The sequence below is a fragment of the Xenopus laevis genome, chromosome 9_10L (genome assembly GCF_017654675.1).
Source record: "Xenopus laevis strain J_2021 chromosome 9_10L, Xenopus_laevis_v10.1, whole genome shotgun sequence".
Taxonomy (NCBI): domain Eukaryota; kingdom Metazoa; phylum Chordata; class Amphibia; order Anura; family Pipidae; genus Xenopus; species Xenopus laevis.
Genome location: NC_054387.1, coordinates 81,260,886 through 81,389,500, shown reverse-complemented (window position 1 = coordinate 81,389,500; position 128,615 = coordinate 81,260,886). Strand labels below are relative to the sequence as shown.

The 128,615-nt window shown below is 38.3% G+C and overlaps 3 protein-coding genes across 5 annotated transcripts; 1 reads left to right on the top strand and 2 right to left on the bottom strand.

Annotated features, from left to right (window-relative positions):
* Nucleotides 1–13,918: 13,918 nt before the first annotated feature.
* On the bottom strand, nucleotides 13,919–28,477 carry nup35.L (nucleoporin 35kDa L homeolog). Its single transcript, NM_001086287.1, is given in 9 exon segments — nucleotides 13,919–14,527; nucleotides 15,953–16,120; nucleotides 18,714–18,842; nucleotides 18,921–18,990; nucleotides 19,776–19,911; nucleotides 25,176–25,230; nucleotides 25,373–25,500; nucleotides 25,813–25,971; nucleotides 28,362–28,477. Coding segments are annotated over 9 exon segments (957 nt in total). The 5' UTR covers nucleotides 28,396–28,477; the 3' UTR covers nucleotides 13,919–14,449.
* A 3,267-nt stretch (nucleotides 28,478–31,744) lies between these two features.
* Nucleotides 31,745–41,957, bottom strand: dusp19.L (dual specificity phosphatase 19 L homeolog). Of its 2 annotated transcripts, XR_005964085.1 has the most exons (5): nucleotides 41,612–41,957; nucleotides 39,509–39,555; nucleotides 35,574–35,726; nucleotides 32,347–33,325; nucleotides 31,745–32,308 (listed from the first exon to the last, which is right to left on the bottom strand). XR_005964085.1 is itself a non-coding variant. In XM_041576496.1 (4 exons), exons 1-4 carry the CDS (start codon nucleotides 41,835–41,837, stop codon nucleotides 33,101–33,103), a joined length of 651 nt encoding a protein of 216 aa, XP_041432430.1. In that variant the 5' UTR covers nucleotides 41,838–41,957; the 3' UTR covers nucleotides 31,745–33,100. The 2 variants fall into 2 exon arrangements, 1 of the variants encoding a protein (XP_041432430.1); XM_041576496.1 differs by having other exon boundaries at nucleotides 31,745–33,325.
* Nucleotides 41,958–47,315: 5,358 nt separating this feature from the next.
* nckap1.L (NCK-associated protein 1 L homeolog) lies at nucleotides 47,316–128,360 on the top strand. Of its 2 annotated transcripts, XM_018234508.2 has the most exons (32): nucleotides 47,316–47,725; nucleotides 62,906–62,923; nucleotides 66,260–66,370; nucleotides 72,043–72,135; nucleotides 73,818–73,874; nucleotides 77,787–77,929; nucleotides 78,653–78,743; nucleotides 79,940–80,077; nucleotides 81,110–81,158; nucleotides 88,086–88,242; nucleotides 89,436–89,492; nucleotides 90,269–90,365; nucleotides 91,481–91,587; nucleotides 91,965–92,097; nucleotides 92,578–92,659; nucleotides 95,465–95,523; nucleotides 99,446–99,591; nucleotides 102,865–102,997; nucleotides 105,417–105,536; nucleotides 108,064–108,203; nucleotides 109,514–109,645; nucleotides 109,981–110,199; nucleotides 111,705–111,835; nucleotides 112,466–112,563; nucleotides 120,875–120,968; nucleotides 121,511–121,593; nucleotides 122,583–122,663; nucleotides 123,023–123,116; nucleotides 123,357–123,473; nucleotides 125,858–125,967; nucleotides 126,514–126,603; nucleotides 127,326–128,352. In XM_018234508.2, the coding sequence occupies exons 1-32, from the start codon at nucleotides 47,618–47,620 to the stop codon at nucleotides 127,440–127,442; spliced, it is 3,405 nt and encodes a 1,134-aa protein (XP_018089997.1). In that variant the 5' UTR covers nucleotides 47,316–47,617; the 3' UTR covers nucleotides 127,443–128,352.
* The last annotated feature ends 255 nt before the right edge of the window (nucleotides 128,361–128,615 follow it).

Sequence of the window (128,615 nt, the reverse complement as noted above, 5' to 3'; positions counted from 1 at the left end):
CTCCCACCCCTTGCTGCTTACCTTATTTGTACTTGGAGAGCGTCAATGGGAGATAGTGCTAGTTAGATTTTTCTGTGATAGAAAAGGGTAATATAAGGCCATTGGTACATGGCACCTCCCTGGACAAGCCACTTCTACTGATGACAGTAATAGCAGGGATGGTTTGTCTGCTGCTGTTTTCAACCTCCCATTAGCTAAATAGCTCCCCAACTATGAAAATCTACAAATTAAAGGGTTGTTCACATTTGAGTTAACTTTAAGTATGATGTGGAGAGTGATACTCTGAGACAATTGCAATTGGTTTTCATTCTTTATTATTTGTGATTTTTGAGTTATTTAGCTTTTTATTCAGCAGCTCTCCAGTTTGCAATTTCAGCAATTTGGTTGCTAAGGTCCAAATTACCCTAGCTACCATGCACTGATTTAAATAAGAGACTGGAATATGAATATGAGAGCACCTAACTAGAAAGATGAGTAATAAAAAGTAGCAAGAACAACAAATGTGTAGCCTTACAGAGTATTTGTATTTGGATGGGATAAGCGACCCCCCATTTGAAAGCTGGAAAGAGTCAGAAGAAGAAAGCAAATAATTCAAAAACTATAAAAAAGAAAAAAAAGGCCAATTGAAAAATTGTTTAGAATGAACAATTCTATAACATACTAAGTTAACTTAAAGGTGAACCACCCCTTTAAAATGAGCTGGTTGTACACTGAGCAATCTGGATTCTCAGCTGAGGATTTTCATCCATTCGTTTGGCCATTGGCCTTTGACCTTGTAGCACTAAGATTTTATCTTTGATGTGCCAGAACTACAGCTCCCAGTAACATAATAAATTAGTTAGAAAAAAGACTCTCGTCCATCAAGTTCAACCTTTAACTTTTTTAACCTGTATGCTTTAACTCTTGATAATTTGTGTATGTGTACAATAATTCATATTGTAGTAACAGTTGGTTAAAAGAAGTGTGTATTGGAAGGTTTATATCTCCTTTAACATCATCTAGATGAATTGGAAATAGCTGTCACAAACTGGCAAGGAAAATCACATCATTATTGATCAGACAGGGGCGCAGGAAAATTCTCTCTGTGCCCTTAAACTGTCGCCAAGCAATACATATAACTGAACAGCAATGCAAAAAACAGAGAGGTAGAGTAGGGTTTATATTAAGACAAACTGATAGAAGAAATAATCAGCATAGATTAAAGAAAACTCTTATTGTTAAAATTAGCATAATCATTGCCATGTCTTTTGTGTCGCACACTCAATACTAGACAATAGCATGGTAATGGTACATTCCTTGTAACAAGCCTGACAAATGGAATTTATGCCTATTGTCTGCTTGCAGAGGTGCAGCTCTATTTCCAATACTGCAATTAGCTTTTGTTTCTGACCTGTCATAAACTATATGGCTTTTTCTGAAAGATCTAAATCATGGGCCTGAGGTGAATTGCTAGACAATGTGAACAGTTCCTTTTGTACTGGAGAGAGCATGATAAAAGGGAATGCACTGCTAAAATAAATTCATATAAATACAATTTAAGTCACATTTATGTCACCTGTGGATTTGTAAAGACAACCTTCCATTATAACTCTAGATTAAAAGAACACTATACCCCTAAACAATGTAGGTCTCTATAAAAATATATTGCATATATATATGTAAAACCCTGCTTCATGTAAAGAAACCAATTTCATAAATATATACATTTCTAGCAGTATGTGCCATTGGCTAATCGTACATAGAAATTTACAGGACTTGGGCTTTTCCAAATCTTTCCGTAATTTGGATTAATACTTTGTCGACTAAGAATTGAATATATATTGAATATACCCAATAGGATTATTTTGCCACCAATAAGGATTAATTATATATTAGTTAGAATCCAGTACAAGATACTTTTTTATTATTATAGAGAAAAAAGAAAACATTGTTAAAATCTGAGTTAAAACAGGTTTCCGGATTTAGTTGGTTAAGTATGCATTCTGGGGGTATAGTTTTCCTTTAAAAAGACACATAACTTAGCACAGAATATACTTATGAAACAACTGAAGTAACCAATCTGCAGCAAGGTTTTAAGAGCTACCAGAATAACCATAGAAAATATGTGATTGGGTAGTATCCATTCCTGCATTAAATAATGGTGACCATACACGGGCAGATTAAAGCCGCCGATATCTGTCCTTTAGACCGATTCTGCAGCTTATCTACCCATGTGTGTGGGATCCCGGCGGGTCCTCCCGATTGATATCAGGTCAAAAATTGGGCAGATATCAATCGGTCAAGTTTGATTTTTTGTACGATCCAGGACCGCATCGGCTAGTTGATGCGGTCCTGCGACCCGCTGGAGCCCATTCGTAGTATTGTAATCGGATTGTTTGGCCCCAGTGAACGTTCGGATTCACCCGATATCGCCCAGCGGTTAGTGGGCATATCAGGTTAAGATCCGCTCGTTTGGCGACCTTGCCAAATGAGCGTATCTTATAGTGTATGGCCACCTTTAGTCTTTAAAGTGATACTGTCATGAGAAAACATGTCTTTTTCAAAACGCATCAGTTAATATTGCTGCTCCAGCAGAATTCTGCACTGAAACCTATTTTTTATAGCAAACAGATTTTTTTATATTGAATTTTGGCATGGGGCTAGACATGATGTCCATTTCCCAGGGGCCCCAATCATGTGACTTGTGCTCTGATAAACTTCAGTCACTCGTTATTGCTACAGTGCAAATTGGAGTGATATCACCCCCTCCATTTCACCCCCAGCAGCAAATAAGCATCCTATCAACAGAACAACGGTCAGCTAACCAAATAAGCAGCTCCCTGACACTTCTGCTGAATGATACATTAATGGAGAAAAAGTTCTTCATAGTTTAATTGTATTTATATACATGTTCCCTTTTTAAACAAAGGCATCTCAATGAAGTTGAAGCTAGCATCAAAACCCAAAAATTGTATTAGCTTGTACAACTTTTTATGTGGCCCTGCAAATAGTTGGTTTGGGTCAATTAATGACCTGATTAAGTGCATATGTGGGGCTCATTTTTAGAATTGCTAATATCCCCCCACTAACTAATTGCAGAAATTGGATCACCAAATCAAGGTAAAAATTATAGGTCGATAAAATCAGATTGGAAATCAGGTACTTTGTACGTTGATAATCCCTCCAGAGAGTTGAGAAGCCAAATGTGGTGTTTTATTGTTTGAAGAAAACACCATTGCACCTTGCTTTAATTAATTCTGCTTTTTGAAGAATGCACTATAAGCACCTAGTTTTACTTAATTATAATTTTAAAAATAACTTTGACCTTTTATGTTCCAGTATCATCCTCACTCATTTCTGTATTCCACAATCAGAGTGCCATTTGCTCATGTGTAGTCCTTAAATTGTAATCACTTATTAATTATTAGTAATATTCACAGTGGTGATAAAATACCCTGATAAAGTCTTTCTTTAAGCCTTTCATCTTTAAACATTCAGATGAATTCAGACAACTAATACCAGCTGTGCATAAAGCAAGTTCACGAAGGTTGCTGTTTACAAGTATCCTTGTCAAGCCTAGGCAGGTTGTTTGGATCAATACCAACCTAATGCTGAATTGCAACTGATCAATATAAACCTGGTGTGTAGCTGGCTAAGTTCAATAAAACATATTGCCCAGGTGAGCCAGATCAATATGCATTCATGTTATTACATGGTTAATCTAGTCCTTTGTGACCATTTTATACTTGTGACACATCTGTTTCAAAAATGGAATTCTGGGCACTGCTGGTCACTCTTTGTTACTTTTATTTTTTAGTAAATGCAACTTCTGCACGGTGTTAAAGGAACAGTAACGTCAAAAAATAAAAGTGTTTTAAAGTAATTAAAATATAATGCAGTGTTGCCCTGCACTGGTAAAACTGCTGTGTTTGCTTAAGAAACACTACTATAGTTTATATAAATAAGCTGCTCTGTTGCAATGGGGGCAGCCATTCAAAGGAGAAAAAGCTCAAGTTACAAGGCAGATAGAAGATAAGCTCTGTCTGTCTAATGGTGTTATCTGTTATCCATTCGTTAACCTGTGCCATATAGCCGTTTTTCAATTTCCGCCATTGCTCCACAGCAGCTTGTTTATATAAACTATAGTAGTGTTTCTGAAGCAAACAGATCAGTTTTACCAGTGCAGGACAACAGTACATGATATTTTCATTACTTTAAAACAGTTAAATTTTGGTGTTACTGTTCCTTTAATTATATAAAACTGAATTATGTCAGTTGCTTAAAGATAAGTGCTAGAAATTAGTGACAGAATAATACCCTGCTATCTATAAAGCCGTTGATGGTGAATAATACAGATTTAGAGAGACTCAGCCTTCCCAAAAAAAAAAGCCCAGTTGCTACTTACTTTATAATAGATGTACTGCAATTAAAAGCTTTCATTTAATACCCTCCTCTCCCTGTATGAAGCCCTTGCCAATGTGGATACATATGTGAGCCAGGCGCAATAAGAAAATCAGAAATATAATAGATTACTTTAGGCAAGGAACTAAAATTAGTTTTGGAATCACCTATACAGTGTATACAGTCTTGAATATTGTAATGCCGGCTATATGAAACGTGCCAGAAAAAAATCCTTTAAAGGACTGTCATTTGTCAGTGGGAAAGTGGAAGTGATACATATTGCTGCTGGTGGGAAAAAACTAGGGAATTTTTGTCACCCGCGGTGGCACTGATTTACTGTGGGTGCGAAATGTCCCGTATGCCTTTGCAGCTAATGCAGAGGGGGTGGGTGTGAATAGGGTCTGTCAAGACACATGGGAATGGGGGAAGCAGAGCAGTGGAGGGGGAAAAACAAGTTTTGCAAAGTTTAAAAAAAATAACAAAAATATCTGATTTATAAAGGTTTTCCTTCATCCAGGTTATGATGCACGAAAATTTTTTGGTGGTGGTAAAGATTTATATCCACAAAGTAAGGTTTTGTACAGTGTACCGGCAGCTGCTTTGTATGTTCCAAGCAGGTGTAATAAGCAAATAGAGGAGGGCACAGGCAAACAGCACTATGACAACAGGAGCTGTCGGAGTAATAATCAAATTTTAATATATGTGTGCAAACTAGTCTTTTTTTTTTCTTAATAATTTGGGGATTAGAGAACCTCAACATAGATTCTGCTGTGGAGCCCTGTAACTGCAATATATACCACCCCTTTAGACAGTATAGACCACGGTAGGGCTTGCATGAAGCATTTCCTTTGTCTTTTCTCATTTATCCAGAGGGAAGCCAATCAGCAAAGACTGGTGGCGGAATAAAAAAGATATAATACTGTAAGACAGTAACAATAAATACAACAGCCATATCTGTGCTTAAAGAGTGAACAGAATATAAACAGCTTGCATATTTTCTTTTTTTAACATGTCAACATTCTTATAACATGCAGTGTGCTCTAAACTTTTATGTAACTAGACTTTTCAAAATTTACATACAGAAAATATCAATTGCAGACAAAAACTGACAAGGATAAAATGATATTGCAGTCTACATAGATCAAAATACTGCAGCTCAGCATGATCGTACTCTATTGCCAGCAGTGACTGGCACTGGTAAAATACCATCCTCCTGTAAAGCGTAGGGAACGTATATAATTAGCAACAACATTTTTTCCTTATTTAAACTGAAAAGTGATATAATCTGTCATATTTTAGACTTCACTTTGTTAACTATTAATCTATATCACAGGAAAAGAATCAGTCCAAAACCGAAGATGACAATTTAAATGAGATAGCTGAATTTTTGCAATACAAAAATAGAGCAAACGGAGATTCATATGCAGTTAAAATAACAAAAGTCTCATCGAATGGATTTGCAGTTCTGGAAACCCCTTAATGCCTATACACGAATTGTAACAAATCCAGTGATGCCCTTTCAAAGCCATTTCATTTTACTTACTAGAATGCTATTAATACTCAACGGCCATCAAAAGATCCACAAGAAATCCAGACCCACTATTATATCCCCAAACCCCATATTAACATATTTTTAGGGAATAATTATACTGTAGGTTATTGCGGTGTGGACACTTACAGGCAACCACCACTAGTCTTTTGATCATTACTACTACCGTGAGCAAAATATCTTAGTTGCCATAAGTTATCTTCCTTTTCTACCTCTTTCCATCTTTCAAATGAGGGTCACTGACCCAACAGACAAGAAATTATTGCTCTGTGAGGCTGTAATTTTATTGTTACTTTTAATTACTTAACTTTCTACTCTGTCCATCTCCTATACTTATTTGAGTCTCTCAATCAAACCACTGCCTGGTTGCTAGGGAAAATCAGACCCTAGCAGCCTGATAGCTGCTGAAATATCTAACTGGAGAGATGCTGAACAAAAAGCTAAATAACTGAAAAACCACAAAAAAAAATAAAAAAAAAGTAAGACCAATTGCAAATTCTCACAATATCAATGTCTAAAACATTACAAAAGTTAATCTAAAGGAGAACTATCCCTTTAAAGTCTTGGGTCCCTATAACAGACATACCATGGTCAATTTTATCAGGAGAAAATTAACATTCCTGTATGTTTTTGGCATGTGGTAAGAAACCAGGCAACACACAAGAGAATATACAGATTTGGTGCCAGCAGCACCTGATAGGGAACTGAAGCCTGTCTGTGCTTGTGTGACTGCAGGGCTGTGATTGGCTGTCCCCCTCCAACTGTGCTTCTGGCAATGACCATTAGGACACGTCCACCCCTCATTTGAAACACAGACAGGGACCAAAGAACATCTATAGGGAGCTCCAATACAAGGGACTATTTTTTAAGTTAATATTTTTTAGCACCATGTAAAAGCAACACCATATATTACTTATAATTGCCTACAAAATTCGGTTTTATTTCATTTATCCTATATGCCTCCTTTAACAAAGTTAAGCGATAAGAATAAGAAAGTGCATCGAGTTATGCTGCATGTGCTAAAATATATCCTTATCATAAATAGGTTCTGATAAAGACACTCTCTGAAACTTCCCCTTCCTAGTATGGCACAGCTAGAGAAGCCACACTATTGAACCTCTTTCTGTGCTATAGGCTAGGGCCAGACAATGTCGGATCTCGACCTGTGGAGAATCCGCTGCCTGCTGCTCTTCCTGCACCTGGATGCTTTGATTCCTCTCGGGTGCAGGCAGACTTTTCAATTGGTCTTTAGTTTTCATTTTTGTAATCATTTGCTTTCTTCCTCTGACCCTTTCCAGCTTTCAAATGGGGATCACCGACACCACCTTCCTATAATGTTCTTTGAGGCTACAGTTTTAAATAATTAAATTAAGAGTTAAAAAATTAAAGGGGTTGTTCACCTTTGAACTGACTTTTAATATGACATAGAGAGTGATATTCTGAGACAATCTGCAATGGTTTTCATTATTTATTATTTGTAGTTTTTTTAGATATTTCGTTTTTTATTCAGCAGCTCTCGAGTTTGCAATTTCAGCAATCTGGTTACTAAGGTCCAAATTACCTTAGCAACCACACTTTGATTTGCATATGAATAGGAGAAGGCCTGAATAGAAAGTAGCGTAATACAAATTAGTAATAACAATAGATTTGTAGCCTGACAGCACATTTTTTTTTTTAGATGGGGTCAGTGACCCCCATTTGAAAGCTGTAAAGAATCAGAAGACAGCAAATAATTGAAAAAAACAAACAATAAATAATGAAGACCAAATGAAAAGTTGCTTAGAACTGGTCGTTCTGTAATATACTAAAAATTAACTTAAAGGTGAACCAGCCATTTAAGTAAAATTCTAGAATTGATGACAGTTTCAAATACTTTCGCAAGGCGCTGCATATGAACTACGCATGCGGAGCAAAATCTAATAGCTGTAATTGTTGAAAAACAAAATAGGAGCAATTAAAAGACAAAAACATTTGCTCCTTTCTATTTCTGCATTGCTATGTTTTTGATTAATATTGTTTTGAACGTTTATAACTACATATTCTCTTCTGAACCCCGGAATGTGATTCTGTACCTTTAACGACAGAGGGAACATACTCTACAGTCTACAGCAATAAGACACCCTTGGGTGTCAAGTGCTAGCAAGTCCATAATGCACAAAGCAAACAACTACAGTGCTCTAGTCACAGTAGTTTTATTGGTTCACAAGTATAAATAATATGGCAATATTTTGGGCCTATCTGGGTCTGCCAAGCCTCTTAACAAAAAGTGCAATTAGGACTGAACCATTGCCATCTTTTCTTCATGCCTGTGAGCCAATAAAGCACATATCATTTGTTTGCACTTGACTAGAATGCTGCTTCTCTTTGCTTTTCCTTTAACCGGCACACTGCAAAGCATGTTTAACCTTGTAAGCAAAAAGCTTCAACGCAATTAATATAAGTGCTTCAAGTATCAAAAACTACAATCTGGAGAAACACTTAGCGCTTGGCTGTAAGAACAGACACTGTTTTTACTTGAGAATATTTCAGGAATAAAACAGTTATTTTTTTGGCAAGGCTCCTAGACAATATTTATGCAGGAATCTGCTTCTTTCAAGAATCTCTACATCCCAGTATCTATAAAACACATTGCCTACAAGAAAGATAAAATATAAATACTAAACTGCATCTTGAATATGCTCCAAAAAGGCAATTTCATCCGGTTAACTGCAAAAGCTGAATTCTTCTTGTGTGATTTTTAGTCATTATAAAATGTATCCCCCTGTTCCTTGCTAGCATCAATAAAAGGCAGTAGCTGCTGCTGTTCAGCACCAATCATCAAACTGAAGGCCACAGAGAAGCACCATTTAAATACCCACTGCAGTATTCAATAAAACACTATCAATACAGTCACATATCCCAGTCACTGCAAACACAGGGGCCCGGGGTGGCTGTTATACTGAAGCTTTTAACAAATTGCTAGATTTGTCATTTGGCCCTACTATTTTGCTAGCAAAGCAGCACAGATCACATATGCCTGAACACTCTGGCATGTTATTAATGATTCTGGGGCCAGTTATGTAATTTATGGAAGATTTAGCCTGCTGTGTATACCAAGCCCCCCCCCCCCCTGTTAGGTGAAGCAAAGAGTTAATCACTGTTAGAGCATAATCAGTTCTCAGACTGGGCCAGCTCTCTTCCTTGCTAAAATAAATTTCACAGGCCCTTGGTAGTATTTAATGAGCACTGCTCTGCCATCTTCTGGCTTGTCCCAGTGATCCCTTTGTAGCTGCCCTGGGCTGTGCATGTGCACAATAGAGTAAAATCTGAATTTAGATGCAAAAAAGCCAAACAACTTTGAATGCATACAAAACAGGGCAGCAGTAGTCAGGATCCCAGGGATAGGAAACAAGATGAAGGTACAGTGCTCATTACAATATTTCCCCAGGTCACTGTGTGTTTTCACAGTGGCCCAAGATTTGATGTAAGCAATTATAATCACAGGGGCCCGAAAGCTGCCCAAGTAATTAACACTTTCCTTATACTAACCGCCATAAAATCTATGCAGCTTGTAATCAAGTATCTAACTGCCAAGCTCTATAGATGTCTATGGGGCCTATTTATCATGCCGTGTAAAACAATGGAGAAAAACATCACCGATGATGTGCCCATAGCAACCAATCGGCAATTCGATTTAAAGTCACCTACAAGTTAGAAAACAAAACCAAATATCTGATTGGTTGCAACATCACCGGTAATTTTTTCCTCAAATGTTTTACACAGCATGATAAGCCCCCAAATGTTCGTAGTTAATCTACACGAATTGTGCATTGATAAGCAAAATGCTGTCTCACAGAGGTGCTATGACTGGCAGCAAAAAACATGATTATAAGTATATATTAGAAGTTAATGGTCAAGAAGATCCTCTGTAGGTAAAACGGAAATAGAAAAGAAAATCATATTTATGTTTAAAGGCCAACCAGAAACCCTTTGCAACACATTTTTAGGCTATTTACACCAACAGGGTTAATCACCAGCTAGTAAATTAGAGCATGGGTTACACTCGGCTCTAACACTTAAGGCAGGGCCTTCGCAAAGTGGAAGAAATGAAGGTGTGGTGTAGTGAAAGAACTCCCACAGGCTACTGTGCTTTAACCAATACAGAAATGGGTGCCAGGAGGTTCTTGCAGTCAAACAGAACAAGCTTTTATTTGTCAGAGACAAATGATCCACAGGTTTTGTACTTACAAGCCACAGAGGGCCCAGCAGATAATCATGACATGGCTACAACATGTCCCTCAGAGACACCACAGTGGAACTACCTGTCCCTGAGGTGATAGCGTGACACCTGGATTGATACACCCTCAGGATCTCAGCACCGTGAACTGGATCCCACATGTTGGATCAGGGAACTCACTAGCCCTAATTCCCTATTAGGCTGTGTCCCTACATTACAGGCCAGTCTTGCTTGAGGGGAGAGCTACCTCCCTGCTATTCCTCCTAGTTGGAGCCAAGCTGCTCTTGATACTTAACCTACCTGTCTTACTTACCTAGAGAGTACTATTACAGGTAGTAACCTATCTCTAGCTGACCTAATTCACGTGGTCCCTGCTCCTCGACTTATCTCTCTCTGTAGAAGTTCAGGTCCCTCTAGGGCAATGCGGCTTTACAGGGCCTTGGTGTAACCAGGCCAGTGACGGACTGGCCCACCGGGATACCAGGAAAACTGCTGGTGGGCCCTCTTCCTTCCAACCATTTAGTCTATTTTGTGGTCGTTCACTATTTCTTTATGGGGGAAAAAAATTCTTAATAATGGAAGACTATAGTAAGTAGATATAGAATACCAAGAGAATAAAGAGGTTAAGTGAGGAGAGGAGGAATAATAATAATAGTTTGGAAACTGGGTCCCACGGACCAAGGTTTTCTGGAGGCCCCTGGCATCCCAGTCCGACACTAAACCAGGCTCCCCGGAAACATCCAGCTAGGTTATCAACCAGAATCCAAAGAAGAAGGTCCACCCCTACTCACTATACCAAAGTGTGACAGGATGTGGTCACAACATCTCTTGGCCAATAGCACAACTATATACATTACAACTAGCCACAAGGGCATCTGCCCAGCAACTAGGGAGATCAGGAAGTGTAGGGATTTAAAGCCATAGGGGCACATTAAACATATTAGTCCACAGAACTTCTTAAAACCTGCAGTCGGGATTTCTGTTGTGGTTGCTGGGGTTAAAGATCCATGCAACATGTAGTTAGATTTTTATGAGGTTGTCCCCATTGTAAATAGTTCTATAAACAAGACCTTAAATATGCCATATGTCGTGTAGTTTTTTTTTTTAATTATTTGCCTTTTTCTTCTGACTCTTTCCAGCTTTCAAATGGGCTTTACTGACCCCATGCTCTGTAAGGCTAAAAATCTATTGTTATTGCTACTTTTTATTACTTAACTGCTCCTATTTATATTCCAGTCTCTTATTCAAATCAGTGCATGGTTGTTAGGTTAATTTGGAAGCTAGCAACCACATTGCTAAAAGTGCTAACTGTGGCACTGCTGAATAAAGCTCAACTCAAAAACCAAATTAATAAAAAAGAAACCAATTGCAAATTGTCTCAGAACATCAATCTATACATCATGCTAAAAGTTAACTCAAAGGTGAGGAAATAGGAACAGATAAGGTATCTGTTATCTGGAAACCCATTATCCAGAAAATTCTGAATTACAGAAAGGCAGTCTCCCATAGGCTCCATTATAATAAATTAATCCAAATTTTAAAAAATGATTTCATTTTTCTCTGTAATAATAAAACAGTACTTGATTCAAACAAAGATATAATTATTCCTTATTGGAAGCAAAACCAGCCTATTGGGTTTATTTCATGTTTGTGATTTTCTAGTAGACAAGGTATTTAGATCCAAATTACAGAAAGATCAGTTATCCGGAAAACTCAAGGTCCCAAGCATTCTGGATAACCCGTCCCATACCTGTACGCTATAAACTGTTGGGATTATTATCTGATGCTTTTCCCATGTGCTATTTCTCTAGGTGAACTTTTATTTGAAGAAGATGAAGGAACCACAGGAATAAACAGAAACCTTTCAATTCTAATGTTTATATGAATCCATTTAGGCTATCTGGTACTTTCTGAATTTTATACAAGCAGCCTATACAAAGTCACTTAGGAGCAGCTTCTGCCAGCTATGATTATAGGCTTTGCAGCACAAGCCATTTTGTGGTTAGGATCCATTTAGGACACAGGAGCAACATTCTTAAATTGTTTCAGCACTTTTTCTTACACTTTGTGGAGTGAGGCCATTTGAGGGAAGAGCAGGTAGTTGGTTTTTCATACCAGTTTCAAATAAGAATTGTTAATAAAATAGCATTTTTAAATACAATTTCATTAGATCGGAAAGATATATGGTGGGCAGGCTGGGGTCTGCTAAGCGGCAGGATTTGCCCAGAAAACATGATCTAGTGCACGCAGTTCATTTTCCAATGAGCGACAAGATAAAAATTCTAGACCTTGGGATATGTCATTTCAGAGACTTGCAATTATCAAACGAAACCAGCAGGCTCAACTTAAATGTGAAGATGAATATATGAATAACACAGACTAAAACATTGTGCTCAGAATTCTAATTTAGCTGGTTAGCAAAATTTAGCTAGTAAAAACACAAGTTTTGTTGTGCAGATATCTAAAGTATATAACTCAAATATTTTCTTTGAAAAGATTGTTGCTATGAACAATCCTTATTGCATTATTTTTATATACTTATGCCTTATAAAAATGGTCTTCTAGGCTTAGCCACATTTCAATTACCCAGCAAGGGTGTATGCTGCCTCTAATCAATAGGCTATTACAGTAGCAATGTGCATTCTCTCAGCTTTCCTATTTGTTTTATGGGTCTAAGATTATTACTTGGGATGAAAGATAATACTATGAACTTTAAATTTAAATCCATTTTTGTCTAGTTAGTTACAGTAATACGTATGATTGGCTATATCTCAGTATATCCATTGATTTCAAGTAACTGAGCTAGAGACATTAAACTTCTGGCGTAGAAGTTATGGCATAGACAAGACTTCTACACCAATTTGCTATTGGTTTTTTTTTTTTTGTATTACAGTGTATACACACTTTTTTGTTCAGCAGCTGTCAGATTCCAAGCCTAAAAACGTAGCAATCTGGGAGTGGTCTTAAAATCATTCTTTCAATAAAAATGGTTTCTAATGCGAACAGACTACTGATGCACAAATATGGAAGCCCCCTTTAGAGGAACTATTTGCATCAGGCAAATACTTTTTATTGCAAAATTATACAGCTCAAGCAAAGTCTGTTATAAAGTATGAAAGTTTAATTTTAGGTGTAATTTCTTTTTTGATGAGAATGCAATGCAGAGACAAAACACTTTAGGGAGTTATTTACCAAAACCTGAATTAATCCGTTTTTTATGAAAACAAAGTCGACCAAACTCCCTTCCACGAACTGAACTTGTTTATCCATAATTTTTCAAGAAAAAAATCTGAGCAACATCACGATGGTACAAAATACAGTGTTGAATAGTATTGTACGTTTGATGCTGCGAAAACTCGACTATCTAATTTTCACTGCGAAAACTTTTTTGTCTGATTATCCAGCGCAGATTATTAATTTTACTTGTAAAAGGAGTGACAAGGGCACACATTTTAGACAAGTGTTATTTGCCAGATAATGTCAAAAAAGAGCAAGTTAATGGAGTATTTTGCGGATTTTTAGCAGCTTGAGGATATTATACATCGCTAAAATTCAAGTTTTTATTTTTCCACGAAAATTCGGGTTTCCCCCTAAAAATCTCGACCAGGAAAAAAAAAAAAAAAAAAAATCGAGGTTTAATAAATGGGACTCAATCTTCCAGAGGGAAAAAAAAAAAACACTGACTAAGACGGAGGATAAAAGCTTGTGTGCAAAGATGTTGAACATACAAAGATTCAAACACGACTATTTTGGAAAATACCATTTCCAATTAATTTGATGTAAATAGCAAAATACAATTTATTTGGAAACAGGTTAAAACATTAAAAGATGACAATAGAAGACATTTGTGTGAAATGAGACATTTTCCAAACAAACTTAAAATCATTTAGATAAATGGCCATAAACAATAAAAGAATGATAAAGGCTGGTCACATAAGTTCCCTTAATTGAACACCATATGGTGCATTGGCAACCAGCCTGGGACCAAGAAGCACATTAAAAGGAATTTGGATATTAAGGAAATGGATGTTATCGTGTGTGTAAGTCTTGGAGAGAGTTTTGACATGTTCCAAGGAAAGACCTCATTATTTTGTAGTGAAGTATGATACATACAAGATATTGTCTAAACATTTATACATGAAAAGCAGTGTACAAGCCAAAGTTCATGATTTTTTGGTGCATTTACTTTCATAAATGCATTGCAGCATAGGATTGTTAGGCAAAATTCATAGATCTGTCATTTATGGTTATATAACTAACCAAAGACCTTGGCAGCATGTGGAGTAGAAGACGAAGAGAAAATGCTACCAGCCAAACATATACTCCATTGCTTTCGATACAATGCTTTCATCCTTTCGTGGAGCTGGTTTATCAGACACAACCTTAAAAAATAAATAAAAAAATAAATAGTAATGTTATATTTTGGCATTTAACCAAAAAGTCATGTGGTTGATAATCTCTGTTTATATGTACTGTATATCTTTCTCATTAAAGGACATCTACTGTACTACAAAGCTACAGAAGAACTATCACTAAAGACACATATGTACCTGTGATGTCCCTACACAGAACATCAGACCTCGTTAGCAATAGATTGGCAGCAGCTTAATTATCTTGTATTTGCACTGGGTTATAAAATGTATGGATTAATTTTAAGACTTGCTCTGTAGAAAAGGATAGTACTTTGTAACATAAAAAAAACACATTGTAACAGATTTAAATTGTTCTTTACATTAAACTACCAACTTTCTTCTTTAAAGTTAATATTCGTTACATGATAAACTCGCATATCCCATACACACATTTTAATTATTCTCTCCCTTTTTCAGCATTCTAAAACGGTTTGTGCCTTAAAGGGATCCTGTCATGGGAAAACATGTTATTTTCAAAACGCATCAGTTAATAGTGCTGCTCCAGCAGAATTATGCACTGAAATCCATTTCTCAAAAGAGCAAACAGATTTTTTATATTCAATTTTGAAATCTGACATGGGGCTAGACATGGTCAATTTCCCAGCTGCCCCTGGTCATGTGACTTGTGCCTGCACTTTAGTAGAGAAATGCTTTCTGGCAGGCTGCTGTTTTTCCTTCTCAGTGTAACTGAATGTGTCTCAGTAGGACATGGCTTCTAACTATTGAGTGCTGTTCTTAGATCTACCAGGCAGCTGTTATCTTATGTTAAGGAGCTGTTATCTGGTTACCTTCCCATTGTTCTTTTGTTTGGCTGCTGGGGGGAGGGGAGTGATATCACTCCAACTTGCAGTACAGCAGTAAAGAGTGATTGAAGTTTATCAGAGCACAAGTCACATGACTTAGGGCAGCTGGGAAATTGACAATATGTCTAGCCCAATGTCAGATTTCAAAATTGAATTTAAAAACATGTTTGCTCTTTTGAGAAATGGATTTCAGTGCAGAATTCTGCTGGAGCAGCACTATTAATTGATTCATTTTGAAAAAAATTTTTTCCCATGACAGTATCCCTTTAAATAGATGTCTCTGAAGATGCTTAGAGGTGGAGAAAAGAAGTTGGAGGATGCTGGGAGAGAATAGCAGATGTGTGTGAATAGTTGTTGGCAAAACCCCTCTCTCAACCAGCCCCAGCACACAAACCACTTAATGCCCAGCCTAACAGCAGGTAGAACACATCAGCACAAACTCATTAATTTCTATGACATTTCACTGGGATGGAGGATTTACCAAACTTTTGAGATGCGCAATAGTAGGGAAAGTAGAAGTGTTTTTAAAACAAAAACATCCCAGATCTCTATATACCGTATAACATGATATTTTCAACAAGTAAAGTACTACCTGATAATCGGCACTAGTGGGTGTTCTATAAGTAGCAGCAAGGGGTCTCATGGATGCGGCTCTTGGAGTACCAACAGATTGTGTAGGAGTCCTTATGCTCTTTACTGGTGGTGTGAAAACTGATGACACAGAAGGTGTTGACACTTTTTCAGTGGCTTCCATTACACTCTGCGTAAGAGAAGGCATGTGAACGTTACACCCTTATAATAAAATCAGTTAAATATAATAGAAAAATAGTTTCAAACCCATAAGACAAACACATAATAAAGATACATGTAAGCTAAACAGTGGCAGTCACACATCCGCAGAATGTTATACTGAAAATGTTTCACACGATAATGAAGTGCTCAACCTCTGTGTTCCGTCTCGTCAGACCAGGTGCTTAGTGGTCAATTACCCTCTCTGCCATGGGTTGAAATCATATATTCAGTCCATACGACCATAGCACACTGACAAACAGGTTTCTGTTGCGTTTCAAGTGTTTTATTGGCTCATTACAGTAGAAAAAGGCAACGTTTCGGGCCGCACAGGGCCCTTTATCAAGCCTTGATAAAGGGCCCTGTGCGGCCCGAAACGTTGCCTTTTTCTACTGTAATGAGCCAATAAAACACTTGAAACGCAACAGAAACCTGTTTGTCAGTGTGCTATGGTCGTATGGACTGAATACTGAAAATGTTTGGCTGATTTTTACATATTTTCCCATATGTTCTGGTCATTTCCAGTATGCGCACCAGTAATATGTATTATGTCTTAAAGAATAATCATATGCAATTGTAATTATGTGACAGGCCTTAGACTCTGATCTCTGAAGGGTAAAAGAAAAACATGCCAAAATAAAGTTACCTCTCTAAACTACAAATGTTATTGCATTCTTTATTCCACTCATTTAGAAGCCTCTATAGGATATAGGAATGCACCGAATCTAGGATTCAGCTAAATCCTTCTGCCGGGCGAACTGAATCCAAATTTGCACATGCAAATTAAGACAGGAAAAAAATGTTCCCCTTCCACCCCTAATTTACATATGCAAATTAGGAGTTGGTTCCGTATTTGCCCGAATCTTTTGCGAAGGATTCGGGGGTTTGGCCGAATCCAAAGTAGTGAATTCGGTGCATCCTTAGTAGGATATCTCAAAACCTATTATAAAGAAGTAGGCTGCTAGACAGAGCACCCTGAAATCTGTACGGAATACACAGTTGACAGATTTTATAAAAAGCTTGTTCTCTTATTTGATTGGACATGGGTCAGCTTCTCGTTACAGAAGATCCAGTCAATTTTAACGTTCACAAGTTCAAAGTTAATAAAAGGTGATTTCCAAGAATTAGCTTCTTTTTTTTTTTTTTTTCTTTAACTGTATGACAAGTGATTGCTGTTAGGCAACAGTTGTTGTTCAGGGACAGCATCCAGAATATTTAATCTGTGGGATGAAGTACTCAATGCAAACCTTAAAGGGACAATATACCCCCCCCCACCCTTTATCGAACACAAAATGAGTGAATAGGAATTGTGCTGCACATACACATTCGTCTACTCTTCAAATCACTCAAAATTTTGAGGTAATTAGGGCAAACAGGAAGATTCATTAGAATAACAGTTAACCGAACGGATGTTAAAATGGGTGTATACTGCCCCTTTAAATGCTTACCTCTGTGGATAGTAGCGCTTGCTGTTAAGTACTTGACGGGCACTGCTGTAGGATTACTTTTCTGGAATCCATTATTTTTTTTTTGAGGGATCATGCATTTCCTAAGAACTAATGTTGGTTAAAGGAAAACTATACCCCCCAAACAATGTAGGTCTCTATAAAAAGATATTGCATAAAACAGCTCATATGTAAAACCCTGCTTCATGTAAATAAATCATTTTCATAATAATATACTTTTCTAGTAGTATGTGCCATTGGGTAATCATTAATTGAAAATTGCCATTTTAAAAAATAAGGGCCGCCCCCTGGGATCGTAGGATTCACTGTACTCACAAACATACCAACAAACCATACATGTTAGGTCACATGAGCCAATTAACAGACACAGTTGTGTCTTTTGCTTCCACACTTCTTCCTGTTACCGTTAGAGTTGTAGTATTTCTGGTCAGGTGATCTCTGAGGCAGCACACAGACCATCAAGAAATGGTGGCTCAAGGCAAGAGATGTAAAAGGGCAATATCTACTTAAATATATATTCCAGTTTGGTAAGATTCTTTAATATGCCACTTAATATGATATGAACTATCTATTGCTTAAGTGTTCATTTTGGGGGTATAGTTTTCCTTTAAGGAAAGCCTATTGCCTTTTACAAAAAAAAAAAAAAAATGCCCCAATGTTCACGTTTTTTGTCACCTTAATGTTGCCATACAGAGGAATATTTTCAGCATGTTGTCTTATATTTCTGCACAATGCAACTCATGCAGAGCATGCTGCCATTTCCAATTTTTATTCCAAGCGCTGTACACATTGCTTAGCTACAGAAGAAAAAAAGTGCACTGACCATAGGTTTTACCCTCTGGTAAGCAGCAGGAAAAATGCGCATACTGAAAAGTAGATGAGGAAAATTAGAAAAGAAAAGCAATATTTGCTTTAACTGGTGATACATTTGCATTGGTCTGTAAATAAGAATTTCTGATTGCAACAGCAATGGTATACAACTGCTACAACAGCATATACAGCTCTAGCAAATAGATGAAGTGGGTAAATACACAGAAATAGTAAAATAACTACAACCCACCAGACATATAGGTTTTTTTAAGTTTTTATAATTCTTACCTTATCTATGCAAGGTTTTACTCCAATCATTATGCTTTCTCCAAATATCCTTCCATCTTTACTCAGTGCTTTTCTGGCCTGTAATTTTGACTGATATTGTATATGCATCCAGTTGCCATTGTTTGACATCTGTGAAACAGACATGTCCGTTAAGATCTGACATATGCTCTGATAGTAGATTGTAAAAATATTTATAAATATGCTTACCACGTGCTTTATGATGTTCCCATACTGTGCAAACTGTAGTAAAATATAAGAAGCAGAAGCTTGTGGAAACCTGAAAATATTGTACAATGTGACTGGTTAAATCAAAAGGCTCAGAAAAGATCTGTAGGAGAAATGAAGGGGCAAATCGCTATAAAAAATGCGTCAGATTCTTCAAAACAAAAAATGAATGAATATTTATCCGTTTAGAATTGTATAACAAACCACTTGATCTAAAGGTCATTGTTCTAGGGTCATGCCCAGCTCAGATTAGCTAGCAATACATACATGTGGCCATAGTAGAACAGGAACAACAATCTACATTGTGCATAGCCTGTAAAAGAAACGGCATACAATTGCAATGCAATAGGAAATGCTTACTGCACAAGCTTTTTTATATTTTTTGAACCAGTCTGGCTGTATTGCCTAAAGGGACCTGACCCTCTGACAACAGTATAAGTTCTGATCTTCATATTTCAAAATGTGCGTCTAGCCTCCTGAGCAGGTAAAGGACTATGGGAATTATCTAATGAAAGAAGCCATAAAAAAAACAAAAAAAAAAAAAAACAATCTGGTAGTATTTACTGCTCGGCTATTTGAAATCAGGCATCCGTTGGCTACTATTGAAAGATTGAAAGAAAATGCTGTGCTGCTTGCTATATAACCTCTCTCTCGCACACCAAGATCAGAAAGCTATGTAGCTATGAGAGTTACATTCATAAGCATGGACCTTTACTGTCACAACACTGACATACTTCTGGTACTGCAAAGCCCAATCCACACAATGTGTTTGGATTTCTAACTGACATGAACATTCTAAGACTTGAAATGGATATATTTAAAAAGTAACACACTTACCCAAACACAGTCACCCAGGTATCATCCAACTGGTCATCGGAAGTCAGGGCATCACCTTGAGTATAAAAGGGATCCATCTGAGCAGGGGATAGGGTGTTTTTTCTGCTTTGCCCAATGGTTGCAGGACTAAAGACAGCTATTCAAAGACATTGCATAATGTTACATACAGAAAGACATGTAAGGGATGAAAAGAGGCAACATTCCAATAGTAAAGTATGAATAAAATGTCCGAGAATTAAAAGATATTGTGGAAACTAGGGATGCACAAAATCCAGGATTTGGTTCGGTATTTAGCCCTTTACAGCAGAAGCCTTGTGCCTGGCCAAACTGAATCCTTAAAATCACTTTTCGTCACAAAACAAGGATAAGGAAGCACTATGCAATCCTTATCCCTCTCCCTCAGAGGATCCAGATTCAGTTCGGTATTCGGACAAAACTTTCAAAGATTCGCCGAATCCCAAATATTGGATTTGGTGCATCCCTTGTGGAAACAATCTAAAAAATTACTATGATGCAAGTGCTTCATTAGCTGAACTGAAGGAAATAACTAAATGAAATGGAGCCTGCACACCTGCAATGTAACGTCATTTTACATGTTTTGTTAAATATGACTAGCACATGTACTGCTGGATAACTTTCAGTTCCACTATGATGAACGCCTCGTAAATGAGGTTAGCTATACCTGACCCTAAAGGGGAGTGGGAGGAATTCTAAGGGTATCCTCTGCATTATTTTTGATATAGCAGCAGCCGCCTTCATTTAATGGGCTGTGTACATTGACCCAAGTATCCACACTGGAAGCAGACCCTGGGGATGGGAGTCCAAGGGTTCTCTAAGCATTATTTTGGAAACAGCAGTGCAGTAAGGTATGACATTTGGGCAATGATGCATTTCAGGAGGGGAGCTAGAAGCTTCCTGACAGACTAAACAGTCTTAGTTGCCAAGAACAGGATTTATCGGGTTAAAATGCAGCTAAAAGCTAGGACAAAATGGTAACTTTTACCCATAATGATTTTTTGGAATATAATTTTTTAATAAGTCTACACTTTTAAAAATCACCTTCCTCTTCATTGTTTAGCATATGATGAGAGCATTGCTGCTGCACCTATTTTTCTTCATTAAAATATTGCTGTGCTATTAAACACTGAAGCATCCCTTGCCTGAACTGCTCCCAAACTGGCTTAGGTTTAAATTTGGAATGTGATAAATCTTGTAGGCTGCTGTGTCCCTGTTTACAGAGCTACCTTTAATCTTTTTCCTGACAAACTTGGGTTATTGAGAGAACGACAGTTTACCGAAAGGAAACATTCACATCTTCCTGTGATGTTTACAACCTGCCTGCCTGCCTTGATCACTTCTTAAACAGAATCACATACAGGTGGGATTCTTGTAAGCATTATGGTAAGATATGTTCCTGCCAGTAAATACCGATATAAACTAGTGAAGAAGATTACACATAGCAGGCTGGAGTGTTTTAAGTAAATCTTGGCAGAAGAGAACATTTCTTCTATTGTAAAAGAACACTATAAGTGACGTTGATTGGCCATATAATAGGAAGAGGCGACAGGCAGCAAGTGCTTGTGTACAAGTCAAGGAACTCTTCGAAGAAAATATTTATATTTTAATTATAGGGGCACATAAGTTCTTAGAATACACGAGTTTCAATAATTTATGTTTCAAGCAACTTCACTATGCACGGTTTATAAAGATACATTTTAAACGGTATTCCCACATTTTCTTCAGATGTCGTAGACTAACAAGAAACAGATATTTATGCATGGAGCCACAATCTTCTCCAAACTGGCAGTTCAAGGGCCAGTGGATCTAATAAAACACTGTGGCTACTTTCAGCAAAATAGTCCCCATGGATTATAAAGAAAACACTATAAAAAAAAAAAAAACAGGATTTTATTTGCAATATCCCTCCTATTGATACCTGAAAAGAGAGTCTCTCAAATCTCCTAATCCAAATCTCTAGGGGCAATTATGCAGGGGAAGATGGCAGGGTGCAGTGCTCACTGTTAATATATTCAGTTGGTGGTTAGTACTGTTTGTTGCATCACGTGCCCCACTGAAACGTTCCCATTATAAGAAACATTGAACTCACTACTTTAAAACAATAAGATATTAGAATTCACAGCTTTAGAAGCTGTATAAAAGAACTTGGTCCCCCAACTTTTTTTTAAATAGCTCTAGCACCCTTGGTTACTTGATATATTTTACAACATTGGCAATATTTTAGAAAAAACAAAATAAAACAAACTAAATAAAACAAACAACTAAATATTTTACATCTAAACACTTAAACATACTTAAATATATAATGAATGCATAACACTGTATTCTCAAAGTTTTTTCCATGCGTAATTGCAAAGCCATTTACACGTTGCACGGTACCAGAAAGATCCTGTAATGTCCTCCAACTGCCAGCTTCTAAACTACCTTATGGTGCAACAGTGCCATCTACTGAGACTCAAAAGAATACATTTCATACAAGCAGGACATAAAAGCAAAACTACCTGGAAAACTTCAGCAACACGCAGTCATTATTGCCAAAATTTAGAAATAGTTTGTCACCTCATAAAGTAATTGCTAATACAGGTATGGGATATGGATCTTCCGGTAATATGGATCTTCATACCTTAACTCTACAAGAAAATCCTTTAAACATTAAATAAATGCTTGGTTTGCTTCCAATAAGAATTAATGATATCTTAGTTTGGAGACAAGGCACTGTTGTATTATAACAGGTTTCCAGATAACATATCCCATACCTGTACACCACATATTCCATCTCTGAGACCAAGTGGACATATAAACTGCTAGCAATTATTGTTATACGGAGATCAATGTTCTGCCAGTTTGGCCATTAGGCAGCAGATAGATCTGTATTTTGCATTAATTACCCCCTCTGCATAAGCCATTTCTAGTAAGTAAGTGAGCAATTAGAATGTAGTACATGCAATGCAGATCTTTGCCTCTTCAATATTACTGCTGAATGAGCGAGCAAAATGAATTAGGTTTTGAAGAATTATGCACAAGGTTTTGATTCTCAACCCCCACAATTAGTGCACTCATTTTACACAGCACCAAAGGCTGACCTGAGAGAATCAGCCCACTGGATCACTAGAGCTTCTGTGGATGTCCACAAACACATAGGTGAGATTGGAGAAAAAATATCTACTCGTATAAACGTGTCAATATTGTTACATTCTTAAATATGACTTGGTATATTTCCAATTAGACTTTGTTTGTACTGGAATCCGTTATTTGAGCTAGCTCTAACAAATTACATGCAGAATTTGTGCCAAAGGCACAGACAGGATTTCTGGTGGTTTTAATAGACAGAGCTTGAATACATATTCTAGGTAAAAGGAGCCCCCTAAAAGATATATTGGATTTAACCATCATTCAAAATCAGACTCCCAATTACCACATTAAGAGAGGGGAATAGTGAGGAGTAGTGAGAAAGTTCAAAAGATGAAAAGCTTACAGGGAATGTCATATAGCTTCCCCGTGGCAAGGCAGACACAGTAAGCACTATGCATTGGGTAGCTGGGTACTATTATTTAGCCAAGCAGCCCGGTGTACTTTTCAGTAAGTACCACAGAGCAATCTTCTTTCTACAATACCCCTGTGCAGCACATGAGCAGCAGAGAAGAAGCTGGCTTTTCACTCTACTGTGTATGTGCACCTGTGTGAAGAAGGGCAGAATACAAGCCTGGGTATCAGGTAAGTGATTGCAATCATGGGGCGGGGGGGTTGCCTAGCACTTGGAAACCCCCAGAGCTTTAGATTTCTCCTTTTAAAGCATTTTCATGGCTCTGAATGTTTTCTCCTGGTGTATAAGGAAAATTATCCTTATACATGGGTTTATAGTGCTTATGTCTGTGTGGCTTTTTTCTGTAGTGTGGGGGTGCGCGGGGGCAGGGCCTGTGGTAGGGGTGGGCAGGACCTATTGAATAAAGAAAATTGTTGTTGTGGGGACCGTGATATCGGATGGCATTCCTGAGGCTAAAAGGGAGCAAAAAAAAGCAGTTTACACTAAATAAAGCCTAAAAAGGTATTCACATTGCTCCAACTTTAAAACAAAAAATCAGAAAATGAATGAATCTTTAGGTCTACGGGCAACAATTCATGTGTTTTACAACAACTGGTGTATTCTCTATATACAGTACAAAACCTTTAGCATTTGCTATACAGATAATTTCAGAATCATGTGCCAAAGAACCAGCAGGCTGCAAAGTCAACCATGTGATCCTTTTTGTTGCCACCTCCACACACACCGGCATCTTCTCTCACTTCTGCCCAGTGCTCAGTATTACAAGGAATAGACAACCTCTCCAGTATTTTTCTAACAGAATAACAAAACAGCACAACTTTATTTGTAAAAAGGATGTAACGTTTGAGGGGCCAACTGACTGAAAAAGAACCAGCACTTAGTCCTCTAACAGGGGGCTGAAACTGGTCTGCTGAAATATGCAGACCAAGAGTCAGCCCCCATGCAGGCATTAGTCTCCTGTCCTGCATGCACCCAGAACCATTGCTAGTTTGCATTCCCACTCTGAAATCCACTGCATGTGCCTGCACCCAAGCCAACACAATGCTTCCAGGTGCAGGCAGGACTAGAGCAGGTTGACTTCAACCCCCATGTGGCTTTAGTCTTAGGTTACTAGACCTGGGCATTGCTCTTTTTAGAACATTACCCTGTACTGGTAAACAGGAGAATATCATGTTATTTATAGCTCTGTGGGACAGGAGAAAGCACTCATCAGTCTCATTCACACTTGGGATGTTTTTATTAACACTGGAGAAAAACATCAGTGATTTTCCCCATAGCAACCAATCAGATCTTTACTTTTTTCTAACTTGTAGATGACTGTTCAAATCTAATTGCAAATTGATTGCTATGGGCCACATCACCTGTGATGTTTGTCTCCAATGTTAATAAATACACCCCTAAGTGTCTTAAGGCAAAATTAGAATTTTGACAGCCCTTTACACAGGTATCCTATCACTACTGCACACAACATATGATTCCAGACCAGTGAATAAATAAAAAACAAATGCGCACAGATGACTCGTGCTATTGTCCTGCTCTCTAATAATGTCATTACTTCATATTTCTAGCCACCAAAACTGAAGGTTACCCCTGCACCAAGGCCAATTTGTCTCAATAAATGTGCATGCTATCAACATTGTACTAACTCATCAGGATCAGTGCCACTGTGATTATAAATGTAGACACAACTGTAGATGTGTGACAGCTTGTGCACACTAATGTATAACAAAAAATATAAAATTAAAAAAAAAAATTCAGCTGCAAACAGAACTTAGAAAACAATAAAAAGTAAAAATCAAAAACAATAAAAAGTAAAAATCAAAATACATAAATCTCACCTGGACTTGATGGTATAGCTCCAGAAAGTGGAGTGTGCAACACAGAAAAGCTGGCCTGCATAAGGATATAGAAAAACAGTTCTCATTCATTTCTGAGACAAAAATCCATGTCATTTAAAAGTGATATAATCTAGTGTCCTTTCTGTTTCTGTCTTTTCAGAAAATGAGATCACTCTGATTTAGTGCTGTTAATTTACCATCTTCCTTGTATTCCGAGGTGTCGAACCAAGACCCGGACTTGCAACGTCATCATATATGCTTCTAACAGGTGGTGCTCCACTCTTATCTTTATGAGTAGGTAGTACGGGTTGTGGGGGTGAGCCACCTAAATGCAGAAAAACAGCTATGTAAGAAACGAAATTTCAGTTTTTGAACACTAGGATAATAGTCCAGAAGTATACTATTTCATGGAGCTGGGACATAATGCTTAGAAAAACAGGGGAGTATAGTAAGCAAAGAGACTCTGGCTGAGTTATAGATACACCGAATAGACCACAGATGGAACATCAGATTTAATTTGAATGTTCATAGGGATTCAGAAAGTACAGCTTTTGCACAGGTGTCAGAATGTAGAACGTTAAAAATTCACAGTCAGTTAAATTTGCGATGAAGAAAAATGTATAAGTCTCATAACTACCTGAATGTAAAGGTGACCGCACTTCCATTATGCCTAAAGATGGACGTGGCTGTGGAGTTACTGGTGTTGGTATGTCCCCCAGTAGAAAGCCAGGCAGGAACTGGGCACCAGCACTGGGTTTTGGAGATGTTGGTGATCCAAGTGCCATTGGTTCAGCACCTTCAATATAAAGAAGAGAAAAATTATTTACATTTAATAACAGATTAAACCTTTACAATAAATTACAAATACTTAAACTTTGACCAACTCTCCAGTATACATTCTTTAAACATTTTTCAATGGTTTCAAAGTTATTTGTAAATGTATTAGCTATTGAAAGGGATATCTGTCTGCACGCTCTATTCTCTGCCCTGCAAGTTGTGACTTTTGAGACAAGGTAACAGGTTAACAGACCTGTCTTGTCTTGCTGAAGGAGACATTTAAGATTACATTAACAAATAAAATGTAAACCACCGATACCTTGCCTTCCAACATTAAGTGCTATAAAGTCATTTTTAAAGACTTGCAAGCAGCAATGCTGCTGCATTTCTTATTCCTAATTCTTCCTCAGATTTACCTAACCTGCACCGCAGACTCCCCATTATAACTGCATAAATAGAAACTTGCAAAAACATAACCCACAATAACATGAGCCAAGAAATAACATAACTCGGTAAATTGTGAATCCATAAGAACCTGGCATGGTTTTATGTGCCAAGCCTTATTGCAATGGAATTTTTCCATTATTCTACATTATTGCCAAATTTGATTTGATTGCAGTCAATAGTAGTTTCATGAGAATAACAAAAAAATATTTAAACTAATCCTGTTCCATTTGGGTAGAAACACCCAAAGCAGAATTAGCAAAGACAAATTACTCAGAAGGGCACGCACACATTCATGTCCTCTCTCATCTTCATGCTAGTTCAGACTTGTGCTCCTGCCATATTGCATTAGGATACAGATGAAACAAATGCATTTACACCAGAAGGGAGATGAGAAAGTCAAGATTGCTATACAGTATAAGAATAATGGTGGGGCACGGAATACTGTGCACCTCTACAGTTTTTATGTGCATGCAGCGGATAAAAGAATTTATGGTAACATTATAACACGGGGGTTGCATTGGAATCAACACATGCATGTCAGTAAAGGCACATAATCTCAAAGTAATGCTTAGCACTGCATTCTCAAATAACACTAACTAGTATGCCATTGTTCTAAGACAATCCCAGGCTGTGTGTTTTGATGGTTTCATGTACAGGATGATATGAGGAAAACCTAGAAAGCAGTCTGTATTTATGGGAACTTTCTTTTCCAGATCATGACCAATCCCCACATTAGTGAGAGTTTGGTTTATTGCGAGAGGATTATAACACAACTGGAGGCCTACGGGATCAAAAAAGGAAGCTTTTGCCCAAGTCGCCTCTGAGACAAGAGCAGCTCAAGTAAGGCTAAAACTGAAGGGGGCCCACATAACCCTTGTTGTAGCTAAAAACAAAAGTAAAATACATATTTGGGTTTTATGATGTTCTGAGTAGGGGGATGTCACACTATAAAAGTTTGGCTAACAGGGCTTTTTTTTTTACTGGCAAGAAGTACTGACATAAGTAACCTAGAAACACACTTTCTGACAGAAGGGGGATGTATGTCCAGTTGGCTGATGTATTAAAGGGGTTGTTCACCTTTGAGTGAACTTGTATTGTGATGTCGATTGGGATATTCTGAGACAATTTGCAATTGGTTTTGATTTTTTATTATTTGTCGTTTTTGAGTTATTTGGCTTTCATTCAGCAGCTCTCCAGTTTGCAATTTCAGCAATCTGGTTACTAGGGTCCAAGTTACCCTAGTAACCATGCACCAATTTCAATGAGACTGGAATATGAATAAAAGAGGTCTGAATACAAAGGTGAATAAAAAGTAGCAATAACAATACATTTGTAGCCTTACAGAGCATTTGTTTTGAGATGGGGTCAGTGACCCCCATTTGAAAGTTGGAAACAGTCAGAAGAGGAAGGCAAATAATTAATAGAACTATAGAAAAAATGAATGAAGACCAATTGAAAAGTTGCTTAGAATTGGCCATTCTATGACGCGTTGTCTAACCGCTCCCTTCAGCTTTTATTAAACAAGAAGGCTCAGCTGTTGGTTAGAATTTGTTCACCTCTGCAGTGGAGTATTTACTAACACCCCCGCATATAGTCCCTCTGACGCTCGGGTAAAATACAGAGAAACATTTCTTAACTAAGTTCTATCCACACAGTCCCCCTCACACTGTGGCTGAAGTTAAGCACCGTTCCTCAAACAAGGGGTTAGACACTAATAAGACATGTAATCAGAGCAGCTCCAGAAGTTAATCACCCGCGGCTGCAACATTTCACCGCTCAGCTCGCCGGTATCACAGCCAAGCACGGGGTAGCAGCATCAGTCACGCGTGCACTGCAGTAGGAGGGACACACGCTAACTACAGACTGTACTGTGTATGGAACTGGAACTACTTCCACCTCAGTTCTCATTGTCCCTTGCTCTCGCCACCACGGTAGCACGAGCCGCACCAACCCACCACTCACCCATAGGCTCCATGGAGAAAGCAGCAGCCATCATGCTTCCAGGAAGTAGAGCCCAAGCCGCGCAATTCAAATTCTGCTAAAAATGGAGGACTGAGCTGACGTAGCGCGTTCTTGGGAGTGCGTCACTTCCGGGATTTTTTTAAAGTTATATTTATGTTTCTTTCTAGATACACGTCTGAAGTGAAAAAAATAGCAAAAAATTGTTGGGAGATAAATATTTCGCTGGTACTTAGAGACGTATGTGTGTGCCATAAACTAAATAGACGTTATTATTGGGGAAATGTGTTTTTTGTACATAAAATAACGTATCATGGAGAAGCAGCTCTTGCAATGCTTTGGGGGAGTGATCTATGGGTTCTGTCGGCTGTCAATGTGTTTGTCTCTTTTGATGATATGAAGAAGTATTGCAGTATGGATTTGAGATTTGGCCTTAGCCTCCACTCAAAGGGTATCTATTAAATAAAAACACACCCATAAGGAGAAGGAGTCAAGGACATAATCAGTACAGGTGAATTACTTTAAGAGATTACATGTAAAAGTGAACACTAGGGGGCACATTTACAAAGCTCGAGTGAAGGATTCGAATTTCGAAGTGTTTTTTGGGCTACTTCGACCATCGAATGGGCTACTTCGACCTTCGACTACGACTCGAACGATTCGAACTAAAAATCGTTCGACTATTCGACCATTCGATAATCGAAGTACTGTCTCTTTAAGAAAAACTTCGACCCCCTACTTCGGCAGCTAAAAGCTACCGAAGTCAATAAAGTCAATGTTAGCCTATGGGGAAGGTCCCCATAGGCTTGCCTGAATTTTTTTGATCGAAGGATATTTCTTCGATCGTTGTATTAAAATCCTTCGAATCATTCGATTCGAAGGATTTAATCGTTCGATCGAACGAATAATCGTTCGATCGTAGGATTAGCGCTAAATCGTTCGACTTCGATATTCGAAGTCGAACGATTTTAGTTCCTAGATGAATTTCGAGGGTTAATTAACCCTCGATATTCGACCCTTAGTAAATCTGCCCCTAACATTTGAAAGTAACATCTTTAACACTACTGGCAAGGGGACACATTGGGAGTTAGGCTTATATTGCTTTACCTGTAGGGTAAGAAAAACATTTCTAGGGCATTAGTTCAGCATGTATAAATATACCCAGATAAATGTGTGAATACCACACTTTATGTGGCCAAAATATGTAAACTCACATGCCATGTCAATGCTCCTAATTGTATATGAACCTAAAACTGGGCACACATGGGAAGAGCTTTCTTCTCAAACTGTGTTGCCATAGGACTGGGCGTATCAATTCATTTGGCGCCAGATTAGGGTTGCCACCTGCCTGGTATTTTACTGGCCTGGCCAGTAAAAATTAAGCTTGATCCCAATGTTACTAATAGGGGAAATGCGTAAAATATAGGAAGGACGGTATTTTTTTCAAGAAAGGATGGCAACCCTACCCCAGAGCCAATCATACTTTGGAGACCCATCAGGAGAGGACCAAATCAATGCACCAGTGCAGTTCTGTCTGACAGGATTTATTTAACCTGCTAGATATCTATCCAATCTTTCAGCTAGATATCTTTCTGGCAGGGTGTCAGATATGAGAGGGGCCACTAGGCAACTTTTATGGATTCATATATGGCCATATTTACACTGCCTATCTTATGGTGCATTTTATGGATACATATTGGACATTTAAAAAAAAAAAAATAATCTTGTAGGCAATAATTAATAATACATATGGTTCTGGTTTTAATATTTTACATTTAATAATATATTTAAAAATAGCCCCTTTACAGGAGCTCCCTATAGATCTGCTACCATTGTTGTGGTGCTGCTACCATTTCAAATGAGGTGTTGGCATATCCTAATGGTCCCTGCCAGAAGCACAGTAGGAGGGAGATCGCCAATCACAGCCCTGCAGTCACACAAGTAAAGACAGGCTTCAGTTCCCTATCAGGTCAGCCTAGCTGCTGACAGGTACCTATCCTACAGTGCAGTGCGCTGTATGCCAGCAGCTCCCCTGCACAGCCTAGGAAAGGAGTCAGCAAGAATTGGAAGTGCCAATTACATTGGCCAATTTTTATCAGCCAGGCCGATACATTATTTTTACCAGCCAGGCCAGTAAAATACTGACCAGTTGGCAACCTTAAGCCTCGCTAATCTAGCTCAGAAGAGCAACTTGCATTGCTTCACATAAAAATGGTGTTTATTTAGGCCAAAAAGGTGTCTTTTTATAACTGTCTATGCATATGAGGTTACGCTTAATAATCAGAATGGATTATATCTGTTGGAGATTGATTTATATTTCAGTGTATTTCTGTCAGACAGAGGTACTTGCCACTTGGTTCTACTGCCTCAATCTATTTTTATTAACACATGTATAGAACATGTATACTTTATGGGGCCGATTCACTAAGCTCGAGTGAAGGATTCGAATGAAAAATACTTCGAATTTCGAAGTATTTTTTGGGTACTTCGACCATCGAATGGGCTACTTCGACCTTCGACTACGACCTTCGACTTCGATTCGAAACGAAAAATCGTTCGACTATTCGACCATTCGATAGTCAAAGTACTTTCCCTTTAAAAAAAACTTCGACCCCCTACTTCGGCAGATAAAACCTACCGAAGTCAATGTAAGCCTATGGGGAAGGTCCCCATAGGCTTGCTAAACTTTTTTTGATCGAAGGATTTTCCTTCGATCGTTGGATTAAAATCCTTCGAATCGTTCGATTCAAAGGATTTAATCGTTCGATCGAACGAAAAATCCTTCGATCGATCGAACGAACGTTTAGCGCTAAATCCTTCGACTTCGATATTCGAAGTCGAAGGATTTCAATTCGAGGGTCGAATTTCGAAGTATTTTTTACTTCGAAATTCGACCCTTAGTGAATCTGCCCCTATGTGTCCATCGTGTGTCAGAATGTCGTGCACCACAGCAGAACTGTGCTGCATAACGGAGAAGGCAGCTTCATTATTTATGAATTTAAGATCTTTTGAGCAGGCTACTCTTTACCTCTTCTAAACTGAGCCATTGAATATAACTTGAATAATTCACATAGGGCAAGTCTGATATACAAATTATCAGACTGATCAGAGAACAAATAGAGCTTTTTATAGTTGGTATTTATTTATAAAATACATTAATAAAAAAGTTTTATTTATAAAACTTTTAGGGTAAGATTTCACCTTTTGAATATGTCCTTAAAATCCCATAGAAGTAGAGTGGGCAAATTTCAATCTAGCCAGTTCCATTTCACCTTTTGATAAATATGACCCAGGGAATGTGTTTTCAGAAGAACTCTGTGGTGGTACCTTAAAGGAGAATAGGTGTAAGATGAGATTTTTAGTGTAGTATATAACAAGCAAAAAGCTAAAGATAAGTTTTATTTTATTTAATTATCATCAAATATCTCTGTATTAATCAACTCTGTTCTTCATTGAAAACAATTTAGACAGTTATAGAAACATTCTTTTAAATAAATACATTTTCAGCTGGGTGGGGTTCACCAATAAACATCAAATGGAAATATATGAACAGGAATATAAAGCAAGCAGCAAAAGTAATAAGAATTTGTATGTTATAAGATCAAACAAGAAGAATTTCCGTTTTAGTTGAAATCTGCATTTAATTTTCCTCTCCCATTGATATAATTTGCAGTGTTGCCAGGAGACAGAGTGGTTGGGTTGTTTATTAAGAGGTTTTGATGTAAACAAATGTCTACCCATTCCTATCACTAGGTGTCCCTGTTCTCACTACTTTCCATGTGGGGTTGTCTCTATCCAGAATCTAAAGGGCTATCATAGGTCGAACTTATTGAAGAGCTTAGTAGTGAGCTTGGATTCAAGTCTGCATACACGTAAATACATGCTCTGTAAAATTGAGATTTTCAGGAAACCACCAAAATACAGGACTACACACATGCAACACTATGTTGTCTTATATTGTGTTTTTTGTGCTTTAACTGCTCTCCAGAAATGTTTGGAATTTTATATTTTGTTCCTTTAAAGGGAAGTAATAGCACAACAGAAAGAGAGTGATTATCACAGCTATACTCTAAAACAGAATTCTGGAATCATAATGATGTTCAGTTGTTATCTTACTATAACACATGGAATTGGCTGGTTCATTCCCTCAGACAGACTTTTTTTTAGCTTATAAGGAAAAAAAGTCAAAATAATAACTATGGCTTATAGCTTGGCAGTTATTCATATTAGTTACCTTTACCATTTCTTATAATTTACCCACAGAGGCTAATTTATCATGGCCCAATATTTTATTGAGTGGTAATGATGATTAAAAAATACTGGGCATTTAAGAGTCAAAAATTCTTTTTGGAAAAGCATAGTTGGAATCATTTGTCCGCAGAATGCAATTTGCATAATGGAATAAGGATTTTCATGGGTGATAATAAATAAGTGCTGTTGTTTAAACCAGTTAAATACATTTCAATGAATATAAAAATGTATTTATAATTTTTCTAATTAATAAGGGAAAATATACATCCCAGAATGCTCAGTCAGACAATACTGTTGAGAGTTTTTATATAAGCTGGTTATGTCCATTAGTATTCTATAACTCTACTAACTTTAAAACCTTTCAAGTAGAAACTCTATTTTCATTCATTTTGCTTTTTTTAAAAAAAATGAAATAAATATAAAAGCACTGCAGTCCAAAATCTAGATAACAACATGGATACAATTTCTGAAACTATGAAAATAAGAATATATCAATCTGTCTTTTCATGTATCATATCTTCAGGTCTTCTGACGGTTTCTTGGTACTTATGAAGTTGTTCCATGAAGCCAGGATTCGGGCATGCTGCAGGCCTTGCATTTTTTACTATAGAAAAGGCTCTGGCAAAATTAATCTTCTCATCATACATTAAGAAACCAATAGCTATTGCTGGTGCACGGGAAACTCCTGCATTGCAGTGGACAAGCACAACTCCATTCTGTGAAAAAACAACACAAAAGATTATATTTCTAGTGTAAACACAGTGTGAATGCTGTAGGATGCTGGCAGTAGTAGGAAATGTCACACGTGCACATACAATGGTAGAATGCTGGTAGCTCAGTCTCAGTATGGCTTGCATTGGAAACCCTGGAATTACTGCAATTTCCAGGTTTGCAGCAGTTCCTTGTTCCATGCATTCACTTGCGTATTTTTCATCAAAGGAGGCTGGACAGGCACTTTGGTGTTCATCCAAGACACCGCAAGTTGCTAGGAGCATGTCTAGACACAAGTAGACAAGTGCACTCTCAATATATATGTATAACCTTGTTATGAACTCAAGGTGCCCTGACCAATGTTGAACTTCAGCATACCCCTGTCATATAATATCCTGTCAGTGATCCAACATGGACATGATATACTAAGATACAACAAGAAACAAGTGTTTTTTTTAGAGCTCAGAGGGTTATATATGAAGGGATGCTTTCGAATGCAGAAGTTTCCTGCATAAGGATTTTACTCCTATGCTGTCCTTGCACTGATCACTGATGGTGGATGTTTCAGGAGCTGCCAGAAAAAAAAACATCAGGAGTGAACATTGTACCAGGGTTTTATATCCATTAAGATCACTTTTGTCCTACATGACAATTAGCTGATGAATTATCAGGTGCTTGTATTGTACATTGAACAGTCAAAAGCACAATTACATATAAATGAACAAGACAGGTCTGTTTAGTCCTATGCTGAGTGATAGAATCACAGAAAGCATTTCAATGAGCCCTTACTATGATATTCAATGGAAATTTAGTCTGTTAACAGCAGCAAGTAATCTGAGTGAGGTCATTATGCAAAATAGGATACTGGTATCCTGTAATGTATTCTTGCAAAGAGAAGAGGATACCACGTATAACAAAGGTTGGTGCAACATAACCTTTCATTATCTTAATCTATGATGAATAATCCAGGTGTTTGATGTAATGAGGCTCTATTCTTTCATAAACTGAAATAAAAAAGGTACTGTGCTTGTGTTCTTTTCAACTCTGTTGAGTGGAGGTCTTTTTATTCATGGCTTATAGAAAACAGTGAAGCAATTTAAAAGAAGCCCAAATGTACACTGATAGGAAAGGCCTTCTTTAGACAGAGAAGTATTTACATGATTCATGCTAAACAAACAGCAAAACTAAAAATAAGGGTTTAATCCTCATTTTAGGAATTGTGGTCAGAGACATGTAAATTTCTCCTCATACAGCTATGTGGCTAATTATGCATCTAGAAGATACAGCCATAAAACCATAAACTTCTTGAAAAACACAATTTGTTTACAATGGGGTGTGAAAATTGTGCTGTGGGTAAAAATGGAGAAATGCACTGTTTATTTTTGCCGTTTACACCTTGCCAGTAGGTTCAATATTTCTCAAAAAAACAGATTCAATTTAATGCACATTTTTGTGCATGCATTGTGATCCTGGGTTTCACATACTTCTGTATTTCAGCAGTACCACTCCTACCATGAGGCAATGTGAAAACCTTGCCTTAGGCAGCAGTGAGTGGCCAATTACCAGGGGCTGCAAAAAGACTCATCTGGTAACTTTAAGAGACAAATTTCCAATTTTTAAAAACGTAAATTCGGCTCTGCTAGTGATGTGGCTCCCCTTCAACACACTAAAGTTTTAAGCCTGGAGCAGGTAAAAGGGTGGCATCGGAGCTGCTGCCCCTGTGCTATAGCTATTGGGGCATGACTGCTGCATGCTTCTATTTTACTTGGCACATCTGCAATAGGAAAAACAGAGACTGCCTAATACTGATATTATGTGAGGATACATAATGGAGAGGATATATAATGGAGAAATGGGCATTATTAACAAAAAAATAAAAGAAACTTAACAAAATGTATTAGCAAAAAATATAAGAAACAGAAGAGTTGCAATTGCAGGCTTGAACACACTTCATGCACAGATAATAAAAGCAAAAACACTGCCAAAAAATAAGTTTAGTTAACCTTTTTAGAACTTGCTGCTTCTGGTCATGTGAGAAGCTCTGGTTTCCCAACGGTCTGAGCCATTTGACATGATGTGATACAAGTTATGCCAAGGACATAACACCAGGGCATGGAGCCTTAAATCCTGCAGATGTTGTTGGAACTTATTCAGAAGTTGTTCAGAATTTCCCTAAAATCAGTGCGCTTCCCACCACTAGCAGGGGTACATTCATTTATAACATGATATTAAAATTGTAATTTTTTATAATACCTGGAGTTTTACTTTTTCTAGAAAATTAAAGCATTCTGGGAAAAAGGAAGCAATGTCTGTCTCCGGAAGATCCAAGATAGAGATCTTCTTGTAAGTGAATTCATTTGGAAAAACATTGTCCACTCCGTAAGCAACATTCAAGATGTGGGTGACCTATGAATAAATAATAGGGATAAAGACATCTGTTAGATATGTTTCACAGTTAATGGAGCCCATTGCATCGGTAAAACTGTGTAAACTTCAAAACATGTCAGTACACATTATGGGTCATTTACCATACAACAACATTTTTGGGTCCCCCTGGGCCCCGCCAACCCAGCCCCACTACAGATCCCGCGCACTCCGCACAACAGTTAAAAGACCATACAGATATCAGTGTTAAAAAAGGTAACCCCCCCACACACAAGTTATAAAAAGCTATTGATGGTCAGGCCCCCCCTTATAAGTGAAAAAAAAACTGTTGTGCCAGGGCCCCCCTTAAAAGTTTTTTTAAAAATTGTTGACCAGGACCCCCCTATAAGTTAAAAAAAAAACCAAAAAAACATTGGCGCCAGGGCCCCCCTTACCAGTTAAAAAAATTGGGGGCCCAAAGAATATTCTTTTAAAAAACATTGGCGCCAGGGCCCCCCTTACAAGTTAAAAAAAGATTGGGGCCCAAAGAATATTTTTTTAAAAAATTATTGGCGCCAGGGCCCCCTTTACAAGTTAAAAAAAGATTGGGGCCCAAAGAATATTTTTTTAAAAAAAACATTGGCTTCATCAAACTCGTGGCTTCAGGACTTCAACTTCGCCTCTTTTCGCAACTTTGGGTCTTTTCGCCGCTTCAGGACTTCAATTTCAGCTGTTTTCGTGACTTTGGGTCTTTTTCACCGCTTCTGGAGTTCGGCTGTTTTCGTGGCTTCGGGTCTTTTTACTGCTTCGTGACTTCGGCTGTTTGGGTTTTTGGCACTTCCGCATTTTGGCTGTTACGGACTTCGGAAATGGCCGCACGGCTTCGCTGCTGTCTAGGGGGCTCTTTCAAGCCCTGCTCTTTCGAAAATGCAGCACTGCCGGGCCCCCCTTCACTTGTACCCCTTGTCCCCCCCTGATGGCGGCCCTGCCCGCCTCTAGAACACAGCTCTGACAGTGTTCGTCAGTATCGTGTCAGTGAGGGGGGGACACGGACAGGCCCGGATTTGTGGAAAGGCCCGGGCCTAGGGCGGCAGGATTTAAGGGGGCGGCATGCTGCCCAACCATACCCACATTGGTTCAGAAACAATGGGGATGCGCAGGAGATAAAATAGTTTTTTTAATTTCCCGTGCGCCAATCCCCATTGCTCTGTGAAAACGCTCGCAAATAAAAGGGGGGGATGGGGGTGAGTAACGTCAGCTGGCCTAGGGGTGCCTGCTATGTAAATCCGGCCCATGATGCATAGGTACATTGTATTTAATTCAGCATATGGAACAAAGAGCAGCTTACCCTGGGGCACAAGTGCTCCTTAGTTGAGCACTTAGGGGTGTGCACTTGCTCCTCGTAGCTATCCAGCCATTCCACCCCAGGATAAAGTAAATTACTCCAATTATTTTATTATATATCATTTAAAAAACATCAGAGGCAGGTTTTTGGATAAAATTTTGTATGCAACCGGCTATTGCTTATTTTATAGTTCATTGTAGGCCTAAAATTAACACTAACAATAATAGTGCACATAGCTCTGATCTCACCATTTTTCACAATGAACACATAGTAAATTAAAGGACCAGTACTACCAAAAACAAACCATTTAAATGTTATACCAGGTGCTTTTTTGTAAGTTGCCCGCTTTGCTTCCAACGCTAGCATATCTCCAACCTTGCTGTCTTAATAGAACACTTTATTCAGAAGTCGGTAGGACTGTGCTCTTTTGCATATTCACTTAACACTGTATTTGTAGGTTGGACAGCTTTTTAAGTGAATTCTGACTTGTGATATATATTTTTTTCCCCTCCATCCGGCTACTTTTTATTCCACTTGGCAAAAAAATATGGGAAGAACACTGTACTATTTAGCGCTTTCTCTATATATAGTGAATAAAGTACCCCCTCTTGTAAAATATAAGGATATTATAAGTTACCGAGGAGTTTCATGACCATATAAAAACACGAGGCCGAAGGCCGAGTGTTTTTATACAGGTCACGGAACTCCAAGGTAACTTCTAATATTCTCATATTTTACAACTGGGGGTACTTTATTTATTATAATACACAAATTTTAATGAGTCATGTGACTCAAATGACATCAGAACTCACCGTTTATAACTGATGACATCAGAACTCACTGTTTATAAGGATATAATCTACAAGATATTCATGGCTTTTGTGTATTATATACACTACTAGGACATGCCTGGTATTTTACCTAGTCAGTAAAATACCTGCTAAGACTGGACCGGCATTACAAATTTACCGGCAATGTATTTGCTAGTTAATTTGTAACTACCTGTCAGGCTGCCCCCAATCCCAGCTTCCAGCTGGGGCTTATCACCCATGCTCACAAAATCTATTGATCAGCCCTGATCTGCCCAATTACATTTCTTCCCTTCCTCTGCTGGTGTATACAGATACTTCAAATCACAAATCAACAAAGCAATTCTGCTATCCCTGGCTAGGTATATATTCAATATTTCCCTTCCTGTTGTATCTGATGCCTGACTCATATGTTCTGCCTGGTGACTGCATAAAGGTGTTCGTATGACTTGTCAAATTTTGCTTGTTGTTCATTGTCATGTGATAAAGACTGCATTTCTTCCATTTACCACTGGTGTAGTGTTATACGTTCTAATCATTACTTCAGTCTAAAAAAATCCATATATCTGTTAAAACTGAACCAGAAATACACAATTTCTTCAATAAATGTTTTTATCTTATTGTCCCACATTTGAGGAGAAATAAAGTGTCTTATTTTTGCATTCTCTAGAATAACCCTAAAGCTAGCCAAACCCAGATCCATATGTTTGGTCAGTTAGACAGCTTGCTGCTACGTCAGATCATAGCTTTGTGCACCGGTATCTAGAGAGGTACTTTTGACAGAATGTATTTTTTATTCCATAATATATGAGGTTCATCCCACTGGCTAGCTTGCCATTGGCTTGCCTAACCATAAAATAGGGCCCACTCATATCCAACTTGCCATAAAAATAGGCTTTTTTTCTCCCTACAAATAGCTATTTTTAAGCAAACAATAGTTACTAACAGGTGTAAGCATACAAAACTTTGCCTAGAGCAGCTGCGTGCCTTGATGCCCTTCTGTACGCATTCATAATGGAGCCAATGCAGAACCCATGTGTATACTGAGAGTTAGGAGAGCAGGTACACTCATGGCTGGGTTATGAAGTGGGGCATCTTGACTGCAGGGGCTCCAGCCAAAAGCCTGTCACGTTGTGCCACAATCAGTGACAATATTGTTTCCCCCACCGACTGTATAGTCTTCCTAAATTAAAAGTTCCCCAGAAAACAAATTGTTAGGTTGATAATAACCTTTGTTTCTTTGTAGGGCAAGTAGATCCCAGAACAAACTAGATTAGCCTATTTCTCCAAAACAATTGCCTCTTTTCTAGGTCTGCAGTCATTAGAAGCTATAAAAAGCACAACATATTGGTACCTACTTTATGTGAAACAGAATACCTGGCAACATTCCAGTGGCACCTGTGATCAGATATCATTACTGTAATGGAAATAGAACAGGCTTGCACATCTGTTTCATGTGCATTCTCTAGGCCTATTAACCCAACAGTGGGAAACTTCCTTAGCTTTGAGCAACAATGGAAAATGAAAATGATACTGCCAGGCTCCATTTAGAGTGAGTGGCCCTTCACCATTATAGCAAGTCAGATGCAGTACCTTGGTATTGGACTAACATCCCTGTATAAACTGTTTATTACTAAGATGACAACAAAAGTGGACTTGAATTGTATTACCTTATATTTTTTCAGTATATCCATATCTTGTGCTACATCCTGTGATCCTAAAAAAACAAAAGTAATAATGTTTAACAACATATTTTCTTCACTTTAATTTCATGCAGTTAAGCTAGCCATGCAGGGGCATATTGGCCTGTGTGTGTGGCTAAAACGATGGCATCCCCAATCAAATATCTGATCATGGCTCCTTCTGATATAAGTCTGTAAGGCAACTGCAAAGTGTTTGTGGGTACAGTCTTCTCCCAGCAACTTTAAATAAACCTCTTATGTGATCCAACTGTTGGCCCAGGTTAAGAAGGATAGGAAAAGTGCCAATATAATATGAATTAGCAACATAAATTGAAGGCAGATTTATCAAAGATAGCAGGATTTTAAGCCATATTTTTTTTTTTTTTTTTTTGGTGTAGAGGGCCTCTGTTAAGAAGGTATAACCCCTATGCTTATAATTCGTGGAGACAAATAAAGGAACTCACAGGTACTGGCTCCATTGGTCAGGGATTTTAAAGATTTATCGTGCATTAGACTATTCCAAATAGGTTTATAGATACATGGAACCAGGCCCTTTGGTTTACTGACAGAACTTGGGCTGTGTGCTGTGTCAGAAAGCAGTGTTCTAAAACTAATAATCTGCCTTCCAGAATATTCTCTGTAGGGCAAACAAAGTTACTTTTACAGTAAAATCACCTAAATGCTTGCCAAACCAAAGGGGCTCTCAACCCAATAACTGTTCTTCCCATAGTGAAAAAAGATGTATTGCTAAGCGTCTTTCTAATTTTCATTGATTAAACAAGTAAGTGGTTATTAGTAGCTGTCTGGTGGTTTACATCCTCTGCCCTCTTGGATCTGACTCCATTTAAATTTAAAGCTGTGACACAACTGAACAAGAAATTAATCAGATGCTAATTATACAATTGACAATGACAAAATCTTTATGCTCTTTGCTTTTCTAACTATGATCCAGGCAAACTCTTAACCAGTTAAACAGTAAGAGGAGGTGCCAATTTTATATTAGCCAGTAAGTAAATAAAATTCAATATTTTATCTTTATAAAGCTAGGGCCACACGGGGGCTGAAATCTGCTAGCCAAAATTCGCTAGGTGATTTCAGCCCTACCGTGGGCAGTAGTTTCCTCTCTCTTCCACATTCAATCGGCTCGTCGCGAACAGGCTTCGCTGGATTTCGGCTTAAATTGCAAAGACTCACGATCCTTTATTGAAACCTGCCTAGTCGATTCAATGCAGAAAACATATGAGGCTACTGCCCAAAGTAGGGCTGAAATCAGCCAGCGGATTTCGGCTAGCTGACTTCGTCCCCCATGTGGCTCTAGCCTTAGGCAATGGGTACAAAGGCTGAAGGCTCCGGCTGTTGTCAGACAGCAAATCTGCTCAGTGCCCTGCTCCATTGATTTGAATCTAATCAGCCCGTGTACGCTCACACACATCAGAGCTGAAGCTGAGGTCAGCCAGGAGATGCAACCTTTCACATATTTGGGATTAAAATCAATGGAGCAGGGGCACTGAGCAGATCTGATTCTCTCAGTCTGCAAAAATACACAGCCAGAGCTCCATTGATCGGATTCAAATCATTGGTGCAGGGGCATTGAGCAGATGTGCTTCTCTCAGCCTGCAAAAATATGCAGGCTGACAACAGCCTTCATCCTGTGTGCCCATAGGTACATAACTCTTCTAGAACAATGTAGCAACATCTATACTATTGTATAACTTTTGTATATTGTTTAACTTTTTTTTTCTGAGTCTCACAAAGATAAGTAACAGTTTACTATTATACACTTAAAATGTTATTCTGTAAAAATCTAGGTTAGGATGATGATATACAATTTGCCATTATAATATAAAGTTCAGTTGTCCCTACTGAGCATTTAACTTGAACTGTTCAAATTGTTGGTAGATGTCAAGCCATTGAAACCTGACATAATTTCTAATGGTGTTCTGGGAGATGTAGTTTAATACATAGTAGGGTTTACATAAGTTAACAGCTGATGAAACAAATGTCTGACTGGTTACAATACATTATTACCTTTGCATTTATGATAGTAACCAAGCACTAGGGCGTTTGAAATCCCATAATGAACACACTTACCAAGCAGTAACCAAGGTTTGACAACTCCAACCTGCAGGTCCGTACTAAGGTCTTGCACATACCCACAGCCTGAGCCATCTCGTTGCTCTGGGTCATCTACAACTTGCACCACTGAGTCTTTCCAAGTCTCTATAATCCTCTTCCCTGATAAAGTTGTTATCCGTGTGCATTGTTTCTTCAGTTTGTTCTTTGAGAAGCCTTTGATTTCATCACCAAGAGAGTGCATCACATGAGGATTAGCCCAGCACAGCTACCTGGAACAGAGAAATTCAAGGCTTTCCCCTCTGTTCACTGTGCAGCCGATGCTTCCACTCTGTTCCTGGGTTTTATATGTTAACTTAGTTTTCATTGGCTAAGGCACTGCCATTTCTGATTGGATACTTGTACACAATGGTGCAGAAGCAACCAATGAATTTTGATATGTCAGTTGTAGCGTGAATGTCATAGAATGTGCCTGTGTCTGCAAGAGAGAGAGTGAAAATGAGCATGTGTGCATGTGTTTTGGGGATCTTTTTATACAGTAGTTTGATACATTTGTGAGAATAATAACACATATTTACTGATATACTCGATATGCAAAACTCAGTTTGCCCCAGTACAGGAACCCTTACAACTAAAAATTGCATCTGACAAAATGATGCCAATGTTACAGGGCATTACCAAAAAGAAGACCTCTTTCACATACATCCGTCAGGCTCCCTTTGGGTACCCTGTGTTTAATGCCACTGTTAATGTGTTATTGAACACAAATGCAGAAAGGGAACACAATACAGCATTGTTTGCCTAGCGCAGAGTTGCACCCAGTGTTACTGTGCCTGATGCACCAAAATGAATGCAATTGCATGTGTGTGTTTATTTAAATTGTGTGCAAAGTCGTGATTCTTTAGGGTCTGGCCACACGAGCAGATTCGGGGAGATTAGTCGGCACAAGTCTGTTACAACTATTGACACAACCAGCTGTGAATACACTGGAATTACCACTACATTAAAGGTGGCATTACTTAACTGCATCAATAGGTGCACTCATGCACAATTTATCAGAGCAGATCTAGGACTACTGCATGTGACAAATTTCCTGAAAATGCTTTCTTGATGCCTAACATTATAAGTAAAACATAATACTCGCAGCAATCCAGCTTAATTGTGGGGAAATGCAAAAGAAGGCAGTAATATATTTTCCTTGCTGCAACTCAGACGGTAAAGGAGTTGTTCACCTTTATAGTATGATGTAGACAGAAGAATGATATTCTGAGACAATTTGCAATTAGTTTTCATTTTATATTAGTTGTGATTTGTGAGTTGTTTAGTTTGAATTTAGCAGTTCTACAGTGTGGAGTTTCAACAATCTGGTTGTTAGGGTCCAAATTATCCTAGCAAACATGCATTGACTTGAACAAGATACTGAAATACGAATAGGAGAGGGCCTGCATTGATTAAATAATAAAGTAGCAATAATAATGCATTTGAAGCCTGACAGAGCATTTGTTTTTTTAATATGTACTCAGTAACCCCCATTTGAGAACTGGAGAGAGTCAGAAGAAAGCAAATAATTGAAAACTATAAAAAAGAAAAAACTAAGACAAATTGAAAAGTTGCTTAGAATTAGCCAATCTATAACATACTAGTTAACTACACTCCTTTAAGCAATGAGAATGCATCTTATGGAGATTTGATTCCTGCAGTAGTGCAGATTAGTCTAATGCCACTTGGGGCAGAGAATCATCCGATCTATTGGCATCCACTTACTTGTGTGTCTGCACCTGGAGCCACTGCGTCTGCCCAGGTGCAGACACACTGAGCTTATTTCTGCACTGAAATGAAAATTTATATTTTTTGGCCCCAAAATTCTGCTCCTTGTGTCTGCACCTAGCCCAATGCAGTGGCTGTGGTTGCAGACACACATGTGTTGGGCAAGAAGACAGCCAGTAACACCTGAGGAACTGGTTGCTCATTTGCATATCAACCCCATAGTACAAAGGATGATATAGGTTCCGGTTTATTATTTGGTGCTGGTGGGGATCCACTATTCCACCATGTATTCATGGGGACAGTGTACAGTGTCAGGATGGTGGCCAGCTTGGCCCAAGTGCTACAGCAAATTGACATACAGCCAGTCTGCCAACACAATGGACTACCAGGTACTGGCACGCAGTAAATCGAACAGCGATGTCCTAGCTATGGTACTGATGGTACTGACTTATGGACATTCACAGGCATATTTTGTTTATGAAGCTACCAATTTTAGGACAATCTGATAAAATTGTCTACCTATCATTAGATTGATGGGGTGCAAACGATTGTAAAATGTATGATTATTCCAACCCCATTGTCCAAACAGTCAACCAAACATGTTTCAGTTGTGCAACAACTAAAATGACCAGTGCAATGGACCGCCAGACAAACATTCGCTATGCATGTCTCTATTAACTCTTTATTATTTTGAAGGCTTTTCATCAGAAGGCTGGCCAAGGTATTTTGGCACCCTAGACAAGGGCTTCAACCAGTGCCCCCCCCATTCGGTCCTGCATAACCATTTCTGACCTTACCATTCATATTGCCCCTGTACCTGTGCCAGCAGCCATCATGTTGCCCCCATTTGTACCTATGCCAATGACAGTCAATCAATGAGATTGCCCCCAAGCCCCCAATATGTACCTGTGCCAGTATAACCCAAAATATCCATCATATTGTTACCCCCAATCTGTACCTGGGCCAGCAGCAGCCAAAAAATCCACAATATTTCCCCCAAATATGTACTTGTGCCAGCAGGAGCCAAAATTTCCACAATATTGCCTCCAAATATTTACTTGTGCAAGCAGGAGCCACAAATCCATCATATTACCCCTAAATATGTGCCAAAAATCCACACTACTGCCCCAAACATCTGTGTACAGCCACTAAATTGCCCCATGTATCTGAGCCAGCAGCAGCCAATCCCTCATATTGCCCCCAATCTGTACCTGTGCTAGCAGCAGCCATAATACCCCCAAATATGTACCAGCAGGAGCCGAGAGGGAGATGGTGAGTGCTTCTGCCCAGAGTACGAATAACAGGCAAGAGGGCTCGCGCACTGCCGATTTCCGGCAGCATCGCCCGATTTCGGAAAAGATAATCTGGTATGGAGGGGGGCGGTGCCTGTCGGCACATCCCGCACCAGGGCCTGCCCCCCTCCAGTTACGTTACTGTTCCAGCCCTGTCAGAATGCCATCAGTTAATATATGTATGACCTTGCAGCCAACACCACAAAAATACGACAAGAGGTTTAACATATTGTTTTGATGAATCGTTACACAATCATAACACATTGATGGATGAATCGTTAGTTAGAACATTCAGTCAACAGATACGATTGTTCACAATGTGCCAAAAAAACCTGCTTTCCTGACATTTCCTATCATGTGTAGGGCAAAATCAATATATGACTTAATATTATACCTTGATTATGTTATTATACCTTTATAAAATTATAATATGGGAAATGTTTGCTAAATGACATAAGGAGTAATATACACAACTGTAACAATATATGTGCTGTTGTATTGTAGAAAGCTTAACTACATTTCCAACAAGGTTTGCATACTTATTGTTTCTGGGAAAACAATAGATGTACAGAACAGCTGGGTCTGTAAGGGCTCTGACATGTGGGGCTTTATTGCCCATGGGGAAATCTCTCCCGGTGGCTATTGTTGAGTGCGGGTAGCAGGTATTGTTGAGTGCTTACTTGCCCACATGAGAGGAGATTTCTCACTGTATGATAAAGCACCCGGTGTGTTAGGAGCCCTACAACCTGAGCTCTTCTGTAACTGAATTGTTTTCTGTAACTAGTATTAGGGTAACAGTATTTTACATCCATCTATTGTGTCTCCCTGTGCATCTAAGCACAGTGCTACTATTTTATTCATTTGAACTTGTACTTACTATCTATGATCCTGTTCATAAATATTCTTTCAAATTTTTGTATATAATATTACAAGACTGAAAATTACTGTTAAAACCTTTAGACACACAAGTGAATCAGCATAAATAATATATTATTTTGCTAAACCAGAAAGCAGGTGGAACACATGTATGGCCACTTTCACGGTATCTGTTGATTTTGCTTGTAGGCCTTTGGAGCAGTGATCCCCAACCAGTGGCTTGCGTTGAAATCAACGTGTTGCTCTTCATCCACTTTGGAGTTGCTCCAAGTGGCTTTGATGCAGGTGCTCATTTTTAAATTCTAGGCTTGGAGGCAAGTTGTGGAGACATAAGGAAACTCCAAGCAAATCCAATCGCATTGCTTAAGCTGGCCATAGACGCAAAGATCCGATCGAACGAATCTCTGCTTCGTGCGATTTTCGGCCCATGTGTGGAGTGTCCCGACATTTTTCGTGCCATGGTGATTGGTCGTTCAAATGATTGGACAGGTTAGAAAATTTTTGTCAGCTACCGATAATATCTCTGCATGTATTGCCGATCTGACGATATCAGTGGGAGACTGTCACCAACTTATGTCGGACATAACTTTCGCACGATTGCTGTTAAGGGGCAGAACATCGTCTGATCTGTTCTTTTACTACTGAATGATCTGAATGGTTAGTGGCAGGTCGGGAGATGGCACCGAACTATCGCTCATCCGATGTGAACGTAAATCTGCACTTCTATGACCACCTTTATTTGGCAAACTCAGGAGCTTTTTTTTTATGTTTGTGTGCCTCCCCAAAACGTTTTTACATTTGAATGTGGCTCACAGGTAAAAAGTGTTGGGAACCTCTCTGCCATACAGGATCAGACAGACTTTGTTTTATCATTTTAAACTTGGTTGTCATGGTGCCACTTACCTTAGCAACCAAACCACGGTCCGAGTTCCAGACCTGAAATTGAATAGTTCTAAATTATATTGTTTTTCCTTTGTACATTATCTATATGATGAGCCTACATGCCAATATGTTGGCTAACGTCTGCTTTAGGCTTTTACACTATATTCTTTCTAGGGATGCACTGAATTATTCTACTATTAATATACTAATTAATGTACTATTTTGCATTCGGCCGAACCCCCGAATCCTTTGCGAAAGATTCGGCAGAATACCGAACCAAATCCAAATTTGCATATGCAAATTAGGGGTGGGAAGGGGTAGACATTTTTTACTTCCTTGTTTTGTGACAAAAAATCACATGATTTTCATCCCCATATGCAATTTAGAATTAAGTTTGGCAGGGCAGAAGGATTCGGCTGAATCCGAATCCAGCTGAAAAAGGCCGAATCCCGAACCGAATCCTGGATTCGGTGCATCCCTAATTCTTTCTCAACCAATGAAAAAAGAACAGCCTTACAGCCATAGTCCGCCCTGTGTGCAGTAAATTGAGTGATTACAATGGCTGAGCATGTTGCGCTTGGGCCTGTTAGGATCCAAACCTTACAGTTAGAATAAATAAAGTAAAAATAACACACGTCCAAATGTGAAATGATTTCTTTTATTACTGTTTCATGAATTTCACTGAAAGAAACCAGACAGCACTCCACTAGCCCTAAAGAAATGAACAAACGGGATTATATAACCCAACAAATCGATACAAATGTCTATCTTGGATGTAGCTGTTTGCAACTACAGCTCCCAGGATTCTTGTCATTCTGCAGTTCAGCAGCCAGAAGAATGTTTTCTGGTGACATCATCACTCCCACTCCTCACGCATGCGCAGTAGAAGAAGCAAAGCGTCGCCACTGCCGCACGTCACGTCGTTCCGCCGCCTGCTCAGGGCTGGGTAGGTGTGTGGTTTCGTGTTCTCCGCCCACTCAGCGGCAGGAAGGGAGGGAGCAGGCGGCGAGAATCAGGGCAGGCGTGTCAGCGCGTTACATTGCGGAGCATGGGCGCTGTATAGCTCCCCCTCCCTTCCCCACTAACCACAACAACCCCCCCTCCCTGGCCGAACACTATCGCTTCCGAGAGGCGCTCCTTCACCCCGGCCAAGCGGTGGGGGGTAATTTCCAACGGAGGCGACGGGGTGTCGAATTGAAGAGCCGACATGTCGCGCTCCGTGTTGCAGCCCAGTCAGCAGAAGCTGGCGGAGAAGCTCACTATCCTCAACGACAGGGGGGTCGGGATGCTCACTCGCCTGTACAACATCAAGAAGGTAAACGTGAGCGGAGGTGTGAGGCCTCTACAGGCTCCATTTGGAATAGGGGACCCTGGGGCCCATGCATTCATTAGATTTAGGGGTCAGTCTAGGGCAAAAATCTTTGTAGGACTACAATTCCCAGCATTTGCCTATGGAGAGGCTCAGGGGAGGGGTGTGCTGGGAGTTGTAGTGCAGTGTGTGGTTGCGGGCAGCTGAGAGGGTGAGCTGGTTAGAGGGCCAGTGGAGATGTTCCCTGGGCGGTGCAGGATGAGAGATCCCAGCTGCAGGGAGGGAGGAGGAAATCCTTCCTGATCAATCACAGGAAAATAAATCACTGCTCAGCTGCCTCATGGATTTGTAATTTGTTCCTCTGTGTTTATGTGCATGGGAATAAATGTCTTTCTGCCCAGTTCTCCTGTGCTACTAAAGAGCCATTCAAATGCTGTTTCTGGGTTGGCATGTCAGAAAGGCCTCCAGCAGGAAATGCTGTTTATATTACAGGCGTGGGATCTGTTATCTGGAACGCTTGTGGCCTGGGCTTTAGAGCGTCATGTCTTAACACTACCACACAATTTTTTTTTAAAAAAAACTGGATGGTTTCGCCTTTTATGTGTCTTTATTCTGCTTTGTAACGTGCACAGAAAAAACGAATTCTTACAAAATGAAGAAATGCCTAGAACTCTGTGGGAAATAAGTGGCATATTTTGAAGCTTTCTGGATAATGGGTTTCAATGTCATAGATTCCATAGCTATATATGTCTGTTCATGTTATGTTCCATCTAAATTTAAATGTTTGTTTCATTCAAGTGATGTGTTGTCAAAGTATGTTCATTCAAGTGTCCATCTTTCCTGAAACTAAATGTAGAATAACAAAATCACATCTAAGATCCCATTGTTGGCTGTAAAAGTTTTTATCCTTATGATTAAAGCAGAGGTCTGACCTCAATCAGTACTTAATGATTCACGAAATGAAAGTAAAAAGAAAAGTACCCCGCTTAATCAATTAGACTAAAGTAGTCACAATATATATATTATCTTATAAGATAACATATATTGTGACTGCTTTAATCTAATTGATTAAGCGGGGTACTTTTATTTTTCCTAAACATATGCTATGGGGGGTGAGGCACTGACATAAGCCATAGGTGTTGTCAATCTGCACCTCGCTGAATCCCATTGACAGCCCAAAAGCTTTGAATGGGTGCTGTAAGTTGTAGCCAAGCAACATTTAAAGGGCAAATGGTTTCAAGTCTGCCTTATAACCATTTGGAAAAAATGACCCTAAACACATCCTATTTCCCTATGGGAAATTATCATATACAAAAACCTGTGGTCCGTTCATGAAGCAACAGTTGACTTTTTTTGTAAATGAAATAAACATACAGCAACAAAGTTTTGTTTGAGATCCCAAGGCTGTCTAGAATGTCATCTCCCAGTGTTTACAAAGGCAATTTCCGGTATCCTTTCCCATTCTGACTATCCGGAGATGCTGGGAGTTGTAACTATGACAGTTTGTGTTGGGGTGGGGCACAGGTTGTATATCACTATCAACAGGAGGGAAGACAGTAAATCACTGTGTAAATAATTAAAAATAGCTACACGGGAAGAGGGTTGGATGTGTAATGATCATTAAGATCATCTCCACTGAATGTGACATGCATTGTAATCTGTGTAGGCTGATAAATAATCAGACATCTGATGGATTTTTTTCTGGCATCAGTGGATTCTGGGCTGTGCTACTGCTTTAAATGATTTTAACCCATGATTCATTTCTGATTTGCCCAAAATTGGAGAATGTAACTACTGGTGTAATACACTTAGGCAGGAGACTGTTCTAGTATGTATGATGAAAATCTGTAGCATACATTTGCTTTTGTGCAGATAAAAGTTAGAGGTAGTGGTGGCAGCCATGATGTATGCATTGACAGTATCTCTACTTATAATACGTAGCCCACCATTTATACAGTCACTAGTAGAGGTATTTGTGAGATATAATGTATAATGCTTTAAAGCACTGAAGTGTAACCTGTTGCTATGTAGAAGTACAATTTCCAGCAGCCTAAAATTATGTTGCACATACAGTCATATGAAAAAGTTTGGGAACCCCCTCTAAATTATTTGGAGTTTTGTTTATCATTGGCTGAGCTTTCAAAGTAGCAACTTCCTTTTAATATATAACATGCCTTATGGAAACAGTAGTATTTCAGCAGTGACATACCGTTTATTGGATTTAGAGAAAATATGAATCATAAAATTATACAGGTGCATACATTTGGGCACCCCAACAGAGATATTACATCAATACTTAGTTGAGCCTCCTTTTGCAAATGTAACAGCCTCTAGACATCTCCTATAGCCTTTGATGAGTGTCTGGATTCTCTATGGCGGTATTTTTGGCCATTCGTCCTTACAAAATCTCTCCAGTTCAATTAAATTTGATGGATGCCGAGCATGGACAAATCATCCCATAGATTTTTGATGATATTCAAGTCGGGGGACTGTGACGGCTACTCCAAAATATTGTACTTCTCCCTCTGCATAAATGCCATAGTCGATTTCGAAGTGTGTTTAGGTCATTGTCTTGTTGGAATATCCAACCCCTGCGTAACTTCAACTTTGTGACTGATGCTTCAACATTATCCTGAATAATTTGTTGATATTGGGTTCAATTCATCCGACCCTCGACTTGGGCTTTACAGCAACTGTGCCTGTGGCCTTCCATTTCCTGATTACATTCCTTACAGAAACTGACAGTTTGAACCTCTGAGATAGCTTTTTGTAGCCTTCCTCTAAACCATGATACTGAATAATCTTAGTTTTCAGTTCTTTTGAGAGTTGCTTTGAGGATTCCATGCTGTCACTCTTCAGAGGAGAGTCAAACAGAAGCACAACTTGCAATTGGCCACCTCACTGTAAATAATGTACCTTTTCTCATGATTGGACACACCTGCCTATGAAGTTGAACTAGAATAAATCCACTTTCCTAGGGCCAAACGATTGGATTAGCCTGATATTGCCCTGCCTTTGGTGGGCACTTCGGGAAAATATCCGCTCTTTTGGCAATCTCGTAAAACAAGCGGATCTCACTGTGTGTCTATCAGATCCTGGTTCTAACAAGTGGAAGAAAAGTTGGGTAAAAAAATTGTTAGTCCACAGATTTGAGTCCTTAGACGGATTCTGCAGCATAAATGTCAGTGTATGGGGCTCTCCGTCAGGTACCAGACAGATATCTGGCCAAAAATCAGGCAGGTTTGATTTTCACGTACGATGGAAGGCTGCATTTGCTGGTTGATGCTGTTCTTGGCATGACAACCCCTATTCTAGTCACTGTAATTTGATTATATTGGGCAAAACAATCCACTTGTTTGGTCTCTTTGCCAACTGAGCAGATCTTATAATGTATGGCCACCTTAAGGCCAAGGGCACACGGAGCGTTGGGGCCTCTGCCTTCGGCCTGCATTTTTTCAGCAGGCTGAGAGAAGCTGATCCGCTTCCTTTGGTTGCTCCAGTTATGGGCAATGAAAAGTATAGCTTCTGCTTGAGTTCAGGTACATGGAATGAATATTGACCCAAAAAAAAAAAGCCAGCATTTTCGGGCCTTTCTGGAAGCTGCACTTTTCTGAGCAGATAAACGGTCCTGCGGAAGGAAGCACAGGCTAAAAGCAGCGGAATCAATGCTCCATGTGCCCTTGGCTCACACCTGTGAGCCCATAACCCTGTTTATAAGGGGAGATACATGATACATTTAGTGGGGAATAACCCCTTTCATTATTTTTTTAATATTGATTATATTTCAACACATACTATTGAATGTGCTTTTTTTTATAGCAAAGCTGCATATTTGTATATACTGTCCCTTTCAATGAATGAGTCTGGGGAACTTTGCTTCAAAGGCAATGTAGAACTGCAAGAATGAAAAAGCCTTGATTGCACATGCCACTTGGTACTTGATACTGAATGATGAGAGTGGTAAAAGCAGCAATTAAAGCATTATATTACATGTTTATTCCTATTAGTGCATGCAACACATTTATTTTATTTTAGCTGCTCCCCGTGTTTGTATGTTTTCCTTCACTGATTCATTTGTACTTTGTTAATCTTTAAGATAGAAAGGTGCTATACAACGTGTGGACAGATAGAGGCTTAAGTGCTATTTAGGATTGAGATCATGGCTTACTGTTTGCATAGAACATCCATTCTCTATGTTTTAGTATTTACAGTGAGTGGAAGTTACCAAATCACTTATTGAATGCTTTCTCTGAAGAGATCCCATTATAAAATTGCAATCAAGCGGTTAACGGCTAAAATTGACTCCATCTCTCCAGTTTCTAGGCCTATACAGAGTAGTTATGCGCCTGAACAGTCCATTGGAGGGAATGCCTTGCTTGCATATGGGGTTTATTACAACTTAATTATTTTTACATAATCTTCTCTTTTTTTTTTTTTTTTCATTTTGTCTCTTTGTGATATAATTCCAAACCAAAGGAGAAATGTGCTGCTTGATTTGGTTCAGGTACTGTTCCAATTGGGCCTTCAGCACAAAATATTTTCAAATTACAGTAGTTTATTTTTTAATGAAGGGAGGCACATGAAAATAGGATGTTCCAGTGTATATTTTGGTGATGGTTAAAAGAACCCCCCCCCCCTTCGGAATCACTGGGATTAAACATCCTTTTGATATAGTCTTAAAAATGAATTCTACTGCGAAGGTGCAGTGTACTTTTGTATTAAAGGACTTATGATCTAAAAGTGGCCTTTCGAAACCACTATTTTGAGTATGTCCTTTATTCAACAAAAAACTATTATATTTAATGCCTTGTGATCCTTGCTTTAGTAAATTTGACTGTTTTTTTTTTATATATATATATATATATATATATATATATATATATATATATATATATATATATTGTATAAACATTTCTCTCCACCCGTTCCTTTATTAACAGTAATATTTCAGAAGTAATTAATTTTTGTACCAAGAGGCCAATATTTTAACATTCTGAAGTCTAGGTTTGTTAATGTTAATTACCACTAGAGCTATGTAAATGGTTTTGAAAATGTTCTATTGAAAGGAAAATAAAGTACACGTTGTTACGATAAAATGAAAAGCACCCTTGTCTTTTGACTAATAGATGATGATTTTGGTTTACGCCCTACTCTAGGTCTACTGGTTACCAGTTCAGGATCTAACGTGACCCACAATCAGTTTTTGTGGCTCAATGTTTTACTGCATCCACCACCTCTCACTACCCCTTTATACACCCAGCCACATTAGGTGATCATGCATTTCCTGTGTAGCTATTGTGGAACTACAAATTTCAATGGCTGATCCGCGTATATATAGCCTACTCCCATGTTACATTTTTAGCCTTGTTTGTATTTCTAGGTTAATGTTTTGACTTTAACTTTCCTTGAGACATCAGTAATTATAACTATAAACTACAGGACTAATGCATGTCCTATTATTTTAGGTATTTGCAGAAATTGTGGTCGCATCAGACGTACAGCACCTGCATGAATCCATAAATAGCCTTGCTCTGCTGCTATAACCCCCTTGGCTAAACTAGCTGCACAGGTTCTCCTGTGTTCAACAGACTCTTGAAAGACAGGATCTTTGGCTTTATGGGCCATTTAAGTATGTGGCAAAGTCAAAACACAGAGCTTATTGTCAACCTGAATCAAATCAGGATGAGACCTCAAAGTACTTGTTTTAATTCAAATTTCAGAGAAAACGAAACTCCTGTGGTAATGTGGTCACAAGAACTGTTAACCAGACTTTAAACCAAACTTTTGGTTTATGTATAGTAGAAGGAAGTTGAGGTGTAGAGTTTCTAGCAAGATAAAAGTCAGCCAGCCAGTACAGCTGAACTTGTTCTTAAAGAATGGTTTCTATTAAGCCCTCATAAAACTTATTTCATGACAGAATTTGGATTTAACTACAACTTGAAGAGGCCTTTCAGAACAATGACCTGGCTGCAAGTTTATACTTGCTTTTTTTAATAATACCATTGGGGCATAGAGCAACTTTAAATAATTAAATTAAATAATTACTTTTGTGCCTCATTTAAAAGGGACATATTGTGTAAAAATATTGCTTTTTAAGTATAGACAGTATGGACTTTGTTTAAAACATTTTAACAAAAGAAAAACCCTATTCATTGGGTTGTTCCACAACTTTTAGACACCCTTCAGTGAATAGAATATCTAGGAGAAAACTGCATTAGCCCAGGGAAGCTTGAAATTGACTTTATAGCACCGCAGGTTAAGCTACCACAGGCCGATGCAGTTTACCTTAAAGGAGTGGTTCGCCTTTAAATTAACTTTTAGTATTAAGTAGAGAGTGATATAATGAGAATTTGCAATTGGTTTTCATTTTTTTATTTGTAGTTTTGAGTTATTTAGCTTTTTATTCAGCAGCTCTGCAGTTTGCAATTTCAGAAATCTGGTTGCTAGGGTCCAACTTGCCCTAGCAACCATGCATTGATTTGAATAAGCGACTGAAATATGAATAGGAGTGGGCCTGAATAGTAAGATGAATAATAAAAAGTAACAATAAATATATAGCCTTACATAGAATTTGTTTTTTAGATGGGGTCAGTGACCCCCATTTGAAAGCTGGAAATGTGTCCGCTTTGGATTTGCACATGTACAATACCATAACGTTTTAGGTGATTGTGCTACTGTGTGTAATGGGGAAGCAGAGTACGATGATGTGGCTTGAACTCTGTAAACCACTGCAGAGGCCTTTTATCTTAATGCTTCTATAGTCCGGATGATATAAGTCCCTCATTGAGTGAATAGAAAGTTTAAAGCATGTTTTCAGATTTTATCTTTTAATAACTGAGACATGTACTTGTTATATGTGCTACCATGCTCCCTATTAGCATTTAGAGATGTTAATGAACTATATTGATTAAGTGGCACAGTATTATATATGAAGGCATGTTTAAAATCGAAGTTTAATGCAGCTGATGTACCTCCTGCAAATAGAAAGTTCCTTTTGATAACGTTTTCCAAGATGCAATGAACAGAGGCCATAGGTTAATATTCCCCTTATATAGAGGGGGGGGGGGGCTGTAAACCTTAAATTGCATAATATGATGATTATTAGTTTCTTGGAAATTGGAAGGAGAACATGTCAATGCTACTGGAATTAGGTAAATGAGCTTTTGAAGGAGTATAGTCACATTCGTCCCCTTTTATAGTACAGTACTATATTGTGATTTAAATAGTTTTTGAGAAAATACTACCAGTATGTAATTTTGGACAAATGCTGTGCAATGAGAAAAAAAATTCAAGCCACAGTGCTTCCTACACTTTAGTAGTGTAGTCATATTTAAGTTTAGGAAGCACTGTGGTTTGAATTTTTTTTCTCATTGCACAGCATTTGTCCAAAATTACATACCGGTAGTATTTTTTTTAAAAACTATTTAAAGCACAATATAGTACTTACTATAAAAGGGGACGAATGAGACTATACTCCTTCAAAAGCTCATTTACCTAATTCCAGTAGCAGTGATATGTTCTCCTTCCAATTTCCAAGAAACTAATAGTCATCATATTATGCATTTAGTCTTGATCCAGTGTTGCATTTGTTGAACTACTCCAGAAGGCCCAATAATAAATGTGATTTTAATAAAAGTTGCACAGTAAGCACTGTCACTGTTTTGGATTGTGTTTTGGGCAGGGAGAGAGACTCAAGCAAACAATGAAAAGGCTGCATTGCAGATTGTTTGAATTTACACTCAACTGCAAATACTAGCAAATTAGTAGCACATGATAGCTTTATCTTTTTCACTGGTTATAATAGTTGTTTGTTTTATTAATACCATTTGTCAATGATGGGCTACAGGAGGAACTGTTGAAATCTTGTTGTACTACAACACTCAAGAATCCCTGGTTGCAAGATGTATTTACCTACTCTTTAAAAAAAAAAAAAACAACGGTTTGTCTTTTTAAATATGACTTTGAGTGTATGGATTGCAAGATTTATTTGAGCGAACAGCCTTTGTTTCTTTTGCCTTCTATTTAAGCACAATATTCCCAAATTCGTCTGCAAATTAATAAGTTAAGTGGTTAAATTAAAAACACTGAACATCTCTTGCCGTAGTATATAATATATACAGGTGTGTACATGAATACACCTTTGCCTTTTACTACTGAAATGGCCCTCGGCGTGGCTCTTCACTCAAAGTAGAAACTTTGCATTTATAGTTGATTTTGGGTGTAGGCCTCACGTCTGGTCGAATTGTAGCGCCAGTTGATTAAAGGACATGTAAGGGCTCTTACAGATGCACGTTTTTACCTGTGCTCCCCTGCTTTCCGGTTTTAATGCATTCAGCCGCAGGGAAGCGCAGGAGTAGATGCACTGAATTCTTTTCAATGTGGTTGTACTCACACCGAACGCAGGTAAAATGCAACATGCGTCTCAACCTGTGTTCGTCGCTTACATGCGTCTGTTTGAGTACAGCCACATTGAAAAGAATTCAGTGCGTCTACTCATCCGCTCCCCTGTGGCTGAACGCATGAAACCTTAACGCAGGGGATCGCAGTTAAAAACGCTCGTCTGTAGGAGCCCTTAAGCCTACATTTTTCTACCATGTACATAAGTTGGGCATATCTTCCCCTCCCAACCAACATCATTTGTACATATACCCCCTCCATTTGCCAGTGGCATCAGATTTTCCTAAAACAATTAGCAGCTTTCACCTGGCAGCCATTTTCCCTCTGACCCATCACCAGTAACACTGACACCTGTATGCTGTAAAGTTCATGCAATGCAGACTGCAGGTTTACACAAGCACAACATATTTTGATAAAAAGTTCTGCTGGGATTGAGCACTGTAATGGTTAAATAGTTAAGCTGAGCTCAGGAGAGGTGGTTATCAGAAAAAATAAGATCAGACAGCTAGAGTTTCTATGGGAACCAGCAATGCTATCTCTTCATTGGCTGTTAGACTGGAGGGTGTGTTTAGTAATCTGAGCTAAGAAGAACGGAGTATGCTCATAAGTCAACAGGCAAAGTAAATTCCTGAGGTAGAGGGCAGAGTGGGTTAGAGGAGGAGAAGGAATTCTAAGTCATTATGGGGATGCTGCGGCCCTACTGGTAACCTTTTAACAAACAGAGTGATAAGTTTCTAAAGATTTCAAAGAAGCTGTTCACTGATTCAATTTTTGTGGGGAGGGTTTACGTGTGAGGAGGGTTTACGTGTCCTTTAATTTGCTCTAAAGTTGTGGCTATATAGAATTTATTGCAGCTAGTGACATGCTGCATATATTTCTATTTCAGTTACTTTGTAACAGTGTTTAGCTAGCTGTCCACTTGTTGGGCCAGGTGGTCTGATCTGATTGTTGGGCCAGTGGGGCTGGCTAGGCCCTGTAGGAAAGGACTGCATAGTAGATTTTGAAACTTAGGATGTTTTCCCATACGTTGTACAGACAAATGGTTTGCACTCTGTGCGAATTAATAATTTGCCCATGCATGGGCCAGCTGTGGTGTAAGCATGTAGCAAATACCATTTTAAGATTCATGCAGTGGATACAAAATCTTGCATACCGTAGTACACATGCCATAGAATCAAAAAGAAAGCTATTGTATGAAAAAAATGTAACTGTAATCTTTAATTGAAACATATTAGCATAGTTTATTCTGACGATTAATATGTATCAATAAATGCTTTTATTTATTTGAAGACTCAGTGAGTCAGAAATGACACCCACTCATGCTTTGAAGGGCAAGGACACTGTGTACTTGTAAAATGCTCTTTTAATAAATAAATCAAGGACACTGTGACTAAGCTACTGGTGTTTAAAAGTAATATCTTGTTAAAATATTTTGGCCAGTGGAGACCAATGTTCCTTTGGGGGTTGGATCAGTGTGATAGCTCCCATTCATTTCCATCTTAATAGAGCTCTTTGAGCATAACCTGTGCTGTTTTAACATTTATAAAAGTCAACTTCTCTTAAAAGGTCAGTATATACATCTACTTAATGATTTATAATGCAAAATTGGGGATGCACTCAATCCAAACCCTAATTTGCAAATGCAACCTAGGAGGGAAAGGTGCATTCCATAAGCCACAGATGAAAATGAAAGGAAGAAAAGAAATAAGCAATTTGCAAGTCATGTAATCCTGACGGAGATCAGTGTTGCACAAGGCTGTAATGTTTTAAGGCAGATTTGTTATGAATTACTAGGCAAAGCCTGTATGCTGACACCAGAAATGAAACCTATCATAACATTGTCTTCCGGCGCGCTGAGAAGAATCGCAGGCGTCACGTTGAATGCGCCAAATTCCTATTACTTACTGTACCTTAGATTCGGCGCATCCGACATCCGATATGACACCTGCGATTCATCTCAGTGCGTCGGAATGGATTCTATTTCAGCTAAAAGTGCTCATGTAGTTCTACCTTTAATGATATCTGAGTTTGGATCTACCATACCGTTGACTTAATTTTAAGCAAATACTATGTTCATGTTTCTTTAAATGGGTGGTTCACCTTTAAGGTAACTTTTAGTATGTTATAGAATGGCCAATGCTATGCAACTTTTCAATTGGTTTTCGTTATTTTGTATAGTTATTTGCCTTTTTCTTCTGACTCTTTGCAGCTTTCAAATGGGTGTCGCTGACCTCTTCTAAAAAGAAAATGCTCTCTAAGGCTACACATTAATTGTTATTGTTACTTTTTATTCTCTTTCTGCTCAGGCTTCTACTATTCATATTCCAGTCTCTTATTCAAATCAGTGCATGGTTGCTAGGGTAATTGGGACCCTAGCTACCAGATTGCTTAAAATGCAAATTGAAGAGCTGCTGAATAAAAAGCCAAATAACTCCAAAACCTTAAAAAATTAAAACCAATTGCAAATTGTCTCAGAATATCACTCTACAGTCTACACCATACTAAAAGTTATCTGAAAGGTGAACCACCCCTTAAGATATATTAAATATTCCTTATCTGGAAAGGAAAACTCCGTCATGACCATCCCAGATAATATCTTTATATCTCTGGAACAACCTCAAATAATATATAATTAACAAAATGTAGCCCCCCCCCCCAGATGTTGTGTAGGTAACATTAAAGTTCTAGTATGATGGAAATATTGTGCAATGCAGAATCTGCAAGTAGAGACAGAAATACTAGACTCTAGCAACTAGTGTTAATCCTAATAACTACCCAAGAGCTCTTCCCACTTTCAGCAATACAGAATGACTGGGTAATAAACTATGCACCTGGCAGTTATATAATTATATTTACAGAGAGATGCTCGGTCATTTGGTGCCAGTGTCACAGCTGCGATTTTTTAGATAAAAAAAAAATGACTTTTTTTTTCTTGCATTGGCTAATTTTTGCCAGCACAGCCTGCCAAAGCCCCATTGCTTTTCTTTAAATGTTCATTCAGCTTGTCATTTTCAGAAGCAAGCATGGGTAAATCAGTCACAGACATAAATATATCTGACATAGAAACAGGCTGACCGAGACATACTACAAACTATAAGGGGCAAATTCACTAACCTGCGGAGTTGCGCTAGCGCAGGCTTCGCCGCACTTCACCAGGCAAAGTTACGCTAGCAATGCCTAATTTGCATATGACGCCAAGTTAAAGTACAATGGACGTATATGTAACAATAAATACATTACACTACAAAAGCCTGGGAAAGCTTCATAAGATAAAATAGAGTTGTTATATTGCCCTACACATGTGCCCAGTGTATAGTTTAGGTGCCATATGTTAGGAAATGTAGGGGGGAAGGAGGCTACCCCCAAAAAAACTTACGATCTTTTTCAGCCTAAGTATGAATTGCAGAATCTTGTATCACCCTTATTAGTGTTTATAAATTGACTACTACTATTGTACAGCATTGAACAGGTTCCCTTTAGAGCGAGGTCACACCTGGCGTTTTTACGTTGCATTTTTAAAAATTTGCAGCCCTACTGAAAATAATGGAATACGCACTATAGCAATTCCCACGGGGCGCTTGCGAGCCAATATCTGCCATGCAACGCCAGTATTTGCATTTTTCTGCAGAAAAGCCAACGAAACACCATATTATTAAACTCCATGGGATTAGCAGGTTTGGAAATTACACCGCTGAAATACGCCACGTTTTTTCAATATGGCAGCCAAACTCTTGCGAGATGGATTGTGCATATGCGTATTTGTGACGTATGCTGGTGACATAATTCCTTTGATGGTATTGACTATCATGATGGCTACATTTTGAATTTAAATTGCTTTTTTATGTGTAATTACAATCTAATACGTGGTTTTAGAATCGCCCTTGTGACCTTGCGCTTTAAGTAATTTTTATTTATTATGGTTTGTTCTTTCCCCTAATATCACTTCTTCTTCAGCTGCCCTTTGTGTGCCATCACGCTTGGTTTGCGTGTTCTTCAAGAATTTTTTTTTGTTTGTTTTTATCTTATTGTCCTGGGTGTGCACATTGATAATACATCAAATTAATTTATATATTCCCAAACTTAATTTCTCATATTTGCCAGTTGAAAAACCTCAAATGTTTTTTTCTTATAGCTGTTAACCTTACTATGAGATAAAGGTGGCACTGAGCCAAAAAAGTTTAAAACCCTTTAATTAGTGTGACTTGATTACCTAATGTGTCCATATAAGGGTAGGGGCACACGGCGCGATTTCGCCGCGATTCTGCGCTAAGCGAGTTGTCGCTGCGTTTTTTAAGCCGAAATAGCTTTGCTAACTTTGGCGCTGGCGTCAATGCAAATCGCGGCGAAATCGCTGCGCTAATTCACACGCGGCGATTCTTTTTCTACTGTCGCCCGGAAACGCCCAGCGAGGCAACTTCGGACGACAATAGAAAACGAATCGCTGCGTGTGAATTAGCGCAGCGATTTCGCCGCGATTTGCATTGACGCCAGCGCCAAAGTTAGCAAAGCTATTTCGGCTTAAAAACGCAGCGACAACTCGCCCAGCGCAGAATCGCGGCAAAATCGCGCCGTGTGCCCCTAGCCTTAGTCAGTCATCTGATGTGACAATGAGGAAACGAGATACATCATTTATATAGTCTAATTAAAGTTCATTTTTCTTGACTAATGTGACAAATAAGGTTTTTGAATATTTTTCTTGGGTGACCCAATACTATGTACCTCTGGCCATCTGCCGTGCTGGCTGTATTGTGCTACTATGACTGTCTTGTGTAGGTGGTGATGCGGGAAAACAATTGCTGTTTTTTTTTTTTTTTTTACTTTTTTTTTTCTTCAGTTCCTTATGCATTGGCCAGTTGGGACAGAAGGATATATGGTGGGAGCAAATAATCAATATCATGATGTGTATTGTTTGGGGTGTTCAATTATTATATCCTGACAATGTGACTATTATTCATCTGGAAGTATTTCACAGGAATTATGTGAAGGTGTATGTGTGGTTTTCCTTCAGAGATGAACTATGCATTTGCCTTGTTTTGCTCCAAATTTTGTTCCATTGTTTTCTGTCTGTCAATTCCTAATCACAACAAATTCATTCCACGTGATCCAGGTAAATCTGATAGCTGTGTCCAATGTTTTCAGCTTTTTGGGCTGAAGCAAATTCACTAACTCTTTATGTGTAGAACTTACATTTCAGGTGCTTGTCACAAAGGATAGCTGTTTAATGTCAATTTAGTGCATGAGTACAGTATTCAAAACTGAAATGTAACATCAAAAGAAGTCAGTTAGTCTTGTGTTACTCCAATAAAGCATGCAGTGTGATGCAGTTGTTGTTAAAGGAGCATTAGGTCAATGAATAGCCTTATGGTGAACATACTTTTTGCCTTTTGTTTAATTATGCAATGTCTTTGGACATCAATTCTCATTAAAGTCCAGATAGGGGAATTGGGTAGAGGCTCTGGCCTAGCCACTCACCAGTGAAATAATCAAAAATAAATGGAAAGCCAATACCTTGTCTGCTACAAACGGGTGAATCCCAAACTTTATTCAATGGTGCTCACAACACTTCAATGTTCAAAACACTGAAGTGTTGTGAGCACCATTGAATAAAGTTTGGGATTCACCCGTTTGTAGCAGACAAGGTATTGGCTTTCCATTTATTTTTGATCTGGACATCAATTCTGACATTCACATTCCAGTTTGGTTTTAACATATATAATCAACGAATCACCAGTCCACTGAAAACCCATCTATATCTGTAAAGGCAGAGACACGCGTGGAGATTGCCTCTAAATCGCCGGTGGGATGGCACTCTGAGCGCTTCATTTTCCGAAGTCACCTCACAAGGAAACTTCGGGCGACTTCGGAAAACTAAGCAATTCGTGTGCCATCCCGCCGGCGATTTAGATTTTAGCCAGCAGGAAGGCAGTGGGGCTCATTTATCAACACTGGGCACATTTGCCCATGGGCAGTAACCCATGGCAACCAATCAGATTGCTGCATTCATTGTTCTACTTGCAGCTGGCTTTTAAAAGCTAATCGCTGATTGGTTGCTATAGGTAACTGCCCATGGGCAAATTTGCCCAGTGTTGATAAATGAGCCCCACTGCCTTCCTGCTGGCTAAAATCTAAATCGCCGGCGGGATGGCACACTTAGCTGCCCTAAGCTTGCAGCTGCACTTTATTTCAAAGCCTGCTGGTGATGGTGGTTGTTTATACAGAGGCCAGCCCAATGGAATGGTACGTGACTTTTTCAATCTCAGAACCATTTTTAGTGTAATAACAAAATATTGGGAAAAAAAGAGGGTTTGTCTCATGTTGAAAAAGGGGTATACTGCCCCCATAACAGTCTTACTCCATTTGGAACACAAGTGTGGATGTGATCAAGGTTTTATTGTTGTAATGCTCATAAAGCACTTAAACGGTATTATACTTGCAGCATCTTAACTCCTTCAGATGAGTCCCTATGGCTCCATTCCTCTCTATTTGTTAGTGTTCCAACCAAAAAGTAACTGGGTAAGAAATCTGTGTAACTGACATCTGCAAAGCAGCCATCTCTGTTTAATACAAAGATAAAGGAAGCAATACTGCACTGTATGCCAAATGTCACTATCACAAGCCATTGTTTTAAATGTGGAATTGTTGATGTAAATAGAAATTGTGAAAAAAAATACAACATTGCAGGAAATTTGTACATATGTATTTTTGTAGTCCTAAGCTATACTTGCATGTTAGTCTAATATTCAATGTTTACATGTAACTTTCTCTTTTTTCATTTAAATGCTTCCTCAGCAAGGACAAGTCTGGAAGGTTTGCATTACTTTTCACCTTCCCTTTGCTCGCTTTGAAATCAACCTCATTCTCCATGACTTTTCTCTCTGTAACCTAAAGCACGGCCATAAAATTCAGTGATGTAAAGCTAAGTAGCAATTAGCCCTGTCACTCGTTACTCAGTACATGATCTGCCAAGCATGGAAGGTGCACTTGTGCATGCAGCACTCTGAGTGACACATTTGGGATACATCCTCTCCTACAATCTATTATATATGTATAGACCTGGATGTATGTACTGTATATTAAGTAATACCAGCATGACCCCATTTTTAATCTATATCCTTTTGCTTTTAACATTAACGTGACTAACTGCACTTGGTGGCCTGATTCTTTTTCCATTCCCTTTAACGTCTTTTGTTTTATTTTTATCAGACTTGTTTAAGATACTAAACGCTGTACAAGTGCAATTATGGGTTTAAAGCGACAGTTCAGGTTCAAGACTCACTGCAAGAGTTGGACTGGAGTGAGCTGCAGTTTACACTTGCTGTGAAATTAACTGCCTTTGTGATGGTTGATATTTTTGTTTATTTCTCCATATTTGAAAGGAATACTTATAATGGAATTCGGCCTGGTCGTAGAAAGTTTGTAGTGTGTTTCTCACTAAACTAGTATGCAAGTGTTTATATTAAGCATGCTAAAAGGCAGATTGTGAGTGGACCTTGAGTGAATACTTTGGTCTGCTTTTCTGAACAGATTTTGTTTTTGAGCATTTTAAAAAATTAAATCCGTTTACAAGATTTCATTATAGTAGTTTTTGCACTGCTTCAATTGTGAATATATAGCTATGTGGTTCAGCTTTGGTGAGGAATGCTTCTTGCAAGGGGGGAAATTAATCTTTTGCTAAGTGCATTTCCTATAACACATATATTGGCAGTGTACAAACACTAATCAAATCTGCTTAAAATTTTAAAAGCAAAAAAAAAAAAAAAAGTTTCAAAATAAATTAGAAAAGCAACAGGTCTATTGAAATAAATAAACCCATTCTAAAAAGTAAATTTGCTCCGGGTATTCTTTTGTGCCCCTATGTAGTTTGAATTATGTCTGTGTATCTATTTTTGGGATAGGGCTCTGTATAATAAGAGCTGTTCAATAATTGAAGGCTCACAATTCCAATGCATTCAGTGAACATTCTGCCTGCAGAGTGCATGATTTGATCAGTGCAATTTTCTATCCATCCTTTCCAAATTATTTTCCTTAGGGTGCTTGAACCTTGGGCAAAATGATCAGCAGAGCATGTGTGACCAGTTTTAACATGCTGTATGAGGTGACGGTCACAAGTAAGCAGTGATGTGGGCAATGATTTAAGCCACTTGGCTGCTTTCTGATGGCGCACCAAACTGAATGACCCAGTCTCAAGCTGATACAGTACAGCAGATGTGGGGCAAATTCACACCAAATGTAGACATTTCTGTATTAGGGCATTTATGACTTAACTGTGCCATTGCCACATTGATTGAGTTTTAAGTGCTTTTAAAATGCCATTATTCAATAATTAAAGTGAGTGTGAAAACTTGCAGTTATAATTAGAAGAAAAAAGGACAATTTCAAATTTACTCTTTATGGACATCTTAAAGGAACAGTAACGTCAAAATAAGTGTTTTAAAGTAATGAAAATATAATGCAGTGTTGCCCTGCACTGGTAAAACTGCTGTGTTTGATTCAGAAACACTACTATTGTTTACATAATAAGCTGCTGTGTAGCAATGGGGGCAGCCATTCAAATGACAAAAGCAAAACAGATCAGTTTTACCAATGCAGGGCAACACTACATGATATTTTTATTACTTTAAAACACTTAAATTTTTTGGTGTTACTGTTCCTTTAAGTGCTCAATATATTGCGTTATATAGTGCCAATTCTCTTAATCAATATTTTTAGGTCCATTAACCCTGGGACAAGGACAAATCAAGAGCTTCCCCAGGTTACCACTATGTTGCCATTTATAGTGTCTTCTTTGTTACAGATTCCCAGAGCAACTGACATGGGAGGAATAATTATTATTATTATTAATAATAAAGGGAGTAGTGCACGATACCTTACAGAACATATCTCATAGATATCCTGTGTTGTATTTGGAGGCATATACAGAATCTCTGAAATGGAAACTATGGGGAAAACATATAGCTTTACAATATTTTTTTAATCCCACCCTTTTATTAAAATGTAAGTGATCATTTAAAAATAAGTGTGCCAATTTCTAATGCTTGTGTATCCATAGAAGTTGAAGATTTGTCTAGACACGTTGGCCAAACACACATACAGTACTCAGATATAGTAAAAAAAAAAAATAATAATAATAATAAAATATATATATATGTGTGTGTGTGTAATTTGTAAATTACATTTAAAAGCATTATTTGTTTATCCATTACTGTTCTTTGTCTGACTTTTAAAGCAATGTAACATGAGGTGGGCACCCTCCATATATTTGAATTGGCTTTAATCAGCTTTCTTGCAACTATGTTTCAGAAGTCAGAGCCAGTAGTGCAGATAATGTAGACCGACAGATGCTGCTTTTAATAGCAATTGCAATTTATAAATAACCTTTAGAATCCTAAAAGTAATTGGCACCTATGCCGAGCTTTAAAAACCAAATACAATAGAACCCAGATTTTATGTACCCCAAATTTACGTCTTCCAAGATTAATCACCGTTTGTTGTGCTGCATTCTTGCACTTCATTCGTTTTTTCCTGGCTTTTACTTTTGTTTCAATCAGTCCCCCGAGAAATTTAAAAGCAGGTTTTTACTGTACACATTCTAGTGAGGTCTCCAGCATCTTATTTTTGCCTTGCCTGATAAATGTCTGATCAAATACTGATCAGTTAACGATTGGTGAGGCTATTGTGTTGGCCCATCTACATGCCAGTATGTTGCTTAAAACAGACCAGGTCCAGCAGCCAAGGTGTGTGTCTACATGGGCACTTTTATTCCAACTTCATAGATTTAGGGAGCAAACGGCACGGTAACATAACTTAATTTTATCATATTTAATTTCACTGCTCTTTTATTATAATTCCATTATTATTACGCTAGGTTTTGATCATTTTATTTTTCTGTTCTTTCAAGGATTAGCTCTCCATTTCTCTTTTCAACAAAACCAAAGAACATTTTTTTTTAGATTTCTTTTATTTTCATTTGAAGGAGAAATATCTTTACATTATATTTTCCCTCAATTTTATTTCCAGCACTGACAGGCCTTCACAGTGTGCCTCTAAAAAAATTTACATCCATTTCAGTGCAGTTTATCCATTTGTTACATATGGAAAAGAAATTACATTCTTACATGTTTTTTCCCTGTGATCACTTGCTAGGCATGTGGGGATCCCAAAGCAAAGCCTTCGTATCTGATCGACAAAAATCTTGAATCTGCCGTCAAGTTTATTGTCCGGAAATTCCCAGCAGTTGAAACACGCAATAATAATGTAAGTAAATCTTATCATTTGTGGTAGTTTTTCCTGTTTTATAAAAGTTTAAGCTGATATGATGTTTTTTAGATAAATCAGGATGCAGCTAATGTGGGCCAGGTATTGGAAGCAATCAGATTCTGGTGTTGGGGTGTATTTACTGAACTTTACTGCACTAGTTGCTTGAGACACATACTCAGTAGAGCTGTCCTAAAAATGCCTGGCACAACACATTGCCTGTTGGCTACAATTTAAATTGTTATCTCAATTTAAATTTGTAACTTGAAGTTTGCAGAACATAAATGTTAAAAATAAGGCCAGCTTCCAAATATATTGAAATACCATTCGCTATATTCTCTAGCCATGAATTTCCCCTTTTAAACCATTGGTCATTCTGAAGCACATCTGAGGATGTACTGGAGAAGACATGTTTATGACTGATAATGATAAAATCAGCTTCTCTTTATGGTTTGAAGTTCCTCTTTCTTATAGTTGATAGAGATGTTTTACATGCATGTTGCACCCTCAGAACAAATACCAACAGCTAATTTATATCATCATAAGTGACCTATTAGTAATCTTATCAAATTGGCATATTTGTTAGGGATGCACCGAATCCCCAAATCCTTCATGAAAGATTCAGGCAAATACGAATTTGCATATGCAAATTATGGGAGGGAGAGGAAAAAGTGGGAAAAAATATTTCACTTTTCACCTTGTTTTGTGGCGAAAATTCAAATGATTTCCCTCCCCCTGATTTGCATATGCAAATTAGGATTCAATTTCGGTTCAGCTAAGCACAAGGATTCGGCTGAATCCAGAATTGAATCCTGGATTCGGTGCATCTATAATATCTATAAAATTTGGGTTTTAAGTAAGGGTAAGGCAGAGACTGCATTTATTTATTTATTTGTTTTTAAAACTTTTCACAAGCATGTCAAACTGGCCACGCCGTGAACATGCTGGTTGTAAAGTAGTTACTTTGCACTTGCATGATAGATAGTGAGAGTCATTCTTCACATTTCTTTGCTTGGATCCTCAAGATTGAACAAGTTTAGTTAGCCAGCTCTCTGTACATGTACAGTATGCCCCATAAAGAACAGTAAGCAAGCATATTCTCTGCTACTAATCATGGGATTTGCTTTTTTTTATGTAATTGCATTTTAAAATGAAACTACAGAATACTTAGAACTTGCAGTTTTCTCAAGAGTTTAAATGCTTTTAAATATTGCCCCTGTGCACACCATTAGCCCAGCATAGGCTGTATTTCACCACATTCTATAGTGTTCAAACTTGCATATACTCGAAATGCCAAAAACAGAAGAGGCAATTTTACGTTGTTTATTGAAAAATATTAACTGCTTATTCCAAACCTGAAAGGCACAGTTAAACCTATATTTACATTTGGTGGTATGCTGCTTAACATAACGTCTAGTTTATTTACCTATATAATACTATTGCTTTCTGAATATTCCTTGGGGCTCCTGTGACAAGCTCTCGCCTGCTTTAGTAAGAGAGGAGAGGAAGAATGTGCACATGCCTGTCTATGTTAAACCAAGTTTACTGACATAGCTGCTGGCCTATTAATTACCTGGAGATATGTATTCTGACTGCCCACAAGAACCTTTCTCACTGCCATTTTGAATGGCTGCTTCAAGTGGGCTTCAGACACATCTAATACTCCGTTGCATTGTTTAGATCGTTCCAGTCATGGATAAGAAAATACTGTAATTTAAATCAATTAGCAATGGACCAGCACTCCCTTTTCTTAAAACATAATATTCTTTATTGTGGTATCAAACGGACGTTTCAGTCCACCTTAGGACCTTTTTCAAGGATTATATATATATATATATATATATATATATATATATATATATATATATATATATATATATATACAGTGTATGTGTGTGTGTGTGTGTATATATATATATATATATATATATATATATATATACAGTGTATGTATGTATGTGTGTGTGTATATATATATATATATATATATATATATATATATATATATATGTGTGTGTGTGTGTGTGTGTGTGTGTGTGTGTGTGTGTGTGTATATATATATATGTGTGTATAATGTAGACCGAGGATCGCACTCACAGGACTTAATGCAAACATTCTGGTGTTTATTACAGCAAAAAGCTAACGTTTCAGCTAGCACTCTTAGCCTTTATCAAATTGTATTGTGCCTGATGTTAATATATGTTAATTGAGCAAAATAGTTTATCAGAATTATGTGCAGCACATCCAGACTCTAAAAGGTAGATTTGTCTGTAAGGTTAATGGCACGGGTAGTATTTCACATTCAGCTAAATATGGCATTGGAGAAACGACCCTGGGCTCCCTATTATTGTCCTAAATGGAAACCACCTCTTAGTCTCTAAAAAACAAATCACTATTTAGCACCATAGCAACTTGTTTCAACTCTCTAATAAAGGTGTGTCTATGAAAAGAATTTGCACTTAAAATGATATTCACATTCTGTTTGTATAATAATCAATGTTAATTGAATGTGTATATCCTTTCGGTGGTTCCTTTAACATATAAATAGTTATGAATGCTTTTTGTGAATGTATTGCCATAATTAGCTTTGGGTGTTGATTTAAGATAAAGGCAATGAATTGTCTCTTACCCAGTTGGTGCAGGATTTGTTATCGCCTTGTTAATGCTCTGTAAGTTAAATCGCACATACTTGGCTATAAGCCCAAAACTGACTCACGTAAAAGCAGGTAAAACTAGTTATGGCATTGGGTCTCGTTATGCAGGAGATTGGTGATTTGAGTTGGAGAAGAACATAGGGTAGAACTTCAGTTACTGCTACAGCCAATACGACAATGACACACAGTGTTACTTGTGATCTGTGATTTTGTAGGTAGGCAGAGATAAGCAGATCTGCTCCTGTTTGGCTCTGCACAGGGACAGGGACATGAGTTGGCGTGAGTGCAACTATATGAAATGGGGACTGGACCTAAAATGTGCAATTTTTCTTTTATTGGCCCACTCTCCGTTCCGTATGGCTGAACTTAGACCAGCACTGTGCCTGTCAGTAGTTACACACCTAAAAAAGGAAATGAATATTGGGCAGAGCAATATGAATACTTTATTTACAGCTGAATTGAAATGGAACCCATGCCATTGTTTATTAAACTTCCAAAACTGACACAGCACAAAGGCTTTTTTTGTAGCTTCTCTTTTAATAGCAATATATTCAAAGTAAAGATGTAATAACTAAGAGGGTTACAGAAAAAAAGGGCTGTCCCTGCTGACATATTTTGATGGAGCAGATTGTTTTTTTTTTCTCATTGAAGATATGACAGTGTCTTAATGAGAATTGAACCCAGGGACCCAGTTCTCAAGAACCATTACTACCTTTATCTCCACCATAGTTTACCATCTCCCTGTTTTTACATAACCAGCACAAAACTGAATTTCTTCTTCTTTTTGTAGTTTTCTTCCAGGCAGATGTCTGTGACAGTTCTGGAATCAGCATGTGAATTTGCTTTATCTAATTTTATTGGGGCTATTAGGGCTGCTGTGCAATCTTGCAATTTATCTTTATGTATTTAAAATGTACTGCAAGTGTACACAGTGCTTTACAAACTGTACGCACAAACTGGAGAATATAAATACATTAGTGTAGGAGTTGCAATACACAGTTGGACTGAAGTCCCTGCTGCGAAGGGCTTACGCTCTTTTGAAGAGTCTTCCATCAAATCACTTGATATAACCATTGACCAAGCAATATAATCTATGCTTTGCTTAAATGTGCTGCATTATTTTTCTCTCTCGGTTTTTCCTCTCGTAACTTTCTTAAAACTCTGCTCATTATTCTTGTGTGTCTAACAAAGTGTTTGCTTTTTTTTTTTTTCCTTTATTTCATGTCGCTTGTGTTGTATCGTGTCGGAAAATAGTTCTAGCTCGTTTTACTGTATTTTATGTTTGTATCTACATTTATTTTGCATGCCTAACATGGCTTTGCCTGGATATTCTGTTTGGTAAGTTCAGAATTGAATGTGTCTTTATGCTGAAAGATTAAAAAACCTCTTTTTCCTGCTTTTTTACATTTAGTTACTCATTCCTGTTTGTTCACTTATGGCCAACTGCTCTTCTCCATCCTGTGCATCAAAACGTCATGCATAGCCCTGTTTCTCATTTCCAGGCCTTGATGTGTCTTTGGCAAGAAGTTTGATTTGTTAGACAAAGTAATTAAGTAAAAAGACACTTTAAGTGAGGACTAAGAATACTCGGGTGTTGCACTGTGCAATCTGTCAAATATTTCAGCAATTCTGGCCTTTATAAATAAGATTATAGCACTAACATATTACTAGATTGGATGGTGTGCTGTTTATCAGGACGGGTGGAGTAACTTTCTCACCAGCCAACACTCCTTATGGGACAGTCCTTATTTCCATAGTGGAAGCTTGGGGTGGAGTTGAGGTGCATCCGGGTGTGGCCTGAGAAGACCAGGGTTGGGCTAAAAATTTCTGAATGGGCTCAAAAGCTCTGAATGTGTGTTAATTGGCACCGGTATGTGTTCTATGCCCTCTACATTTCCTATTGTGTATAACTCTGTAGAGGCCGTACCAATGTAAGCATGCGATGCAAACGGCTCCCCTTATGTTTCAATTTAATTTTCACTAAATATTGTAATGTTTGTTACACAGGCAACTTTTATTCAGCAAAAGTTGAGCTTAAAGGAACAGTTAAGTGTAAAAATAAAAACTGGATAAATAAATAGGCTGTGCAAAATGTTTCTGATATAGTTAGCCAAAAATATATTTTATAAAGGCTGGAGAGAACAGATGTCTAACAGAACTGAACCCAACTTCCTGCTTTGCAGGAGTTAATCGGTGACTGTAAGGATGGAGGCAGATGAGGCTACTGAGGGAGATTAGTCACCCAGCGATAAATCGATTCTACTTCGGGCAACTAATCTCCTCTAAATGACTTTTCACCAGATATGTAAATTGCCAGCGGGATGGTACACTGAACGCTTCATTTTCCGCAGTCATCCACGTTTCCTTGTAAGGCAACTTCGGACGACTTAGGAAAACTAATCAATCCGAGTGCCATCCGCCAGCAATTTACATTCTAGCCGGCAGGAAGGCATTTAGAGGAGATTAATCTTAATTAATTATTTTGCACAACTTATCTATTTACACAGTTTTTATGCTGAACAACTTCCTTTAACTGTTTTCTACCTTACTGTATACAGAACACTGCTCTTAAAGGCATAGTAAACCCTGGTTGAAAAATGTTTTATGTTGCTTTTATCAATCTTCTCTGGTCTATTTGATGCTTGTGTACTGAACCCCATGTCTTGTTTAATAAAGCGATTGAATGAGATTTGAATATTTTGATCGGTTAGGGTGTTCATTACTGTTGGAGCACAGTAATACATTTAGGGAGAGCTTGTTCTTATTCTGATCATAAAAAAATAAACTGAAGCCCTGCAGGAACAAGCTTTAAGGGTTGTTTGACATAGTGTGATATAGATGACATCTGTGTATTGAGGGAACACCCTACATGGTTTTTTTTAACCAGATAGAAAGATGTTTGACTTGTTAATCAGTAAGTCTGTTTCCTAACAGGGTTTACTATTTCTTTAATCTATGAGCGAATGCTGCCTTTGCACCTGTTCATGAACAGTTTACATGTTTATTTTTATTCTGCAGCAACAGCTTGCACAACTTCAGAAAGAGAAATCCGAAATTCTGAAAAACCTGGCACTATACTACTTTACCTTTGTTGATGTTATGGAATTTAAGGTGAGATTTTAGGTCCCCCCAACTTTCTAAATTATACTTAACAGCACAGTGCTTTTTTTAGTTTAAAGTACAGGTATGGGACCTGTTATCCACAATGCTCCGGAAAACCTGGAGTTTTCCGGATAACGGATCTTTCCGTAACTTGGGTCTTCATGCCTTAAGTATACTACAAATTAATTTAAACATTAAATAAACCCAATAGGCTGGTTTTGCTTCCAATAAGGATTAATTATATCTTAGTTGGGATCAAGTACAATGTACTGTTTTATTATAACCGAGAAAAAGGAAATAATTTTTAAAAATCTGGATTATTTGGATAAAATTGAGTCTATGGGAGACAGCCATTCCATAATTCGGAGCTTTCTGGATATCGGGTTTCCGGATAAAGGATCCTATACTTGTACTAGAAAAATGACAACCGTGCCACCACATTTGCATAAGTAGAAGTGATTTTTTTTTTAAAATAAAAATAATTATTAACCACTTAAGCGCAGTCAGTACAGGTTTTATCCAGAAATCTCTGAATTACAGAAAAGGCCATAGAGTGCATATTAAAGGGGTGGTTCACCTTTAAGTTAAATTTTAGTATGTTATAAAATGTCCTATTCCTAGCAACTTTGAAATTTGTCTTCATTATTTTTTGTTATAGACTTTGAATCTTTGAACCAGCAGCCAAATAATCTGTTCCTCTGTCAGGCTACAATTTTATTGTTGTTGTTACTTTTTATTCTTTTATCTTCTTACTCGATCCTTCTCCTATTCATATTCCAATCTCCCAATAATAAGGTAGACAAGACCCAAGCAAACAGCTGCTGAAATATCAAACTGGAGTGCTGCAGAACAAAAAGCCAAATAAATGAAAAAACACAGATTTTTTTTTTTTAAAAAAAGAAAAAACTAATTACAAATTGTTTCCATTTGTATCATTTCCATACTAAAAGCTAATTTAAAGGTGAACAACCCCTTTAAGCAAATCATTCCAATTTTTAAAAATTATTTTGTTTTTCTGTGTTATAAAAAAAGTATCTTGAACCTGATGGCGACTTATATCAAATATGCATAAATCCATATTGGTGGCAGAAAAAAAATCTCATTGGGTTTGTTTAAGGTTAAAACTTTTTTTTAACAAACTTAATGGTGTGGTGATCCAAATTGCGGAAAGATCCCTTAATAGGAAACCACCAGGTCCCAAGCATTGTATAATATGCTCTTCCTTATTTTCTTATCTTTTTACTGGACTTATTTTTAATGTAGATGTCTATGTCAAAATTAAAATGAAGCTGCTATTGTGTTAAATATCTTTGGTCATCTTCAGATGGAGGAAGACTCAGAGTTTACTATAAGGGCTTATTTGCAGTTCTGTAGGATTGCAGAAGCATCTGTAGCTTTCGTCATAACTTGATTTCAGCTGATTCCTTCCTTGCTATAACAATGTCCACTTTTAGTGAGCAAGTGTAGCCTTCTAGCTGTCACCTCTGTCCACCTCCATCATTTTTATTGCATTTATGGGTAAAGTAATACTGCCCCAGAGTTTGTGATCCACAGCTGTAAACAGAGGATGATATGGTCCGATTATGGATGGTTTTATTGCACCAAGCCCTTTACTTTGTTTGAGTGCTGTTTCTTAATGTATCAAAGACAACCTATCAGCTCTTGCATTGATGTATTATTTCTTTTGCCAGGACCATGTATGTGAGCTGCTAAACACTATTGATGTCTGCCAGGTTTTCTTGGATATTGTAAGTATAAAAAAAAAAGACGATGTATACACATTGTAGCTGCACTGTGTGCGTGCGTGCCTTTTCTTCAATTTCTGCGAAAGACCTTTTTCTCATTTGGACCCACACATCACTAATTTTTATATAAGCAGAAGCAGATATGAAGACGACAATAGAGTTTCACGCCATACCTACCATTTAAGAGATATATATATATATATATATATATTTAATGTTAATTTGCCTTGAATAGGGCAAAAATATAAAGTTGAGTGTCCTTCCAATAAATATATACTTTTCATTGTAACCCTTTACAACTAGTGATACTCCATGTTCCAGGATTTTATTTTAGAATGTTGGCAGCTATGCATGTGTATAGGATATTTGTGTAGGAGTTTTTCCTAAAGCCTCCTAGATGTATTCTACTCTATATGTTTAGAAAAATCATATTCTGCTGAAGCAAACCTTTATTTTGGGTGCTATTTCCCCCACCACAAAAAATAACAGCCATAGCCAAGAGTGGATTACATTTAGTATGCAAGCCGATCACTGGGACACCATTTTTGTTCTGATGGCTGTTCCTGTTAAGTAGAGAAGGGTTCTTCATGGAGAATAATATTTACTCACCACATTAAGGAAGTGGCCCAGGTGCACCGCCCTGAGCCCTCAGCATGGGGAGCAAACAACCGCGTGAAAGTCTATAGCAGGCACTCAAATAAAGGCAATCTTTCATCAAATAGTAGAAATCAAGTAGAAAAGATTTATTGTGTACCTTACGTGTTTCGTGTTACAAACACTTAATCATAGGCAGGGCTATGTTGCATACAGCCAGGATCACAATGGTATCCATTTCTGCAAGTGTTATTTTGCGTGGTAATCACCAGTGCAGTGCAGTCAATCCTTTGTGCTTCCCATTAAAGTGTATAAAAGAGATCTAAAGCCTGTAGTTTTATTTTAATCTCCACAAGTAATAACAATGAAAATTGCACGTTTCTTTTCCCTAATGCCCTAAAATTCTCTAGTGATCTAAATGGTGTGTACATAATAAATGGTTTTTCTTTAGTAGGTACCCCTTGCTTCTCCTTCTTTGTGGCAGGTATCAGTGCAGTAATTCCACTTATCCATTACCTCTTACCTGGATAATTTCCCAACCTAAGAACCCCTTTGGGTAATGGTGTGAGTAGTAAATGCTTAAGTCAATCTAAAAGAATCTATTATGGTAATCTAAAAGAATAAATTGGTTAAGACAAATTTCCTTGCTTTGAAAGTGACATTCAAGCTAATGGTCATTATTTTGGTGGATGAATGCACCACATTACATTATTGCATTATAGTTAATCAGCAGCTCTGGATTCACAGTGTTTGCAATATGCTCATCTGAAGGATCTCTTCTTGCAATCCCAAAGCAGGGAAAGCTGCTTCATCTGGCCTTGTCTGTGAAATGTGTTTAAAGTATGATATGAACAGCACCACAAATTGTATTTGAAGTTTAAAATGCCTTTATTGCTCAAGTGACGGGCATTACCGCAACGTTTCAGGCCTCATTTGGCCCTTTTTCAAGCTAAACTGACAACCATTACACCAGTATTTAAACATTTAGTGCCCTCTAGTGGACAATTAGCAACAAATTACAATCATGTGAAACACATTGTTACATTCAATAAAAATAGGTAACATTACATAAAAAGTATCCATCCGGTGAGCAGTGCAACAAGTATAGGTGAAGAAAGTTCATTTGTAATAATACTGCAGGAAACCTGCAAGAATACAAGATAAAAACAGTATATAAGAAAAAAGTTTTTTTATAAGAAGGGAAATATTTTTAATTTAAAATAGTTTTATCTAAAAATAGGCTTGAGATCATACTCTTTATTCAAACCCAATGGACATAATGTCTCCAGTCTCCTGATCCAGAAGGCCTCTCGGTATAGGAGTGTTTTAATCCTGTTCCCCCCTCGGCGTTTTGGGGTAACCACTTCAATCACCTGGAATCTTAACTGGTTGACATTATGTCCTGCTTCAATAAAATGTCCTGCAACTGCTTGCTCCTTCTTACCAGTTTTAATGGCTGACTTATGTTCACGGATACGTTCTCGGACGGTTCTCGACGTCTGCCCCACATATGCTAAGCCACAAGGGCATTTGATGACATACACAGCATAGGAGGAAATACATGAGAACCGTCCGAAAATCCGTATGGGTGTCCCTTTTCTGGGATGGTATAAAAATTCACCCCGTTGAATGTTGGAGCAGCAGTTGCAGTTTAAACAAGGAAAAGTACCATTTTTACCTTTTTCTTTTAACCTTACACTATTTGCCCCTATATCTGTCTTCACTAGGGTTGAACCAATAGTTTTTCCTTTTTTGTAGGCAATCATGGGGGGTCTTTCAAATGCTTTAATATTCGGTAAGTTGTCTTTTACTAGAGCCCAATGGGATTTCAATATTTTTGTAATATGTTTACTTAAAACATTATATTGGGTAACAAAAGTAACATGTTCACCAGATTTTTTCTCTTTTTTCTCCAGTAGCATTGTTCTCTCTTTTGTTCTCAATTCATTATTCTGCCTATGTAGTAGACCTTCTGGATAACCCCTTGCCTGAAATCTGGTCTACTACATAGGCAGAATAATGAATTGAGAACAAAAGAGAGAACAATGCTACTGGAGAAAAAAGAGAAAAAATCTGGTGAACATGTTACTTTTGTTACCCAATATAATGTTTTAAGTAAACATATTACAAAAATATTGAAATCCCATTGGGCTCTAGTAAAAGACAACTTACCGAATATTAAAGCATTTGAAAGACCCCCCATGATTGCCTACAAAAAAGGAAAAACTATTGGTTCAACCCTAGTGAAGACAGATATAGGGGCAAATAGTGTAAGGTTAAAAGAAAAAGGTAAAAATGGTACTTTTCCTTGTTTAAACTGCAACTGCTGCTCCAACATTCAACGGGGTGAATTTTTATACCATCCCAGAAAAGGGACACCCATACGGATTTTCGGACGGTTCTCATGTATTTCCTCCTATGCTGTGTATGTCATCAAATGCCCTTGTGGCTTAGCATATGTGGGGCAGACGTCGAGAACCGTCCGAGAACGTATCCGTGAACATAAGTCAGCCATTAAAACTGGTAAGAAGGAGCAAGCAGTTGCAGGACATTTTATTGAAGCAGGACATAATGTCAACCAGTTAAGATTCCAGGTGATTGAAGTGGTTACCCCAAAACGCCGAGGGGGGAACAGGATTAAAACACTCCTATACCGAGAGGCCTTCTGGATCAGGAGACTGGAGACATTATGTCCATTGGGTTTGAATAAAGAGTATGATCTCAAGCCTATTTTTAGATAAAACTATTTTAAATTAAAAATATTTCCCTTCTTATAAAAAAACTTTTTTCTTATATACTGTTTTTATCTTGTATTCTTGCAGGTTTCCTGCAGTATTATTACAAATGAACTTTCTTCACCTATACTTGTTGCACTGCTCACCGGATGGATACTTTTTATGTAATGTTACCTATTTTTATTGAATGTAACAATGTGTTTCACATGATTGTAATTTGTTGCTAATTGTCCACTAGAGGGCACTAAATGTTTAAATACTGGTGTAATGGTTGTCAGTTTAGCTTGAAAAAGGGCCAAATGAGGCCTGAAACGTTGCGGTAATGCCCGTCACTTGAGCAATAAAGGCATTTTAAACTTCAAATACAATTTGTGGTGCTGTTCATATCATACTTTGACTACATTTGCTGGTGGAGAGTGGCCACTGGAGAACCTGCACCCATCTAAAGAAAAGTAAGAAGATTTAACAAGGTTGTGCTGACTATTCTTGTTTGCATACTGTGAAATGTGTTTATTCATGGCTTCATTAAATGCGAGATTTCTGGATTACCAGCAGACCATCTTTCTCTTGTTTTTTTTCCCCACAGACAGTTAACTTTGATTTAACAAAGAACTATCTAGATCTCATTGTAACCTACACAACACTAATGATAATGCTTTCTCGGATTGAGGAGAGGAAAGCCATTATAGGACTGTACAACTACTCACACGAAATGACCCATGGGGCAAGGTAAATTTTATTTATGCTTTGTGGTACAGCACATGTTCAGTTCATGCTCTCATCAGAAACAACTGCGACTTCAAGTCTTACAATTCATCACTTTGCAATAGAACAAGGAGAGGGATGGGATATATTACACTTTGAGCCTAAAGGTGGGCATAGATGTTGAGATTTTTAAAAGATCTTTTCGTTATCATAAGACCTGAAACAATCGTTTAAATATATGATTTGTGCATCAACAAAAACACCATTTCAAGCAATATCGTCTAGTTGAAGCTAGGAAACTGTGAGTAGCTACCTGATTGACCCTGCAAACAATTGGACAATGGATATATTTTACGGTGAACGATGAGAAATTTCTAATCTGACTGATTTTCTGACCAATGTCAGATGAAAATCATTAGATGCACAATCATTTGACTAACCTTATGATAATTTGACTTTTTTGATCACATGAAAATTGGTTGAAGAATCTTAACATCTATGTCCACCTTAAGGGATATTTGGAAACGGTTTGTCAAAGTAGCAACCCTGCATTTCAATCTGTGGAATCCGTTATTTATTATATGCTGCCATTTACTACCTTTACTTAAAAAAAAAAAAATGACAAGATAATTGTGCACAAAAAAAAAAGGAAGTGAGCAGAATGTCAATATAATGTTTAATTACATTTTTGTGAAAGGTCTCCTTTTAAGCAAGTGCTTGTTGTTTATATATTCTATATTCATCTAGTGATCGGGAATATCCTCGACTTGGACAGATGATAGTGGACTATGAAAACCCTTTGAAGAAGATGATGGAGGAGTTTGTTCCCCATAGTAAGGTAAATCTGTTTTATTTTTAATATCACTTTGTACTACTAGTTGAAATTAATATAGCAGTGATGAGTAATCGGTTCCACTTCAGATGTTTCTGTATTATAAACATCCTACCAACAGCCACCGGCTCTGCAGTTAGTATTGATACCATCATAAAAGGGGATATTAATCCAAAAAACACTTTTTGAATCATGAAAGAAAATGTAAGTTTCAGACTTACAATGTTCAGTTTGCAGTGATTAGAATTTGATTACAATTTTCAGTGTTTTTTAAAGGGCAAGTCAACCCCAAAATAAAAAATTGCCTAATAAAAGAAAACATTATTTTAAGCAATTTATATTAATTAATTAAGTTATTTGTAAAAATGTTTGCTGTTGAAAGCAGCATTTGCTAAATTCCTGGTTTTAAACAATGTTGCAAAAGTCTTGGTTCCCCAGCAAAGTTAGGTCTGTTAATCAGCTGCTTTGTCTTACATTGTATCAACAATCTAAGCCAGGGATCCCCAACCTATTTTACCTGGGAGCCACATTCAAATGTTATAATAATTGGAGATCACTAAAAGCAGGATAAAACTTCCTGGGGTACCAAATATGGGCTGTAATTGCCTATTGTTGGTCCCTATGTGAACTGGCAGTCTAAAGGAGGCTCTGTTTGGCATTACATGTGGATTTTATGCAACCAAAACTTGTCTCCAGGCCTGAAATTCAAAAATAAGCACCTGCTTTGAGGCCACTGGGAGCAACATCCAAAGGGTTGGTAAACATCATCTTGCTCACGAGCCACTGGTTGGGGATCACTTGTCTAAGCCATCAGGGCAGAGAACAGAAAGGGACAGACAAACACTTTCAATAGCAATGTATATGCAAATAACTTAAAAACCATAGAAAATTGCAATGAATTGTATATAGCAAAGTTGCTATATACATCCTTCCCCAGCCCATTATCATAATTACAGCCATCCTACTTTCGATCCAGGTTTATCCAGTATAAGAAAAATTTGCATGCACTACAGATCTCAGAATCTCACCTTAACTTGTCTTCATGCTGGCCAAAGATCAGTTGCTTTGGGCCCCCAAGAGGTAGAGGGTGGACTTGGACGTATTTATAATAGCTTAGTTATATCTGGTTATGATATGGTTTATTGTTACTTAAAATATTCATTAAATAGTAAATATTACTTGTCTTTGCTTATCATTTTTAGTCTCTATCAGATGCCCTTATATCACTGCAAATGGTTTATCCAAGAAGGAATCTTTCAGCTGAGCAGTGGCGCAATGCACAACTTCTGAGTCTCATCAGTGCTCCTAGTACAATGCTGAACCCAGCACAATCTGACACGGTATGGTTAGCTGTTTTGTATGACTTCTCACTAACCAGAATCCTAACCTCTTGTATTTTTTAGGGTACAATCTCTAAATTTTCAAAACATCCAGATTTCTTGTAGTTACAGCATATTCTGAAAACAGCACAGCCTAAATGTACAGGCATAGCTGATGAAGGCTTTTTCTTTTTGTCTGCCATTTTAGTTTTGCTTCCAGCTAATATTAAACAAACTGTATCAGGCACAGCCATCAAATAATGTGTTTTGAGAAAATAGATGAAAACTCCCTTGCGGGTTAGGGTTGGGTGCAGGTCAGACTGAGGAAGAACACTCCACTTTTCCCAAAGATTTCTTGTCTTTGAAGCAGAGGCGCATACAGAAATAGTGCATAGAGCTAGATAATAAGGGTGAATGCTAAGATGGCAAAATTTTTAAGGTTAGGGTCTGATGTGGTTTAAGGATTTGTTGGTTAGGGTCAGATACCGTTTAAGGTTTTGCGGGTGGGTGGGGGCAGGGTGTAGTTTTTCCTGACCTGCACATCACTTTACTGCTAATTGGTTGATATGAGTTAAGCTGGCCATAGACTCAAAGATCTTTCCCCGATATGCCACTAACTGAATGGCTATATCGGGGGTAATTCGAATGTTCGGCCGTATGGTCGAATGATCGAATTACGATACGCCAAGGGGCTCCGACGGGAAAAAATCAAACCTTCCTGATCGATATTGTGGCCAGATATCGATCGGGAAGACACATCGGAAGCCCCCATACACGGGCAGATCAGCTGTCAAATCGGTCTAAATGACCGATATCGGCAGCTTTATCTGCCCATGTATGGCCACCTTTACTGTAGAGGGCTAACTTAACACTTTCTATATAACCTTCATGTTATAGAGACTTTGTGCAAGTATCCAGTAGCCCAGGTCCCCTATTATTTGAAGCTGCAGAATCCTTTGTCCTTTATATTTAAACAAATTGACTGTACAATAGCTATAGAGTTGCTATCTTGCAGTATATATGCAAATTATTTTCTTATGCTTGTTTAAACAGATGCCGTGTGAGTACCTTTCACTTGACACAATGGAGAAGTGGATTATTCGTAAGTATGCAGTTAATAAATGCCATTGTGCTTCTTGTTATATATGTTTGCAAAATAGCTTCCTGTTGCATATCTGCCATGTGCAAGCAGGTAACTAAGTTTAATTGCTATGATAGATAGCAGTGACTAGGTAAAGCTATTTATATGCTGCCTGCTTCTGCTGTCTCGATGGATGGGGTTTTCCCAGGTTATAAGGTTGGCTTTCATCTGAGAACTAGTTTGCTTAATGGTGATCATTTATCTTTTCCCTGGTTTAAAGGACAACGAAAGGCTTCACCTCCATCCCACACTATATTATAGAACCCTCTTGCTTGAACCTGATGCTAACCTTATGTTTGAAGATTTTGCTTGTGTCCCTCGCAGTCAATTTTTAAAGTTTGCACCATTCCCCCTAATTGCAGCTGGCATTTTAGTAATAAATACGTCATTAAACATTGGGCTGCAGAAGTAAATGCGCCAAGCTTCTGCCTTCCCCTAGACATGTGTCCAGTTAAGACTGCTGGGCTGTTACAAATAGAAACATTTACAGTCCATGAGCTTCAGTACACAGCGATCGTAATGCGCATGCGAAAAAGTCTTGGTCTTGCTGAAACCATGATGTATGATGAAAAAGTTTTGCTAAAGAAGTAAGCGTTTTGCCTAGAAAGTGGAGACTGCAATGAAAAAGCACCAAAGTTTTAAAATGTACAAATAAGTGAATTGTAGCTATTGTGTGTTTTAACAATTTGGACACATTTTCATGCAGCACAAAAGTACTGAAAGAAAGTATCCATTTATGTATTTCTTTAAAGGATTTTTAAAGATGCTTTAGGCCTTATCCAAATTCACGTCTAAGGGCAATGGTACACCTGGAGATTAATAGATCTCTATAAATCTCTGCTTCTATGGGCGACTATCTCCTGAAATTTCTTGTAAAAGCAATAATGTGAATCACTGGTGGTATAACCCATGTGTCATTTCAGTCTCCCAAAATTGCTTGAAGTTGCTACAAGAGGAAACTTCAAGTTATTTTGGGAGATTGAAGTGATAAAGGGTTTACCACCAGCGAGTCACATTATTGCTTTTACTGGAGATTAAAGGAGTTTAGTTGCCTGCAGAAGCAGGGATTTATCACTAGCGATTAATCTCCTGATGTTCCATTGCCCTAAAAATTCAGAGGCAATTAATTAATGCTCCAAAGGGGCACGTTTCCAGCATAAATTTGGAACTTGTCGTAAATGCAAACATTGTCACTCAGACCATCAACCTCACTCTTATTGTGTTACTGCAATCTAGTTCACTGTTCTTGGTGGCTTTAAAATCCGCTATTTGGAGTTAAAGTGTAAAGGGCAAGGCTACCCTGTACCTAGGGGAAAAGCTTAATACTTGATGATCAGCTGTGAGACTAACCTATTTTACAATCCAGAGAGTACTCGCACACCCTGGCCCTCCCGAAAGGTAGAGATCCCTGGTGCACAGCAAAATGGAGGAAACGGCAACCTCACGATCCAATGGCAACAAGAATTCACCGGCACACAGGTAATGCAAGCAGGTTATACCTTGCTAAGTGTTTATTGCAGCCTGCAACGTTTCGGGGTTACCCCCTTTATCAAGCAACATAAAGGGGGTAACCCCGAAACGTTGCAGGCTGCAATAAACACTTAGCAAGGTATAACCTGCTTGCATTACCTGTGTGCCGGTGAATTCTTGTTGCCACTAACCTATTTTACCTCATTGCCATTATACACCCCTTTCTGTGTAGCTTGCAGTAAAATCTAGTGGTTCACCTTTAAGTTCATTTTTAGTATGTTCTAGAATTGCTGATTTTAAGCATATTTCCAATTAATCTTCATTTTTTCTTTTTTATAATTTTTAATTATTTTGCTTTTTCTTCTGCCCCAATTCTTCAAATGGAGCTCACCCCATCTGAAAAACAAATGCACTGTAAGGCTAAACGTTTGTTACTTTTTATTACTCCTTTCTATTCAGGCCCTCCCCTATTCATAAATCTAAATAGTATAAAGAGATCCAACTAGCGGCACAGTAAATTGACAATCTTAAGAATTTTTTCAGTACCATTTAAATTTGCTATGGTGGTCTATGGTGCACTGGATCCTGCAAACACAACCTCAATTCATTTTTAAAACCACAATTTTCAATACATTATGATATATAAAAACACCATATATGAACAATGCAAAACCTGCAGGGTGGCCACCCTATGCTTCCCATAGAAACAGTCTGTCCATGAGCTCATTAAAGGAAGTTACAATTCTCTTAATAATGAATATCGCGTGACTGTTGAGATGCTTGGCATATGTTGTATATCAAGGTGAAAGGTTGTGGCAGCTAAATGTGCATAGTGCATCCTCCCAGCATGTTCCTGTTGCTGTCCCACTCATATCCCCAATACCTATGTTACTACAAATGTCCACCATAGCGGACACTGTTCTTGGTGATAGTATGGATATCTGTGTAGGAGGGGGAAGGGGAAGCTGGTTACTCACAGAACCTTCGCTTTATCCGGATCCCAGAGAGTTGCCACATGAACTCCTTTGCATTCAGTCACGTGCTGAAATCACACTTGCATCTGCTGCACGCTGTAACTTCCAGACGTCCTCTAATCTGAGAGACTGCACTCTTATCAGGGACATCAATCGCATCTATTCTGGCATCATTATTGCAAGTCACAGATCAGCATCATTATTCCTAGGCCAATGTACATTTCACTTCATGCTCAGAGCTTTCTCAAGGCCATTAAAAGTCTGTGTGTAATTTATTTGTATTCCAGTCTCTTATTAATGCAGGGTTGCTAGGGTTATTTGAAACCCATATCAGAATATTGGTCTCTTCATCATACTACACGTTAACTCAACGTTGAACAACAACAAATTCACCGCCCTGAATTTTATCGGACTTTCCCCTTTTATCCTGAATTTTATCTGACTTCCCCTTTTATCCTAAATTTTATCTGACTTTCCCCTTTTATCCTGAATTTTATCTGACTTTCCCCTTTTATCCTAACGTCTCTACTGCTAAGATGTGGCCATACACAAGCAGGTTTAAGGAGTTGGAAGCTTATCTGCCCGTGTATAGGGCCCTCCAACCAATATCTGGCCAAAAACCAGGCAGGTTTAATTTTCACGTCGAATCGAGGAACACGTCGGCTCATTAAATTAGCCTGATATTGCCCACCTTTGGTGGGCATATCCGGGAAATGAGCTCCACCGATTTTGCCAAATGAGATTATTTTATAATATATGGCCACATTTATATCTTGGTACCAATAATCTCACCCTGCTTCATTGGTTCAAAAATGTCTGAAATCGGTTGAAGTTAAATAATGACGCATTGTTTCAGCAGTCAATACATGCTGCTGAGATTATTGAAATTGCCTCTGTCTCTGTTTATTACAATTCCTGTTTAAATCATTTATTTTGTACTCCTCATGCAAAAATCTTGTTTATGAGCCAGAATACCCATGCACTGGCTACACATTCGAAGGTGGAATGTAACAACTGCAGTGACATCTAAGCAGTGCAAAATAGAAAATGAAAGTAATTGCCTGCCCTGCCTCTATGCTGTAGGCAGGCAATATATGATTGACAGCTGAGAGTTTTAAACAGATTTATAGTAGGTATAGATGTTTTAATAAACATAGAATCTGGGTTTCATGTTTCATTTTAAACAACTTTTTATGTCTGGGTGACAGGTCCCCTTTAACTTACTCCTTTTTATGCTAAATAAAAACTCTTCTTAAAGGGATGCTGTCGCAGGAAAACATGTTTTCAAAACGCATCAGTTAATTGTGCTGCTCCAGCATAATTCTGCACTGAAATCCATTTTTTAAAGGTCAAACCGTTTTGTTTATATTTAATTTTGAAATTTGTCATGGGGCTAGGCATATTGTCCGTTTCCCAGGTGTGCTTAGGTCATCTTATAAACGTTTTCCTGCTACACTGCAAGTTGTAGTGATATGGCCCCCCCGCCCTTCCCTCCCCAGCAGACCATCAGCAGTCTATCAACCGAACAATGGGTAGCTTACTAGATAGCCGCTATCTGACACCTCTGCTGAAGGATTGTTTGCATTGCTAACCCCTGCTCTTTACTGCTTGGGTGCTATTTTCATGTCTACCACTAGGCGGGGCCTAGGTTGTGGTAAAATACAATGGGAAGGAGAGAAACAATAGCTGTCTCAAAGCAGTTCCATCCTGAAGTTTTGACTCCTTCTCAAAGCTCAGAATCAGGCACACTGCACTGAGATGGCTGCCTCCACACTAATCCTATATACTAAACGAAGGTTGTTTCTATGCCCGGCGTGTCGGGGAGGCAGATGCGCGCGCATCTTCAGCTGAAAGGTTAGGAAAGATGCGCGCGCAGAAAGACACGCCGGACATAGGTTGCTGGCAGAAGATTCAGGCAGACACCGTCCCCCTCACTCATGCCCGCCGTGTCGGGGAGGCAGATGCGCGCGCATCTTCAGCTGAAAGGCTAGGAAAGATGCGCGCGCAGAAAGACACGCCGGACATAGGTTGCTGGCATAAGATTCAGGCAGACACCGTCCCCCTCACTCTTACCGCTGTCTCCTTCTGCCTCCCGCCACCTCTTCTTTGCTGGGGAACCGTTGCGTACCTGAGTGGGCGGCACCGCGCTGCCCAATCAGCACGCACCATCGGCCATGTTGCTACTCCTCTGTGAGTGCCCGGCGCTGCCCAATCAGCACGCACCATCGGCCATGTTGCTACTCCTCTGTGAGTGCCCGGCGTGTCAGCTGAAAGACACGCCGGACATAGGTTAGGAAGGAGGCATATGCGCTGTGCTGGCGGCAGATTCAGGCTCCCCAGACACCGTCCCCCTCACTCTTACCGCTGTCTCCTTCTGCCTCCCACCACCTCTTCTTTGCTGGGGAAGCGTTGCGTACCTGAGTGGGCGGCACCGCACTGCCCAATCAGCACGCACCATCGGCCATGTTGCTACTCCTCTGTGAGTTTGTGTAATGGCGGCGCTAGCGACACTGTAGGAGGGGAAACGGTTGCGTACCTGCGTGGGCGGCACCGCGCTGCCCAATCAACACGCACCATTCAGGTCACAAGGGTCAAAGCAAACAAATCCGCCCACTGAACGTCTGTATGCGCCCTTTCTCCTCAGTTAAATCATCCTTCATACGGTGTGTTGTTCCTCACTATATCTCTCTGCTGAGAACTGTGCTAGCCATCAGGGGCACCATTTGAGGATACAGCTACTAAACTAGCACAACCACTGCCGGCAGCTACTCCACTGCCTCTGTCACACCAGTTAATAAGCTGTCTGCCTCTGTCACCAGTGCTGGCAGCTACTCCACTGCCTCTGTCACCAGTGCCGACTGCCAGCAGCTACTCCACTGCCTCTGTCACCAGCCGACTGCCAGCAGCTACTCCACTGCCTCTGTCACCAGTGCCACCAGCTACTCCTCTGCCTCTGTCACACCAGTTAATAAACTGTCTGCCTCTGTCACCAGTGCAGACTGCCAGCAGCTACTCCGAAAATTGGCATTACTTTGAGAAAGTAACCTTGGTAGAAAACATGCGCTGTGCAGACCCCCAATATAACAATTGGTTATTGCTACTTGGAAATGGAAAGCTTACCAATGACTTTGAACTTCATCCAGATATTATTCAAATCCCAAAAGAATTTATTTGTGAAGATTTGGTCACAGAAATTTTTGGTAAAGAAATATCATTAGACCAGATACCATTATTAGCAAAACGGGCTATATTATCTCCAAAAAATATTGATGTTGACATGATAAACAACCAAGTGATTGCATTACTTCCTGGACAAAGCTGTGTCTTTCTGAGTACAGACTGTATTGATTCTGAAGACGAAAATGAGAAACTTAATTTCCCATTAGAATATTTAAACACTATCAACCCTGCTGGATTACCACAACACAATCTAATACTCAAAGTAGGAACAATAGTCATGCTGTTAAGAAACCTTAACACTAAGCAAGGTTTATGTAACGGTACACGGTTGGTTGTGAAGAGCATGAGACAAAATGTTATCAAGGCAGAAGTGCTTACAGGATCCCATAGCGGTGATACCATTTTGATTCCCAGAATTGACCTTACCAGTTCTGACCAGGAATTACCTTTTAAACTTAAACGACGACAATTCCCCATTAAGGCTGCATTTGCCATGACAATCAACAAATCACAAGGACAAACATTGGATAAAGTCGGCATTTACCTATCTGAGCCTGTGTTTGGTCATGGTCAACTTTATGTTGCATTTTCAAGAGTGCAGCGTTCATCTGATGTTAAAGTCAAGATTTTAAGTACACCTCACCAGGGAGAACTCATTCAAGGACAGGAGAACATTTTCACCAAAAATGTTGTTTATAAAGAAATTTTTCAGTAACACTTTACTACCAATAAACTCAAAATTTAAGAATTCTAATAGCAGATAGGTAACAACAAGCAATCGGCACAGATTCACTCTACATCCCCACAAATTAGCGTCGCCAGTTGCTGCCTGGGGATGGAGAGTGAATCAGCACCCATCACATTTTGCTGCCTCACTGTTGTTACCATTCTTTCATTAACGATTCTTTAGAGAATCGGGGGTTTACTGGTATTACAGATAAAAAATACATTTGTTAGTTTAAGAATAAAATTTTAAATTGTAGAGTAAATTATTTGCAATATAAACATTGTAATTTAGAAATAAAAAGTAAACCATACAAATCATGACAGAATTTCATTTTTCATTCTATTTCAAGGGACAAGGAGGTCCGTCATTTCTAGGAGATAATTGGTTATGGCATTGTGGGTAAAATATGGTTCGTTGCTTGCACTTTGAACTATGGCACAGACTTAATCTAGGCTTCAGACAAACACTGATGTTTGACAAAATTTAGTAGTGTATTATGTTTGAACTTGGCATTTGACAAATGTCTTTTTTTTCCAGTTGGATTTATCTTGTGCCATGGAATACTTAACACAGATGCTACATCATTGAATTTGTGGAAGCTCGCCCTGCAGAGCAGTTCATGCATCTGTCTTTACAGAGATGAAGTTTTACATTTCCACAAGGCTGCAGAAGATTTATTTGTCAACATCAGAGGGTACTTGTTCTGTAGCCTAGCTATTCTTCTACTTTGGTCAGCCAGAATAAAAATGTTTTTATATGGGTTTATTACCATTCTCCACAGTGTTTTATGCTCATTTTTCTATCTACTTCTAATATCACAAGACAGAGCCTCGTACTTGATGTTAAGTGTCATGGTGCACAAAGTGCTTTGCTTACTGCCACATGTATTTTATTGTTTGTTTTTTTTGTAATTTTATTTTCTAATGTTTAATAATCAGATAAACCAGATAATAGGCCCCCATCATTTACTGGGTTTAAATTGCTGCCAGTGTTGACATTTCTTAGGGCACTGTTGGGTATCAGAGAAAGCACTTTTATTCAAGTGCATTGCTTTGCAAAAGTGTTTTCTTGATGAGTTTTCATTTTACTGAATAACATCATACAAAGCACTGAGACACAAAAGTAATTTTTCAATGCAGTAGTTTTAGATTTAAAAAAGGCTTAGACATTTTTTGTAGATTTACCTTATGTAGCAGTAACCTCTTTTATTATTTTGGTTTGTCTGTACCAGCTTTGCACACTATGTGGGAGTAACTAGCCCAAGCTTCCAGGTAGTTTGGCTCTGGTTTGTCTTAAATGTGCACTTGATCTCCAAACCATGCTTCAGATTGTCATTTGGATTGAAATCATCGACTAGTGAGCTAGTCAGTGAATCAATGATGCTACACAGTACTGTAGTGGTAGCAGCACAGTAGCAAATAGGAAGAAAGGATGTTTTAAGTACAGTACAATGCTTCAAGGATTTATAGTTAAATCTTGGCTGTTAAGAAATGGAAGCATCATTTTGAATTGTCCCTTATTGTTAACCTAATCTGATAATCTAATGTGTGGCAAAAATTCTATTTTATATATTACAAGTGTTGTGTATGTGTTGGATTGCAGATAGATCTTTATACATCTCTACCATATTGAAAATAGTCAAGATATTCTCTTATATGGCAGATGTTATTTGCTAATATGCTGCAATTTGTATTCTAAACAGTTATTGTATATAGTTTTTCCAAAGTCTCATCTCTCAGGATAAATTTTACGTTCGTATAGACATGCATATTTTTACAAATGTGAACACATGACATACTTATAATATGCTCCACACTTTTAAACCTATAAACAATTTATTACATAAAGACTCACTTAAATAATATACTTCTTTTTCTTTAATTCCAGCTACAACAAAAGGATAAATGACATCAGGGAGTGTAAAGAGAATGCAGTCTCACATGCGTAAGTAATATTTCTTTGGTACTGTTGTGTATCCTTATGTAGAGATAGGTCTATCATTTATGTGTAGCTTTACCTCAGGCATCAGAATTTTTTTTTGTAAAAATAGATCTCTGTTGGAAGGGTACAGTGAAAAGACCTATAAAGGCAAACAAATAGCATGTAGTAACTGTTCTAATTATGTTTGACCCCACAATAAATAGTTGGTTGTAGTCATTGCTTTGTGCAATGACATTGAGCTGGTTTCTAGAAAACACCTTAAGGGGGCTAGCACACGGGCAGATTCGGGAGATTTAGTCGCCTGGCGACTCTTCTGCGGGGCGACAATCTCCCCTGCCTGCCTTTCCCCTGCCTGCTATAATGACAAAACACCAGTGCCAATGCACTCGCGGCACTTGATTTCCGAAGTTTCCTTGTGAGGCAAGTTTGTGCGACTTCATTGGCGCTAGTGTTTTGTGATTATAGCAGGGGGAAGGCAGTTCGGGGAGATTGATGCCCCACAGAAGGGGCGATTAGTTGCCAGGGGACTCAATCTCCCCGAATCTGCCCGTGTGCTAGCTCCCTAAAAATCTGAAGAAATTGGAGAAAAAAATTAGAGAGAATCTGATCATTGCTTGAGTGTAGCCAAAAAACTTAGGCAATTTCAGATCAAAGAAATCTTGGGGAGCAGAATTCCTAATGGAGTTGTAGGAGAACTCCGTTTTTATTGATTTTTTTTTTGGCTGTAAAAGCAATAGCCATCCATTCTGAAAATGTAATTTTTTTTTTTTTATTTTAAGAGGAGCAACACACAGAGAAAGGCGCAAATTTTTAAGGTCTGCTTTGAAAGAACTTGCTACCGTACTTTCCGATCAGCCAGGCCTTCTGGGTCCCAAAGTAAGTCAAAGGAAATGGGGAAGGTGAAAAGGATTATATGTGCAGTAAGCATAATATCACCCAATATCACGCTATATTAAAACTGACTGAGCTGTCTCAAATCATATCTCACTGTGGACTACTTTAGTTGCCCCAAGTAAAACAAATATATCTGCAAAGTTATCGCTTAACAAAAAGCAGGAGCATGATTTTCAGGTGAATGTTGTAAAGGGGTGTCTGCTATACCAGTCACAGTCACAATTTTTCATCATGGAAGTGATCACAAACAATACACATTTTCTGGAATACAATTTTTTGTAATTATCAATTAATAATAAATACATGTTATGAACAGGCAAAGGTGATTATAACCAAACCTATGTGCTTTCTTGATTATATGAAATGTATCTAAATTGCCCTCCAGGAATGCTGAACGTTGCTCTATATTGTTTAAACACAACACATTTAATAAAGTTAATTGTCATAGGATTGTCTGCTGTAACCTAACTAATAGAATTTAGTTGCATATAGCACTTGATTTACCAGCTGTGAGGACTTCTTTCTGAGGACTTGTATGGGGAAATTAAGGAGCTATTCTCTTAAATTTATCAGAAAACAAAATGGAGACGATGACATGTTGAAAAGAATATATTTGACTATAGTGTATATGAGCTTTAGAGTAATCTCATCAAGTTTGGGTACCAGGTGAGCCAACCATAGATTCTATTTCATCCCAAATGTTAATGGTTGGTGGTTGTTACCTAGCCAATGGAATGATTTAGACGGCTTAATAATAATAAAGCAGGTCAGGGGTGCTTAAGATTCCTTAACTGTGCTCCTAATCATTCCTTGTATAAAACTGTAACTACCTATAGCGGTTTGACAGCCTGAAATAACTATAAGAGGTTACCAAAGAAGTGCAGATTTTAATTTGAGAGAGAGTAAAATTACAAATTTAAAACATAAAAATAATAAAATCTTTAATGTAGAGAACAATTTATTTGGAACAGCAATCAATCATTTTTCCTTTGTTTCTTTATATGAGAAAATCAACTACCTATTCATCAGTGCTGTTTGCTAACAGACATGAACAAAATGCTTGCATATTAATAACTGCGCTTTTATTCCCTCTCTAGGCACTTTTTGTATTCATGGCATTATCATTTGCCCGTGATGAAATAATATGGCTACTCCGTCATGCAGATAATATTCCAAAGAAGATTGCAGATGACTTTATGGATAAGTGAGTTGTGTTTTGATTTCTTGAGTGTTCAAAATACTGCTACCTTTTACTGCAGTAATTTAATTGTTCATGTACATGCAACCTCTTGGCATAATATTGATTGACTATGCAAAAAAATAATGTAATCTATCATTTCTAGCACTCTATTAATTTTTGTTTTTGTGCAACTAGTTTTAAGTGGTCAGCATTAGAGCCACCTGAAGCAAGTTGGAGCATTAGGATGTTAAAAATACATGTTAAGTACCAACAAATGCTATAGATTCTGCAGAACTATGCTGTGGTTTACACCTCAAAGTTATTCACATTTTCACGGAATATAAAAATAGCATAATTCTATTGTCTTTAATTTAAATTTTTTTTTCTTATTTCTTGAATAGGCACATTGCTGAGCTCATATTTTATATGGAAGAACTTCGAGCGCATGTACGGAAGTATGGACCAGTGATGCAGCGATACTATGTGCAGTACTTGTCTGGCTTTGATGCAGTTGTATTAAATGAGCTTGTGCAGGTAAGATTTTTTTTTTCCTGCTACTTTCCCCTAGCAGAATGCAATATTTTGTTACCATGTGAATTAATAAAATGTACGCTTTCAATCAGTGAGGAGTCATGGTAGCAAAATGTCTTTTTGTTGAGGAATGGTTGCGTACAGTGAACAGTTATACGGTTGTATAAAACAAAATACTTCTGTTTGAATCCTTCATTGCATCGCTGTAAACACTAGATGGCCCTCCAATGCATTTATTTCATGAAAATTTAATTTTGTTTCATCAAATACGATAAGACAAATGTAATGTAAATTTACAAACCCGCAAACTGTATTCATGCAAAAGAATTGATTGTGTACTGATTTTATCTTGTTGTTCAGCTCTAAATGCTAAAACCAACATGTTGCAACATATTATTTTCAGATATGAGCATTCTTTTCAGATGATTATAATGTCTATTGGGAACATTTTTATGAAATAAACTTTGCTTTGTGTTCTTATAGAATCTTTCTGTGTGCCCTGAGGATGAATCGATTATAATGTCATCATTTGTGAACACTATGACCTCCCTGAGTGTGAAACAAGGTAGGAGTATTTTGCATGTCTAGCCCATCAGCCATTTTAGTATATTATGTACATTTATGCTCTAATATCTGAAATATTTAATGACTTACCTACAATACAAACTCACTGTGTGATAGTTTGTTGAGATTTAAATTAGTTATAATGTTTCCAGAACTAATTTCTACAAAATTCAATGTACACTGTGATTGTTAGGGTCCTGTTTCTCTTAATGAGGGAAAGAAACTATTGTATGGTGAACATTTATACTCATTGAAATACGTACCCCTGGTGATAACTTGTGAATAAATGATAATTTGTGAATGAATACATTCATTTATTATCTCATATATGATTGACACAGATACTACATTTCTTAAAGTGTAACTTCATTTAATATCTATGAAAACCGTGTTAAAATTTAAAATCTTTTATAAACAAAAGTCTTTAAAAAATAGCTAAAGAAAGTGTTACCAATTTTAAGTGTCATTGTGACAGACTGCAAAACTGTAAGCAAGTGACTTAAACGGGGGCTTTTCAACCAGAACTAAAAAGCTGTACACTGAAAGTCCTTTTAACATTAAACGTGAAATCCATTTTTTAAATTAAAACATCCATACCGTTTATTAACCCATTTAATTTTAAAATGATCAGCTGTCACTTATATATTTCCTTATCTGCCTCTATGCCTAATTCACAGCAATCATTCATTTCTGCACTTCCTAGATTTTACTGCACCCCCCCCACCCCTTCATTATCTACAGTTGCATAGCCTATGCATGGTCATATCTATTAGGTCCCCTGTTTTGGCTCATACATACTATTTTAGGATCATGCAGAACTTAGCTTGATAACTGTTCCCACAAAATGGCACCTGCCTATATGCTATAATTGTGCATTCCAAAAGAATGAAGGAAAAGATGTATATAGGGCTTAGTAAAGTTTATTTTGATTGATTAATACAATAAAAAAGGATTTGGAATTATTAGTGTGACAGAGTTCCCTTTAAAGGACCAGTAACATCTAAAAAAATTCAAAAAATTGTTTGTATATATTGAAAAAAACACCAAGACATATTTAACTTCAAAATTGCAAAGTCTATATTAAGACATAACTTACCAATACTCCGCTTGCGCTCCTTTTTAGAAAATGCAACAGGGCAACGATCCATCGTGAGGCACTCTATTTCTCCTCCCTGCCTTCTATAGGAGATAGCCAGGGAGGAGAAGTCGAGTGCCGCACGATAGATCGTCGGCCTGTCGCCTTTTCCAAGAGGAGCGCAAGCATAGTTCGGTAAGTTATTTCTTAATAAATACTTTGCGATTTTAAAGTTATATATGTCTTGGTGTTTTTCTTTTTGTTTCCAACTAGAAAAATGCCAGTAATGCAAATGTTTTTCACAAAAACATTGACTATGTGTGTTAGTGACTGATTTCCCAGTTGTCTCAGTTCTGAGTTGTGAAGCTAAAAGAGGTATGGATAGCTGAATGTGCGCAGGGGGCATGACTGAAACATTCTGGTTTTTGGTTACATCCCTCAGGGGCAACTTACTGATGAATCCACCCATTTCCCATAGGTGGGAGAAACGTATTGTTAGTCATACAAAAGCAACCTGCATTTTCCTTCTTGGGATAGGGTATATCGCCAGCCTTTATTTTAAAGCTTATATATGGTAAGCAGTTTGGCTGTAGCAGCCACCTATTTTGGGGAGAATATAGTCAGATAAGTGGGTACTTCACATGATAAAATAGTTCTTTATGATCATTCCATACAAATTCTCCTCAGCTGTATGCAGGTATCTACTTACTGCAAGAGAGGAGTAGGAAAGCTGCTCTTCTTTAACTATGTAGGATTTGAGAGGCCATAACATTCTTCCAATTTTAGACTAACCATAGCATCAAGCAGTTTGTTCTCCAATTCATTTAGCTCCAAAGCCCAACAGAAAATGCATGACCCTTACAGACCTTAAGCTGACTGAATAAGTTCACAGATGAGAAAAAATTGAAAGTAGTACGCATCCATCCCAACATTCATAATTTTTTTTTTGTCTTTCTGTGCATGGAGATCCTATTAAACCGGCATGCTTCAACTATATATATCTACCCCCTGCTCTATTAACCTATCTTCAGAATCTTCTAACTCATGGTCCAGTATGCCATCCAGACCTGAAACTCCTCCATCTTACCTCTATAGTTGGAGGCAAAAAAATATCAGAGCACGGTTAAAATTTAGAAATTGGTTCTCAAATCAACACAAAAAGCTTCATAAGAATCTAGCAGAGTGTGCAGAAGTCTCTGCCTACCAAATTTCCTTTATCATATTGCAGTTGTGTTTCTCAACCTTTGTGAAGCATTATAGGTTCCGTGTGTATGCACCTAAAGAAGTGGCTTTTCCTTTTCACTTTTTCCTTTCTCAATGCTTCTTAAATCGAATCAAGTGTGACCAGAAGGATATAAAGGGGAAAGCTTTATACTTATAAATTGCTTTTCTCTCCGCCCTAAAGACAGCATGAACATTTCCCATCTTACTGAATACATTTTGTCACATTACATTAGGTGGAATTTTTTTTTTTTTTTAGATAAATTCTGCTTTTGAGATTAAGGGAATTAAATGATTTATGAAAAGTATAAATCTATCTAGGGATATGTGCAAAATCTGTTACTTGGTCAAGGAAAGTCCATGCAGTGTTGTGTGTTGCAGCTGACACAGGTTATTGGGAATATTTGCATGTAATTGTTATGAATGCGTATCTGTATTTATGCATTTTAATGCTTTATTTTGCATGAGCAGAACATGGCCATTTTAAAGTTTCACTTTTTCCTCCTCTAGTTGAAGATGGAGAGGTTTTTGACTTCAGAGGAATGAGATTGGATTGGTTCAGATTGCAGGTATTTACCTTGTTATTTAAGGGAGAGCATTGCTGGGTCATGTTTTTGGAATTCATTGTTCATTATATTTGTAAATGAAACCTTTCTTGACCAAATAATGGTGTTGATACACAGACTGTATCATTACTGCCAGGCATGTGTCACACAGGATGAACAAGCTCTTTGTTGCATTCATAGATCGCGAGTAGGTACTTGCGGTCCTCCTGGCAATAGAAATTAGATTTTTTTTTTTCTGTTTCAAAGACTTTCTTTATATAATATTTACTTTTGTGAGACTTCTATTATAATATAAAAGTAGCAATGATTTTAAAGTCCAGCAGAATTGGATGAAAGCTAGTCACAATACACAATACAACACAATGTATTGAGTACAGGTACTCAATACCTTCACTCTAGCCTAGCCTATCCATTGCTGTACATACTATGGTTACTTTATCAAAGATTGAACTGGGGAAAACAAACTATTCTCAGCAACTACTTTAGTGTTTAACTACAGTTTCGGGGTAGTCTCAACAAATTTAGTAAGCTGATACTTGGATAAATTGTTTCCTGTGGTTCTTAGTACACCGTACTACTCAGCACTAAATTGTTGATTCATGCATAAAATTTGCTTTTGCAGATTAGAAATTGACAATCTTGGAAAATAGTTAATGCCAATCTAAGGGTAGGGGCAGACAGGCAGATTTGAGGAGATTTAGAGGCCTGGTGACTAATCGCCTCTTCTGCCGGCCGACAATCTCCCCGAACTGCCTTCCGCCTGCTTGAATGCAAAAAGGCCAGCGCAATGCACTCGCGGCGCTTTGATTTCCGAAATCCCCTGCTGGCGTTTTCTCATCTATAATTAGGTTTCAGGTCATCAACTTTAATTAACTAGGGGGCACAGTGGTACAGTTTTATATCCCTTTTACACAAGTCTTAACTTTTGACTGATTGTGTCTATATTTGATAGTTATAGAGCAACCATGTATCAATGCTGATGGCACAATAGTCCTCTTGTTCTTTCTGTGTGGTTTTAATGTTTGTCAATTGCCTTAAATGACAACGCTCTCAGATTTTTTTTTTTTAATAGATACCATTCCTGTATGTGAATAATTGTGACCTAGATCTAAATTGAAATCTAGACCCTACAGATATCTACATAATTGATGTGGAAACTAATACTAAGTCATTTTATTTTTATTAAAATCTGAATAATTCAATAATTCAGCCAGGGCAGTAATGTGATCAAGGTCATTTAGGACAAAACTTTGCTCTTAAGATCTGCTTGTCTCCAAGTTGGCTTTCCTTTGATAGTCTGAAGTACTTCTATTAGACCTAGACCAGGGGTAGGCAAACCGCGGCTCCGGAGCCTCATGCGGCACTTCATCCTGCTTGCTGCGGCTCAGTCTTGCGGCTTTGCCTGTCACGTTGTCTATACAGCCCTGTCGGCTTCTTGAGTGTGCGACCGCGGTAAGCTTCCTATTAGCTTACTGCGGTTGCACACTCAGGAAGCCGCCAGAAGGTGCGAGGGCTGTATAGATGTCCAAGGAGTGACAGGCAAGACCGAGCCACAGCAAGATGAATCATCATGTTCCTTACCTCGGTCACACACTCAAGACAAGAGAAAGAAGATCAGCATGGAGCTTTAGAAACAGAAGTTACATTAAACAGATGAGAACACTAACATTTATTAGGCAATTCAGTGTTTAATTTATTTCAGAGTAGGCCTACACATGCACACTGCACTTCTGTTTGTTGTATTCTGTTGTTGTAACAGTTAAAATTAAACAAAAAGTTACAAGTTTATAAGCTTTGTTATGTTTTGCGGCTCCAGATTATTTGTCTTTAGTGGAAGAGGGGGCAAAAGTGCTTAACATGTATGCTTAATGCATTATTCATGCTATTTATGCATAAAGAACTGTAAACTTGTGCATAACCTGTTGTATATAAGTGACACTAGCTTTGTTTACAGTTTAAAGGGGATCTATTGTGAAAATTAAATTTTAATATAAGCTTCATCTTGCTGAAAAAAGAAACTTTTTAAATATAATCAATTAAAAATTCTGTACCATTTATTAATAATCGTTACCCTTCACTCTCCCCCTCTGAGCAACCTGTCCTCTTCATTCTGTCTTTATGCAGTAGGTGGAGTCAGTTTTTGATTGACAGGTCTAATACATCCTTTGGGGGGTGCACCCTTAACCTAGGTGCTCACTCTTTAAAAATAACCGGCTCTGATGGAAATCCTGTTTCTCTGTGTGTGCGGTGTTTGCCAGAGTCTGTTATTTTATTAAGTTTTGTTTGTGCTGGAGTTGGTTATTTGAGTTATTCTACTAAGAAAGGGAGCCCCCCTAAAAGACGTATTAGACCTACCTGTCAATCAGAATCTGACCCACACCCCAGCATGAAGGCAACAGGGGTGGTTTTGAGAGTTTATCCACTGGCTGAACTGTGCTGAAGGAGTAAAGAACTCCGGGGTTGTCAGCAGTTTTTATCTTATAGGGCACCTATTTTTTATATTATCTCTGGGTACATTCATTCAGTTTTTATAGAAACTTAATACAAAAACCTCCATTTTATTCCAAGAAATATTATTATACATTATAGTAATATATAAATACCAGCGTACACATTGTTGGCAGGGTATTCTGCTGGGCAACCAGTCAGCACCATCTCATTAATCAAAAAACATTCTTTCCAAAATAATTAATTGCTAATGTCAGAAAATGTACAGTCACGAGTATTGAAGTTTTATCTTCTTGAGAAAGTATGTGAGCAATAATGAAAGAGCTATTGGCTCCAGGGATGCAAAGATTAGTGGGAATGTTGTTTTTTATGTAACACATTGTTTTACAAGCAAGACATTAAAAAGGCTTTCAGATTTGTAATCAGAGATATGTTGGCTGGAGTGTAACTGTAAGAATTGTCTGAACATCTGTGCAACAGTAGCTGAATAGTACTTTGTCTGTTCGGACCTGAGAATGCTTTGATGATTGCAGAATGGCTTCCGCTTGTATTATTTTTGGCTTGGAAACTAGGAGGCTGTGCAACAAAATGCATAATGGTTTCAACAAAAACAGGCTGCCCTTTTCTCAGTTGCCTTTCAAGGAGGGAAAAACTGCTTTAAAGTCAATCTATCTGGGCATTTTTTCTTTGTTTTAAGATAATGTTAAAACCATGCTTCAAAAGATGTGCTGACAAATCTTAACATCCCACTCCTATTGAGTCATGGAAATCTGTAAAGAGCATTTTAACAGATTCATAGCTGCTCAGAATGAAATACAGAGGTACTTAGGCTCAGGAATTTGCATTAGAAGTTACTGCCAAACTTTCTGTAAGCTCCTTTTTTCCCCCTTTTACAGAACTTGAGCTTTATGCAACGAACAATGGCACTTTAATCCTAGCAATTCAAATATTAGTGCCACTCAGTAGGCTTCATACATTCTCCTGTAACCCAGACAGAAGAAGGTAAAGGTTTTGTCTGAATCCATTCATAAAAAAAAAATGTGGACTTCAAAAATTATTTACATTAAAATCGAAATTTTAGCTGTGCAGCTGTTATAGACCCGGACATTTAAATTCAGGTTTGTGGAGCAGGAAAGTTCTCAAATAATATTATTACCAAATAATATTATGATCTTTACACTACCAGGTTAACTAAACCTGAAACCAAACGAACATAAACTGTTATCCATATTCTCTGCTGTTATTTGTCGGATACCTAGTGGGCAGAATGTGCATATTACCTAGTGATGCCATGACATCTGATTGCTTGCCTAGAGTTTTTACTCATTTACTACTTCTGATTATTTAAATGAGTTTAGCTAATTTAGCTAATGTTTCTCCCATAGACATCAAAGGCACCTACACGATTGCTTTTGACTGATTTAATGTAACCTATTGGGGATCATTTTAATCAGGAGGTTTGTTGTTTGGTTCATAGGCCTATACCAGCGTTTCCAAAGCTTCGTTGAGTCTCGCTGACCACAGAGAACTTGGAAAAATGATGAACACTATAATATTCCATACCAAAATGGTGGATTCCTTAGTAGAGATGTTGGTGGAGACGTCCGACCTTTCAATATTTTGGTAAGTGTTTCCATTGGAAAAACAGTAGTTGTGCCTTGCAGATCTTTATAACTGGTATCCAGAACTCCCTTTTCCAGATAAAACATGGATATGCACCACCAAGTGTATCCAACATGTACAAAAACATATGCTACTTTTTTCAGTTCAGTTGGTTTCAGATAGACTTTTTACTTACTTTCTAATTCATTTTTCACCTTATAAAGCTGCTCCGAAAGTGGTGTCGCAGACCCTGAAAACCGCTCTAAATTGGTACATTTAGTTGATACATTTCTTATCCTTGTCCCTGCTGAGCAGAATCCCTGGGTTTCATTGAAAGCAACTACTGTTATTGATACAATAGTTGCTAATACTCAAGAGATGCTAAATGTTGCAAAGTTGTAACAGTTTAGAGTGCACCTGAATTACTGAACTGACAGACTCAAACATTAGAGACAGGGACATTAAATGGAAACTCAGGCTTCCAAACCACAATTTGATAAAGAGGCCCACATAACACAGAAACCCCTAATATACCCATCACAGTTACCTGTCTCTTCAAAATGTTTTCAGAAATGCCATTTTCTATCCAGCTAACAGTTCTTCTCTTACTGCATCATTTGAATTGAAATCCTGGCAGGGAAGGAGGGACTAAACACTGATGTTACAAATTGTAACTTCTCCACAGTTTACAGACAGCATGCAGGAACTACATAACCCACAATGCATTGCACTGTGATGTTCTGTTCCTTATTGAAATCACATGTGCAGGGAATTGTGGGGTTTGGAGGATGCAGGCTGAAGACAGATGGCTGCTGATACAAAGTAACAGTAGTCAGCCAGCTCAGCAAAGTAGTCAGAGAGATCAGCAGGAGAGCAGGGGGCTAGGCTTAGGGAACTGTCAGAAATCATTAAAAATCATAAAAAGTCTGCATATTTTCTAATTGATGTATATTGCAAAGTTGCTTGAAATTATGTTTATTTTTTAAAAAGCTTTAGCTATGTTTTTTGTGGAGTTCCCCTTTAAATTTAAACTGAGATATTGAAAAAACGATAAAAAAATGGAAAGTAATTGAAAAAAGTCTTTATTTCTGGGAAACAATCTGAAAACAGTTGAACTGAAAAAAGTTTTGCAAGGTGAACAACCCTTTTAAATTGTGTTTTGACAATGTATTTATTGCAATATGACAACCTGGTCCCTTTGCTCTTTGCATTGGTAACTTTGCATGGTTGCATTTTTTTCCCAATGGGATTGTTGGCTGGACAACTCTCCTGTTATGCTTTGCTGCAGCAAGTACTTCTCTGGATCAGTATTTCTTTTCTACACCAACTTAACCATTTTTCCTCATTCTCCTGATCCTCATGTAAACAAATGCTTTCCCAAATCTCTGAAGGTTTGCTACTATTTTTAAAACCGATGCTGCAAAGTGCATGCTTCAGCAAATCTGTATATAGCAAGGATTGAGTTGAGGAAACTCTGGTTTCCTCTAATGTTGTTTTTGGCTATAACGTGTGACAAATGCATATGTGAGCTCCAAGTAATTCTTATATGTAACTTGAGTGTTTAAGACAACACACTGATGTAAAGCTTGCATTTGAATGACTTTTACATATGCATGAGCAAATTTAGATTTACTCAATGCTTGGGGCTAAATAAGGCTATGAAGGGTTTCTATACCTTCAGTTTTTTTTACTTGTCTAATTAAAATATAAACACAAGCACATATAGCTTTTTGCTTTGTTTCCTGGAACATTTATGACGGTGTTACGGACTAGTGATGTGCGGGCAGCCTGATACCTGCGGGTTTACCCTCTTCTTCCTGCTCTCCCCGCCTGCCACCTTGCACTGCATTGGCTTCCGACTTCAGCTTCCTTTTTTTATAGACTGTGGGGCTGCAGCAGGTCTATAAAAGGAACCCAGAAGTCGCGGGTTCACTGAGGGCGGGTTAGGGTTGGGTAAAACAGACCCACACATCACTATTACTGACGGCTTTATTTTAAAGGTTAGCATACAAGGGCCACATGACGTACTGTGCAAGCCAGTAGTTAATGACTGAAAGTAAACATCTGATTTGTTACTCTCTTACTGCACTGTACCAGAATTGCTTGGATTACTGTTGTTTATGATTTTCTCTGCTGTGGGAGAGTTATCTGCTATTTCATTTGCTTCTGGGGCATACAGAGAGGTTTATGAAGATCTTGGACAAGCTGGTGGCCACCAAAAAATCTTGAAGAGCCTCATCCTTAGTTGGACACATGTACTATGTTGTCCAGTGCATTTTGGCCACATACACGGGGAGGCCCATTTATTAAAGTCTGAATTTTTCTGAATATTTTCTGAAAACAACTCCGACCATATCCGTACGGGTTTTTTCTACTTCTTTATCAATACACTTTCCCGAAAATGTTGTTTGCGGGGAATAAAACCCCTGAAAAAATAGAGAAAAAAACCCCAAATTGTACAAATTTTTCGGCTTTTCCACCCAAAAACTGATTTTTTTTTCTTCAGATTTCCCCCCCCCCCGAAAACTATAAAATCTTAGGAATATTGCACGAAACCCAGCACAGATCAAAATATATTTGGGACTTCTCCCATTGACTTATATGCAACCATGGCAAGTCTAAGATGCCGGATTTTTGGATTCTGATTCTTTCCTTGCTCGGGGTATAATAAATCCTGAAAAACGTGTGTTTGTTTTTCCACTAAAAATCCAGATTTTATAGTAAAAGACACTGTTTTTTTCAGGTTTTTGGCATTTGGAGTTTAGTAAATAACCCCCATAATATAGACCATTTAAACTCAGGGGTCTTGACTTTCTTTACAGCTTGGTCTACACTTACTTCACATTAGAAGTACAAAACTCTGTTGCAAGGATAGATCAATATTCTGTCTGTAACTGTACATTATACATTGTAATTTTCTTTTTTGCCAGTTTATTAAAGGTATGGGACCTGTTATCCAGGATGCTCAGGACCTGGGGTTTTCTGGATAACTGATGTTTCTGTCACTTGGATATCCATATGTAATAAAAAAAAGTCATGTAAACATTGTTTGCTTCCAATAAGGATTGATTATATCAAGTACAAGCTACTGTTTTATTAATACAGAGAAAAAGGAAATATTTGTATATATTATTTTCTTTTAATGGTTTATGTTCCTAGTTACAGAAGCTGAGTTGTCTAACTTATCCAAAGTATAAGTATACAAATTGCGCCCATGGGTTTCGCAGTTTTCTTGCTATATAGTTCATGTGGTGGGTTTATCAATATAATTTTTACTATTTATTATTTTTCCAGCTTTTACAGCCGAGCATTTGAGAAAATGTTTCAGCAGTGTCTGGAGCTGCCTTCCCAGTCAAGATATTCCATCTCCTTTCCACTTTTATGCACTCACTTCATGAGCTGCACTCATGAACTTTGCCCTGAAGAGGTAATTATTCTTAATGTTTCACTTTTCAAGTTTTTTCCCTTCATTTGCCAATGTCTTTGCATTACCCTTAATTTTAAATGGAAATTAAATGCAACTGCTATTAAAAGCATTATTTGTCTGCACTATTCTCTGCATTGCAATGTAACAATGTAAGATAGTTAATAACAGACCTGTGAATAAGCATGCAAGGCATGTTAACCATGGGATCTTGGTTAGAGGAGAACTGAATCTCTGTGAACAGGCAGCTGCCAGTTTGCGGACATTGTTATTAAGGAAGGCTTTACACCACCCCAAAATCTTGTATGTGCCAGAGTGGGGGACCTGATGCCCATGAATCGGCTTACACCAGAGTGGGTGAATGTGAGGAGTCCAGTGACGTCTAGTGCGAAATGGAATGTGAAAGTCTTTGCTGCCCCACGTCTGTGCCTGAGGCATAGAGACTTCAGATAATATATGGACAGTGGAGATTTTTTAAATACCTTTAACAGGTATGGGTGTGTTAATAGAAAAAAAGTATTGGGTTTCATGTTATTTGAAGAGGACTCTTATTAAGCAGCTTTTTGTGTCTGGGTGACAGGTCCCCTTTAATTGCTATTACATTAGCAAATAGGCATTAGACATTTGCAATGTATACTGGAAAGTTACCTAGAATTAAGTTTTCTTTTGTTAAGCAAATGTTTAAAATTTCATCCTCTTAAAAATAAAGCTTTACAGCAGGGGTGTCCAACCTTTTGGCTTCCCTGGGCCACTTTGGAAAAAGAAAAATTGTCTGGGGCCACACATGAAATACACACACTTTTGATTTGTAAAAGTAAAGAAAATACACAGAAAAGAACTAAAATACCAGTTGGATAACCAGATAGAGCTATACACTGGAATATGGGACACCTGGATATTAAATAGACTTATTATTATATTATGACATTTCCTCGGGAACTGAGCGTTTCAAGCTGGGCCGTGTTCATATCCATCCTGGGCCTCATACGGCCCACAGGCTGCAGGTTGGACACCCCTGCTTTACAGAAGGAAAGACTTTGAAACATAGGTATGGGACCTGTTACACAGAATGCTTTGGACCTGTGGTTTTCCAGATAAGGGGTCTCTCCGTAATCTGTATTTTCATACCTTAATTCTACTTATTAACCCCAATAGTATTGTTAACGTAATTTGGATCTTAAAGGGATTCTTTCATGATTTTTATGTTGTTTTTATTAATAAATTTCATTCTTGAACCAATACATTTATAAGAGCACAAGTCACATGACTGGGGCTACCTGGGAAATTGACATGTCTAGCCCCAGGTCAGATTTCAAAATTAAATTTATATTTTTAAAAAAAAAAATATGCATGATTCTCTGGAGAAGTACTATTAAATATTAAGTGATGCATTTAGTAAAAAAAAAAAAAAATTGTTTTCCCATGACTGAATCCCTTTAAGTCTACTTAAAAAACATGTAAACATTAATTAAACCCAATAGAAATATTTAGCAATCAATAAGGATTAATTATATCTTGGGATCAAGTACAAAGTAGTGTTTTATTATTACAGTGAAAAAGGTTTTTTGTTTTTTTTAAATGAATATTTGATTAAAATGAAGTCTATGGGAGATGGCCTTCGTGTAATTTTGAGCCTTCTGGATAATGGTTTCCATATAACCGAACCTATAGCATCATTGCTTTAGTTCTGTATTTTTTTTTAACAATGCATGTGTTTGGTTACCTACATAGTCTTTGTTTATTAAAGTTCTGTATGTAGAAAATGTTTATAACAATCACAATGCCACTTGATGTATCTTTTATCTCAATATTTAGATTATCCTTTCACACAGTTGAAGATTTCCCAGCTGTACAGAATGTGCCTCTTTTTTGTTGTGTTTTGTTTTTTATTTTTTTTTGAAAGCACACAAATCCCCCAACTGAAGATTTATTGAATCTGCAAAACTTTTTAAGAAGCTTTTCTCATGTTATACATTAAGAACTTCAGCTCGCAGCATGTCTTCTGCTTCTATGCAACCCAGCTGAAAATGCTGTTTTTGTTGGAGATTTCAATTGAAATGTCCAAGAACAAAATATCTTCCATCTCTGTTACAGAAGAGATTTATATTTCAGCTTTTCATTTCACGAGAAACGGTCCCTTTTAAGAAATGTCCATTAACATAAACTTCCTATAGAGTGAGTGTGTTTAAAAGTCATATATTTTTGTATGGAAAGGTTAGCAGTTTTCCAGTCATTTTCATAAGACTGCGCTACATTGGCATTTAACTTGTATAACAAGCTGACCAAGCAGAACATTTTTGTGTATTTTTAGTTGATTTCATTTATTCAGTTGTGAAAACACTAACCTGCAAAATAAATATTCTGGATACTGTGGTCTTGTTAATTTTAAGAGAAATAACATATTTCTTCCCCCATCTCACAGCGGCATCACATTGGAGACCGCAGTTTGTCACTCTGTAACATGTTCTTGGATGAAATGGCAAAGCAAGCTCGAAATCTAATTACAGACATCTGCACAGAACAATGTACTCTTAGTGATCAGGTAAATGCCTTATACAGTTTGGTACTTTTTTTTTTTTTTTTTTTAAATCTTGGAAGAGACGTTGAATGTAGATATTTATACTGTGAATTGTTTTTATAAAAGCTGTGGTTTTGTCTTCATTTGTTTAGGATATTAATATGTAAGCTTTAATTTTTTCAAGACTATTTTCTTGTGGGACAAGGCCACATGTTCACTTAAAACTATTATATCAGAAATTATGTTGATAAAACAGACATTATGGGGCAGATTTATTAAAGGTTGAGTTGTATTTAACCTGCAAAATACAGAGTCTTTGAGGGTATTTTCAGACAAAATTTTAATTTTCAGCTTGAGATTTATTATACCCTAAAGCTGGAAATAGCTCAAATTTGAATATATTTCAAATATACTCCAACTAAAACATGTCATGGTCATGTAGAAGTCAATGGCGGAGGTTCCTTGAACCATTTGGAGATGTTTCTAGTCTTCATGATGTTTGTTTTTTTTTCATTGGGTTTCACTCGAAAACTTCAGCTCCTGAAACACATGAGCTCCTGAAACTTGATTTTACTGAGAGCAGACAGCTATACTAAGAGAACACCTTCTGCAAGGATTTTAAATCAGGCCAGTTGTTATTCTGCATTTCTGGCAGATAACTATAATATGCATAATGATGTGTAAAAATAAAAAAGGCCACCGAGTGGGAGAAAACTTTGTGCCTTGGAAGACCGTGCACTCTTTGCATAGGAAGGTAAAATAGAATGTGCAATTCCTGCAGTTAGGTTAGGAGACCTGTGCCCTAACTATACACATGTTTATGCAATATGTCTTTGACATTACCATTTAAGGTTGTATTCACTATTTGTCCTGGTTCCTTCTGATTTCCCCCTGGGAAACTGGATGTTAGCAACTAGAGATTGAGCTTTGGTTACTTCTGGGCAGTAATGACTTTGCAAGGAATACACTGCAAGAAGAAGGCATTTGACTTGAAGTTTACCAAAATTTGACTGGCTCTTCTTTATCTCAAATTGTTGTCCAGTTAATTCAAATATAATGCCTTCTGCTGGACCATTTTTCAAGGGAGTCGCCCTAAGCCTGGCAGGTGGGCTTTTGGAGAAGATAAGGAGAGTTATGAGACTATAATACATTTTTTGTAGGCTTAGGAGAGAAGTCATGCCATAAAGCTCAGTAGAACAGTTTCTTTAAATACTGTTAACCAAGTGTTGAGCTGTTTCTTGTGGGATAAGAACATTATTCTAGAAGTAATCGCTTGAGACAAAATAAATGTGGAAATTTTCTGTCCTGAACTTTCCATGAAGGTCCCATGTTGGCGAGATTAGAGGTTGTGGGTAGTATTTGGCTTCATATTGCTGTTTGTGAAGTCACTGTAGACTCTTTTCAATGTCTTTGTAATATATTCTCCAAATATGGGAAGAATTTGAGTAGACTATGTACCATAAAATACATCTAGGCATCTAAAGTAGGTTTGTACTGTTTGGCTATGTCCTTACTGTAGACCGTAATGGGCCTTTACTAGCTTCAAGTGGGGAAATTCAGAGAGATTGAAAGAACTGTAATAGAAAACAAAGTACTTTCTGTGGGCAAAGTAGTAAATGCAAAGCTTAAAGGGGTTGTTCACCTTTGAGTTAACTTTTAGTATGATATTCTGAGACAATTTGCAATTGGTTTTCATTTTTTATTACTTGCGGTTTTTGAGTTATTTAGCAACTCTCCAGTTTGCTGTTTTAGCAGTCTGGTTGCTAGGGTCCAAAATACCCTACCAACTATGCATTGATTTGAATAAAAGAATAGGAGATGGTCTGAATAGAAAGATGAGTAATGAAAAGTAGCAATAACAATACATTTGCAGACTTAGAGAATTTGTTTTTAGTTGGAGTCAGTGGCCCCCATTTGAAAAATCTAAACAGTTAGAAGACAAAGGAAAATAATTAAAAATAAAAAATATATAAATAATGAAGACCAATTAAAAAGTCGCTTATGATTGGCTATTGTATAACATACTAAACTTTAACTTAAAGGTGAACCATCCCTTTAATTCTAGTTTTTAATCAACCGATCAGCAGGTAGTATTCACGCATAACCCATGTGTGTATGTAGATGTTCTTGTGTTTTAGGGATATAGATTTAACCCTACTGGAGCAGGGATTGATGTTATTTATAGCCTTAAAGCAGATGGCATTTGTATTCATTTCTATGTGTATGGTTTTTATGACTAATTCGTCTAATCGCCAGGTGTTTCCGCTCAACCGAATAGCACCCAAGCCATATCTTTATTTGCCTAGTAACAGTAATACACTCCAAATCTTTTTCTACATAGTTATCATTATATTCATGACTCATGCTTAACAATGGCATGATAACACACAGGCTTGAGGATTTTGTTTTATTGCTTTTTATTTATTTTTTGACATTTTCCATCATTTTGGATAAAGGCAACATAATAGGGAATGCCCACCTGAGCTATAATGTTCTAATGAGCTGCCATGGCTGCAGGGATACATTTTTCTTGCTTGATTTTCTGCTGTAGTTGCTGCCAAAGCACTGTGCCAAAACAATCAGTCAAGCGGTGAACAAAAAGTCGAAAAAGCAGACCGGAAAGAAAGGAGAACCAGAGAGGGAAAAACCTGGAGTTGAAAGCATGAGAAAGAATAGACTTGTGGTAACAAAGTAAGATATCTTTTCACATTCTGTGCATATACTAATTCTCATGTGTATGTGCAAATTGGTCTGTTAGTTCAGAGTGTATGAAAATATTATGTCACATTCAGTTTTTGTTTGAATGTGGTTTTCTTTTCCATGAATGTGTCCATTTAAGACAATTTAGTATTCATGTAAAATAATGAGGGGTGCTGCATGCAGGGAAAATGCAATACTGTAACATTAGAAGTTTTTTTGAATTAGGTCTTTTTAGGTCCTGTTGTCAATTTATTTTACATTATTAGCTTTACTTCTACTACCATTTTGTTGTCGTTATTTCATAATAATTAATTGGCTACATTGCAGTAATACCTACATAACTGGAGTAGACTACACTTCATCCTGCATACTTTCAACATTGCTTATAGGTTGAATGATGCTGAGCATAGAGTTCCCAGCCTTTGTTAAGTAGATATCCAAAAAATATTTGCAAGAATTCTGTTTTGTGGGATTTTAAAGGAGAAGGGAGGCTACAGAAGCAGTTTATTGCCAATAGATTAGCCACATTAGTACAAGCTATAACACTATATTTATTCTGCGAATGCTTTACCATAACTGAGTAAACGGCTCCAGAATCTCTCTGTTTGTTTAGGATAGCATCTGCCATATTAACTTGGTTTGACATCACTTCCTGCCTGAGTCTCTCCCTGCTCATTCATAGATCTGGGCTCAGATTACAGCAGGGAGGGGGAAGGGAGGAGGGGAGGGAGAGAGGAGCAAACTGAGCATGCTCAAGCCCTAGCCCTGAAGGTTTATACTGAAAACAGGAAGTCTGACACAGAAGCCTATGTGTACACCATAGAAGGAAAGAAATGTGGTGTTTCTTTTAACGGAGGACTCAAATCAGCATTACTTTGAGGGTTTACTGGTGTATTTATATAGACCTTTCTGATAAAGCTTACTTAATTTAATCCTTTCCTTCTCCTTTAAGGGAGAACCAACTTCATTGGTGCATCATAGGCCCCCAGTCAATTCATCCACTTTCCAGAACAAGGCTCTGCTTTTTTTTTTGTTTTTTGTGTAAATTCTAGTCCCTGACTTCAAGGAGTTAATCATCAATCAGGAGCATGTGCACTGAAAAGCAAACTGGTCTTGCTTTCTGTGCCCGTGCTCCTTGTCTGTCAGAATCTTGGCCAGAGACAATAAGTTTGATTACTAGACTTGGTGGCCACCAACTGTGTGAAATGATTATATCGGTTTAGTAGCCCTTTAAAAAGCTTTATTAGTTGGTCCTAGCACAACACACAGAATTTTAACTGTTGTTTACATCTTTCTATCAGCTTGGATAAATTGCACACTGCACTTTCAGAGCTCTGTTTCTCTATCAACTATGCACCAAATATGGTTGTATGGGAACACACATTTACCCCAAGAGAGTATTTGACGTCACATTTGGAAATCCGCTTTACCAAGTAAGTGTCTGAGCTTCTAAAATGTATTCAACGGATAACTTTTTTTTTTCTTAGCCCTTGAATGTGGTACTTTGTGCAGAAGGTGATGCTGGAGATTGAGAAGCATGGCCACTCTCCATTCTGTAAATGGGGAAGTTACTTTATGACAGACTGCATTTGTGTCATTTAATTGTAAAATAAATGATACAGTGCATCTTTCTCTACAAATGTTTTTTTTTTATTGTGTAGTAGAAACCTATTTTTGCTGTCAGCATTGTAAAAAGTGTAATGTTTTGTTTTGTCAGTCTTTGCATGCTTACTCAGTGTGTGCTGTTGTTTCTTTACCTTTGCCACAGGTCTATTGTTGGCATGACCATGTACAATCAAGTCACCCAAGAGATTGCTAAACCTTCAGAGTTGTTAACAAGTGTAAGAGCCTACATGACTGTACTCCAGTCAATCGAAAACTATGTGCAGATTGACATCACAAGGGTCTTTAACAATGTTCTGCTTCAGCAAACTCAACATTTAGACAGTCATGGTGAGCCAACAATCACCAGTTTATACACTAATTGGTAAGATATCATAATAATAGTTTCTTATCCAGATTTGCATGTGATTTCCTTGCAGGCTTGAGACTTTCAAGAAGGGTCATAGTTTTCGGTTCTCAGTATATAGAACATTTTTAGTTACAGGAATGGGGTATGAAGTTTTGTAGAGCAATATCATTAAAGAAGTACAGCACATTACAGTGAATAACTGAATTACTGTACAAGTCAAGACTGCAGCTAAACTTGATGAACACTTTGTAACCCCAATTCCCAAAATCATGTTTGTTTGTCCAATTCATCATTTTCTTTTGGCAGACTGTATTTGAATACTTGTGTCCATCCATTTCTAACACACCCTAAAAACTCTTATCAGTTTGATGTATCCATTCAGAATCTGTTCCAGCCCTTGAGCAGCCCATTATCAGAAGGCTTCTTAGTGCACTGTAATTCATTATATCCGCTTATCTGCTTATAATCTACAGTCTGGTCATTTCCCTATGGGACCAGACTGTAAATTATATTCTTATAAACGGTGAGTTCTGACGTCAGAACGCGCAGTTTATAACAGGGGTCCCCGGCCACCGAATGTAACGCCGCACAACCAAATTGGACGCCGCCGCATTCAAATTGAATGCCGGCGCGCCCAAATTGGATGCTGGCGACCAGAATTGGACGCCAACCCCCTCCACTCCCCTCCCAACATTTCACACAAAATGTAGATTATAATGCATAATGTACCCCCTACTGAAATTTATAAAGATATTAGAAGTCACCTCGGAGTTATGTGACCTGTATAAACGCACTCGGCCTTCGGCCTCGTGCATTTATATGGTCACATAACTCCTCGGTGACATAATATCTTTATAAATTACAGTAGGGGGTACATTATCCACTATATCAGAACCAGGAAGTACTGAAGTAAAACTGGTTTGATGATCTTTTCTGCCAACAAAACAAAAAACAGTGATATTTCTTAATTAAAATAATAGGTAAAAAGTATGTTCAGCACAAGGCCTATTCATTGAGCTGATGTTGTAGAAGTGGTGTATACGGTCTTTTGAGAATGAAAGCTTGTTATAATACCCTCCTGAAGAACAAAGCTAGGAACTTCCTGAACTGCCGTGTTTGCTGTACCTGCTTCTAAGAAACAGAGTAGTTCAGTGGGGTTGGCAAGCTAACATTTCAGGTCCTCTTCTCTGATGGCTAAACCAATCATATGCAGTTGAAGCCAGGTCCGGGTCAGCTTTAAGTTCATATGTTCTGATGTGGAAACCATAGACAAGAAACAGAAAGTGGCAAAAAGAAATGCTTTATTTTTTGCATTAATGATTTATTCTAGAAATCTACTACAATAGATGGTCCGTCCCACTTTAAAAAAAAAAATGGTCAAATTCACAGATGAATTGCTAGCTATTCCAGAATTGTGGGGAAGCTTCATGGCATGATGTGAATGTCAGTGGGCTAGCAGAGCAACTTTCCATATGCATTTGAAATATTTCAGATACTGACTTGCTATTTATTCCTTCTAGGTATTTGGAAACACTACTGAGGCAAGTAAGCAATGGACATATAGCATATTTCCCAGCAATGAAAGCGTTTGTAAACCTGCCTACTGAGAATGAGCTGACATTTAATGCAGAAGAGTATTCCGATATCTCTGGTGAGTCCAATTTCTTTTCCTACATAGGCATTAATCACTTCATTTGTATTGCAGCCACCAGTGCTTTGGTGTAAGAGCACCATGGATGTCAAAATTCCATGTATGCAAAACCACTTAGTTTAGTGGTATGTCTTGGTTTAGGCTGTGAGAACTAGTTGACCAAGCACAGTGGCCCAAGTTTAACATCGTAGGTGGGCAATATAACATGTCAAATGTATTCTTATTTCTTCTTGCCACTTGTTGACTGCATTTACTCTGCCATTATTAATCGTTTCTCCAAATACTAGTACATTTTGTTTTATAGCAAAACATAAATTTCGTGTCTTCAGTTTAGGCTGACTTCATTTCCACAGAAGTCTTAAGGTTCATATTCTTCCAATGTGTCAGGGTACAGCCTTAACGATAAACCTTATTCAATTCTAATTAAAGGCAAACCTTGCCTATATTTTGTTGTATATGTAAGTCATTTTTCACCAGATTAAAAGCTCTTATCTAAATCTATTTTGTTTTTTTAATATGCATTTATTTGCTCAAACTTGCAGGAGCAAACATTTTCTTCTGATGCTTCTTTCTAAATGAGAATTATTCTAAAATGTATCAGTATTAATACAAATCTACATAATTTTTCAGAAATGAGAGCACTCTCTGAGCTGCTGGGACCATATGGCATGAAGTTTCTCAGTGAAAGCCTCATGTGGCACATATCCTCTCAGGTGGCTGAGCTAAAGGTAACACCATGCTAATATCCGTTGAAAATTGATTTATAGTTATTTCAGATAATTCGCTTATGTTTATGTTGTGTTGCTAATTATGGTCTAATTATACACACATAGAACATATACACAGGCTTCCACCCTAGGCCCCAGTGCATAGTAGTTTACTTATGTAGGGCCATATGTTTTACCTGTTGTTAAAGGGATTCTGTCATGATTTTTTTATGGTCTCATTTTTATTTCTAAATTACACGGTTTACACTGCAAAAAATTCACTCTACGATTTAAAATGTCATTCTTGAACCAGCAAGTGTATTTTTTTTTTTAGTTGTAATATTGTTGTGTAGGCAGACATCTCAGGTAATTTTGCCTGGTCATGTGCTTTCAGAAAGAGCCAGCACTTTAGGATAGAACTGCTTTCTGGCAGGATGCTGTTTCTCCTACTCGATGTAACTTAATGTGTCGTAGCGGAACCTGGATTTTACTATTAAGTGCTGTCTTAGATCTACCAGGCAGCTGTTATCTTGTGTTAGGGAGCTGCTATCTGGTTACCTTCCCATTGTTCTGTTGTTAGGCTGCTGGGGGAAAAGGTAGGGGGGCGATAACACTCCAACTTGCAGTACAGCAGTAAAGAGTGACTGAAGTTTATCAGAGCACAAGTCACATGACTGGGGACAGCTGGGAAACTGACAATATGTATAGCCCCATATGAATATAAAAAAATCTGTTTGCTCTTTTGAGAAACGGATTTAAGTGCATAAGTCTGCTGGAGCAGCACTATTAACTGATGTCTTTTGAAAAAAATTCCCATGACAGTATCCCTTTAAGACACTGAACAGGTTTGTGATTCGGAAAAGTTAAGATAACGGTATAGAAATAGGAAAAGAATGAGAGAGAGGGAAGCTTAAAGAAATAAGCATTAGGAAAAGGTAGGGCGATTAAATGGTAGGTTACAGTGTGGGATGAAGAGAGAAAAGGGTTGAGGAACTGCAGGAGAGGGGGAATATCAAAGAGGGGGGCATGCACAGGAATAGGAAGTGAAAGGCACACAAATAATGGGTGATGTAACTCCTATCACACGCCTGATGTTGCAGGAATATATGCATTGTGTATTGTATTTTTTATGTAACTTACAGTGAACTTAGGTATTAACTTTTAGTATATTGTCTTAATTATATTTTACATCTTCCATTCTGTAATGTAAACCACTTCCTGGTTGCTAGGTAAGAGCGTCTCTAGTAACCAAATATGAGACCATTATAAACTCCTGGTTGCAGAGAGAGAGAGAGAGAGAATAAAAAGGCAAATCATTTAAAATACAATGCTAAAAGTCCCGCGTTCATGGTTCCTTGATGTTTTTGCAAATAATTGGCAGAAACCCCAAATTTTTTTTTTTAACTCCATTTTTTTTCATGGATTTAGTTTGATTTGGCCAAATGGTACTTCGTGAATGCTTTGTAATGTATTTCTCTCAAAGTACAGATAGTGTCACATGTGTATGCGCCAAGAAGCTGTCATTGTAGGCATAATGAGACAACTCCATATGCCAGCTTTTCATTTAATTTTGTCTTTCAACTGTAGCTGATCAAATCCCCTATAATTACCTGTTCTTATTCGTGCAGTATCTTGTGCTGGATTATTAAGATATTTGTCATTATTTCACATTCTGTGATATCTGTTTCAATAAGGTCACCAAAGTTTAATAATGCAGTAATGAAACTAGCCAAGTTACCTTACTCCAGTCCTGGCTATTTAGGTTTATACATTCACTACAATTTTGTGGTGATTTTCTTCTGTATTTATGCTGGCTATAGTTTCTCTGTCGTCTTAGGGGGACACAGGGAACGATGGGGTTAAGCTCCATCCTCCGGAGGCAGGACACTTGAATATTAATTTAAGTGGGCGTGGCCATCAGGCTTACCCCCACACACCATACAATCCTATTCAGTTTTTTAAGTGTCCTGCTCACGGGAGGATGGACATCAAGAGACAGTCTACGGTCAGCGCTAGCTGACACCCGGGGTGATACCCAAAATAGGGCTACCTATTTTTGACATGGTTAACCCCCTACGAGGCGCAGCACACCGGGGTAAATTTCTAGCCTTGGCTATAACAACCACCCAGACGGTTCCTGCATTGTCTACCTCAAGGCAGATGGTCTGGCCGGTGTGGAGGGGTAAGTGGCACGGACCCTGCTTAAGGGACATTGCCAAAAAGTCTGTGGGGCTCTCCCCCCTCCTTTCCCCTTCTCACTCCCACCCCTCTATGTCCCTCATTCTAACTGATACAAAGGGGAAGAGCGACTCAGGTGCAAGAGCGGTTTCCTGGCTAGCTCTACCTCCAGCAGAGCAGCGTCGAGTTTCAGAATGAGTGCAGCACGCTCTAGGGCACTCACCTGAGGCAGAAGACCCGTGTCAGTAGGCACTGGGGAACAAGCCAGACTGCTCAGTGGAACGCAGGATGCGTTCCACCTGTTGCCATCTTCTCCGGCGGGCATTTTTCCCTGAGCGGGAATTGCCGCACGAACGTGTGCACAGGCGCGCATCAGTGGAACGCACTATGCGTTCCAGCTGACATTTCTCCAGCGGCCATTTTCCCTGAGACGGAATTGCCGCGCGTGCGCAGGCGCGCATCAGTGGAACGCACTATGCGTTCCAGCTGACATTTTTCCAGCGGCCATTTTCCCTGAGAGGGAATTGCCGCGCGTGCGCAGGCGCGCATCAGTGGAACGCACTATGCGTTCCAGGGGACATTTTGCCCATGACTTAGGACGGACTCCTGCAGCTGTGCAAGGGGGTACCGGCTTCTAGAGGGTAACAATAGCAATCTATTACTTTCCTAAACTGGGAAAAAGAGTAGTTCTGTGGCATTTATTTTTCCAGGACAGGTACCCTCTGCTGCACAAGTTATTAGCCTGTTGCAGAGGCAGAGGGTGCTAGCTGTTCCACAGTCCAGCTGGATCAAAGGGAACCACCCGCCACCTCTCTGGATAGTGCAGCCTTCCCAGTTCTGTCCCTTCTGCAGGCATTACCTGCTGTTGCGCATTAATTGCGGAAAGCCCTAGATTATTTGGCCACTATCAGAGTGGCAAGAGCAAACGGGCAGAGCAAAAGGCTGATGCTGCCTAACCCTTCTAACTCTGATGAGTCATTAACCTTTCATCCCTCATCCCATAAGAGGTTGAACGAGCCTTCTGAATAGCTTTTATCAATATTATTGAATTAGAGTGCGGGCCTTTGGACCAAACCTAGTCCAAAAGGTTGTGGGTTCATCTCCCACCACTGCTAATATCTTTAAGCACCAAAGTTGTATTTTTTGGTGCCTCATCCGCAGATGAAGATGAGCATCAGGAGGCGGGCAGATGACCTCCATGAGGTTAATAGCATCATAATGGGGTACTTCAGGGATTGCATACAGGTTATGCGAGTCTACAGTTTTATTCCGGATGAATGGTTCTCGCCTGAATGCAAATTTAGGCGACTACGAGATTCACCAAATTATACCCCTTTCCTGAGAAACTGACTGATAAATATTCATTATCCCTTAGCAGCGGATGCGCCATTAATGGTCAAGGATTCTAATTTACCACTCTGCCAGTCCATGATGCAGCTGTATTCAAGGACTCTTCAGATAGGCGAGAGGGTTTTCCTACAAGCTATCTACCTCTGCGGGGTTGACTCTGCGCCCCTGCCTAGTTTCCGCTTGGGAAACAATACAGGCATGGTCTGAATCATTTATCAAAGATACAAGAGGGGATTCCCCGACAGGAACTGTTATCGCCACACAATATATGTGAAGGCATCACGTTATTACTGTGACATCATATTAAAATCACAGACCATGACACGCACTTCTGCATTATCCATGGCGGCACGCACTAAGCCGAGGCTCGAGAGTTGGGAGGCAGATCAGAGCTTAAGAAGACGCTCCCCTTCAAAGACCAACGGTTAGTTGGGGAGAGCGCGAGACAATTTTTTCCCAAGCAACGGGGGACTTAGAGTACCTTCTCCCACTAAACAAGAGCAGAGCTGCTACTAGTAACGAAAGAGGAAAAGTTCTTTTTTCCGTGGTCAAGGTGAAAGGTTACAGGATGGAGCAACTTCCACAAGGGTCTCTCCTTCAAATCAAGGGATGTGAAGGAACCTTGCCCCATAGAGGACCAACAGAATGCGTAACAAGCCTTCAACACTGAAGGCCGCTTCTGCCTGACTGGATATTCCCTCCAGAAGCATCAGAATGGATCGGAGGAAAATTACTACGATACCAAGAGATATGGGCCGTTATTCCTCAGACACCTGGATCAATGAGAGGTTATCATCTGGACTTTATTCCTATCCTACTCAAGTAATTCCTTATGACCAGTATCCCCTCAATCCCAAGGGCACGAGCTTTCCTTGAATGTATGGAAAGAGGGGAGTTATAAAGGTAATTGTACCCGTACCTCCTGCAGAAAGGAGACCTCAGAGAGATCCCCAGGTGTGTACTCAATTATATTCTCATAGAAGGACGGGGCAGTCAGATCAGCATTCGACCTTAAGGGTCTCAACTATTCTAACGTTCGGGGGGACAGAAAGGAGACCTTGCGCTCAGGGATTGAGGAATAAAGCAGGGACAGCTAATGATGTTTCTGGACATCAAGGTAGCACATCTCCATGTCACAAGATGGCCTCTTCGTCACTGTTACTTTGCTTCGTCTTCTCGAACAGGCACTATCATGTGGCACCCCTTACTATCATCCACTACCAGGGATTCACCAAGTTAATTGAGGGGACAGCCACACTGGGACTACAGGGTATCTCCATGATGCCTTACTTGACAACCTTCTCCTCTAGGCCAGATCAGAAGTGAGAGCCAAGGAGGAACTGAAGGGAGCAATGTCGATCCTTCAGGTCTTCGGTTGGACCATCACTTGGTCAAAAGTCAAACCTTAGCTCCGGTCTCAAGATGACGGTCCTGGGATTAGATTCGACACAACTACTCAGACTGTAAGCCTGCCCTGGGACAATCTGAGCAGAGATCTAATCAGATTCTTACTCATCAGCCACAAGATGACGACGAACAGGGCAATGCAAGTGCTGTAAACAATGGTGTCTGCCATAGGAGCCAGTTCCATTGGCACTCATACATTTCAATCCACTGCAAGTCAGCGTTAGCGACATAGTAAGGGGCATCGCGGTCTTGACCTCTAACCTTCCTCAACCTACAATGGGGCGCTGCAGTGGTGGATGAGACACTACATTTGACCATGGCCTATCCCAGAGTGGAATATGATGTCCACAAACATCAGTCTCCAGGGATGAGGTTTAATACGTTAACATGCTTGCACAAGGACAATGGTCAGTAAACATACTGGGACGAGTTCCTGAAAACTAGAGCTAGCCCAATGGACGCAGTTGTCCACAGGACGGCCGGTATGCATCCAGAGCCACAACGACGCCACAGGGGCGTACATGAATCGGCAGCAAGGAACGTGAAGTCAAAGGAACGCTGGCGGTGGTCAGACAGATTCTACACTGGGCAGAGATCAATCTTGACAGATTGTCTACAATATACATCCCGGGTGTGTCCAACATGAAAGCGGACTCCCTCAGTCGGAATCAACTAGATCTGGGGGAATGGGAGCTTCACCCAGTGGCATTCGTTCATCTCGGAGATCATTGGGGACAGCCAAGCATAGATCTATGACATCCAGATCCAATTGCAAGGTAGCAAGAATTTCATTTATTTCCGAAACCCAATAGCAGCAAGGGTGGATGCCATGGCACAGCATTGGCACTTCGACCTAGCATATGTTCTCTCCCAGATCCCCATCTTATCTAAAGATTAAGCAGTCTTTATACTGTAGTTCCGCTCGATTTCGCGGAGGACTGGTTCACCATTCTTCAGGAGTTTTCAGTGTCACAGCCGGTCTGGCTGGTGTTCAGAACAACCTTCTACAACAGGGACCACTACTACATCATAATCCTGGACCATTCACGTTGATGGGATGGCTGTTGAGGCAACCATCTAGTGGAATTGAGGACTAACAGAAGTGGTTATTGCCACTAGATTGAAAGCTCACAAGCATTCATCATCAAAATCATATCGTAAGGTGTGACATTCATAATTACAGGTTGTAACGAATCTGATTTTCCTTTCTGGAACCTGACATTCCACGGATACAGTTGTTTTTACAACAAGGACCACAGTTGGAACTTAAACTTAGCTCTCTCAAGCTTCAGGTAGCAACCCTGTCAGTCTGTTTTCAGTCTCGTTGGTGAATGTGATCGTTGGACGCTCATCTTACAAGGACTAATCCACATCGTCCCTCCGTTCCGCAACCCGGTAGCTGTGTAGAACATCAACTGGGTGCTTGAAGCCTTGCTGGATTCACCATTTAAACAGCTGAAATGGTTGATGATACAGGTATAACATGGAGGGTGGCGTCCCTCATGGCAATATCTTCCACCAGGAGAGTGTCTGAACTTAGTGTTCGGTCATGTGAGTCTTTGTACTTAATCCTCCATAAAGATAAACCTGTACTATGCACAGTTTTCATGTTTCTACCCAAGGTGTTATCTACACGCTAACCTAGAAATCATGTTCTTCCCTAGGTCCGGAACCGTAAAATGACAAGGAACGCCAACTACACAAGCCGGATGTATTCAGGGCTCTAAGGTAGTACATAGATCGGGCAAGATCCTTCTGAACTTTATACTCTCCTTTTAATATTCCATTGGCCCTCGCAGGGGTCAGGCAGCTTCAAAAGCATATAACTCTAGATGGAATAGAAGGAGTCAATCAATCACACCCAGGTGAGAAGAGCACCGCCTGAGGGGATCAAGGACCCCTCCATTAGAGCGGTGGGAGCTTCCGGGGTATGATGTAACTCTGTTTCCTTGAAACAGATTTGCAGTTCGGCTAACATGTCGACTGTTGGCACGTTTACAAAATCTACAGGGTTGGCACATTCTCTTCTGCCGAGGCCTCCCTCGGGCGGAAGGTGTTGCTAGCCGTACTTAAAGGGTTAAACACTCAAATAAGCTCGCTCCCACCCTGCTGTGGTTGGGACTGCTTTGTTAAGTCCCCATCGTTCCCTGTGTCCCCCTAAGACGACAGAGAAAACAAGATTTTTGATACTCACCGTTAAATCTGTTTCTCTGTAGTCGAAAGGGGGACACAGGGCTTCCCGCCCTTAGGCGAGCTACTGTTGTTTTTTCCCATTTAAGCCTCAGGTTATCTGTTGTACCTGTTACGTTTAAAGTGCAAGTTAAAGGTCCGTTCGCAGCTTTGGAACAAACTGAATAGGATTGTATGGTGTGTGGGGGTAAGCCTGATGGCCACGCCCACTTAAATTAATATTCAAGTGTCCTGCCTCCGGAGGATGGAGCTTAACCCCATCGTTCCCTGTGTCCCCCTTTCGACTACAGAGAAACAGATTTAACGGTGAGTATCAAAAATCTTGTTATGTGGCTGCTAACTTGTTGTGTCCACTAAAAGAAAATACATTTTAAATTTAGAGTTGTAGAAGAATTGAACTTGTCTAGAAGAGAGAAGAAAGCATTTTGTTTTTTATCCATTACACTAGAGATTTACTCTACCCTCTCTTTATGCCTTGTTAGATTTTTATCTGTAGCTAGTTGGTGCAGTTTATGCCACTACACAGGGATTAGCAGTTTTATTTTAAAAATAGGCGCTTGATCCTTTTTTTAGCTCGGTTAGGCAGGGTTCCTCTCTAATAGCCGATACCGAACTTATGTGGGGTTAACCCGCTAATGGTGGGGGCTGGAACGGGGTAGAAGCACGGCATAACTGGCACTGGTGGAGACAGAATATAATGACTTTGATTTAGGCACAAGAATGACTTGGATTTAGTGTGGTTACACTTCTCGGTCTCCTAATTCTACCAAACTGACCCGAATGCAGGCTCCTGGGGATGGTGAAGGTTGATTTTGCTGGACTGCACGGACTGCTCCCATATAATAACAGGGCGGAAGCTGATCCTGGCGAGGGGATATTTCAGGCAGTTTGCCAATACCGATCAGGTTAACCCCTCAGTTGCCAGGCCACACCTCAATATTTAGCTCCTATTTAACCCTTGTCCTAATTGTAATTTTAATAATTTGCTAAATTTCTGGACATAATTTTTAACTTTACAACAATAAAATACGTTTTATTTTGAACTTGTTCAAGAGAATTACTGAATCCTGAATGGGGTGGAGCAAACTTTAAGGTCTATCTTTCTCTACAATATCACTTTACATTATTTTAAAAAGAACAAAATGAGCCTTCTTTTCTAAATAAAATGTGGCGGAATTAATTGGTTTCACTTAAAATGTCTTTTCAGAAACTTGTTGTAGAGAATGTGGAGGTCTTAACCCAGATGAGGACAAGTTTTGATAAGCCAGAGCAGATGGCAGCCTTTTTCAAAAGGCTTACATGTAAGTAATTGTTGTGTGTGTGTGTGTGTTATAGCTGTTAATTTAAGAAATAAGAATGATTTGGTACAGAAAGGAGAGGGTTACACTGCACTAAACATGCCTTAAAGGGGTTTTTCACCTTTAAATTAACGTAGTATGATGTACATAGTGATATTCTGAGACAATTTGCAATTGGTTTTCATTTTTTATTGTTTGTAGTTTTTAAGTTATTTAGTGTCTTTTTCAGAAGCTCTCCAATTTACAGTTTCAGCAATCTGGTTGCTAGGGTCCGAATAAAAAAATAAAAATCAATTGAAAAGTTGGTTAGAATTAGCCATTCTATTACATACTTAAAATTCAGTCAAAGGTGAACCACCCCTTTAATAAACAGATTGTTTCTTAACCGTAATCCGCCTGTCACCACAGTTTGTACGATGAATAGCTTGTTTGCCATATATCAGTATGAGAATCTGTGACAGGCCTGAGTGCAGGGGCAGTCAAAATGCCATGTGTGCTGTTGTCCTTAGGATCTGACTTGATTGCATTTTTTTTTTTTTGATCAGCCGTTGACAGTGTTTTGAAGAGGATGACCATTATTGGAGTTATATTGTCTTTCCGATCTCTTGCACAGGAAGCACTAAAAGATGTAAGTAGTGTTTCTTCACTTACTAAATTGTAAATGCTATTGTTTGTGTGTTGTACCAGTACTGTTAAATGAGAAAGGCAAACTTCCTTCTCTTTACAATTAGAGGCACATTTATCTATGGTCAAATTTCGAGTTTATGTGAGTTTTTATTAATAAAATTGAATTTTCTTAGCTTGGACTAATTGAATTGAAAACACGAATCAAATTTGAAAAACTCATGCATATAAACTAGTGCAGTGATCCCCAACCAGTAGCTCGTGAGCAACAAGTTGCTCCCCAACTCTTTGGATGTTGCTCTCCATGGCCTCAAAGCAGGTGCTTATTTTTGAATTTCAGGCTTGGAGGCAAGTTTTGGTTACATAAAAACCAGATGTACTGCCAAACAGAGATTCTTGTAGACTGCCAGTCCACATATGGGCTACCAATAGCCAACCACAACCCTTACTGGCACCCCCTAGGAACATTTTTCATGCTTGTGTTGCTCCCCAAATCTTTTTACATTTAAATGTTGCTCATGCCTGAAAAAGGTTGGGGACCCCTGTACTAGTGCATATTCTATTTGGTTGGTTGAACAGATTTGCCTGGACATAATATTAAAGGGGTGGTTCACCTTTACGTTAACTTTTAATATGTTATAGAATAGCCAATTTTAAGCAACTTTTCTATTGGTCTTCATTATTTATTTTAATTATTTGGCTTCTTCATCTGACTCCTTCCAGCTTTCAAATGGCAGTCACCGATGCCATCTAAAAAACAAATGCTTTGTAAGGTTGCCAAACAAGCAGATCTTGTCTTGATCCTATTGTTTAGCCTAGGATCAAACAATCCAGTCAGTCCAATATCGCCCTCCAATATCGGGGGAATAAACAGTAGCTGATCATTCAGTGTATTGTCAGCTTAACTCTTAAACAATTGTAGATGCAGGTTTTGGTGTTTTCTACAGTAATCACATTTCCCATTATGACATACTTTCTTTTCTCTTTTTAAAGGTTTTGTCTTACCACATTCCTTTTCTTGTAAGCTCTGTTGAAGACTTCAAAGATCACATTCCTAGAGAAACAGACATGAAGGTAAAAAAATTGTCTTTATTTGCAGCAAAAATATCTTCTACTGAATATTTTGGAGTCTCATTGTTGGTTATATTGCTGCCAAATTGGCTTTTGTGATGTAGGTTTAAGGCTTTATATATACTGTAGTATATTTCCCGTGTGTTCCAACCTCTTCACTGTCATTTACTCACCCTACTCATAATGGGGTTCCTGGTGAGTCCAAACTACTTGAGTCGCACTACAACTTGTAAGGAAGGGCTTATGTGATCTGTCCAAGGAACAGTCTGACTTTGGGTACTGAGTGAAGGCAATTTATCAATGGTAAATGCTGTAATATCTGACCATTTGTGTGATGTTGCTGCTTGTTTTTATTTTGTTAGGTTGCAATGAATGTGTATGAGTTATCATCAGCAGCTGGATTGCCATGTGAAATAGACCCTGCCTTAGTTGTGGCACTGTCCTCTCAAAAATCTGGTATGTATTTTATGTGATTTGTAACTCACTTCCTCATGACTTTTATTGAGGGTATATTGCTATCAGATAAGGACCCCCTTTTATTATTAAAAAATAAATAAAACTTTATGTTCTATGGTTTGCGAGATTAAGGTTCCCTATACTTTATAATTTTATATTTTAAAAGTTCAGTGCTGGTTTTGTTAGTCACAGCTAGAAGACTTCCTTCAAATGTATGTATTTTTTTTTATTTTCTTACAGAAACCATCAGTCCAGAGGAAGAATACAAAATAGCCTGCCTGCTTATGGTATTTGTGGCTGTTTCTTTGCCAACGTTGGCTAGTAACGTCATGTCACAATATAGTCCTGCAATTGAAGGTATTGTTAAAGAGTTAATTGTCTCTCTACAGCAGGGATCCCCAACCCTTTTCACCCGTGGGCACATTCAAATGTAAAAAGAGTTGTGGAGCAACACAAGCATAAAAAAAAAGTTCCTTGGGGGTACCAAAAAAGGGCTTTGATTGGATATTTTACTGTCCTATGTGGACTGGCAGCCAACATAAGGATCACTGCTCTACAGTTTGGATAGTTTTATTTTATCTTGAGATTTGTTCAATCTGTTATCTTGAGTGTATTATATGCAGCATTGCGCTGGCTTGTCACTCGTATTTAAGACTAGCCGCTTGGTACTTGGTCTTCAAAAAGCACATGTGACTGGAGCAATACCATGGCTGGCATTCCTCTGGCTGCACTTTAGAACAATGTAATGTATTTTATAAAGATTTGTTTGCATCATTTTAATGACTAATTGTATATAATTGCATTCCTAATATTAGTTGTGCTTTCAAGACCTGTGCTAAACATTGTAAATATAGAGGAGAGGCTGCTTAAAAAGTCTGTACACCGCTCTTTATAAATCCTTCTAAAGTTCTTTCTCTTATTGAACTTGATGGAAACCTTGGTTTCTGCTTAGAATGTGCTAAGAATCTGTATTACTTACCTCAAAATAGAGATGGAAATAAATGGATTGCACGTGCTGCTAGGAATAATCGTTATTTTTTTTTTTATATATCTTTGACTTCTCTTCAGCTTGTTCCGTCCACATTAATATGGAAAAGTTAGGTGTCTCCATGGAAACAGGAGGGGCTGGCAACATTTATATACAGTAATTTGTGAACAGGACCTCTCTAGCCCTTTAGATTTATTGTGAGCGATTGCTAGAGGTACTTTTTCTGGGGAATTGTAAGGAATCAATGACTTTTTGTTTGTACCCAAAAGAGTCCCTGTACTCTAAAGATTCCTATTCAAAGAAATACTCCAGATCTTCTTTAAGTACATTGAAGATTTGATATTTCACTTAATATTTCCAATATATTTCCCTTAATCTTTTTTAAATAAATAATGCTGTCTGTGTTATCCAAACTCCAGTGAAATCTGCTTGATCTCTATTTCTCTGCACAGACCCCCTAGCAAATTACTGTGGCTTCGGCTGTGCCAGATCTTTTTCCTTTGGAAAGTCATTTTGATAGGATAGAGCAAAAAAATCTAATAAACTGATGATTATTAAATAAATTGCTATTTGCTATAATGCACCCCTCTCCTGGCTATAGTGTTTGTGCATTAAGGTGGAGTCACCTGTGTGTGTGTGGGGGGGGGGGGCAGTTGTTGCCTTCCAATGTATTTTGTTTTTTGACCCTTAGCCAGTCCATGCATGAATACACTTCTACTTCATCTCTATATATAACAGACTACTGAAACAAAAGAAGTGGCCTTGGTCATATGATTTTGCTTTCTAATTCAAGAATAAGACTGACTATAAATCTCAAGACTGTCTTCCAAATCTACTCTAGTTTGCTTAACAAGGTGTTTTTGGGTTCTTGTACAATGTGTATAAAGTGTAGGGATGCACCGAATCCACTATTTTGGATTCGGCCGAACCCCTGAATCCTTTGTGAAAGATTCGGCCGAGAACTGAAATCGAATCCTAATTTGCATATGCAAAATAGGGGTGGGAAGGGGAAAAATATTTTACTTCCTTATTTTGTGATGAAAAGTCACGTGATTTCCCTCCCCACCCCTAGTGGGAAGGGGAAAAATATTTTACTTCCTTATTTTGTGATGAAAAGTCACGTGATTTCCCTCCCCACCCCTAATTTGCATATGCAAATTAGGGGTGGGAAGGGGAAAAATATTTTACTTCCTTATTTTGTGATGAAAAGTCACGTGATTTCCTTCCTCATCCCTAATTTGCATATGCAAATTAGGATTCCGATTCGTTTCGGCCGGGGACGAATCCGAATCCTGCTGAAAAAGGCCGAATCCTGGATTCGGTGCATCCCTAATAAAGTGTTACGTAATAATTCTCACAAGTAAATATTTCTGCTGCCTTAGCAATGAGGTATGTTCTGATTCTCGGTCTCTTATATCCACAACCTCCTGCTAACCATTTGTTGTGCTGCAGTGATCAGCCGTAGCATTAGAGGCTGGAAAAAGTTACCATGTTTTCCAATTCTTCTAATCTCTTACATGCTTCCTTCTTGGCACACGGATTGTATTTCTGTTGCTTTGAGGGTTTTTTCCGAAGATTAGCTGCCTTTATCAAAATATACAGCAGGGTGATTTTCCAAAACGTTCAAATTTGATACTAGCTAGCATTTGTGTATGAAAGACGGAGTGGTGTGGATGAAAACTACAATATATAGAAAGGGATATAAAATAGTTTAATATTATGTGCCAAAATGAAAGAATTGTTTTTCTGTTAGGTCATTGCAACAACATACACTGCTTGGCAAAGGCAATCAACCAGATTGCAGCAGCTCTATTTACCATTCACAAAGGGAGCATCGAAGATCGTCTGAAAGAGTTCTTGGCGGTACGTGTGTGTGTTTGTATAGAAGTTATATGTATTTGGTACTGATGTACGGCTTGACCGAAACCACAATGAACCACGGGTTTGGGTTGAAATTTGGCAGATATTTATATGTATGCAACTTAGCAAATAGTTCAGTAATGCCTGAAAAGTCAGCAGTTAGCTTTGATTGGTTAAAGGAAGTTAAATTGGGATAATTTGACACCATGCTGCAGCATACAGTATTTGTTTTTATGTATTGTTCTGAGGTCCCGCAGCTCAACATTTTTTCCTGCAGCAACCAACTGTACTGTTGTGCTGCAACCAAACCACCTGAAATTATGTTGGACATATGACATGGTGTGTCTGTTTCAGCAGAGGAAGAAACACAGTAAAAAATTCAAAGGGGATAACCATAAAAAATGTCTAGAGGAAGAAACACAGTAAAAAGTTCAAAGGGGATGACTAAAAAATGTCTAGAAATATCTTTGTGTTATATGTATGGTTGTATATAAACAATCTTATTGGCAAGGAGACAATTAAAACTTTATGTACGTTCGTTTGTTACAGCTTGCATCCTCTAGCCTGCTAAAGATTGGCCAAGAGACTGATAAAACTACTACAAGAAACAGAGAATCTGTTTATTTGCTGCTAGATATGGTAAGTTCTTAATTGAAGACATGCTAATTATTCAGAAAGTGCGTCCAGTTACTATTGCTGAGTCCATTTATATATTTATCAAGATATCTGAAATGTGAAAACTTGTTCCTTCAACCTTGTTCCTTCAACGTGAATAGCTTGCAGTGCACTTTCTAGGACTGTGCTATATTAACCTTAGAACCAGTCCGCAATGTATCCGCTGTTAAATTGAATAAAATATCCGATTGGTTGCAATGGGCAGCTGCAGTGGTTCAAAGAGATCCTTTTAAGGTGAACAAGCTGTGGGCCAGAGTGAAAAGTTTTACACAGCACATAGCTCCCCATATGGAACATGAAGTCCAAGTGCACAAGCCCCAGACCTTCAACTAGGAGAGCAGACATTCCAAAATTACGAGGTGTAGGTAGGCACTCGCTGTGTATCAGGGTTGTTTTACCAATAAAAGCTGACTGACCTGTGTGTATAGTTTTAGTGAAGTCCCCTTAAACCCAACTAAAGTGCATTGTCTTGATAGACCTAGTTTGACAATGTTCTAGTACAGAGATCTGCATCTCACAACCCCTCAGGTGATGATAAATGCTAACTCTGCTTCCCTAATAGCCTTCCATTGAGAATTTAGTTCATCCCGAGGGCTGCAGGTTAGACAGCAGTGTTCTAGTAGCAATGCTGCACTTCCAGAAATGCAGTTGGTTACCCAACAAATGTTTTGTCTCCCTCTTGTCAGATTGTGCAAGAATCCCCATTCCTGACCATGGATCTGCTGGAGTCCTGCTTCCCATACGTCTTACTGAGAAATGCATACCATGCGGTTTACAAACAGAGTGTCACATCCTCTTCATAAATATTTACTTTGAGGAATAAACCGGCGCACAATTATAATGCCTCAGTTTTCCCCAGAAACTGTGGTGGAGTACTTTTACTGAATGGTTTGGAAAAACAAACAAAAAAAACTGTTTTGTGACTAAAACTCTATCCCTATTCCATTGTCTTTTTTGACCAGTGGTTTCTTGATGCAGTTGTCCTGCCAGATAAGCTTGGTTTGTTGCACTTCACTAAAGAAAAAAAAATGTTGTTTTTGAACGGTTAAGAAAACAAAAAAAAAAATCATGAAAATGGTTTCAACCTCGCTACTTTTGCTCTGTTTTGATATCTGATCATTCTAAATATTATTGCTTGTTTATTTCAAAGAGAAAAATGTATTTAGTGATTATTTTAGATGGTGAAATAGGTGACATCTTTGTGTAAATTATTTCATACAGGAGAAATTCTAATCTATACCTTCTTTTATGTTCTTACTGATGACAATTTGGATAGGTGATTCTGTGATTCCGTGAAGTAATTGAACCATGTTACTACCCCCACTCCATCCCACTCGCCCAAAACGCTTGCAAAAAAGAAAACAAAACACTAGTAACGTGAAAGTTAAAATTTCACAAATCTTAACCGTTGGACTTCTCAGTATTTACAACACAGATCTCCTTCATGAGGTTTTAAAGCAACATCAAATGTTGTGTGTAAAAAGCATAGTATAATTTTTCCCCCCCTTTTTTTTTTTTTTTTTAAGACTAACTTCCGCCATGTCCTCTTGGCATTAACACTACCATTGTACCCTGATATATGGTATGATATAAAACATACTTATGCGTTTATCAGATGTTGATACATTGTTTTTCCCTTAACCACTTTTATATGTTTTAACTTTTTGAAATTCAAATGTAACTCCCATAACATACAATAAACACTAAACTGTATCAAACAAGGTGTATATCTGTACTAGACTTTCAGCGTGCAAATGTCGCGTGAGGTGTGTGCATGGAAAGACTTGTGCTAATGAACTGGGGGTTAATGTCTGAAATGTAGACACCCCCTTCAAGTCAGTGGAGATCATTTATAAACACTGGGCAAATTTGCACATGGGAAATTTACTTTCATTGTTTTGCCTGCAGCTGGCTGAAAAAAATCGTTTCACCGATTGGTTGCCATGGTTTACTGCCCAGGTGCAATTGTGCCCAGT

Bases quoted from the DNA above. Each gene is read 5' to 3' on its own strand.
- dusp19.L (XM_041576496.1), bottom strand. From the start codon at position 41,837: ATGCACTCTCTTGGTGATGAAATCAAAGGCTTCTCAAAGAACAAACTG. The intron at 39,556-41,611 runs GTAAGTGTGTTC...TTGTTTTTTTAG, and splicing joins CAAACCTTGGTTACTGCTTG to GATCACAGGATGTAGCACAA. The intron at 35,727-39,508 runs GTAATACAATTC...ATTTATTCATAG, and splicing joins ATATACTGAAAAAATATAAG to GTCACCCACATCTTGAATGT.
- nckap1.L (XM_018234508.2), top strand. From the start codon at position 47,618: ATGTCGCGCTCCGTGTTGCAGCCCAGTCAGCAGAAGCTGGCGGAGAAG. The intron at 109,646-109,980 runs GTAAGTGTCTGA...CCTTTGCCACAG, and splicing joins TTGGAAATCCGCTTTACCAA to GTCTATTGTTGGCATGACCA. The intron at 111,836-112,465 runs GTGAGTCCAATT...ATAATTTTTCAG, and splicing joins AGAGTATTCCGATATCTCTG to AAATGAGAGCACTCTCTGAG.